Source organism: Pelodiscus sinensis, chromosome 9 (genome assembly GCF_052426305.1).
Source record: "Pelodiscus sinensis isolate ZL-2025 chromosome 9, ASM5242630v1, whole genome shotgun sequence".
In the NCBI taxonomy this organism is placed as follows: domain Eukaryota; kingdom Metazoa; phylum Chordata; order Testudines; family Trionychidae; genus Pelodiscus; species Pelodiscus sinensis.
Genome location: NC_143060.1, coordinates 36,115,987 through 36,229,338, shown reverse-complemented (window position 1 = coordinate 36,229,338; position 113,352 = coordinate 36,115,987). Strand labels below are relative to the sequence as shown.

Sequence of the window (113,352 nt, the reverse complement as noted above, 5' to 3'; positions counted from 1 at the left end):
CACTTGTCCATAAGCAATACTAAGTAGTTGGTGGAAAGTTTATTTTTAATCACAGTTTCCATCAATTGTATATATTCAGGATTATAAGGATTAGCTATATTTTGGAAAGTGTCAGAAAGTTTGATTTCACCACATATATATATGGTCACAAAAATTTCCATTAATAATAGAAACTTACAGTTAGGCAAATAAAAATGCTGCTTGATAGCCTGTTAGATTCAAGATCAATACTCAAAAGTCTGAATCAGGCTTGTAACAAATGTACTAGTGGGTGAACAGTAAAAACATATAATTTGTGGATTTAAGGATATTTATTTTGCATATATTGTCATGCGATTTTTACAATTTTTATTTTAATAATTTATAAAGTTTTAACTTTTTGAACCTCAGTGTTTATGGTCATTAAGTAATTTACTGAACCTGTGAAATTTTAAATTTCTAGACCAATTTAAAAATGTTCAAACCCCATAACCTTACACACAAGTGCAAACTTAATTCAAATTAATCTTAAAATAAATATCAATCTCTCTCAAAAATATTTTTAAAAAATCAAAATTCTTTCAAGTCTATATCTACAGTAGATTCCAAGAGAACCCCAGGGTCCACAAGATCAGATAAGATATGAAGGCACTCATGCCAGATTTATGGTCAATGAAGTACATCCCTAGTGTCCTGGCTCAATGGTTATAGGTACACTAACAAAGGAAGGCTTTTTACAATGGACTCAGCTCAGTTGATGGTGAGATTTTCCACTGCCCCCTCGGCTGGACAAAGGTATAGTCAAGGTATCCCAACATTTATAGACTTAGACAATCTGTGATACACCTTAGGTATCATCTTGCACATTTCATGACATGTTTACCTCCCCTTGTACTTTTCTCCTAGGCTGTGTCTAGACTGGCAAGTTTTTCCACAAAAGCAGCTGCTTTTGCGGAAAAACTTGCCAGCTGTCTACACTGGCCGCTTGAATTTCCACAAGAACACTGACTTCCTACTGTCTGAAATCAGTGCTTCTTGCGGAAATGCTATGCTATAAAATGAGAGTGAAGGTAGAAGGTCTTCACTTTGAAAAGAAGGTCTTCAAGAAAGAGCTGTATATGGAGGTAACTTCCTTCTCCCTTGTAATGCTGGACATCCCAATTTCAAATGTCATCTTTTCCTTTGCTAGCAACCTACAGCCTGTTGTTCTCTCTAACCTCCCCATAGCTTGTGAAATCCATCTTCAAACAGCTGCTCTCTTCTGGGTTGTCAGTTATTGAGTCTTTCTTCTCCACTATGCATAGGGACCTGGCACTATTTCCTGGAGGGAAGAATAACTGCCAAATGAGAGGATGAATGAATGGCTTTATTTGCAAAAAATCTCAACAGTGCTAGCATGAGGGAGGCTGCACAATCAAAATGGACACATCACTTTTCAAAACTGGTATTCAGCTGCAGTAACAAATATCTTTGTACAGAGTCAGTTAGAGGGCACAATTTCAATTACATTTTATTAGATAGGAGTGGATTTCATATATAAATCATGAATATATAGCTCTTCATTTTCTATTCTTCTTGTCCAGACATGTTACGTATGGACAGATCCCTATTTTTCAATTATTTTTTTTCAGTTTCAATTAAGAAGAAAATATACCACATAGGACATCTGTAATTTCACAGTACAAGGTATGTGTGATCACTTGAAGACTACAGATATGCCCAGAAATGTCTTTTCTTTATACGGATAAAATGTAAACAATAAAATGCTTGGTAATTTTTTTAATGGTGCAATACATCAAAAAATTGGCTGAATGAAAATTGATAGTCCAACTGATACCTGGCTTCCTTTTCATCTGCAACCCGCCAGTGTTTAATTATAAATTTGTGAAAGGCACCATATATTACAGTTGTAAAGCAAGTGAGAAACCAGAACCAAGTAATGTTCCATGATTTCCTTACTGTACAAACACATACATTTTAAGGCAGGCGTTTTTATGTGCAAAATACAAGAATACATGTAAAACCAATGTTAACATTTCTCACTATCTTCTTCATTTAGTAATAACATCAGTGTCAATACGTACAGTACATTGAAAACACTTCTAACAGAACCCAAATTAGAAGATTGGCTGGAAATATGGTCCTGCTAATAATTAGTTTTTAAAATATAAGCGCTTTTATGTAGATCTTTAAAACAACATGTAGGAAAAGTCACTCTCTTTTTTTTATTGTCTCTTCCTTTAGAAAGGTCCATATCAACTTATTCACTATGTCAGGTTGATCCTGCTGGAGCCAGTGACTGGCTTCAGACAAAATAGTTAATCTGAAGTGATTTTTAACATAAATCCGAGTAATTTCTGCCATCTCAACTTCCATAAATGCATCTCTTTCTCCCCATAACAACAAGGTAGGCATGGTGACCTCATGGTGCTGCAGAGGAAGGCAACTTAAAAAATAAAATACATGTTTAATTATTTTTAAAGGTCATCATGTCAGATATCAGTACATTTAACTTTCCAATTCAAAATACATTATGGATTAGTTGCATGATTTCTATGATCCAACCTATTCACTATATTACCAAGAAATTACTAATTATCACTGAAGCCTTCTCATTTATCTCATATCAGCAATGTCCTCTGAAAGTATCTTTATGCTAACATGGAATTTACTATAGTTCAAATCCTGCAGTTGCTTTTTCAGACAAAACTCATTGAAACAATACTGCAGGCCTGCACATTTGGGCCTCATTTGTTATTAAAAAAAAAAGAAGGTAACATTGTCAGTTTTTCAACATTGATATCTGAGTTTGTTCATATTTACATAATAGATTATGGACTCTGCAGGAGGTATTTGCAGATAATTTCTAAATGGCTTTTGTTTTATGTGAACATATTTGTTTTATATGAACTATCACTATCTAGGGTTGCCAGATGGTTTCAACAAAAACACTGGACACACTTGACATTACATCACAATCTACATTACATCTCATTTATATTTTCTCATTTATAGTTTCTCAATATGTTTCCCGGACAGAAAGCTCAAATATTGGACTGTCCGGTTCAAAACTGGACACCTGGCAACTCTAATTATATCCCTATTGTAAAAATGTGTTTGAGCACATAAGAAATTAGCAGAAGGAAGTAACATGAGGCCGAGTCAGATTCTAAATCCCATTAAGTTATCTTTGCAGTAGTTCTCTGGTGAAAAACAGATTTACAGGAGGCACAGAGATGGAAAATGTCTTTCCTGGAACCCAGCATGGGAGTGCGCTCAGAAAAAAAGAAGTGGGACTGATAGGCTTGTGCACTCCAGCAATCCATGGATGTTTGAACTGGTGCATGGGACTGCTGAGAATGTGGCTCTACAGCTGTGTGTCTGAATGTTTTGTGTTACATTGCTCTGTTTTAATGTACAGCTGTACCAGTGATTCTGGAAAAAGTTGAAAAGGATATTTTCCTTCTTGCATTTAAATAGTGTTTCCCCTTGATCTACTCGTAGGAGTTCAGTTACAACAATAAAAAAAGAATCTGAACCTTACAGGCTGATGTATTTTCCTGTATTGATGAATGCCGTCTCAAGTTTCTGTCTGTGACTTTAATTGTAACTACGCTAAATTGAAATATGGTACTTTATACCATGATTAAAATTATATTTTCCAAGTATCTAAACATTTGGTTGGCCAAACTGCATTTTAAAATGATGCCAATAGATTACAATTTATTTCCTTTTGTTTTTTCATAAACACTGTGTAAGATGAGCAGCAACAGACTTACTGAAAAACGAATGTACATAACAGCTATAAGTAAAATATGTAGAAAGGCTTTCAATTGAATATTGATCTCTGTAATGCCGAATCTAATCAGTTACATTCAAAGAGATCTGCAGAATGCAGAAAAACATTAAAAAACAGCAGAATTCACAGTACAAAGGGGTACAGTTACTTGTATAAGTACTAGGAGCTACATACATATATCTCTATGCACTGAGAGATGAATATTACCCCAAATTTGCATAGCACTGGGTAAAAATTGCTTAAATCCTCAACATCAGAACTCAGGGCTTTGGAAAAATTTCCAAGAGATTTAAAAGAGGGAAAATATTTTCAAACACTTTGTTAGCACATTGAAAAAGACACTCGAAAAAGTAAAATGGTTAAAAGTTTCATAACATTTAAATGACCCACTTAAATTTGCATAACCTTATACATAAAATATTTCTTTATACAACTGATTTTATATTAAATATTTCTGAATATTGAAATGATTTTTATTGATATTAATAGAACTGTAAGTTACAAAAGTAAGCCATGACAGATGGTAGACAGATGTGAGAAAATTGTTTGAATGTATGCATTATTAACCCATCAGAATTTTTTTCAAATCATCCTTTTTCAAATAGATGCTGACCAGCTCATCCATGCTTATGTTTAAGTTTAAACTGTTGCATATAGCACTACAAATTAACTCCAGTTGCTCAAAAACAGCCACCAAGGTACACTGACATTTAATCAGTTAACAATAATGTAATATGATTCTTTAAAACCAATAGAATATTTGTAATAGTTTTATTTAGACAAGCTTTTATGAGCAAACAGCATGGGATGGAACCTTAGGAGTTGCTTTGAGGACTCCCACATCCTAGACCAGTGAAGACAAGGAAGATTGTGGTGCTGACAAGTTTTGTTTGAGAGGGAGAGATGGGGAATTTGAGAGTGTTACCTCCAGTTATAAGTAGCCCTATCAAAGTCTTAACAAAAAAGCAATTATAAACCCATATAGATTTTGATGGTTTGTACGTAGAGTGGCTAGAAAAATGGCTGCCTTTTATTGTGTATTTTTACTGCAGTTTTAAATTTCTTAGCACTCTGGGCATACAGTTTTCAGCAACCATTTTGTTGTTCTCGGGACTCTGCTAACAGAGGAAGCCCATACTTTGCACTCTCAGGTTATGTCTACACTACATACAGGATAAGGTCAAATTAAGATACGCAGTTTCAGCTCCATTAATTGTGTGTAGCTGAAGTTGAAGTACCTTAAATAGACTTTTGGCATTGTCCACACTGCAGGAAGTTGAAGGGAGAACACTCTCGCTTCAACCTCTTTGACTTCCCTTACTTCTTGTGGAAGCAGAACTACCAGCATCAACCGGAGTGCCCTCTCAATTCGAATAAGTGTGTCTTCACTAGAAACATTAATTTGAAGTCTGAAAGATTGACAGTGGCAGCTTTGATCTTCTGTATCGTGAAGACATATCCTCAGGGAGAGTTTCTCTCTGTCCTTTCTTGGTTTTATTGTTCACTGAAGGTATGTCTACACTGCACGCTTATTTAGAAATAAACTATTCCAGAATAGTTATTACAAAATAGCACATCTACACTGCAAGGAAGCCTCAAAATTAGTCTGAGGCAGGCTTCACTAATGTTGATTTAAAGCCCCAGGAGGCACTGGGGAGGAATAACTTAGAATGGCCCTGGTGAGGAGTACCTTATTTTGAAATAGCTATTTAAGAATAGGCATTATTCCTCATAGAATGAAGTTTATAAATTTCAGAATAAGCCATCCATTATTTCAAAATTATTTCAAAATAACAGAATGGCTGCGTAGACACTTGCATTGTTATTTCAAAATAACGCTAGTTATCTCAAAATAAGGGTGCAGTGTAGATGCACCCTGAGTGATAAAATAAAGGTTAATTTGAGTGAAATTATTACACGACAAAATACAGAAGAATATTGCACGGGGAAGTGGGAATAGCTTCCTATCTAGCATAGGCTTTTCCAAATGTTACTGCAGGATGGACTACATCTTATAAATCTCCCTTTCCTACTCACCATTACAAAGTCCATTTCTCTCCAATCAGTAATTTCATATCTCTGTGGCAGCTACAACAATTGCTTACATGGAAAAGTACACTTCTTAGGCATTTAAGTTGCCTTTAATATATTTTGCTTTTTTGACATACATTAAACTCTTCACTTCTGCTCTTCATTTTGTTTTCCCTCTCTCCAGATATTTATAAATCAGAATAAAATCTGTTATGTCTCTCTCTTTCTTATCCTGGGCATATTTCTCCACCTCTTGTTGGGAGTGAAGAAATATTTAGGCCTGAAAGAAAGACGCCTGGTGTAGATTTTACAAGTTTGTTCTGATAATGTTTAGCAGCATAAAAATAAGCAGAATAGTGTCTGTATAAGGAATTGCAGAGTAATCATGTGTGTGAGAAAAAGAAAAGATAAAGTTAACTGTAAAGCTAGAAAAGACCAGGCTTAAATAATACTAATCCTCTACTGGCACAGGACGACAGTTAACAAGGAAATAAGAGACTAATACATACCTATATAAAAGATAAAAAAAGTGATAAATATGTGTAACAAAGGCAGGTAGAAGCTATATTGCCTGGAGGTGTGGTGGTGACTGTGATGAGATTGTCTTGATGAGTTTCCTATTTGTATATAATTGAGCACTACTTCCTGAGTGTTTTGACTTAATAAAGATTTGCTAGTCATCAGCTGAGTAAGTGAATTTCAATACAACATCTCTTGACTGCTTACTCCCTTGGACAGGCCCTTCAGGACCTTCAGTCCCTTCTTCCCTGGACTTCCTGTTTGGATAGTGATTCCAACCCCTGACACCATCTATTCTTTCCCTTTCTCCTCCTATTATTATTATTTATTATTTGCATTGTATTAGCATCTGGGAATCCTAATCATGGACCAGGATTCCTCAGGCTCTGTACAAATGCAGAATAAAAAGATGGTTCCTGTCCCAAAGAGCATACACAGTAATGACAACTAGGCGATATCCTGCCCTTTGTTTCCAGCTTCACTTCTAGGACTTCAACATCCCTCCTGCAATGAAGAGCCTGAACACCTGGAGAAGCAGCTAAATTAAGGAGTGTAAGCTAGCCCACATCATGTGACCAGTGATGTCTTTGTGGACTGCCAGTGATGTATGGGCAAACCTGGAATCAATACTTTAGAATACTTCTTTAGATGAAATCTTAAAAGTAGAGGGTCTGTCGCATCACAATGGACATTAACGATTCCATAGTGGGTTTTTTGTAAGAGCAGGCCTGCAGCTTGTGAAGTGTTTTGAGGTCCATCAGGTTTTGGTTCTCATGCTGATGATTTCATAGCTGTCATAGAACCCCACTGTAGTATCTGGCCTCTTTGAGGGAAGGAAGAGTTCCAAAAAGTGGTGTTTCTTTTTGCATCTCTGTGGTGTGATTTTATACATTTCCTTATTATAATTTTATATGCTGCTTTTCAAAACTGTACCATAGAGGTAATAAAATAACATTTACTTTTAATGCTGACCTCTTAGGGTATATCTACACTGCACCATAATTTGAAATAACATGTGCAATTCGAGCTACGCAAATTGCATATCTTATTTCAATGCTATTTTGAGATTGGTTATTTCATCATTTGATGCTGTCTATACTGCGCCAAATTTTGAAATAACTTGCTATTCCAAAATTCCCCTTTTGAATGAGGGTTACCGGGATGCCGGAATAAACTACCCATTATTTCGAAATATATTTTGAAATAATGGGATGCGTCAATAGATGCAGAATACTATACTACTTCCGGTATCCCGAAATAATTCCAGTGTAGACATATCCATATAGGCCTATACTGCATATTGCTGCATCAGAACACAGGAGTTGCAAGCCATGAATGGATCTTGATGGGGGAAAAAATGTGTGTTTTCAATGGCTGTATTTGTAACAGACATGGCAATATCCTGCAGTATTCTTGAAGAGAGCTTATTGAATTAAGTTTACAAATCTTTGGGGTTAATGGTATTAAATTAACTATTTATGCATTTTTGAGAACTGGATTGCATGTAATGGGAAATATGATGGATATGAGACCCAGGGGTTCAAAGGACTATACTGAACAACATGCCAGACAGGAATGGACTCTTGGAACATGCTATGAAGTTATGCAATGGCGCTATGAAGTTTTCTAATACTTATTAATTCCACAACACTTTTTGACTCTCCATACCATGTTTGTTTTGTGAAAGGAAAACTGTTTAATTTTAATTATGTTACTGATGCTTTTTTGGTTGGCAGACTTTCCTGAGATTGAACTGGTTTTTAAGATGAATTCTTAATATTTGGTATTTCTAGCGGTGTAGAAGCAAAGATGATGATATACTCCGCTACTTCCAATTCAAGTGATGAACTAGAAAAATCTAGAGTGTAATTTATGGCACTGGTTTTAGATCCACTTTCTCTTTACACACTTACGTTCACTGACAGACCTTCAATGAACTAAAGGTTATTTATAGTATTATTTCAGTATTGGTAATCTGATGAGGATTCAATTCATTCAGTGCGACACTTTGCTAGCTTGCATGATCTCTTCATAATCTATAAACTATGCTTTTTCACTAATGCAAATTTTTCTTATTTTACTTTTAAACATTTGTAGCCTTGATTATGAAAATTCTTTGGGATTTCTTACTCGTTTATGCATATGCATAATTTAATCATCATCATAATTGAAAACTGAGTTTCTTTACTTATTTCACTGTCTTTAATCAATATATTACTCTCAAGCCCAGTTAGATAATGGTTATTTTGGAGATTTGATTAGTCAGAAACATTTTTGACCTTTAGAAACTAGAATATATTCTGCATGAGAAACATTGTATGTATCATTGTGCTTCAAGGTTCCAAATAGAAAATAATTTTTTTAACAAAGATTAGCATGCAGATTTGCAATCTAGAAAAGGAAGTTCACGGTGTGAAGTCAATACTTTTTGAAAAGGAGATCCAATATCATCCACAGCAATTTTGCTCGCATACAAAATGCTGAAACATTTTCCAGCCAATATAAGAGGGAAAAAACCTCATGTTTTGAAAGAAGATACAACAGGCTTGTACACAAAGTACAATGTGCCACAAACTCAAATTCAAAAGTTCACTTTGACAGCCTGTCAGTATATCACTCCTAAGCAGTATATACTAGAAGTCAAGTAACTACCAAGCTAAAATATATTTCAAAAAAAGATTGTGTTTAAGTGCAGTTTATGGAATTATTGCTTTTTTCTCCTTATAAAGATTTGTTGCCTTGTCTACACTGAGAAATAAGGTCAAATTTATTAAGCTGACTTTTCAGCACCCAATTTTGTTAAGCTGAAAGTGCATAAGAATTTGACATAGTGCACCCCAGTTACTGCTTTAAGAGAGATGCACTGTGGGTAGCTAAGGCTATGTCTAGACTGCTGAGAAGTCAGAAAAAGATTTGCAAATTGCAAACTGTAATTTACATATCTTTTTCTTATTTCTTTTTCCTAAAAGAGCTTTTTCTGAAATTTGGCCCATCTACACGGGGCCAAATTTCAGAAAAAAAGTCCTCTTTCAGAACATCTCTTATTCCTCGCCGAGAGGAATACAGAGATGCTGAAAGAATATGTCCACTTTTTCAGAAACTATTCCAAAAAAGTGGATGTGTTCCTTGGACATGGCAGAGCTTTTCCGGGATACCTCTGGTATCCCAGAAAAGCTCTGCAGTCTAGACATAGCCTATCCCACAGTTCCTGCATCCCTTTGCATTCTCGGTTATGCTACCCAAAACTAAAACGGGGCAGCAGGTGCTTCTGGGTACATGTCATCAGCATCCCATAAAGCATTCATCTCCTCCCTCTTCCTCTGTTTGAAAGCAATGGCAAACAGTCTTTTTGCACCCTTTTTTCCCTTGGTCCTCCACGTACACACCATAGCAGGGTACGCATAAAACCCTGGAAGCCATTCAGCATAAAAATATTATGGCAATCATATTAACCATGGTGTGCCTTATGCTGGAGTATATCCAGAATGTATCCCAGAGTCTGCTGGAATGAGGAAGAATATTGGGAAGCCATGAACATAGTCTTCTGTGCAGCACTTGAGTTGAGCAACTGGCAAATGCTGCCAGCATTTGACCCTTTGGACACAGCAGAACACTGGTTCTCACAGGACCACATAGTAAAGTTGCTATGAGATAATCAGCAGTGTCTGGAAAACTTTTGCATGTGTAAGCTACTTTCATGGAAGTTTGCAAATTGTTGTCCCTTGCCTTGAAGTGCAAGAATACCAGAATGAGATCCGTTCTGATGGCAGAGAAGTAAATGGCAATTGCCCTGTGGAAGATGGCAATGCCAGACATCTACCAGTCAGTTGGGAATCAGCTTGGAGTGGTGAAATGTACAGTGGCAGCTGATGCAAATAACCAAGGCAATCAATACCCTTCTGCTCTGAAGGATAGTGAATCCAGGAAACATTGAAGTCATAGTGAAGGTCTTTGCTATGATAGGGTTCCCTAACTGATGGGGAAACTCAGCTGCTGGCTAAGGGTCAGGAATCCACATTTTCTCATGAGTAAATGGGAGTCTGATAAACCAAAAAACAAATGCTGGTATTGCAGAAAATGATTATTTAAAAAAAAAAAACTTTAGAAGCTGAGTCAGTGAGGCTTTAGTCACATTTTAATAGTCTTGCTAGTGCTGCCACCTGCAATTTCCTCAGTTTTTATTGCCTGGAAATAGTTTTTCTCTGGGGAAAAAACTGTTTTCTCTCTTCGGGGCTTCTCATGTATAGGAAGTAAGGGAAAACAGGGTTCAAGAAATCCAAAAAGCAAGTCACTTCCTTGTCTTTGACATGCATTTTACATTTATTTTAATTATCCCAACATCTGCATTTTGTATATTTGAAGAGCTCATTATATTGACATTATAATTCAAGATTTCACCATCTTTATTCCTCTGATAAAGTCCACATGACTATCCCAGCCCTGTCAACCCAGGATCTGCAAAGCTGTCACTCATTTATGCATGCATTCATACTACTGTTTCATTTCTTTCCCTGGCTGGATGCTGCTGACATGAGGACCATCCTGTGCTGTCATTAATGTTTTTTGACAAGAAAGCACTGTCCATACTTTTGTGTGTGTGTGGTGTGTGTGTGTGTGTGTGTGTGTGTGTGTGTGTGTGTATATATATATATATATACATACAGGAGCAATGTAAAATAAAACATGACCGCTTAAAATCAATTACTATAATTATGCAAATATGCAAATAAATTAATTACCATATTCAGTATGCAAATCCTTCAGTGCTGGTCCACCAAAAGTTTTTGAATGAGTTTGCTGGTCCGTGCTATAAAAATGGTTGGGAACCACTGGGCTAGATAATACTTAGTCCTGCCTCAGTGCAGGGGACTAAACTAGTTAAGTGTTTCTCAATCTTTTTTTTTTTTATAAAGTACCCCCTTTTTTTTTTTAAAAAGTAAGTACCCCCAGTACCTACAGTTTTCATGCACACACCCTTTTTTTCTACTGTTTGTTTAAACAACTTAATCATAGCTGGGTGGGCAATGAAGTTTTTGGGTATAAAAAGTACAAAAATAATAAAGTGCTGTAAAACTTAAAACAAAAAACTTAAAACAAAAATTCCGTTTTCTCCAAATTTCAGTTGTGTTGATGTACCCCCCAGACTTCTCTCGAGTACCCCTGAGGGTATTCATACCACTGGTTGAGAAACACTGAACTAGATGACCTATCAAAATCCCTTCTAGTACTATATTTGTATGATACTATGCTTTTATGATATCATTAATATTCCATAGAAAGGCTAAATCTTTGGTTTGCCATGCCTATCATTATTGGGAGAAAAATTTTATCAGCTTTAGACATAAAGATTTTCCTCCATAATAAGTTCGCTGTTTGATTCCATTGTATGACCATGCTATGTGATTTATATTACATCACACTGACGCTGAATCAGTGGTATTGCCTGCTAAAGGAGCTTGGTTTGAGAACAGATTTACCTGTTCTTCTGCCGTGGGAGCAATAATATAATAAGATAAAATAATATAGTTGGATTCCAAAGATTTGTCTGAGATGTTTTACTTGGTTTATGAACATTATACTGACCTGAAAATATTTCTGTAGTGGTTAATGGGTCCAGTGAGTGCCCCAGGTTGAGAAAAGATGTAAAGGTAAGCTTCAATGTCCTCTGCTGTTAACCGACAGCCTTTCCTTCCGATTCCAGTAGTCCGACTAGTAAATAAGTTTTTCAGAATCTACCAAAAAAAAAGAGAGAAAGTATCTACAATATCTAGATGTTCTGGATAGCAAAATAGTAGGCTACATAGACACTACAAGGTTTTTGTGCAAAAACCCATGGCGCGCCCACATCTCAAATGCGCTTTTGTGCAAGTAAATCAACAGTTAAACAGCAGAAGAGAGGGCTTTTTCTGCCGTTAAGTAAACCGTCCTTTTACGTGGCATAACTGCTTTTAGCGCTACAGCTATTGCACAAGAAGGCAGGTGTGGATGCTCCAGAGGGGTTTCATGCACCAGAAACCCCTACAGGAAAAAGCACAGGTGCTCTGATGGCCATTCACAGAATGGCCATCAGAGTTTTCTTGTGCAAGAGCATCCATGCAGTGTGGATGCTCTCTTGTGCAAAAGCACATCACTTTTGCGATGTGCTTTGAAGTGTGGATATGCTCTTGCACAAGAAGTTTTTGTGCAAAAATTTGCACAAAAGGCCTCTTGCGCAAGAAACATGTAGTGTTGACGTAGCCTCAGTGATAATGCTATTTTGCCCTTTGAAGTGTGATAAATGGTTAAGCCATTATTTATAGGCAACTATAAATAATGAAATATAGAACATTCTTATTTCTGGTGAGATCTCATTTCAGAGTATTAAAATATATGTAAATAAGGCAAGATTCCTTCAAAGTGGGCCTTTATACTGTCATAAGCAAACACAAACTCCAGATGCAGATTTCTACTGCCATAGAGGGAAAACATTTTTAAATGCAATAAATTGATTCAAAGACAGTATTACGTTTCCTTTAAAAGCTTCAGAGGGGTAGCTGAGTTAGTTTGAAGAAGTGTCATCTGAAGAAGTAGGTTGTGCCCTCGAAAGCTCATGATACCATCTACATGTTTTGTTAGTCTTTAAGGTGCTGATAGACTATTCACTGTTTTTTTAAGTTTACTTTAAACTAATTGACATTTATTTTGTTTTTGTTTTTTAGGTCTGACTTTATAGGTTATTTAGGAAGCACACATCTACAGGAAAACATTCCATATTCCAGGCTATCAGAAGTTCTTGCTTTCAAATGATCACACTTCTTTAGAGGCTACTGTTCTGTAATTGAAAGAAGTTAAACTATCAATATTTTGTCTTTGGATCATAGGGGAGAAAAGGCTAACATTTCTGAGGATGTTCCATTTGGGGTTGCCAGATGGTTTAACCAAAAATACCGACACCCCCCCCCCCCCCAAAAAAAAAACCACCGGGAAAAAATTCTGTTGAGGGGAAAAAACAGGAGAGGGGGGGGGGGACCAAAGCTGTTGAGAGAGAGAGAGAGAGAGAGAAAGACCGCAACAGCAATTATTAAGCAAAAAAACTGTAAAAAATTAAAAATCAGCATGGCCCCTTTAAGAAGCAGCTTTTTTGCAGGCAGCCATTTTGTTTTTATTTCCAGCCACAAGACAAGCCCCTGCGGAACCAGGTAAGTGGGGTGGGGGGGGCGGGGTTTGGGCCTGGTTGCTGACTGTGTCGTAGGGTTGCCAGGTGTCCAGTATTTTTGCCTCTTGGCAGGGAAAAAAAATCAGAAAATACTAGACATTTTAGGTGTCCAGTATTTTCTGAATTTTTTTTTTACCAGACAGGAGGCAAAAATACTGGACTGTCCAGGTCACTACTGAACACCTGGCAACCCTAGTTCCATTGACTTCCATGGACATTTATGTGTGCAGTGGGTGTTCTGGGTGCAAAGAATCTGGCTATTGGCCCAGGGTGGGTTTGTGCAATTAGGGTGTGTGCCTGCAGTACATATAAACATACCCAAGCTGTATTCACCTAGCTAGCTTCGGTATGTCTACATGAGTTGCAGTCACACTTTTATGTATACTATGGCACTGGAAGTAACCAGTGTCAAGAGATATTGAAGTGCCTACCTGAAAGCCAAGAGCAAGGCTGAAACTTATGTAAATAATTTTGTGTACACACCCCCAACTCTCTCTGTTGCCAAATGTCACATTTTTTTCACCAGTTTCATTATTTTGGCCAGACAATGTGATTTTAGTGGTGGCCAAAATCACCTTTGGCAACATTGTCACAAAAACACTGAGGATAGGCAGTGGGAGTTCAAAAAAACATTAGAAGATAGACCAAGAACCCATAATATAGTCTTCTGTTTTTAAAATGTTTTTTCAGTCTGACTCATGATGTTTGTTTGACCTCTAGTCTATTAAATACTAGCCCTAAAATAAAGCAACATAAAAGCCAGAATTATAGGCAAATTATTCTTAATGTTTCCATAACCATAATACTGTCAGAATGGATCAACACAGGTGGCAGTTTTTCCATCATTAGCACATTAAACATAAATAAGAGTATTCATTTTGCTTACCTTGAAATCATTTACTGTAAATATGAATTCAGGAAACCAGGGCATTTGGAAAAAGAAGTAGTTTCCAGATTTAATCAATTGTGAAGGATGTCGCAGAATGTATTCTGAAACAAAAATGCCCATGAATTAAAAATGAAAGCTGATAAAATTACTGTCATCAATATTTTTAAAAATTTAAGGAATGTTTTAAAAGTATTAATTTAGAGAGTGTTATGTGACAAGGAATGAATACAGTTTAAAAGTAAGTATTTGAGCATATGTACTGGACATTAAAATGTGATTATTGTAATTTCTTCTTACGTATATCTTAAGTAGGCAACAAAAATAAGACCTAATAAAAAGCTAAGAAAAGGGGATTTAAAAAAAAATCGAGGATTTCAGTATTTGGATCATTTTAATTAAAATGAGTTTTGACTAATAAAAACAGATCTTTTAATTTTAAAAAAACAATTTTAAAAGAACATTTCTCCTCTTAAAATATTTCTCCTCTTACAAATGTGCTGTATACAAATACTGTAGACAAAAATTTAATTATGTTTTTAAATATAGCATCAATTCTATTAATGAAAGGATTAAACTGTTGAATAGTTGTTTTTCTTAGCTGTTACAAAAATTGTAACAAAAATAGTGCATAGTCTCTTCCGTAGCACATTGGAAATACACACAGCAAAGAAAACAATATAACTGACTTAATATTATGGATCTTAAGCAAGACTCCATTTTTTGCAGGTGCAACTCTATGTCTGTAATGAGTTGCAAGTACAAATTATCCCTTATCACTGCCCAGAGTGCACTGCCTGGGGCTCTAGCAGTGATTTAAAGGGTCTAGAAAGGCTGAGCTCCTGGGTCCTATAGAATCACTGAGCCCCACAGCAGTTGCTCCCTTTGCCTCACCCACACCCACCAGTCAGCAGGCCTGGGTAAAAATCTAAAGGTTATCAATTGTAGATGTAACATTACATACACAATTATTTAGAGATGCAAAACTGTATCTAAAAAATTGGAGCTCATCTATGAATATCAGTCACTATAAATGAATAGGGATTGCTCTTAAAACAAGACTAATTGTATTTAATGGCTAAAGTCCCAAATAATCTTTTCAGACATTCTTATTTTGTAAATTCTAAAATTCTATCACCTCTTATGTTTTTGTTTGACAAGTCACCTGACCTTTCAGCCATATAAATCAACGGTAAGCTAACATTTTCAGTATTGACTGATCGCTAAAGTTTAAATTTAAATATTATAATTTTACAAGGAGGACTTTAGAGATCTGATCAATATTGGAAAAAAAGTTAACATTTTATAATAGGCAGACTTCAGCACTAATCATTAGTAGTACTTTTAGTCCTCTGATGTTGGGACATGTGAATGCTATGGGAAGTCAAACTTTGGGGAACTGCCAAATATCTCTTATTGCTATTACTTAACAATAAATGGTATGCAGTACGTGATGAAGTTATTATAGCAAGTCCAGATTATATAGCACAAGCCTGAAAGTTCCTTAGAAATGCATGGTTCAGAGTATCTTACTGGTATCTAATACAATTTATGAATAAAAATGTGAGGAAGATGTCAGACTTTTCACGTACTGGGCATTACAACGATGCTTATGGCTAACAGAACGCTTGATTTATAATTTGAACATTTTTATTCAGTGCACAGACGAACTTAATTAATTCGTGCTATTGACTGGGGCAAGGCCACTGAAAATTACAGAGTGGATTGTGTGAACTACTAAGCAAGCAGACAAATACACATATCAAAAAATCTATGGCATCACAAAGTGTATTTTATTACAGAGGCTGTCTCCTGCTCCAAAGGGAATTACTGATGAAGCTTGAATTGGCTCCAATGGTACAAGATAAGCCCTTATTTTTGTAAGTGTGGTTTATAATTCATTAAAATAACCTTTAGTAGTATAGAAATACTACTTGAGTATATACTTTGTAAGAATAATTATGTTTTAGGGCTTGGATCTGATTTCATTTATGCTGGTTTTACACCAGTGTTACTTTACTGACTTAAACTTGTTCACAGCAATTGGGATAAAAATCAAGCCTTTATTAAGTACTCTTCCGTTAAATATTTCTAAAGGAGTATGTTGAGACCATAAGATTCTGAATGGAAAACAAAAACAGATCTGCAATTAAAGAAATGTAATAGGACGCTAATGGGCATTTAAAAATTGTATGTGCATTTAACGAACAGGAGAGTATAACGCAAGAAGCACTGGTTAGAGCCAAGTATATAGCAGATATTTCTTGTGCATGCCTCACCACACAATTCTACAAATCCACCGATATCCTTACCTTCAACTCTATGCTATTACAGTCACGGGCCTCTATTAAGCAGTTTTATTACAATGTGGCCTACTGTATATAATATCATAAAACTCAATTTCACTTGTTGCCTAAATGAGGATTAGTTTGTAGGTGCTTGATTTTCATTTACATACAGGCTGCTTTGCACAATGTTAGTTTATGCCTAAGGGCCCAGGACAAATGGCTGCGCCTGTGCCCATACCTGCTCTTCCCACTTGGCACTCCTGCCAGGGAGTCTGGTTGGGTTGCAGGAGCTTGCCCTGATCTACCTGCCCAGTGTTCCTGTCAGGAAGCAAGTTTGGGGCAGAGTGTCTTGCTCTGCTATGCCTGCCTGAGTCACAGTGCTGTGGCTTTCCACATTCCATAGCAGGAGCACTGGGAGGCACGTGGGGAAAGCTTGCCCCACCCACAAAGGGCTTTAATGGCTCCCACTTCTCCACATCAACACGCCCCAATTCCACAAAGAAGCTGCAGGTCACCAATAAGTCTTGCCATTCCACAGAGGTCTGAAGAGCCACAGGCATCTCTGAATTAGTGTGGCCCTGTTCCTCAGCGGTTGGCAGAGTCCAGGCATTTCCAGGCCCCTCCGAGCTGATGTGAGTGGATCATGGTCATATCTGGGACCCTGATTACAGACATGACTACTCCCTTTGTGGTGCTGGCAGGGCTTTCATTGTCCTAGAGCACTATGGGAACAATAGCAGGTGCCCAATATGTCAGAAGGGCATTACCATGGCAACTCCAAAGCTCAACAACCATGAAGGTGGGCTGGGACCAACAGTATGTGTCTTAGGAGAACTGGAGAAAACTGAGCCACACACCTGTCCTTGGCCAACAAAGGGTCACTGAGAGCTATGGTCTCCATCCTCAGTGCAGGTTGTTTATGGGAGGCCACGCCCTGTATCCTCAGAGAGCAGAGACTGAAACAGGGATAAATGTCCTTAGTCAGGGGAGAACAGAGAGGCTCAGCCAATGCGCAATGACTAGAGAAGGGAAAGGAAAAAGCAATATATCAAGGGGTATAGTGCTGGGTAAAGGGACCTTGTTTGGACTGGGCAAGGTTGGGGTGTGGAGATTTGCCCCCCTTCGCCCATCTGGCACTGGGGGAAATCCCTGCACCCCACTCCCCAGGAGGAGTGCTGGGCAGGTGGAGTTGTGCAAACCCCTGCACCCGGCAAGGAAATCTAGCGGGTAGAAGGGGGTACCTCAGGCAGAAGGGTGGGGAGCAGTCCCTACTTTCTCAGGCCCAGGGTCCTAAAAAATCATAATCCACCTCTTGTTTTACACAACTATGGCAGTGTTAATAGGTCATTTACCTCCACCTTAAGTCACCTTTGAACTGCCAGAGTCATGTAAAGCAGCCTGAGTGTAAATGAAAATCAGGCCAATATATCTGCAGGCTAGAATCCTCATGAATATTGCAAAATTATATTTTAATGAAAAATATGACAGCTTTGGCTTTCATTTAAATATGGGACAAATTCCAAGAAGTGCTTGTAATTTTCTCATGGCACCCCTTATGTATCTAGGTGTGTAGTGCCTCCCCAGATGTACCCTTAAATAAGCACCAAATCTGCCTACTTAATGAAAATGTGAATATTTGGGGTTAATATAAAAATATCATAAAACTCACCTGTAAATACAGAGGGATGAGGGAAATTAATCACAATAAGCTTGGTCACCATTTCCGGGTAACAAATAGCAACTAACCAAGCAATCATTCCACCCCAGTCATGGCCAATCAGCATACACTTATTGTACCCTGCCACATAAAAACAGATTTTTACATTTGCCTACTGACAGGTATATGAAAATGAATTATCACATAAAGTAACGACAGTTAAACAAAAATAAATGTCCCAACGTATTTGTTAATAGTACTCCAGCTTCTTCACTTTTTCTTAGTGAATTTTTTACATTGCCATAATAAAATGTAAATAAAATGGAGGATAGGGTCATAATTCAAAATGATCTGGACAAATTGGAGAAACGGTCTGAGGTAAACAGGATGAAGTTTAATAAAGACAAATGTAAAGTGCTCCACTTAGGAAGGAACAATCAGTTTCACACATACAGAATGGGAAGCGACTGTCTAGGAAGGAATATGAGTCAGCAGTGTGATGCTGTTGCAAAAAAAGCAAACATGATTCTGGGATGCATTAACAGGTGTTGTGAGCAAGACACGGGAAGTCATCTTCCGCTCTACTCTTTGCTAGTTAGGCCTCAGTTGGAGTATGTGTCAAGTTCTGGGCACCGCATTTCAAAAAAGATGTGGAGAAATTGGAGAAGGTCCAGAGAAGAGCAACAAGAACGATTAAAGGTCTAGAGAACATGACCTATGAAGCAAGGCTGAAAGAATTGGGTATGTTTAGTTTAGAAAAGAGAAGATTGAGTGGGGACATGATAGCAGTTTTCAGGTATCTAAAAGGGTGTCATAAGGAGGAGGGAGAAAACTTGTTCATCTTGGCCTCTGAGGATAGAACAAGAAGCAATGGGCTTAAACTGCAGCAAGGCAGGTTTAGGTTGGACATTAGGAAAAAGTTCCTAACTGTCAGAGTAGTGAAACACTGGAATAAATTGCCCAGGGAGGTTGTGGAATTCCCATCTCTGGAGATATTTAAGAGTTGGTTAGATAAATGTCTATCAGGGATGGTAGAAGACAGTATTTGGTCCTGCCATGGGGACAGGGGACTGGACTCGATGACCTCTTGAGGTCCCTTCCAGTCCTAGTATTCTATGAAAAACGTGGTAACACTTCCTTCATTAAACACTAAAAGGAGATCAGTGAGTGTTATGCTTGAAATTTTAACAGTTAATTACAAGTAATGGTTTCCCTGCCCCTCGCCCCCGCATATGTGACATACGTCATGGTACTGTATGAGATCATTTATGTCTTCTAATACCTATGTACAATGTGGCTAAGTTGGCCACATTGTGTTCAAAATTGTAATACTACATCATTATAAAGGTGGAATTATATACTCAGATAGCTAAACTTACTGTATATTTAAAACAGATAGGGATGATGGTGTACTGCACAGGCTCAGAACACTTCTGATTCATATTCTCCTTAGGTGGGAATTTCAAAAGTGCTAAGCATTGGCCCAACTCCGCTTCCACTGATATCAGTAGGAATTTGACCACTGATTCACAGAAGACCTAGTCCAAGACTGTACTTTTGGAAATTTCACCTTTTATTCCGTAATCTAGGCAGTCCTACATTGGAAAATCCCTGCTTATTTACAAAGCACTCTACATACATGCCAAGTCAGATGTGTAAGATTCAAATTAATTTGGATTCTTTGACAGAAAGCAAGAGAGAAATGTTGAAGACTGACAAACACCTTTTATCTACTGGCCAATTTTGATTTAGCCGACTTGCCAAAATAATTCATCTCTTGAGTAAGAACAAGCAGATGAAATTTGAGCCGAGGAAGTAATTTTTTCTAGAAACTTTTAAGTCCCTTTGGCTGTGTCTAGATTGCAGGGTTTTTTAAAAAAATATATAGCCTTTTTTCGAAAAAACTTCACCTGCGTCTAGACTACAGCTGCGTTCTTTCGAAATTAAATCAAAGAATGCAGCTTTTCTTTCGACGGCGGTACTCCTCATTTCACGAGGAATAACGCCTTTTTTCAAAAGTGCTCTTTCGAAAAAAGGCGCTATGTAATGCAAACTGTGCTTTTTCGAAAGAGAGCATCCAGTCTTCCTGGGTGCTCTTTCGAAAAAGCAGCTTGCTTTTCCAAAAGTATTGATTGTAGTCTTGATGATCTTTTCCGAAAGAAGCTTTTTCGAAAGTATCTTTCGAAAAAGCCTCTTTCGAAAGAGGCTTGCAGTCTAGACGTAGCCATTTGTGAAGCAGGACTTATAATAGAGCGTGCAGACCTTCACAGAGCACAACTATGGCATTGTCAGGGAGTTTAATAACGAAGTTTGTGATACCATGCCCTGTCTTTTGATGGGATTCAGAATTTTCAGACCAGCTCTAAATTAAAACTATAGGGCTAGATTATCGTTTTACAATTTGCCCAGTGTTTCCTGCATTGCTCTGACTGCAGTTTGGGAGGGATAATGACGCTAGATGGATGTAAATTAGACATAACCACATTGCAAATGAAGCGGGGATTTAAATCTCTCGTGCGTCATTTGGATAAAAATGGCTACTGCATTTTGCCAAGTCAGCAGTTTGTCGGCAAAAAGCGGCTGTCAAGATGGGGATCAGGCGACAAAGAAAGCCTTTGTCGGCTGATCCCTTATGCCTTGTAAAATGAGGTTTACAGGATCAGGCGAAAAATTCATAAAATAAGCAAAATGTATTTGAATCAAAATTACTTAGACAGTATCCACAGCTATCTACTTATAATAAAAGAAAACCAATCATCTCAGATTGTTTTTAATCTAAGGATAGCTCGTCATAATTCTGCGACAAATGGAAAAAAATTAACAACTTTGGCAATTTAGCTTCTGCTAACACACCTAGAGATTCCAAAATATCCTTTATATCTGTAATTAGGCAATCTAACTTGTAGTTCTCCTGTTGAGGAGGAGCATCTGTTTCTCCATAACCTCTCAAATCCAGTGCCACAACTCGATATTCACTTTTAAATTCACGCAATTGATGGCGCCAAGAATACCTAATAAAGGAGAAAAAAGTTTTAATTAAAGGTTACATTGAAGAATGTTAGAATTCAATGAGTAGTACTGTCTCTATGATGAGGTGATGTTAAATTCTGTTGGCTTGATATTCTGTTATGGTTGGCCCCTTTTTGCCATAGCATGGTGATTCTGTCTGGCTAGGAATTCCCACTAGAAAGGGAATCTGAAGTGGGGAAATGAGCTCACATGAGTGATTCTACACAGCCATATTCTCGAAACCCCTAAGATAGGGAGCATAGCCACGGGAATGTAGGTTTAACCAGACTGTCTCTATGATCTTGTTATTCATGATTTATGGAATGACTCTTTGGTACCATAAATAGCTGTCAAAAATGAGAACATCTCTCAGATTGTCGAAATTCTGAAGGCACAACTGATCTCAGAATGTATGTTTCGTCACCGTTTTCCTACACCAGGTAGGGCTGGAATGGAGCAGCAAGTTATGCTTCAAATGACAAGATGAACAGCTTTAGGTTTCTTGGGGAGGGGAGGAAGAATGATAACTCATTCACTATGTAAAGCAAAGGATTAATAAAATATGTTACAAGTTAATTTGATCAACTGATGTTCTATGTCTTATTCCTCTGTGCTATATTTATCAATGTGTCCTTATTCAGTCACTCTAAACTTTGCAGAACAATGAAGATTAACAGCTGTCAGTGCATCAGTACTGTACATGGTATTTCACTGCTTGCGTTTCTATGGAGAATAAAGATAGAAATTACTTACTTTAAAAGGAAATCTAGAGTGAGGAAGAGTTTAATAAGCATTAAGAGACAGATTTGGGTTATTCTTGGGTTTAGAAATAATAGATTATAACTGGATAAAAATGATATAAAGTGAATAAAGACTGCGGACATTATTCTGAAAGGTGCTACCTACCCCTCCACTCATCAAAATCAATTTACATTGAGGGTATTCAACACCTTCTAGGGGGTGCTTAGGTTCTATCTTCTTCTTAAACTCTTGTACACCAAGTGGAGCATAGGTCATCTACAAGTCTCCTCCACTTCACTCTGTCTTGAGACAAAACTTCTAGCTGACTCTAGGAGTACCCCAGTTGTTGTCTTTCAGTCTCAGTAGATCTTCTCCACATTGTCCAAGGTCTTCCTCTCTTGCGTTTTCCTTGCGAATTCCATGTGAGAGCTTGACAGAATATGCTAGATGATGGTTTTCTGAGAATGGGGCCTAGCCACTTTCTTCTCTTGATTTGAACGTCAAGTGGTTCTTGTCCCGCTCTGTTCCAAAGCTCATTATTTTTGACAAAGTCTTGCCATTTGATGTGAAAAATGTACCTCAGGCATCTGTTTATGAATGTCTGTAGCTTGTGATTTGAAGACTTTTTAGGATGCCAGGTCTCTCATCCATACAAGAGCACACTCTTCACATTTGTGTTGAAGATTCACAGTTTCGTCTTCGCAGATATTATTTGTGAACTCCATAATGGCACGAAGAGTCTTGAATACAGCTGTTGCTTTCCCTATCCTAGCATTGATATCCTTGTCTGTTCCTCCGTCTCTGCCCATAATACTACTCAAGTAGATGAACTGCTCCACATCTTCCAGGTCATCCCCTCCCAGTGTGATGGTGTTGTTGTTGGACTGGTTGATATTCATTGTCTTGGTCTTTCCCTTGTTAATGCTCAGCCCAATCATTGGGGAAGTTTTTTCTAGTGTTGCAACCTTTTCTTCCATGCTTTCATGGTACACCATGGCATTACCATGGCATCCCATCCAAAATTATTAACCTGATCCATTCAATTTATGAACCTTTGACATGCCAAGTTGTTCACAATGGTGTCTTGACAGAATCCTTCAGCATACTCTCAGGAGTACGACAAGGGTGCCTATTGTCCCTTTCCTGTTCTTGATCACAATGGACTGGATTATAAGCAGGACAACAGATAGTCATCATTGGGGCATTCAGTGGACACTTTTCAAACAGCTAGAGGACATTGATTTTGCTGACGATGTCGCTCTCCTTTCACACCAACATGAAAGCATGGAAGAAAAGGTCGCAACACTAGAAAAAACTGCCTCAGTGATTGGACTGAGCATTAACAAGGGAAGAGCTTAGTTCCTATATTCTAATATAATTTCCTTTAAGGTAAGTAAGGAAATATGAACAATGTTATGATCCTTTTAACCACATATAATATAAAACGGACTCCTGCTTGCTAACATTTACTAGTAGCCCTATTGCAAAGTTCTTAAATAAACAACATAAATGAAGCATTTGGGAGTCAAATATCGTAACACCCATCACACTTCCACCTGGGTGCCCTACATTAATGCAAATAAATACAAGATTTAATAAATACAGGCCTCTATAAATGACTTATTTTTTAAAATTTTCAACTACACAACCCAGTAAGTCAGGTTTACCATGGTAACTATTATGGGCTATCACAAATACCTCATTGAAGTGAAACAGCATGACACAGTAAATATTTTGTTTTTGAATGACACAGCACTTTTCTATTCTCTTTCCCTGCTGTCATGGTGGTCCATCTATCAGTTAAAGGCTTGATGAAAGATAGGTCTTGCACAGCACCCTGATGCTTGCCGAACTGTAGCCTCAGAAGACCACCAAAAGAAGCAGATCTCAGAGGCATGGACCATCCAATAAAAATATCCTGTCACCAACTTCTGTAAGTTCAATATGTATTGCTGGTCTTTGCATACAATACCTTTTATTATGTCTAAAGTATTTATCTAGTCACAAGATTCTAATGAGACATCTGCTTTGTGGGAAGCATTTTGCAATATTAGTAAACACCTTTGTTTTCTCAAGGCTGAATAACTGGAGCTAGTCTGGGTTTTTCTGATTATATTATTTCTGTTTATACAGAAAGGCAGTTTATACAAAAATCAGCAGCTCACACATATCAGCTATCTGAACACCTTAGTCCAATTTTTAATATTTTTTGCATACAAGAAACTTAATGTCAGTGGTGCATTATATATATCTTGATTGACCGTTTGTCAATATACACCCTCAGTTACTCACTAAGGTCAGCACTGACTGGTTATTTCACGTGTCCTAGTTATAACCATGAGATATTGGAAGCTAGTGGATTTTGCAACTAAGCTTTGTAATAGAATAGTGGAGGTTACTTCCATTCCTATTACTGTCTTAAAAGTACAGGTGTGCTGCTGCTTTAAACTACTCTTAAAATTGTTATTATTTTATCTCCCACTTTGAAAAGAAAATCTCAGCTCATTCATAAAATTTTGAATAGATTTAGAACAAGCCAACTATTATATTTGTTGTGTACATATTTTATTCTCAAGCATTTCTTTACTGTTGTCTGCTTTTAAAATCAGCAGGTATAAGCTTATTATTATTGGTGTTAACAATGACCTATCTAGCAGGTTTTGTTTTGGTTTTTTTTACAATATTCCATTCCATTTGAATAGTCAGAAAATACACAGAAAGTTGCTAACAAATGTTGCATGATCTACAAAGATTTTAGTAACTGCAGAAAGGCTTGTCAATTTTGATTTAATAAAACTCTAGAGGCTTTAAATAGAAGATGCCCACAATTTTCTAATTAATATTAAAATTATAAACTTTGCAAATTATTCCTACTTTATCAATTGTCACTAATCTGTAACTCTAAAAAAAAAAAAAAAAAACACTCACACTAATAGGCGGTTAGTTGGGAAGGTTTCCACAGTCTCAAATATCTAACTAGAGTAGAATATGCACAAATTAAAGATGTATATTTTATCCAATCAGCTGATTTTGTTCTTTGTTTATATTTCTTTATCCAATTAAATTAGCAAGTGATTACTAAAATAATATTCAATTTTCTTGACTATTCATCTACTATATATTTGAGAGAGTTACTGCATTGCCAAGAGCACAACGTCTGTTGTGAATTACCTAGTTGTTCTTTGGATGCATATTCTCTCAATACTGTGTGTGGGATCACCCCTCATTAGCTTAAATCTGGCAATCATAGCCTAAATGATATGGCCAAAATGTTAGAAACTTGGTCCTTCCATCATTTTTAAATAAACATATTAAGGTTTGTTTTCTTTTGATCCACAAGACTTCTTCGTGTGCCTGCAGATGTTGTCATGTATCTCCTGGTAAACTAGGGTGATCAGACATCCCATTTTTAAAGGGATAGTCCTATATTTAAACCCTCCTGCAGGAGTTCCAACTTTTTCTTTAAAAAGGGCAAACTGTCCCATATTTTCGGTCTCTCCCCCCCACCCCCCATCAGTATTGGCAGGTCCAACGGCTGGCTGGATCCCTGCTCACCAGTCATCCTTTTGTACTGGTGAACAGTGAGGGGTATCCAGTGGTGAGCAGGAGGGTGGGCTCTAGTGGTCAACAATGGAAGTGGATGTGCAAGATTGGTGACAGGGTGAAGTTGCAGCAAAGGGGCTCAACCGCTTCCCTTGCTGGTCCATTGGTGCTGACACCCCTGCAGCCCTCCCTGCAGCCAGGTTCCCTGGGCCCTGGTACACAATGGTTCCTTGGGCTTAACCCCCTTCCTGCGAGCACGGTAGCCAGGGGGACAGGAGGTGGCTGTGTTATGTTGGCAGACAACAGCAGCCTGGAGGTATATCAGGGCTGTTCCCCACTCTGGCACACCGAGTACAGAAGGTGAGGGCCTGCAAGAGTGCTTAAAAAACTTGTCTCTACAGGCACTGGTTACAAAAACCTTCCCCCAGAATCACAATACATGGATTTGGGGGGATTGCTGTCACTGTCAAGTGATTTTTATCCCTAAAAAAACAGGGGTGAATACTCAAACCCATCTCCAGGGTACCCCAAGCTCTTTTGCCCTAAAAGAGCTTGAAAAAGGGAAAACAAGCTGCAGTCTCTAGTAGCTGACCTCCCAATTAGAGGCATGCAGATACACACTTAGGGTATGTCTACACTACAAAGTTAATTCGAACTAACGGATGTTAGTTCGAATTAACTTTCATAGGCGCTACACTAGTGCTCCGCTAATTCGAACTTAATTCGAACTAGCGGAGCGCTTAGTTCGAACTAGGAAAACCTCATTTTACGAGGATTAAGCCTAGTTCGAACTAGTGGGAGGCTAGCCCTCCCCAGCTTGCCCTGGTGGCCACTCTGGCCAACACCAGGGAAACTCGTCTGCCCCCCTCCCGGCCCTGGACCCCTTAAAGGGGCACGGGCTGGCTACGGTGCCCGTGCCAGGTGCAAGCCTGCCAGCACCCAGCCAGCAGACCCAGCACCTGGCACGGATCGAGCCACCCACCCGATGCCCCCCAGCCCTCCCCCTCTTCCCGGGACCAGGCTGGCGGCTCCCAGGAGCTTGCCCGGGACCGCAAGAGGTGGGCATCCTCCTGGGCAAGTGTAGACATCGTGGCCCTTGTCCACGATCTCCGCACTAGGCACAGGAAAGTGGCCGGCTAGGGCAGGAGAGCTGCCAGCCTGGCCACCCAGGAGCAGGTGTGCAAGAGAATCAAGGGGGTCCACTGAGACCCCCAAACCTGAGCCCTGAGCTTACAATGGCTGTCCTGGGTCAGACCAAAGGTCCATCTAGCCCAGTAGCCTGTCTGCCGACAGTGGCCAACCCTAGGGACCCTGGAGGGGATGGACCGAAGACAGTGACCAAGCCATTTGTCTCATGCCATCCCTCTCCAGCCTTCCACAAACCTTGGCCAAGGACACCACTCCTACCCCCTGGCTAATAGCACTCCATGGACCCAACCTCCATCACTTTATCTCACTTCCCTTTAAACTCTGTTCTAGTTCTAGCCTTCACAGCCTCCTGCAGCAAGGAGTTCCACAGGTTGACTCTTTGCTTTGTGAAGAACAACTTTCTGTTACTAGTTTGAAGCCCACTACCCATTCCTTTCCTTTGGTGTCCTCTAGTCCTTCTTTATGGGAACTAATGGAGAACTTTTCTTTATGCACCCTCTCCACCCAACTCCTGCTTTTAGAGACCTCTATCCTGTCCCCCCTCCGTCTCCTCTTTTCTAAGCTGAAAAGTCCCAGTCTCTTTAGCCTCTCTTGATATGGGACCTGTTCCCAACCCCTGATCATTTTAGTTGCCCTCCCCTCTCCCAGCCTCTCTCTTCTTCTCTCCCACCTCCTTTTCCCAGTCTCCCCCAGTTTTGTTCAATAAAGACAGATTCCATTTTGGAAGAAACGTTATCTTTATTTTGTTAATCAAGAAGAGGGGCTAGGGAAGGGTAAGTGGAAGGAGGTGAGGGAGGAATGGGGTACGAGCCCCCGATGGGGAGGACTGGGCTGGCTCTGCGGGCTTCTGGGGGTGGAAGTTCTCCTGCAGCCCCCCAATTGCCCCCTCTCCCCAGATGGCAGCCTGCGGCAAGTGCAGCCGGTCTGATGGCCGAGTGCAGTGATGTGCCCAGTGTGGGCACTCAGGGCACTCCAAGCCAGGACTTCTTTGTAAGCGGGGCACCCCTGAGAACTGTCTGTCCGGGGTGGGGGTCGGGACCCTTTAAGCACAGCCCTCGGCTAACCTGAGACAGCATCTCCACGCTCTAAGTCATCCTCTGATGCCCTGCCGGCACTGCTTCCGGCCATCCTTAAGCCTGGTTCAGGGTCCACTTAATGTGGACATGCTAGTTCGAATTAGCAAAACGCTAATTCGAACTAGTTTTTTAGTCTGAATCCGTTAGTTCGAATTAGCTTAGTTCGAATTAACTAATTCGAACTAAGTTAGTTCAAATTAACGTTGTAGTGTAGACATACCCTAACAGACAGACCTTCTAGGACACAAGAATGAAATCATCACCTTTAAAAAATGATTTTTATTACAAATCAAAAGATAAACTTTATAAAGCATACTTAGTTGCTAGATGTTACAAAGCAGCTAAGGAGAACAAATTAAAACACAGAGAAAAGTCTCTGGGCACAACACTAGATGGTAAATGGGGAAGGGAGGCATAGATTCACACACAGCAGTTCAAACCACACTACAAAATAAAGAAAAAATATCCTGCACGTGACTAGATTCACTTTTCCCCCCTTTACATACTTTCCAATCTTTTCTTGGTTCCATCCACTTCCACGCCCTGAATTTCCAGGAGGCATGATAGTACTGCTTGTGCTTAAATCATTCTGTGTCTCTCAACTCCTAGTTTTACTCTCCCACACAAAGAAAGCAGGAAAGGAATCTATATCCAATTCAAATTTCAACACTATCTCAATTGGTTCTCCCGGCCAACCTTTGCTAGCTAGTTGAGTTTAAGGGGGGACATGATAGCGGTTTTCAAATATCTAAAAGGGTGTCACAAGGAGGAAGGCGAAAATTTGTTCCTCTTGGTTTCTGAGGACAGGACAAGGAGTAATGGGCTTAAAGTGCAGCAGGGGAGGTTTAGATTGGACATTAGGAAAAAATTTCTGTCAGGGTGGTAAAATATTGGAATAAATTGCCAAGGGAGGTGGTGGAATCTCTCTCTGGAGATATTTAAGAACAGGTTAGATAGACGGAGCTTGATCCTGCCTTGAGGGCGGGGGGCTGGACTCGATGACCTCTCGAGGTCCCTTCCAGTCCTATTATTCTATGATTCTATGATTCTATAACCCTTAGTCGCCAGGTGCTGGTCAGCACTCCTCCTGTCCATTACAAGATATTACCTGCCTTTCAACACTGTGTCAGCAGGAAGGGACAACCTGCTTCCAGTCCCGAAGGGATGGGGTAGATGAGGTGGAAGAAGAAATGAACTCTGAAAAGACATGGGTAAGGTCATCCCTCCCTTCCTTCCCTGTGGCTGGAAGTAACTCTGGCAGAAATTGAGGGGGAGGAATGTGACCTTGCATCCCCTCATGTGTTGCCTTGGGAAAAGGCGGTGCCAAGTACTACGAGGCGCAGGTCCCTGCCAGGCATGCAGGGTGGAGAGTGCTGAGCAGGGAGGATCAGCCTGTGTGAGAGAGGTATATGGGGGAGTGTGTGTGTGTGTGTGTCATCCCTTCCTTTGTGAACCCTAAAGCCTTGAAGATAAGCAGTAAATAAAAAAACTCCAGCTATGCAGTATTTCTTTTTAATGGGAGCACACTCAATTGGATATTAATTTGAACATTTGTGTGACGGGATTTACGGGTGCGAGCACCTCGCGCCCCCTCCCCTCCGCCGATCCCGGTCCCAGTCCGGAGGGGGGGGCGGGACCCAGCGAACCCACCGTCTGGATTGAGCTCTTCGGCCGCCCCACCCGGGGTCTTAGTAGTAGTGTCTGGTTGCGGGGGCGATCACCCCTCAGCCCCCCCCAAAGCACTGAGGGGGCTCGGCGGCCCCTTCGTCCGCCTTCCCTTCTCCTCGATTTGGCAGGGTAGAAGAGGGTTGCGGTGGGGGAAAGGGAGGGGAGTGGGGGGACCCGGGCCCTCCCTCACCTCCGGGTCTCAGCCCGAGGCCCTAAGCGGAGGTCGGCAACCTGTAGTCGCCCTCCACGGCGGACGGGGCTGTGGCCCTCAACTCGTCCGCCCACGGGCGCCAAAAGGGTCCCGCCTCGGGCTCCTTCCACTCCCCCCTGCCTTGCTCCTCTGGCGGAACAAGGTTGGGGTCACTCACCCCGCCGAAGTCGTCGAGCGCGTCCCAGGGCAAGCTGCCAGCTGCCGAGCCCGTCTCGCCGGGTTGCCCCAAGGGCTGGGGTTTTGGTGCTCCTGGACGCCAGGGCGCCTGCCGCTGCACTCTTCCCCCTCTTGCCGGGACGCTCCCGGCCTTTATGGTCCCCGAGGGATGACGTCGGGGCGGTAAGCTCCGCCCCCCCCGCGCCTCTCCCTTCGCAGCTGTCCCGGCGTACTCCCGGGCCCTCCACTGGAGCATCAGCCGGGGCGGCAGGGGCGGCCGCTTCCTAGCCGCTCGTGTTCTGCCCCACCTCCCGCTCTCGGCTCCAGTTTCCCCCGCAGGTTCAAGTGCAGACCCCGCCGGGTCCGTCACAATTTGTACTGAACAGTACATAGCTGCCATTGAATTTGCTTTAATTTGAATAATTTTACCTAGTGTCTTGTATTCAGCATAGGGAAATATGGTGACCATAGGTGAACTAATAATAGAGCCTTTTTCCCCTAGTGAAGGGGTAGGGAACATTTTTTTGGTCAGAGGCCACTGGCCCACAGAAAAATTAGTTGGGGGCCACACAGGAGCGGCCTGAGGCCGGCTGTAGTAGTTGGCGCCCCAGGCAGAAGGCGCGATTGGCGCCCCCGCCTGCACAGCCGTCAATGGCCATGACATAATCACGGGGTGCTCGGGTCAGCGGCACTCTAGCGACCGCCTAGTCTGCCTAGGCTCACGGGCCACCCCTGGGGCCACAAACAAGTGAGAAGCAAAAATAAAAAAAACCTCATCCCGCAAACAAACAAAACCTCACTCAACCTTGCTCCCAGTAACCTCAGGACTTGCCCCTGAAGTGGGATGAGTTGGAATTCACACTCCAGCCCCAAGGGAGATTGCCAAGGCTCAGAGACTTGCCACAGGGCTGGAGCATAAGCACTAGTTTGCCCCACTGCAAAGGAAAGCCTGAAGTCTCACCGCAGGCCAGATCCAAGTAAGCCAGGGTGCTGGATCTGACCAATAGGTGCCCAATCCCTGCTGTAGTGATTCTTGATAGTAGTTAAGCTACTCAATAGACTCTAAGCCTTTAAAAATGAATATTTCCCTCCTTGTATTTCTTAAAATATATAGTATGCTATGCTATTATTTATTAATAAGTATATGATACATTTTGCACTTAAAAATCTGCCTAGGTTCTTGTAGATGCCCCGTACCATACCATCTGAACTCATTCTAAATGTTTATTCTTTGACAACCCTGAAATGACACTACTGATAGTTAGCTGAAAAAATTTATACACAGGAAGAACTAGAATGAAAGGGGAGGTATTTGGGGTTAGATGAACATTTAGAGATTATTTTCTGGATGGTACAATTGGAAAAAAATAAATGCATGCTCAATTGCAGCGGTTTGTTCAGTCCTGAAACCTACCCTTTCTGGGCTATATGAACATACTTATGGAGGATAGCAGAATATATTTAAATAATATATAAACTATGTAATGAAATAAGAACAAGTGGAGAGTATTACCAGAATTCTGGAAAGCCATGAAGCAGCAACATGAGTGGTTTACCCCGTTCTCCAGCAGCTACATAATGAAATCTTAACCCTGAATCCTGGAAGGGAAAGAAAAATACAAGTATTGTGACCTGATTGCTGCCCAGTACTGCTGCAATGAGAATCTGAATATTAATATGATTTTCAAAGGTATTCTAAGAGATTATATAAGTGGCAGAGGTAGCGTACAAACTTCAATTACCCCAGTGTGCCACAACTGTATTCTGGAAGGGCCTCCAAACAGGTGATAAGGTAGTTCAATTTCTGTGCCTGTGTAGTCATGTGATTCTGCTGAGATTTCCAACAAGACCACTAACTGGCTGATGCCCAGGTAATATGAATTCGACTAGGCCTAAGGACTAGCACCTACTCAGTTCACATAGAGCACCAAACAACCACCAGATAAAAAGTATCACGACAAGAGTAATTTATATCCATTGTACATCTTGTGAGTCAGATGATGCTATTCTCAGTTATTTAAAAGTATATCACATTGAAAACAGGTATAGAGCTGGCAGACCTTATTTTAAAAATGAAAATTCATCACAATTAATCAAGGTTGTAAAAAATATATTTTTGTCCTTTATGCATGCCACAAGGTTTAAAACATTTTTATTTCTCAGAGAGATTGGAAACGAAGTCTGTTAATGTGTCTGTTGTCTCCTACCCATCTTTATTTACTGTAACTGGCTCAGTCATGAGCCCCTTCAGAATTATCATCATCATGAAAATTACCAGGTTTTTATTGTCAGTAGGCCAGAAGCTGAGTCAGTGTAAATTGACATAGCTCTATTTAAATTAACAGAGCTATGCTGAGATACACCAACTGAAGGTTAGATTGATTAGAATTTAAATGGGCTGACATGATAGCCAAATAGATTCGATGGGTTCCAGCCTCCCTAATGTGGAAAATTAATGCTCAGCCATGGACTTGAGAGTGATCCAAAAGGTTACAGGTAAAGAGCTAACTAATATACTTTGATATTGCCTATGAGATTGTACAATGTCTTCACATAGAAAGCAGTTGTATGGTAGATCTGAGGAGATACAGCTGGGGAAGATCTTTCTGAGACAAGGGGATATGGGACTTTGAAAAGAGTTGGCTTGAAGAATTAGTCTGTTGGTTGGGTGTCAGATGAGGAAAGAGTGTATTTCTTTTTAGATTAAACAGAGCCATAACTGCCTTCTCTTTACAGCCTGACCAATTAATGCTTTTGCTTTTGGTTCAAGGGCTGATGCGCTCCATGATGGTGAAAATATAGTAGCTAGATCTTCCCGGCTGTTTCTGCTTGAACTTCCTTGAGCTGAAAAGGCATCAACTGCTTTATTAGCACCAAGACTCTAGAAGATAAATATTTTTCTTTTTCATACTCATTATGGATTTTATGAAGAATTTAGGCCTGATTTCCCCCTCCTATTACACTACTTTTATCCACTATCACTCCAGAGAGGACAGAAAATGAATTCAAGAAAGTTTAGAAGCATGAAGTTCAGGGAGTAGTATTCAGAAATTATTTGTGACATTATCTAAAGTCTCTAATGGCCTCTTCCTAGTCAGAGCTCAGGGCATTTCTTCCAACCTCACCATCCTTGATATCATCTTGGCCTAGGGTTGCCAGGTGTCCGGTGTTGACCTGGACAGTCTGGTATTTTCGCCTCCTGTCCAGTAAAAAAAATTCAGAAAATACTGGACACCTAAAATGTCTGGTATTTTCTGTGTTTTTTCCTATGCCACGAAGTGAAAATACTGGACACATGGCAACCCTATGACACACACAACAACTGAGGCCCAGCCCCCGGACTCCTCTGGACCTTTCGGACCCCCCTGCCAGCCCTCCCCGTTACCTGGTTCCACAGGGGCTTGTCTTGTGGCTGGAACATAAAAACAAAATGGCTGCCAGCAAAAAAGTCTCTTCTTAAAGGGGCCATGCTGATTTTTAAGTTTGGGGTGTTTGTTTGTTTTTTGTCATGCTTTATAACTGCTGTCAGGGTCCTTTTTTTTTTTTTTTTTGGTCAGCAACTTTGGTCTCCCCGTTTTTTTCCCCCTCAACAGAAATTTTCCTGGTGGTTTTTTTTTTTTTTTGAGCGGGGGTGGTGGTTGGTATTTTTGGCTAAACCATCTGGCAACCCTATCTTGGCCACCATTGTCTCTTATGCTAGTGTTTCTGAAAGTGGGCTGCTGGTCCGCTTTGGAAAAATCGCTAACGGGACATGTCACTATGTTTATCTAAAGCCTCCATAGCCACAGAGCCTCGTGACTCCCTTCAGCTGGAAATGGCAAACTGGAACCAATGGGAGCTGTGAGATAAACAAGGCAGAGCAACCCGCTAGAGGCTTTCCAAAAGCAGGCCCATGGTGCACTTTGAGCATTGCTGTCTTATACCCATTTATATGTCTCAAAAATCACACCCTCTTTTTATTTTTGACTCCTTTCCCTCCTTGCTCTCTTCAATGTCTTGTTTAGCGAGTCCTCCTCCTTTCCTCTCTTTCAATGGATGACTCATAGGGTTTTGTCTTCAAATTCTTCATCTGTCTCTCCCTCTCTCTCTCATACAATATTCCAGTCACACACCTTCAATCTTCATCTGTATGCGGATGACTCTTATATTTACCTCTCTTTTCCTGACCTCTCTTCCTTCATCCAAAACTGTCCTGTCTCCCTGAAATGATCTAAGTGATGTTCATGCGGCTGTTTAAACTTAATATGCCCCCAACTAAGCATCTCATCTACCTTCTTGAGCCCTCTCTTCTCCCCTCTTTTTCGGTGTCTGTTGACATCATCTGCACAGTCCTCCAAACTGTAATTGGGGCCTCAGCAAGTTGCACATCCAGGCTGTGTTGAAATGTTGCCCCTTTTATCACAATATTTCAAGATCCAGATTTTCATCTTTGCCATTTTACTTGGTACTGGTAAGCAATACTCTAATACTGATCACAACAATAATACATTTATATAGCCTTCTGTTATTGACTGAAAAGGTGTTCCAATTTCTTGAGAGAAATGGACATTCAAGATATAGTCAATTATTTCATTTGTCCCACAATATATTTACTGCAATGATTACCTCCTCTCCAGCATGGCCAGTTCAAATACGGTATTGATATAATGGGGGAAAATGTTATATCTATATATTTTAGAAATCTGCATCTGTCTATCTGTCCGTCTGGGAGTCCATTTGTTCAGGAACTGCTCCTAAACTATAAGAGCTAGTAGCACTAAATTTGGTATGCAGCTTCCTCTTCTCCTGACTTAAAGCAAGATCAGGATTTAGATGAGTGAGAAAAAAGGGAAGTGCTGGGAATGGGACTATTTTCCATAACATGGAAAGGGAGGGGGCAAAAAGAGGAGGGATGTGATACTCAAAAGTCACCCCTGGGGGCAGTGAGATAAGATCAATACTGCAGAGTGACTGCAAGCACCCATCCCACCAACAGAATGGCCAGCAGGGTTGGGGCTTCCCATCTTGCCTGCCACCAGACCTGGTAAGTGGGGCCCACATGCCTCGGAGACATACCTCGCTGGCCCCCATGCCCTAAAGGGGGGAGGAGGATAGCCCGTGCTGGTTCCCTCCCACATTGGAAGGAGCTAGAGAGGGAGGCCCCTCCCGCCCCAGGAAGGGAAAGCGGGGGAAGGGTGAAAGATCCTACTAGCCACCCAAACCTTGGGAGGAGGTGCAGGGGACGGTGAAAGATCCCACCAGTCCTCCCTGTTAGCCCCCTGCCCTGAAGGACCCACTCAACACCAGGTAAGTCTTCTAGTATGGGTATAAAGAATTCACATGTTTCATGACCTAGATGAAGTAAGTAAAACAACTCAGATAAAAGAAACTGGAATCCTTAAAAATCTGCATCGGTATTGATTAGAACACAAATTTCTGTATTTTTCACAGAAATGTTTCCATTTATTATTAGTTGTCAACCATGTATTTTATTTTAAAGTGGCATGGAAGCTTTTAGATCAGAATGACAGACTGTCTCTTGAGAAAGAAGATAAAATATTTGTAAATAACCTAGAAAAACATGTTACAAATTGTAACTCCCTTAATATTAACTAGTACAAGAAAGTAACCTTTATATTTGAAGAGTCAAACCAACTCTTTTACACTGTAACTGAATTTAAAAGTTTCTCCACATATACATTTTCTCCTTAATGATAAATTAAATATAAATATTTTACTTTCATTGGAGTTGTCAAAGGCTTTCAGATATTTAATTCACCAGCTGAATACATGATTTAAAGGAATATATTAACTGAGATTTATACTGGTCATATACTCTTTGTATTGTTGATTGATTATCTCTTTTGTAGAAATGTATTTTCAAATTCTAACTAAAAAGAAGTGATAAAGTGTATTTGCCAGTATTAGTCTCTGTTGATATTATGTGGTTTATTACTTGTGATTCTGTTATTCTCTATACTAGTGGTTCTCAACCTATTCACCATGGTGGGGCATATATGCAGCTCTCTGTGTACGATGTGGACGATCTCTCCCCACCAAGGAATACACATACTCACACTCTCACTCATTCTATGCCCCTGAAGAGGTTAAGTGGGCTTCAGCATTGTGCTGATTAGGCTGCAAACAGCCCACGAGTTCAGAACCGCTGCTCTAGATGCTTAACAGTTTCTTCTCAGTATTTTTTCCATTATTTTACAAGAGTCTGAGATTACACTTAGTGAATATTGCCCGTTTTCAAAATACTACCTACAAATAGCAAAATAAGTCAACTAAGTCTAATGCTTTATTAAATATGAAACTCATCATACATCTTCTATGCACTTACTGTACACTGAACCATTTCTATATTATTTCATTTGCTTATTTATTAGACAAATGCACCACAGAAGGACAGTCACCAGAGGTAAGAGAGATTTTAAAAAAAATGACTTAGATTGTAAGCTTTTTTGGGTGCAGGGACTGTTTTGTTGTTGTTTTGTTTTATGTTTGTGAGGCACTTAAGAAAATAGGGTCCTGATCTGTGACTGGAGCTCCTAGGCATTCCTACTCAAACAGTAATAACAATAACAGAGGAAAAAATGGGAAGGAGAGCTGGAGAAAGATGAGGCATGTTGCACAAAGTAGGATAAAGTAAGAAGAAAAAAAGATGGCAGAGAAGAATAAAAACTATTACCACCATATTGGAGACCTGGAGAGCCCAGCAACCCAATGACTACTGAACAGGAGATTCTACCTTTAACTCAGATGAGGTTTCCAGGAGATAGGACTATACAATCACATCTCAGACCTATCCAGAATTTGATTCATGTGTCTTCAGGAGACACCATTTAGCCCACCAACCTACTGGCAGACAGCAAGAACAATGCTGTCTCTCAGAGTTGAACAAGATGGTTCTTTTTACTGTGAATATCTCCAACCTTCAGAAAGCAGTGGAAGGAATTCCATCAGCCTCAGATCCCATCGCTCATGTGGGCAAATTAGGCTAATGATAAAGGACAATGATAGCCCAGCTGCTGAACAAGTCTTGCCATCCTGGTGGGGCACAATCAGCCAATTTATCTCAGTTCTGTTCTCACCTGGCAACAGTTAGCTTCAGATCCTGGTAAAGTGGAGAGTTAACAACAGTCTGCCGATGAAGTTGTCTCTGGTATCCTCAACAGTGCACAACTATACAATAGGTATGATAGAGATAGAGACAATGAATTTCAGGAAGGCAGATTTTGGTGAGAGCTGGTAGGTAAGCTCCCACGGGAACCAAGACTAAGGGGGAAAACAAATGAAGAGAGTTGGCAGTTTTTCAAAGGGGCATTATTAAGGGCACAAAAGAAAGCTATTCCACTGCATGGAAAAGATAGAAAGTATGACAAAAGACCACATTGCCTTAACCAGGCGATCTTGCATGATATAAAAATAAAAAAGGAGTCATATAAATTATTGCAGGGGCAAGATTAGAAAGGCAAAGGCACAAAATGAGCTCAAACTAGCTACAGATATAAAAGGTAACAAGACTTTCTATAAATATATTAGAAGCAAAAGGAATACCAAGGACAGGGTAGGCCCATTGCTCAATGAGGAGGGATAAACAGTAACCGGAAATTTGGAAATGGCAGAGGTGCTTAATGATTTCTTTGTTTCAGTCTTCACCAAGAAGTCTGATGATAAAGGAATGCCTAATATAGAGAATACTACTGGGAATGGGGTAAGTTTACAAGACAAAATAAAAGAAGTAGTTAAAAATCACTTAGAAAAGTTAGATGTCTGGAAGTCATCAGGGCCTGATGAAATGCATCCTAGAATTCTCAAGGAGCTGATAGAGGAGGTATCTGAGCCTTTAGTGATCATCTCTGAAAAATCATGAAAGATGAGAGAGATTCCAGAAAACTTGAAAGGGGAAAATATAGTGCCCATCTATAAAAAGGGAAATAAGAACTTACCAGGAAACTACAGACCAGGCAGTTTAACTTGTGCCAGGAAAGATAATGGAGCAAGTAACTAAGGAATTCATCTGCAAACACCTGGAAAGTAATAAGATGATAGGTAACAGCTAGCATAGATTTGTAAAGAACAAATCATGCCAAACCAATCTGATAGCTTTCTTTGATAGGATAACAAATCTTCTGGATAATAGAGAAGTGGTAGATGTGATATACCTAGACTTTAGTAAGGCATTTGATACAGTCCCACATGATATTTTATCAATAAACTAGGCAAATATAACCTAGATGGGGTTACTATAAGGCAGGTGCACAACTGACAGGATAACCATTCTCAGAGAGTAGTTATTAATGGTTCACAATCCTGCTAGAAGGGCAGAACAAGTGGGGTTGCCCAGGGTTCTGTTCTGTTCAATATCTTCATCAACGATTTAGATACTGGCATAGAGGGTACGCTTATTAAGTTTGCAGAGGATACGAAGCTGGGAAGATTGCATCTACTTTGGAGGATAGGGGCATAATTCAAAATGATCTATTCAAATTGGAGAAATGGTCTGAGGTAAATAGGATGAATTTTAATAAGGACAAATGCAAAATGCTACACTTAGGAAGGAACAATCAGTTACACACATACAGAATGGGAAGAGACTATCTAGGAAGGAGTACTGCCGAAACGGATCTACGGGTCATAGTGGACCACAAAGTAAATATGAACCAACATAGTGACGTTGTTGCAAAAAAAGCAAATATGATTCTGGGATGCATTAACAGGTGTGTTGTGAGCAAGACACGAGAAGTCATTCTTCCTTTCTACCCTGCGCTAATTAGGCCTCAGTTGGAGTACTGTGTCCAGTTCTGGGCACCGCATTTCAAAAAAAGATGTGGAGAAGTTGGAAAGAGTCCAGAGAAGAGCAACAAGAATGATTAAAGGTCTAGAGAACATGACCTATGAAGGAAGACTGAAAGAATTGGTCTTGTTTAGTTTGGAAAGGAGAAGACTGAGAGGGGGCATGATAGCAGTTTTCAAGTATCTAAAAGCGCATCACATGGAGTAGGGAGAAAAATTGTTCTTCTTGGCCTCTGAGGATAGGACAGGAAGCAATGGGCTTAAACTGCCCCACAGGAGATTTAGATTGGACATTAGGAAAAACTTCCTAACTGTCAGGGTGGTTAATCACTGGAGTAAATTGCCTAGGGAGGCTGTGGAATCTCCATCTCTGGAGATAGTTGAGAGCAGATTAGATAGACATCTATCAGGGATGGTCTAGACAGTACTGGATCCTGCCATGAGGGCAGGGCACTGGACCCGATGACCTTTCAAGGTCCCTTCCAGTTCTAGTGTTCTATGATTGATCACACCAGTTAGCTTTGGGCATGCCGGTGAAATGTATGAAGGAGCAGTTGAAAAAGAACAGGGATTAGTGCTACCTTCAATTTCTCATGGTTTTCCACTTCCTTCTAGTGTTCCATGACTTTCTGAAAGTAATGGCTAATGGTGGCGTAAGTTTAATTCCCTCAACACTCTGACACACATCACCTGGCTCATCATACACAATGGTTATTTGCATAAAATTTCCGAATCCCCTCCCCACTAGCTACAGCTTTGGCTGTAGAGGTTAGACCGTTCACTGTATTGAACAGAAGTGATTTACGCAGGGCGAGCGGATCACCCTAAGAAAGAAGGTGACCTGCAAGGATTCTGTGTGGTTTGCACAGAAAAATCCATGAAGCAACAAATAAATAGGAGCAAAGAGAAACAAAAGACCCGACATGCACACAACGTGACTGTTCAAAATGGATTACCGTTTGCACACCCCATCTTTGTGCTGCACGCAGAACGGGTTCGAAATGTGACTACCCAGGGCCCATTGAAACCAAGAGAGAGCCAGGTCCATCCCTCTTCGTGTGAATGAAACAACTACACTCAGCTGCTTTCCCTTCAGCACCAACCCAGGCACAAAACAGCTCTAGCGCAGCTCTTCCGAGAGCAGAGAAAAGACGAGCGGAGGAGACCAGCCAGTCCCCACCCCACTCCCTCGGGTCTGACAGGCACAGAGACCGAGTCGCTGCATTGTTATTTACGTTTAGTGGCAGCCAGGTTCCCCCCTCCCGCCCCGCACAGACGCCCACAGCCGGTACCTTAATTCGCACGTAGCAGTGGGTGCCCAAGGAGGGATCGCTGAGGCAGGCTGGGGGGTTCTCCCGGATGACCCGCTGGAAGGTCTTGCCCGGACTCCTTCCTATGCTCCACAAAAGTTTGAGCAGCTCTATGCAGGCGCAGAGCGCGCAGTAGCCGTACACCAGCGCCCAGAAGAGCAGAGCCCTGACCCTCACCATGAACCTGCCCGGGAGCCACGGTAAACAATCAGCGGGGCTCGCCATTAGGCGGCGGCTGCTCCTCGCAATCCGCCCTCCCCGTCAGCGTCAGGGGATGGGCTCCGCGGCAGGAGGAGCAGCGCGGCACCCGGCAGGAGCCCGGAGCGCCGGGAGCCCAGCCCGGGCGAAGAGAGGCCGGCGCGTCTGCCTCACGCCGGCGCAGGGAGCCGGGACCGGCCAGAGCCGCCGGCGTGACCCAGAGCAACCAGGCAGGGCAGCCCCCTGCTCCCAGCACTACGCGCCGGAGGGGGGAGGGAGATGGCGGGGGGAGGTGGCCCGGCTCCCCCCCTGCGCCCCTGGGGTGGGCAGCCCGGGAGCGGGGAGCCTCGGCCCTTACAGTGGGAATGGCGCAGAGGCCTCCCTGCAGCCCCCGGCCCGACACAACCCAGCCCGCCCGGGCCCAGCCGCTGCGCAGCTACCTGGCCAGAGGCAGCCCGACCCCACCTCCTGCCCCCCAGCCCCTGTCTGCCGAGCGGGCAGCGCTCAAGCCCAGGCGGGTAAGTGCAGGGTTTTATACACCCAGCGCCAGAGGACAGCTCCGCCCCGAGCCCCCAGGCTGGACTAGGGGGCTCATCTAGGCTAGGGCAGCTGCAAAGAACTACCTCAGTCGAGTCACCCCTCCCCCCTAGGCTGAGCATCCCACCTGCACCCCCCTGCTGAGGCAGGGTAAGTATTATCTTCGAGCCTCAGCGGCGGAGCTGCGGCATTAAGTGACCTTAGCTAGGTCACGCAGACACTCAGTGGCAGAGATGGAAATTGACTTCACTCTCCCACTCCTGGATGTGCTTTAGCCACCCCCAAGCCCGCAGCACCTTTGCGTTACAGCTCCGTGCAGCAAGCAAGCATGGCTCGGATTAGAACACAGAAGCAGCAGTTACTGCATCAGCGTGCAGAGGATTGTAAATGGTTATAGGTCTGCTAATTTAATTTCATTAAGATATTAAAATGCCCAACCTAGCTGTAATGAATATATGGTCCATAAAGTACTGGGAGAACAGAACTCTTATTTAATTGCAGCCTCAAGTAAGGGAGCTGCTCTGCATTCATCTGAATGTGATATTAAACCTGAAATCTGAAACAATAACTACTGGTAAATAGGAGCAATGAGACAGTGGGTCCATAATGACAGAATAGGTATCAGCTCCCTACCTGAGTGTGTGGTTTGCTAGAGCAGACGCAGGTAGAGGCTGGTGAAAGATACTACCTTCTAAATTCTAATAGCAACTTCGTAAACAGTTGATCATGGGTTTCCAAACTGGGGAGCATGAAGAAATTCGAGGGGGAATGAGGTGACTAAAGTTCCCTCCCCCGGCTCAATTTTTGCTGCTATTTTTGTTTTTTGGTCAGTTCCTTTTCTCTCTTTTGCTCAACAAGTTTTATTGCTATTGGGGGAGGAGGGGGGTAGGCTCTCAAAAATCAAAAAGGGGTCAAAAAGTTTGGGAACTACTGATTTAGATTGTACAAATGAAGGTGCATGGGGGGGGAGGAGGAGGGGAAATGACTTAAAATAATACCATCATACTCTGATCCTGAGTAGGGCACACTTAAATGAACCAGAATATTTTAAAGGTTATGATAGAGTAGATTGCTGGGTAGCATTTAAAATTGGTATTCTACCAAAGGCAAGTGTTTTAGTTCTAAATAATTTCACATACAACATATGAATAATAAAGAAAACACCCGTTTACTTACTCTTTCAAGCAATCTGTACCATCAACATATATGAAGAAAAAATTACCCTGCCTCTACTTGGTTAAACATTTTAAGTGGAGAGAATTTGGCAAATGAAAGTATAGGTCAAGTACAGAAAATGAAAGAAGTTCCAAATGTGATTACCCCTGGAAATTAATTTGTATTTAGATAGTATATATCGTCACTATTACAAGGTGTTTGCACAGTCAAGTTTTATTAAATACCACATGTGTTAATTTAAAAAGTGATATCTTCACTAATCAAAATAAAACACTTTTCAAAAAAGACTTTCAAAAGGTTATTATTGTTTGGATAATTTCTCCAAAGTATTAGTTAAACACCATGTAAATGCAGTGTTTAACCAGAAACAGCAAGTGAAAACAAGAAATCTTAGACCAGTATATTTTAGATAAAGGTTCTAGAATGGTTCTGAAAGATAATTGCTTTTTAAAAGTTCTAAATTAATACACAGCTATTCCAAGAACTACAGTGTATTTTAAGAAGTCATATGTATATGCAAACATGACTTTGCTTATGACTAGCTAACAAGTAGATTTGACATTATGAATGCAAGTAACAAAAATACCATTATCTTATGTGTCAATGCATAATTTTAATATTTAACAATGCTATGCAAATTAAACAGTTTACAGGCTCTTCAAAGTGGTCTAAACAATACACTGCTGATACATGAGTAGCACATATGTATTTAGCACTTGTGTCCAGTTTACTGTACATTGCATTTAATACAATGTCACTCAAGGACTATTATGAGATTGTAACTTTTTCCAGTGTCCAAAATTTCACAAAAGGTTTTCCTCAAAAGTTGCCATTATATCACTCTGCAGGTTCATGTCAATGGTATGGATCATCTATAGGGAAATGATTTAACAGGTTTTGTAATTGAGTATCACAGACAAAAGGAATATCATAATGAAAAGTCACCTTTTCTAAATTAAAGAAACAGCACACCTATTGCTTATAAATAGTGGCATCCACATTGGTAGCAATAGGCACTATCCAGATTGCATTAAAAGGGATTTTAAGTAACTTGTCCACTTCCTTTTCTCATCGTTGCAGGTCAACTTTAAAAAGTCAGCCTAAATCCCATAGTTTGACAATCACTTCATGAGATTGCATTATTTTTAAAGAATCTGATAGTTTGACATAAGTTGAAAAAGGCAAGCACTTACAAATTAGAAAGACATGTATAACCAGTGGTGATGGGAGAAAAAGACAAGATGGTTATTTACTTACTTTAATATAAGATTTGAGGGAATCTCTCTTTTTTAAAAAGCAGACTATGTTTGGTATTACAGATCAAAACATACATATTAAGGTAGCATAAAGCGACAACTTACAAGAATTCTAATCTTTAAATATCTGAGCAGAAGTCCTGTAACCTTAATTCTGCTGCCTCAATAGTCTGGTCTGATGGGCACTGTATGGTATATGTACACACATCTTCAGCTATGGGGAAAGTTATCTCCCCTCCCCCAGTCATTGATGTCATTGTCTGCTTTGTGCATGTAGGTTCATGTGATCTCCTTTAAGAGTCTGATGACTGTCAACATTTGTAAATTTCAGATTATATTCACACCCTATTCCAGAGTAGTTTTCCCTGTGGACACACTAATTTTCTTTGGATTAACCTAAATTAGAGAAGGACACACTTATTCCAGAATTAGAGCATTTACCCTGGGAACTAGTCTGGAATAGGTACAACTACTAATCTGGAAACCCTTGAATTTTGACAGATACCAAGGGACTGATCCAAAGACCATTGTAGTCAATAGGAGTCATCTTTCCATCAACTTCAGTTGTCTTTGGAAAAGGCTCTCAAAACGAGACTAATGACATTTGCCTTTAAGAAAAAGATTAAGTGACATCACCTTATCCAAAACTTCATTGAAATATTGACGCAATGCCAAATTTAGAGAAAAGCATTTCGCAGATAGGAATGTCAGCTGTGGTATAACCAAGCTACATTTTTTCTAAACGGATTTTTTTTTTTTAAATCACAGAGTTAGTGACTGAAAAGTAATATATCCTGACAGAACTTCTATCATGTAACGAAGATCTAGGCTCCAATTTTGAAAAACTTTGCAAATAGGTTACTTAAATTGTAAATTAATGTAGTGCTAACTCAAGCGTGCCAGATAGAGTGTTTCTATTTTTAGAGCTGATAAGTGTTTATGAAGCACATTCTTTGGAACAGGAACTTTGCATGGGCAGCAGCTGCATAAGCTTTTATGGCTTCCTGGGTGACTCAATGTATTCTGAGTGACCATCTCAAGAGGTAAGAGGAAAAACTTCTAAAAAACAATGAATAGTTTTGTTAGTCTTTAAGGTGGTGCTAGACATGTAGATGGTATCATGATACTCACAGCACGTGCCAAGGGTTGCAACTTAAGTGCGGTTTCATATACATGCAACTATATATACAAATAGCTTCTTTCACACTGAGGGGCATGAATACAAAGACTAAGCTTTAAGCTGCAGTGCCAGATGCAAATATGACCAGTGTAAGCCAGTCAGCATCTCTCAGGCTCTACCCACAAGGCTAAGCAGCCATCACTTCCCACAATGCCCCAGCGCGCCTGTCACCTACTCCCTGGGGGCTAGAAACACCAACACCCTGTACCTGTCTGTTCCAGCCAGCCTGTCTGCTTGTGTCTTTCAGTGCTCACCCTGCCTGGGAGATGCCTCACTGTTGTGGAGCATGTTCACACTGCAGGCCATGTTCAATGGATCCCACTGCAGGCCACATGTTGAGCCCCATGTAAACACAAACTGCACTGCTGGCCATGTGTTGAGAAGCCCTGATCTATATGTTGTGTTAGTCTTTAAGGTGCTGCTAGACTATTCATTGTTTTGTAAGTTTTTCCACTTACAGACTAACTCAGCTTCCCCTCTGAAGCATTTCAAGAAGTAATAGTCAGCAGAGGCCAAGTTATGAATGAGATTAACAGCACTGACAAATATCCTAAATCAATCACGTTTATTGTTCCATGATAAGTGAAAGCTAAGAATAAATTAAGTGTACCCTAGAGGTAAAAGCAATTTCAGTTCTTGGATCAACTATAGTCAGTTTACTTTAGGATGCAAAAGAACAGTAAGTAGAAAATTCACCCACTTGCTGTGAGCCCTGTATGATACCATAAAAGCACCATAACCAGCTAGGGGAGGGATAGGCATAATCCTGGGGATAGGCAGGAAAGCTGGAGTGGGAGGAAGAGAATCCCCATGGCACAAAATACTATGGGTATTTCTTGCTGCTGTGGGCAACAGAGTAACCTATAGGCAGCCCCCGTGTTTACCACGAGTCTCTGGACAAATCCAAAATTGGAAAGCAACTAAAGTACCATAAGCCACCTTTGATCCTCTGACCTCTTTCCCCATTAACTTTTCCTGTGTCATACCCTCCCTGAGATGTAGCCCAGAATCTTAAATCCCAGATTTTATTTACTGAACCAGATCCTCAACTATTTTAAGTCAGTGTAACCCCACTGTCTTCAAATTAATCCATACTGATTTTTGCCATTTGAGGATCTAGTCAATTTCATAGAATCATAGAACACTAGAACTGAAAGGGACCTCAAGAGGTCATCGAGTTCAGTCCCCTGCCCTCATGGCAGGACCCAGTACTCTCTGGACCATCCTAAATAGATGTCTATCTAACCTGATCTTAAATATCTCCAGAGATGGAGATTCCACAACCTCCCTGAGCAACTTATACCAGTGTTTAACCACCCTTATAGTTAGGGAGTTTTTCCTAATGTCCAACCTAAACCTTCCTTGCTGCAGTTTAAGCCCATTGCTTCTTGTCCTATCAGAGGCCAAGGAGAAAAATTTGTCTTCCTCTTCCTTGTGACACCCTTTTAGATATCTGAAAACCGCTATGTTCCCTCTGTCTTCTCCTTCTTATGTGTTATGATCCTGCAGCAAATTTGTGCCAACTGAAAGTAAAGCAAAGTTAATAGTTGAAAAAGGTTCCACAACTTACAGCTTCTTTCCTCCTGCGCTCTTGCTCCATTTTTCTAGCTAGGTTACGGTCTTTGACAAGACCTTCCTGCGTATTTTGTTGAACTTCTGGTGGTTGTTGCTGTTCATTAGTTGGCCTTTCTTTTTGTGGCTCTTCATGGATTTCCATCCCAGTAGATTGCGGTTCTACTCCTTCATAGGTCCTTAAAATTAAAATTAAATGTCTGATTCTTTTCTTCAGCATTATCCCTGTAGCTTTTACACATATCAACTGGACAAAAGCACACACAAAATACGTATTATACACCTACAGTCAATTATACTGGGGGAAGCTTTATATAAGCATTTTTTGGCCTTTTTTTTTCTTAAATGGGTAGCAGCAGGATAAGCCTTTAACATTCCCCACCAGAATCCTATACAAGTGACTTTATATTTCTTCTAAAAAGTTAAGTTTAGTAAACCAAGGATATAAAATAGCTTACCTGTAAGTAAGGTAAAGGAGATGATATAAGCCAGTCTAGGAGACACGGCTTCTGCACTTTTCCTCTGACTTGCTCATCCGATAGAAAAAACTATCAAATGATTCTCTGCCACCTAAAATAGGGCACGCCAACAACTTATCCCACTAATTCCTCTCTTCTACTACTGGAAGGGAGTGATATGGCAAGGGGTAGACAGTCTTATCCAGTCAGTGGCTTGTTATTTGAGGATTTGCAGAACTGGAGAGAGGCATTTTGAGGGGCAGATAGGGGAGAGAAGTTGTCGGCCCATAAATTAGGGAGGATTGCCAACAGTGCTGTCAGCTGTCTAGAGTTGACAACGCACTGATTGCATGTTAAGAGGGATGCAAAGCACTGGCACAGATTCAATGGAGATGCAGAACTTACTCCTAGACATTTTGGGAGCAAGTTACATTGACTGTGTTGCCTCTACAAAAAAATCAACTGCAACAATCATGTGGAGGCAAGTTTTCTACTATATATTTGAGAGTTTGTGTTCAAGAACGCCTCCTAAATAGTAAGAGCTAGGACCCCCAAATTTGGTATATAGCTTCCTCTTATAAGATAAAGCACTGCTAAGGGTTGGTTGTGCCAGGAAAACAGGATATGCCCAGAATGAGAATTTTCTGTATGATTTTATGAGAAGCAGAGTCAGACTCACTAGGCAGGTGGAAGAGGCTGGCTGGGGCATACCCCCATTTCATCCAGTTCTGCCCTAGCCCTGAACCTTCCTTCCCCTCCCAGGCACTTTTAGGAAAGGTGGGAGGTTGAATCTTCCCCACCCCAGTTTGTACGGGGACACTGCAACCGGTTTCCCTTTATTCCCTGACAAAGATGAAGTACATACTTTGCTGCATTCCTCACTGACTAGGGAATGTGGGGGGGCTGGGGGGAAGAGGGACAAACCTGGCAGCGATGGAGACTGCTTTGAATGTTGCATTCTACTTTAACAGGTTAAATAATTATCCCACAAATACCATCCCCTTTCCAATAAATTTAAAATGCTACAAGCAGAAAGAAAAAGACATTATTCAGAGGACTTCACCACTAGCTCAGAAGAAAATCAAAGCAGTAACACTTCTTAAAAAAAATGAAATCAGACACTAGAAGTTTTTAAAAGAGAAAGTTTTCTGGAAAGCCAAACAGGCAAAGTAAGAATAGTAGTATTGATTTTTCACTTGATTGTTGGATTATTTATTTAATGACAGCCTCACAAGTAGATAGTTGCATTGCATTAGCACAAGGCTACTCAACATGTGGCCTGTGGTACAGTTTGGGTTTACGTGGGAATCAACATGTGGGTGGGAGAAAAAAAAAAGTCAATATAATGGTCTTCTGTTGATATGCGTTTTAGTAATTAAATTCCTGGACTGTCATTGCTCATTAAAAGTGCTGTCTTATGGGTGGAAATCAGGTAAATATTGCATTTTATTAATATCAGCAGAACTGACTTAAATGGGGCCTGTGTGTTGTGTAGTCTTGCCTTAATCTTTCTAGTCATGCCCACCAGTGTGAAAGAAGCTATTTGCATATATATGCAACCACATTTAAGTTAGGGCCCTCAACCACATTTAAGTTAGGGCCCTCAACCACATTTAAGTTAGGGCCCTCAACATGTGCCGTGAGTATCATGGTGGCCCCCAGGGCTTCCAAAGTTGAGTAGCTTTGCATTAGCACATATTTAATACAGTTTCATGCTGTGAGGTGCTTGTAGTTGCCATTGAGGGGAAAGGGCTAATTCAAAAACAATTAGGCTATGTCTACACTTGCAGCTTCTTGTGCAAGTACAGTCGTTCTTGCGCAAGAATCTGCAGAGCGTCCACACTGCCCGCCCGCTCTTGCGCAAGTAAATTTACAGTACAGCGTGGTAAGAGAAGGCTCCTTGCGCAAGAGCTGTCAAAAAAGAGCGTGGTATAAGCCCTCTTGCACAAGAGGGTAGTGTGGATGATCAGCAGGGATTTCTTGCACAAGAAAGCGTCCACACTGCCATGGGCACTCTTGCGCAAAAGAACATCGCGCACATGGCAGTGTGGATGTTTTCTTGCACAAGAGTTCTTGCACAAGATGTTCTTGTGCAAGAAGCCGTGAGTGTAGACAGAGCCTTACAGTTCTCATTAAAGCCAATGGGCATGCCAAACACTTTTAGGATTGAGGAAGAAAAAAAGTGAAACCCCTTTATTTAGTAACAACAGTTGCAGTCAATGGGGATACTGTGCAAGGGAGTAGACTATACAGACTGAAGTTTTCCTGCTAACAGATGCAGGAGGTTCGGCTATTGGCAATAGGCTGTGATCACAAAAGGGAGCAAGGCAGCAGAAGATAGTGTGAGTGTGAAGCTGAGAGGAAGTAATGAGAGAACTTGGGCACAGGGCAAGCATGAAGAGGTATGCTTATTTCTACCATATACATTTTGGTGGATAAACAAGATTATACAAAAATACACATAGATCATTTCACCATTTTCTGATTTTTTTTTTTTAATAATCAATCCTGCTCTGAATTTTGGCTAGCTGCTTAAGCCAAAGGGGCAACAATAAGAATGTGTCTTTTAAAAATGAAGGCGACATATGTGCATGAACTGCTTCCTGAATACCAAATTCAAACACTGGCTTATTCCTCTGGCCATTTGAGACATTGATAGACTGCAAACCAAGTCCCATTCTGTATTCTACAGATAGAGTTCTCATTGCAATGTAGAGTGTTTTGTTTGCACTGCAGTCCTGCAGTAGTACGTTTAAAATAACAACAAATGTTGAGGGAATGAGACACAGACAGAGAGATGCGTGTGTGGGTTTCTCACTTCTGTTCAGGATTTTACAAAAAGGCAATCAAAAATTTGTATTTAACCTTTATAAAATTATAATGTAATAGAAATTCGTTACAGCTCTGCCTACAGGTTGTTTTCTGTTACAGCAGTGTAAGTACAAAAATACAGTTGTCCCAGATTTAAAGCAGATTAGCTATTCTTGATTAACCCCATGCATGGATGCTCTTATTCCAAAATAAAATACATCCACTATTCCATATAGGTCCCGCAATATAGACAAGTACTAAATTGTTTTAACTGATTCTCTTATGCATTTGCTCATTGCATATACTTAAATAACTGTTTCATCTTCTTATCTAATGACTTTGGTGCCTCACACTTTCATGGTGCCTCACACTTTCATGGACAAGCCAACATTGCATATTTCAAAGCAGTCATGTGATGTTTTAATCAATAAACTGATTCCTTACTGGTTTAAGTATTTTTTAAAATAGAAATTAACTTAATTCTACACAAACATCCAAAAAGACAAAGACAACACTTGATATAAATAAAGTGGACATACAAAACTACTTCATTTCTCCCTCTCAATTAAAAGGAATATCAAACCTTTCTTTTTCTTGACAGGGATTTTTCCCCTTCTTCTGTGCTTGTTCCAGTTGTCGCCTTAATTCTTGTGCTCGCTCATTTTTTTCCTTTTCTAGTGCTGCTTTCCTGAACTGTTGGAAGTTCTCCAGAGATGCCTTTATGGGAACTGGAACTGCCATCTTTTTACACAAAGTTATCCAGGAGTCTGCATTCTTGACTTGGCGATCCTGAAATTTAAGAAATGATCGTAATTCAAAAAATAATTTGTGGTATTAAATTGCATTTTTTGTAAATAAGTCACTTAGTCCTTATACTCAGAAAACACTTTGTTTTCGTGGGACATACTTTCACTCAGCTACAAGCCCATAATTTTTTCAGTGTGGTTTTCCCAATAGGAATATTTTAATGATAACCCTTCAAAATTGTTGCAGATATTCTAAGTGTTCCTTTATCAAGTAATACCACATTATAAAAAAAAATGGATCACCAATATATCTGTTAAATATCGGACCTAGATCCTCAATTTTAGGATGTATGCATCAGATTTTCTAGACACAGAAAGATGCATTCAAACCCCCCCCCCCCAGCATATTGGCAATTTTTTCCTCCTTTATATCTCCAATCAGCCCTGCAATTTTCTAAAAATAGTAAAAAGGAGAAGTGGGTAGGTGCTTGTGGATGTGAGAGATATCCTTGTTCTCTCAGAGGGAATTTAGTCAATGCACTTTAAAAGATTAACAAATTTATTAGTACATAAGTTTTTCTGAGCTACCACTCACCACCTCAGGTGCTGAAGAGGAAAAAAGAAAAATAATAATAATAAAAGACAGAAGTGGATATTTGACATAAATGCTAATTGAATCAGAATGGATCCATTTGTTACTATTTTCTGCTGTCTCCCCTCATCCCCCGAATTTGTCCACATCTTTCCTGGAGTGTGGTACCCAAAATAGGCTGGAATATTCCAGCTGAAGCCTAACCAGTGCTAGAGGGAATGTAGCAATTACCTCCTTATCAGAGTCTTTTAAAATATCCCCTAAAATTACATTTGCTTTTTTGCAATAGCATTACATTGACGACTTGCAATCTGTGCGTGATCCACTATAACCAATACTGCTGCCTAGCCACTTATTCCCCATTATATAGTTGGGCATCTGTACTATTCTTTGCTGAATATAATACTATCGATTTTAGACTAGTTATTGGTCAAAGTTATTTAGAATTCTAATCCTCTCCACAAAAGTCCTTGCAACATGCCCAGCTTAATGGACAAGGGGGATCCAGTAGGTGTAGTGCTTTTAGATGTTTTCTGAATGCTTTTGATAAGGTCCCTCACCAGAGGCTCTTAAACATAGTAACTCTTGTGGTATTGGTAACAGGTTAAAAGTTAAGAAACAAATGGTAGGAATAATGGTCAGTTCGGGTTGGAGAGAGGTAAATAATGGTGTTCCTCAGGGGTCTGTACTGGGACCAGTCCTATTCAACACATTCATAAATTGGATAAACTGAGATGGCAAATTTTGCAGATACAGAACTACTCAATAGTTAAGTCTCAAGCAGATTGCAAAGAGCAATATACGGATCTCACACAATGGAGTGATGGGGCACCAAAATGGCAAATAAAATTCAGGTTGATAAATGCACAATAAAGCACATTAGAAAACAATCATACTATACATATCAACTAATGGGGTTGAAATGAGATGTTATCTTTCAATAAATATCCAGGAATGTGTGTGACTAGTTATCTATAAACTTAAACAAAAACTGGTCTGGTAGCACTTTATAGACTAACAAAACATGTGATCATGAGCTTTCGTGGGCACAGTCCACTTCTTCAGTTGACTGGAGTTTTGAGTTTATTTTGGGTCTGTACAACCTAACTAGGGGAGAAGCGGGAGGGAAATGAGGAGCAGAGGTTATGTTCCCTTTGATTTTTTCATAACCTCTGCTCCTTGTTTCCCCACACCCCCTTCCTTTCCCCCCCCCCACCCTCTTCTCCCCTATTTATTTTGGGTCTGCACAACCTCAACTCAAAACTCTAGTCATCTGAAGAAGTGGGCTGTGCCCACAAAAGCTCGTGATAGCATCTAGATGTTTTGTTAATCTATAAAGCGCTACCAGACCAGGTTTTGTTGTTTTAAGTTTATCCTGTACAGACTAACTCAGCTACCCCCGAAGCTTCTAGTTATCTATAAGCATCCACTCAACGTGCAGGGCAGTAAAGAAAAAAAAGCAAATATTGTTGGAAATTAAGAAAGGGATAGAACACAAAACATCAGTATGATTTGGTTAGGGTTGATCCTTCAAGCAGGAGACTGCTCTAAATGACCTCCTGAGATTTCTTCCAATCCAATCTTCTATGATTCTACATTGCCTCTGTATAAATCCAGAGCACATCCACATCTTGAATACTGTGTGAAGATCTATAGAACTGGAAAAGCTTCATAAGAGCAACAAAAAGGGTTTGGGGTATGGAACAGCTGCCATATGAGGAGAGTAATAAAACAAACTTTTCAGCTTGGAAAAGAGGCAGCTACTGGGGTATATGATAGAGGTGTATAAAATCATAACTGGTGTGGGGAAAGTAGAAAAGCAAGATAAGTAATGTCTTATAAAACAAGAGCTAAGGGTCACTAAATGAAATTAATAGACAGCAGGTTAGACCAAAAAGGAAGTACAGTAAAACTCCAGTGGTCCAGCATCCAATGATCTGGCACTCCTGATGATCTGGCACCATCTGGAACCCGGAAGTGCTCTGGGCAGCCGGACAATTGGAGCTGCTCTGCCCCCGGCTTCCCAGATTCAGCCACTGCTGAAACTGACCAGCAGCTGACTTGGGGACGCCTGGGGCACAGCAGCTGGGGTGCTGCCAGGTTGGTCCCGGAACGCCAAGGGACGCATCCCCCCACTCCACCCCAGACCCCTCATAGCCCCCCCTTCCGATAGTCTGGCATATTTGATAATCTGGTACACCCTGGGTCCTAAAGGTGCCAGATTATAGGAAGTTTACTGTATTTTTCCCCCCCACATAATACAGTAATTGTTGAGACTGCTGCAAGGTGTTAATGCCAAGACTTAAGTTCTTTTTTGAACACTGTTAAATTCATGGAGGATAGGTCCATCAATGACTATTAGCCAGGATGAGCAGGGATGCGGTCCCTAGTCCCTGTTTGTCAGAAGCTGGGAATGGATCACTTGATTGCTTAGTCTGTTCATTCTCTCTACTGCGCCTGGCATTGGCCAGAGTCAGAAGACAGGATATTGGGCTAGAGGGATCTTTGGTCAGATCCAGTATGGACATTGTAACATTCTTATCTGACTCTGGACAGACCACTTCTTGTACATATACCAATTTTGACAATTACTCTCAATTTAGCCATGAACCTGCTTTAAAGAAATATAGTTAAATGGCATTACTATATATTACTTATGAGACTATCACGTGGGATTGTGTCAACAGCTTTACTAGAGTCCAGATGCATATCAGCTGCTGCTTCCCCTTTAAGCCACTAGGGCAGTTACACTGTCAAAGCAAGGAATTAGATGGGGTTGACATGATTTGTTCTTGACAAATCTCTAGCAGTTATTCATCACTCAGTTACACTCTAGGTTTGAATAAGTAATTTAAGCAATGTTGCAGTATCTTTCTGGATATGGCAATTAGGATGACTTGTCTAATTGCCCAGGGCCTCCTTTTCTACATTTTTGTTGAAGTGAGATGTTTGTCCTTCTCCAGTTCTCTGGGGCCTCTTCTGTCCTTCATGAGCTCTCCAAGATAAGGAAATACTCTGGGGTGAATTTCATGAGGCCCTGCTTACTTGAATAGATCTATCTTACCTTAGTATGTCCTTTCCCTATCCCAGCTTGAGATCTTTCCACTTTGTTGTGAACATTAATAGTATTAAGCATCTGGTCACAGTACAAGAGGACATAGAACAGCACAAACCAACAGAAAAGAAGTCACAGGACTCTGAATAGAAAAACATATGCATGAATCTTTAGGAGATGGATTTCAATAGCTCCCAAGGTCTGAGACACAATGAATGCATAAGCAAGAGAAGTTCCTGAGATCAGGTGTTCCTGCTTTATAATGAGCTGTAAATATCTTCAAATAAGATATGCAAAATTATTTTCTGAAGTGTTAAGAGGAACACCCAGAAAGACAGAATTCCTACCTTTTCAGGAAGAATTTGAAGTTTAAGATCTAGTGTGTTTTTACCATCGGTGCTGTCAGAATAACCTGTTGGAGTAGAATGAACTTTATGAGTAAAGTGTTGACCATCTGAAAGAAGCTTCAATTTCTCAAATGCAAACCCACTGAAAAAAATCCTTTACAAGCTGATCTCTGCTTTTATCATTGTGGCAGAGGAGCTCCTGAATTCAGCAGTCCCCACTAAGAAAAATACACCTAAAATGCTCTCACTTCCGAGTTAAATAGTTTGAATAAGGTTTGTAGGTTTTGTTCCACCATTCTTTATTTTGTGAAGGCTCTCTAGAGCCCCTACTTTCCCTGTAGAAAGTTAATGTAGGCAAGACAAGAAAACCTCTTAGAAAGCCCTGCAGTACTTTCTATTTCTAGTTACTGGCATGGAAAAACCCACCCCTGCATTACTCATCTCCTTTCCCCTCCCCCTCTTAAAGAAGATTGACTGAGCCACATCCCTCCTGTGCTGTTCTCAGCCTCCTCTAGAGAGAGGGAGGAGTCAGTTACTTAGTAACCTCACATACTGCATAAGTGCATTTCTCCTGCCAGTTTCCACCTTTTTAAACAAGTAGGTCAGTCAGTAAGGTCTTCTGGCCGCATAAACCCATTGCCACTTCCAGTAGCTCCAGGGTACAGAATATTTAAGAAATAATATATGTGATCATCTTATTTGTAACACTGATGATAAAATTCATCTGAAAGGCAAACTAGAAATTCCATTTCAATAGCATTCATTTCAACATTTTATATAGTTAAGAGGAATGAATATTTTATGTATGTACACCCACACACACTGCAAGAGAAAAAAAAAACCACAAAAAACCACAACCTCAATTTCATCTATGTTTCTGCCAAAAACTTTAATTGTGCACTTAGAGTAGGAGTGGGCAAATTCCAGCCCATGGGCCAGCTCCGGTCAACAGGATTAGTCCCTAGTAGGCCCCCCACTTCAGCATTTGCCTGTGCCTCTGCAGGTACCAAATTATTACAATTCTCATTAGCCATGAATCGCCATTCGTGGCCAACCAGAGCTGCGATTCTCTGATACCTGCAAAGGTGCAGGTAAATGTAGCAGCAGCAGGCTGTCAGGGATAACCCTGCAAGCTGCAGTGTTTTTATTGCCCATCCCTGACTTAGAGTAATAGAAATCTTTACAAGTATCTGGCATTGCAAATAACTATAAGTCTTCCATTATTTCAGGCAAAACATACTGAAACAATAGGCAGAATTACCACATAGTAACAAAAGCATTATGTAGTGTTATGCTGCTTTTATCCCAGATATCACTGCCTTTTAGTGCTCAGAAAATATTTGTATATCTAGATTGTAGAGTGCTTTGGGGATGGAAGCTAAAGCTTTCTCCTCCTCCCCCCAAAATACTGCTTTAGACTTTGATCTAGCACGGGACAGGTATAGTACTCTTGTACCTTTGTGACAAAACTTCACCATCATCTACTCCGGGTTACTAAACTAGGGTTCAACATTATTTTTCTCAATGGTTAACAGATTTGATAGCTACAGAATAAAATATTATGCAAGCAGTTACATAAGTATCCCCAGCTCACAAACATAGAGAACACATTAAGACACTGAAGCGCCTCTGAAATGTTAAACTAATCTGCAGGTGAGATTTTCCAAAAGCAACTTATAGGAGGCAGGCATCACAAGTAATCTTTACAAACAGATCACAAAAAGGAGCATGTAATTGTTTAAAGTGAGCAAGAGTTTTGACTAGTCACATAAAATAGTATAACAAGTAAAGGCAGCCACATGATTAGGGGTCTGAGCCCTGGTATGTCTCACTGATGACCCTTGTAAATTTTTGTACCCATTTCAACTCAGACTTGTTTGGACAGCTTCTAAGTGACCTTTTTCTACTTCTCAACCTCCACGCTTCTGCTGCATGGAGATTTATTTGGCATTTAGGTGTTCCTACAGTTCCTCTCAATCCCACTGTGTCCCTCACCCTGTTCTTCACCTTGCCCCCACACCAGGGGTCAGTACCATTGCATAATGGATACTTCACAAGCTGACCATATATAGTGATGGATATTAAGGGGGAGGAGAGGGAGTTAGGTCATTCAGTTGTGAGACAAAATTACTATGGACCTCAATTTTTTTTTATAACCACAGGCATGAGAGTCCATGGTTGGACATGTTGCTGACTCCTGTCCCATAAAAGTGGCTAAAATGGTCAAGGGGATAGGATGCCTGAAGCCTAAAGCAGCATGCCATGCACAAGAGTGTTTACTTTTAGGCATTTGTCTTGGCACAAAGTAATTGACAATCCTGAAAGCTTTGGCAAGACTTATGATGGGCAGTGAGGATTTTCACAAAGCAGACAGGAGGGGTTTGTGGCAGTGACTAGGCACCAAGAAGCCATCTTCTGTTCCACTTTCAGAGCACGAACGTATGATGGTGAAACTCAGGCTTTGTAACAAAGCAAACTGCTTGCTGTCAGGGACTACAGATTGAGCTGCTGGCTCCCACTTGGCATTTCCTGCCATGGTCAGGAGAGCAGAGGGGCTGAATCTCATTACCAACAAGTCTCATGAGTCCCAGGCCACAAGTGCATTCAGGAGCCCAGTACTTTGTACTCAGTAGTGTGGAGTGCTCATGTACATTATGAGGCAGTTCCACTAGGCCTATAGAATAGCCAACAAGGCAGCAACCAGCGCGGTGTGAGTACAATCTTGGAGCACAGGAAAGTGGTTAAGTATTTCTAAGAAATCATTGACCATACAAGAATTCCTAATTCAATTTGCTTTTCTGCAAGATCTTGATGAGTGGTTTAGTCAAGAATGCAATTTTTTAAAGCAAGTTTTAGGTCTAAGGAGCTCAGTAAAGAAGCCCATAGTAGTTCTTAGAACTTATATAGCCTCTTTCATCTGAGGATTAAGTCACACACAAAAGCTTGTCTAAGTTCCTTCTGTTATTCAAGAAAAACCATTTTCCCCCCAAGTTTTAGTAATAAAAAAAAATGAAGTTTCATCGTCTTAGTAAGCAGGTGACTGGGAAAACAGCTCCCATGCCAGTCACTCCTGCAAGCAACTTTTTTTTTTTTTAAATAAACACAAACCTGAAGAGACATAAGCAGAGTGCAAACTAATGCATGCACCATGGCCCAGAGGCCAAGTAACTCATAATACGCCCTAGAGCAAAAACCTTCTCTTACCTTTAGTCTTAAGATTCTTCCTGCAGCAACCATGTTATGTACAAGAATTCCAGCTTTATTGCTCCCTTGTTAGGGCCAGGCATGGAGCATCCCAACTCTGGTGATATCAACACTAGAGATGAGAGGAACCATCCCACCACCCCCTCCCATTTACCAAGTGAAGGATTGAAGAGGACAGAACTAAGGAGAAGAGAGAAAAAGTAGGGAGATAGGCAGGAAAAAGGAAGAACAAACCATTCAGACAAAGAAAAGATGGGAACAGGAATGGAAGGAAAGAAAGACCAACCAATGTTTTCCCAATAATATTTAGAGATTGCTATAGGTGTACCTGTCACTTTGAAATGCATTTAAAGCAAGGTGCTTACCTTGAAGTTTACAGGCAAAACAGTATGCAATAATTAAAGAACAAGAAGTCAAGATTGTTCCGAATTGTAATTCATATCAAACAGATACCAGGTGTTGCAAATGCTTTATGTACACTAGAAAGAACCTACTATGTTACTGGTACTAAATAAATGTTGCAGTACTGAAGGGTTGAGTTAAGACTTCTGGTTGAAAGAATCGTTTTGCTAAGTTTAATAGTTAACCCTAAATTTCCAACACTGAACAATTAACAGTGAAGGTTGTTAATGAAAAGAGTTTGGAAGTAAGTATGCTTTTCAGTTTCCATGCCGTTTTGAGATTTGTTTTATCTGTGTTCAAACCAATGTAAGCCAGACAAAATAGGAAGAGAAGATCCTGAGAGAGTGTCATCACTGCATTGTTAGCATGGGGTTTCAACTCAAGGGTTACCCCAGCTCAACTCTTGTTCCCACACAAACAGGTCTAGGTCAAGGCTTTGATCTTGAAGTAGTTAGCTGCAAGGGAGGTGGATTGGTGCTCTAGGGAGGGTGAAGCAGGGACTGTAGTGGGGACTCAGTTCAAGAGTTGTTAAACCACATGCTGCAGAGAGAACGGATACCTAGCTTAACTATTGGAAAGCCTGAAATGTAATTATGTTCTAGTGACAGGTTATTTCCAGACCTCTTTAGCAGGACCCTCCATTAATTCTACCATACTAATTGTTCAGTGGTCTATGTATTGGGGCCAACAGCCACCACCAGCCCCTGGTGAGATGGGTGTGGGGCACCTCTGTGCCCCTCTAAAGGGGCTGGGCCTCAGGTGGAAGGAACAGGGCCTATGGCAGTCAGCCCTTACCTCTGCCCAGACCACAGTGTACCTTCCCCCAGCCCTCAGAGACACTCCCGTGGCACTTCAGAGGGGCCCCGGGCTCCAGGCTACCACTGTGGCAGCAGCTAAGAGTTCCAACCCCCTCAAATCTCCAGGTTCTGGGTCAATTGCCCCTTTACTCCTCCTATCAGCAGGCCTGGGTGTATGCGTTACTTTTAATATATTGCTCAAGGAAATTGGCAGCCTTCAGATCACCCTTTATAGCCGAATCCCTTACTCATGGCTGCATTGCAGAATTTTAGAAAGGAATAAATAAATGTACCACTGCATCCTGTAGTCCCTGCTATTGCAATAGTTATGCAAGATTGAAGCAGTATTTTCTCAAATTTGTTTTTACAGTAGGGAATTTTTTTGGCATCTGTTTTGACAAATCTGTTATCTGGCTTAAGGGGAGGGGAAGTAAAGAAGCAGCCACCTGGAGACATTCCAGGGAACATCAGTACAGAATCCTTTTAAAGTGCAGCCAAGTTTTGCTATTATGTAATATGGCATTAATGCCGTCTAACTATTCTATCCCACAAGTAAAATGCAGGGAAAGTTAAGCCTTTTCAAATTTGAAGTCATTGGCTTTGTGCAGTCTTGGTATCAGATACAACTAGAAGAGGACATCCATTTTACTTAGCTGAATGCAAATAGAAAAGTGAAGCAAAGAACAACAACAAAAAAAAAAGAGTAAAGGAAAAATAGTTACACTAATACTATTTAGATATTCACTTGTAAACAAATATTACATTTAGTAACACTTTATTTTGACCAGTATAATCTGAAAGTTTTCACATACATTTATTCCAAGTGCATGCCCCTGATCTCAGTTACATTTCTAATAAGACTATACATACTTTGTTCTTGATTTATGGATTTTGAGTCAGCAACTCCCCCAACGACATTGTTCTGAAGAATATTTAATTTTTCAGGTTCTTTGCCATCACTCATTGACATATTCAGGGAAGATAAATTGGATGCCTAGGAGAGAATTAAGATATTAACTGATGAGTACATTTTGAAGACTATGTGCAGTGTGCTATAATATTTATGTAACAGAAAAAGAGGAATTGCAGCAACAGATTCTTTCCATACTGTGGGCATCTAAAGTAAATTCTACATCAGGCTACTCAACATGTGGACCTTTTCTTTGCGGCCAGGGGGTGAGAGCCCAAACAAAAAAGTAGTCAATATAATATTGATATGTATTTTAGTAGTTAAATTCCTGGATTTTCATTGCTCATTAAAAATGCTGTCATATGGGTGGAAATTGGGTAAATATTACAATTTATTAATATTAGTAGAACGGACTTAAATGGGGCCTGTGTGTTGTGTAGTCTTGCCTTAATCTTTCTATTCATTCCTGTCAATGTGATAAGCTATTTGCATATATATTTGCATGTATATGCAACTATACTTTAAGTTGCAGCCCTCCGCATGTGCTGTGGGTATAATTGTGTCCCCAAGGGCTTCCAAAGCTGAGTGGCCCTGTTCTACATAAACAGGTACTGGGACTGCGCCAAGTACAGCTGAAAGAAATCAAGTGAGTGGCTGTGTGACTCTGGCTCAGAGTCCCTCTTCCTGTTTCAGAAATTTGCTCCACCCGAGTGACACTAAGTGGTAGAATCAAGCCCTAACTGGCCACCAGAAAACTCACCCAGCACAGGAAGCTCAGCTGGCCTTGTATAAAGTGTTTCACTGGCTCCTAAGAGACTAACCCACCCCAGAGTAAGAGGCAGGATGGAGCATATCTGCACTACCTTCATTCACAGCTATGTTTCTGTAGAGGTCAAACTGGCAGAAGATAAAGCAGCCCCCTACACTGTGCCAGGGTTTTCACAAATGCACTGAATAAGAGAAGGTATTACTGACCATGCACCAGACTCAGTGCAGGAGAGAAAGGGAACGTATGTCCAAGGAGAGAAAGGGAACGTATGTCCAAGAACAAAAAGCCAGCTCAGAAGAGGGACAATGTAATTAACTGTGATGTTGGGAGTTCCTTTCCCAAACCTGAAGAAAGAGTTCTAAGTGGCTTGCAAGCTTTTCTCACACAGGTCCAATAAAAGCTATTACCTCACCCACCTTTTCTCTCTAATATGCAGGGACCAACATGGCTATTTCCAGGGGAAGAAGCAAAATAAGAACTAGATGAAGATGATATTATGATTATATCAAAGTGCTTCTTTGCCTTCTGTAAGTGAAAGTGATTCTGACAGTTTTATACTTTAATATGTACACTCTAACAGTCACTGAGAGACAGTTATTCTAGAGACCCCCTACAGTTGCAAATCTTTTCATTATGGCATAAAAAGCACAATTCAACTGCCATTAAAGGAAATTAAGTCACTATTTGATTAGTGGGGATCAGATTAATACAGAACTTCTGAAGTGCTAATCATGCTCAAATACCATTTTCAGGAACACAGACTATATTGCTCCAGTATTGTAATGAATAGAAGCCTAATTTGTTATGATACTAAAGCTACTTATTCTAAGGGACAAAAGGTTAATTAGATGAAGATACTTGAGAAATCTATTTGTAGATAAATTAGAATAAGGACTATTTACCTCTGTGGCAACACAAGTAGGCTGGCTGCCAGAAGGCTGGCATGTCTTTGGAATATTTTGTGGTCTTTGCTGTAATGGTGTGGAATGCAGTGGAGAGATGACTGTAATTACACCTGAGCGAAGAAAAAAAAAAGAGTAAATTAAAATGTGTAACTCCTAATACAGTTAGCAAACATGTATGCTTTTCTCAAATTTAGCTCAACAATATTTTAAGACTGAGAATAGCCAAGTGTACATTACAACTAGTTTTGGGGACAGTTATCTTTTTAGTTAGCTTCCCATCTGGATAATCAGTGGCAGCTCATTCAATTTTACACCACAGCTGAGAAGGATGATGAACTTTTAGACTGTGTTAGGAATATGATTAAATATTTGCAATATAGCTTTAAGGTGAGAGACTCAATCTTCCTTCCTTTAAATTTAGTTTTACCAATGCAGCATTACACCCTTGTGTTTCAATCTTGAGTCTCTTGTTATAGTCAAATGATTCTTATGTTTTGCTGCTTGTGAATAGTAAAACGACACTTATTAAAAACTGCAGTGTCTGCTGGAATGCAGTCCGCCAACACTTCAACCAGCATTCTGCTGTCTCTCGACTGCCATGATGACCCAGAAGAAAGGGTGCACAACAACACTACACAGGGAAGCTAGTGCAGGCTTTTAACTTAAACATTTCTCCCATCCCCTCTTCCAGCAAACTCCAAAAACCAAACCAGGAATTTTCTAAGAAATAATTTTCTTCCTATGGTACGATAGCCTCATATCAAGAGCAGCTATTTCATTTTCTGGTGTAAAGATTTTACCTGAAGGTAACAGCATACTTTGGTCTGGTAGATTAAGTGGACTATCTTGCAAAAGCTGAGGCCATTGTAGCACTTTATGAGAAGGCTGGATTTCTGATGATCTTTGATTGTGTAAGCTACTAGTAAAAGAAAAGGAGGTCTGCACTTCAGGAACAGCATTGCACGATGGCTTTTGTGAAGACAGAGGTATTTGCTGCTGGAAGATTTAAAATGTCATTTTTTTTAAAGTATTTCCCTTACTTTATAAAGTAACCTCCTTATACCTGTACAAGTCCTCTCCTTTCTACCTAGGCATTTGGAAGTGGATTTACTCTACTTCAAAATGCAGTACAAAGAATATCCATTGTTGCTAGTGCCTATAGTAGGGTTTTTTTGTGGTTTTTTTTTTTAGTTCTCTAACAGAAAATTGTACTTGTTAAATTCACAGTGACTCACAATTTAAACTTAAGTGGCATTAACTCCTGCTGTCTGGTACATACTTTGGTAAATACACTATATTCTGACTAAGCTAACAAGTGTATTATAGGAAAATTGTAGAGACATCAAGCCAGATTTAAAGTTAAGACCCAACCTGGTGCAAGGCATATTCCAAATAAGAGGTCTTGCATAATCCCTCTACAATGGTGGGCAAACAAACAGCAGTTGAATCAAGATGGACAGTTAACCGTGCCACCTGATTTTTCTATCCGGCTAAGCTTTCTGCTCTGAAAGGAGGAGCAGTATATTTGAAGCACAGGAGCACTACTCAAACTCTTCCAGGAAAGTTTTTTTTTTTGGGGGGGGGGGGGGGAGGCGGGCGAAGGGGAGGTGAGGAAGAGAAACAGCTTCCAATGCCCACAATGAACTCTTTCTTGATTACATACTTTGAAATACTAGCGGCCACCTCTCCTCACCTCCCATCTGGGATCTTTCAGAGTACATATTGCAGAATGGGCAACCAGTTGCACAGGTATATACAGTAAAATGGGTATTCACAGTAAAATGGGTATTCACAGAAGTGGAGTAAATGCTTTATTTATCGGAAAAGAGCAAAAAAGAGCCTAATATGAAATTAAATATATAGAACTATTTCCTCTTAAAATTTTGCTCCTTTTTCATAGTGTGTGTAACTTTTTACATACTTCCCACATCTGTCACTATATTTGACTGAATATTTTAAGATGTGTGCAGACATACAAGTCGCTTACAGCAAAGTTGAAATCTTAACGTGCTTAGTAGCATGGTTGATTAGGTTGATTCACTTTAGTGTGTAAAGAAGGGGTGGGCAATAATTTTTGAAGGGGGAAGGGGGCCACTTCATGAATTTCAGAAATGGTCATGGGCCACCCCAGAAGGGGTAGACTTTGTGTGTTCCCCTGCCCACTGACCCTGATTGGTCTGGGGGCAGGGGAGCATGTGAAGTCTTTGGCCCCCACCCCTGCCCTGCCAGGGGTGCACAATGCTTAGAGAGAACCAACAGCTGTTTTGAACAGCTGGCGGTTCCCTCCAGTGCCATGCCCCCATGGCAGTGGGGAAAAGACCTTGCACACTCCCCCATTCCCAGGTCTCCATTGGCCTGGGAGCGGGGGAGCAGCAGAGTGGCAGCGGATTGGATCAGAGTAAGGATGTTAAGGACTAGTCGATTAGTCACTTCCCCCACCTCCTTTCTACCTCTATCAGATAGCCGCAGCAAAGGGGGCAGAGAGGAAAGGGTTTTTTTCCCCCAAAATGGCAGCACCGGGTACAGGCTCCGTGCAGTGCTGCTGCTTTGAAATGCAGCTGTGGCATTTCAAAGGGGCAGCTCTGTGTGGAGCCCGGGGTCAGCTGACCCTGAGTTCTATGGAAATGCCGCACAGAGCCCAGGATCAGTTGGGGAATCTCTCACTGACCCCAGACTCCATGCAGGCACTTCCGCTTTGACGTGCACAAGAGCCCCTGCCAGGGACTCTTGTACGTTTCAAAGCCGGTATACCACGTTCAGCCTGGGGCCAGCGGGAAGTCCCACTGACTCTGGGCTGTACGTGGAGTTCCAACTTTGAAATGAGGAAATGCCTATCCACTAGTTGATGGAATTTCCATCAAGTAATTGACTAGTAAATTCATCAGTATTTAACATTCTTAAGTTAGAGGGTGGGCGGGCTGGATCCGGCCAACAAAGTCTGTCTTGCTCACCCCTGGAGTACAGTGTCTGGGAGGGGTTGTAACCTGGGGAAGGATGGGGTGCATCGTCTGAGAGGAGGTTGTAACCTCAGGTAAGAGGCTTCACTGAGTGCAAAGCAGAGGCAGGGCATGCAGAGAGGTGGATCTGGGGGGCTTAGCTCTCAGTGTAAAGGGTATGAATGCGGATATTGAGCTAAAATACCTTAAAAATAAAGTAATGGTTAACAAGGTTAAGTGTTGTGTCCATATTTCTCCTAAGCCCCCGATATTCCCCTCCGCCATCTGCAGTGAACTAAGAGGATTCCCAAATGCTGTTCCCACCCCAGTAGCTGGGATAGATTTCAGCAATATCTTAACTTTGAATTTCCGCAGCAAACAAACTTTGTTCCTCCCTAGGGGCGAGGTCAACCAAATTAGAATCAAATTGAAATGTTCAAGATTTTTTTGTTTGCTAGCTGGAGAATAAAGTTATGTAAGTGATTTCAGCAAAAGTCAACGGCATGTCTTTTAAATGTTAGAATACATATAACTTTACAGCTTCAAGAGAAATAGGAATTTACCTCCATTTGTTCTTTGGAAGTCAGGCTGTTCTGTCTGGTTCCATTTGGTTTTGAGCTTATTTCTATAAATCATAAATAAAGTGAAATGAAAAGTCAGGTATTCACATCTTTTGTACGATTCACATTAGGATTTTTTTTTTTAAATTGGTGTTGCAGTAGCAGGCTTGCCAACAGCAATTCTGGGCCCAAAGGCAGAACAGTAAATGGGCCCCCCATCCCTCCCAGGCACTCACAAGTTGTGCCCACATGGACACAGTCTGCTGATATTTGGGTGGTGCTGCGCCTGTGCTGGCTAGTACCCAACAAGATGCCAGCTGCACGACTAGGCGCTGTTAACCAGCACAGCCAGATCTTCCACATGGCCACCTGGCAGGGTTGCCGACTGTAATCATGCAAACCCAGGGCCGGATTAAGACCTTTAGAGGCCCTAAGCACTGAAAAGATTATGGTGGCGTCCCCCCCCCCCCGATATGCAATTCAAAATAAAAATACTATACTGTAAAAATCTCCTTTTTTTTGGTGCCCCAAGCACATGCTTAGTCTGCCTATTGGGTAATCCAGCCCTGTGCAAACCCAAAGACCCTGGCCCTACCTCTGGCGCGACACCTTCCCTGAGGCCATGTCCCTTCTCCAAGGCCCCACACCTAGTCACTATAACTCCTCCCTCTAACGCTTGTTCCCTCCAAGTCTCACCATTGGGGCACTGGAGAGGGCACAGGCTCTGGGCTGAGTGTTGAAGTACAAGGCGTGTGTGCGTGTGTATATCAGTGCTTACCTAGGGAAGCTCCCAAAAAGTGACTGACATCTGTTTGGCAGCAGTTCCTAGGTGGAGCCAGGGGGGTCTCTGCACACTACTGCATGCAGGCACCTCCTTCACACTTCCCATTGGCTGTAGTTCCCAGCCAATAGGAAGCTTTAGAGTCTGCACTTGAGGAAGGGGTAGCACATGGAGACCCTGGGGTGGGGAAGGTCTTGAGGACCACAGCGACCTACCAGCCACTTCCAGGAGTGACAGGCAAGAAGCCTGTCTAGCCTTACTGTACTGAGGTCTACAGCAGCCCCCCCACACACTGTTTTAATCACCCTGAGCCCTTTGCTGGATCTGGGCAGTAGCACCTTTTATTATATGCACTGAACAGACAGACCTCCCTGTCCCAGAGATTTTACTCCTGTTCACAAAGTTAAAGATAAGTTATGGTATCCTGACATGCTCCTGTGTCTGGAACAGCCCCTAATATGAACTTAAATCAGTCCTATACAGCTAGCTGTCTCAGTACACACCAATACAAGACCATAGGTACATATTCAGGAGAGGTAGCCTCTCCTGCTACTATAGGTATGTTCTGTTTTTAGTGCACTAGCTCAGAGTTAGCACAGGAATGTTTCCTTGAGCTAGATCATCTCCAGCTCAAAGTATAGATATGCCCTTAGTTTTCATTAACTACATTCATATTTTTATTTAATCTGAAATGGTAGGTGAACATATACTAAACATTACAAAAGCAGATAAATATTTAATATGCTGCCAATGATTTAAAACACCTATACTAAATCAAGTTAAAATTAATGTATGAAACTAAGTGAAAAGCAGCTGTATTTCTAACAGAAAAACTTGTTGTACCAGTAAGCCTCATGTCAGTTTTCAAACACCATGATTCCAAGTTCAGAATACATTCTGTATGATTTTAGAATACTTCTATTTTTACTTAAAGATGGTAATTCAGTATATATGAAATTAGACATTTAAATTAATGACAGATACCTAACTCCTACATTTAATTTTAGCTGTAAGATGAAATACTGTAGCTAGTTGGTCTGGGAATAATTATTAGTTAGTTCTACAAATCAGTGTGCTGAGAAAGCGTAAGGCAAGGGGGAAGAATGAGCTATGGTAACTCCTACCATAAGGATAACCCTCCCTTCTATGTAAGATGCTAAAACATGCATCATTGGAGAAAAGATTACAAGTGTTATTTTTCCCTAATGTAAACAGGCCCTAAATATTGAGCTATGCTTTTGCTAGAGTTTGACAATCCCATCATATACATTTATACTAAAGAGTTTTTAACAACTTGAAGTAGGAGCATTAGAAATTCTATGGGTAAGAGTTTTAGATTCTACATTTGACCTTATCCCGCCATATCAATTTATTTTTCTATTTCTTAAAAAGAATTTTGCTGCTGTGTGGTAGGCCTACACACAAATAAAATATTTCTATAGCGCTGATGATAATAATCATCATGCTGTTACCAACACTTAGGCAAGGCTGTTTTTAGACCGATATGAATGAGATGATAGTAGGCTTTTAAAAGTACTTCAAGGTATTAAATAACCTAGTGTATAGTTTATGACAAGCTCCAATGCAGACAACTTCTAGTAGCAAAATGTTTCATTCCTAATTTCAATTATTTTTATAAATGTATTTTACAGCTAAAACTTCTTTAGAAAAAGTGTTTCAGGTATTTCTACTTCATAGCATTCAATCAGACGATGGCATCCTGGAACATGTAATAAGTCAGCAGGGCAAGAAATATGAAAACTGAAACGTCTTTGTAACAGCTGAAGAATGAGGTCCTGTATCTGAAGAGACAGATGCTATACAGTGAGGTTATCTGACCTGATTCCGAGTCACTGGTATCTGAGGAGCTAGAATCACTGCTACTGCTACTGCCAGAGTCTGAAGAGGAGCTACTGGGGCTACTCTCACTCAATCGGCTTGGTCTGCCAATCATCTTTGGTACAGCGTTATCTTCAGCTACAAGATGAGAAAAGGAAGTTAAAAATACATAGAGCCCTGAAAGTCTTATGAATATAAATGTTAAGATTAAGATTGCTACATTCAGGTCTTTGCTCCAGCTGAGTGACTGTCAGGAAGGACAACCTTTGCTAAATCTATTCACTCTTCAAGGAGAATAATCTGTGTCTGACATTGCTTTGGGAACTCTGGCCCCTTGGGCTGCATTTAGACTGGAATGATTTTGCGTAAAATCTTGCTGCCTGTCTACACTGGCCATGAGTATTTGTGCAAGAACACTGACTTTGTAATATACAAAAATCAGTGGTTCTTGCGCAAATACTCTAACAGTCCCGCTCAGGGATAAGCCCTCTTGCGCAAGTATTCTTGCCAATGTAGACAGCAACGCTAATTTCTTGTGTAAGAGAGCATGAAATGGCCATCGGAACTTTCTTGCACAAAAGAGCGTCTACACAGACGCTTTTGCGCAAAAGCAAATCTTTTGTGCAACGGCACATGCCAGTATAGACGCTCTCTTGCGCAAATACTTAATGGAAAAACTTTTCTGTTAAAAGTATTCACACAAAATCATGCCAGTCTAGAGACAGCCTACTCTCTCCTTAGGGTAGTAGAAATATCTTTTTGGTATTAAAAAGGATGGGAAGAACAACTTAGCTCAGTTGATAAAGACTTGGAGAGAGTTTGACAACAGTCCTTGTTTTAGCAGGCTGAAACTCCTGAATAACTATTTTAAGGAGAAAGCTGCAATTACCGGCTAGATATGGCACCATCAGCAATAGATTTTGGGGAAAAATGTGTGTCTGCATACCATACATATTCTCACAGAATAAGATACACAAGCAAAAGCATGAAATAGCCCCCAAGGTAGATGTGAGATACACATTTCTATTACAGAAATTATTACACCTCGGTCACATTTGGTACTGAAGCCAGTCAAACAGGATCCTAGATTAGACCGACCACCAGTCCGGTACGGCAATTTAGATTTCCCTAAGTTTGTAAGAGTGTTCCTGGACAGAAGACACATCAAGGTAAAGAACAAAAATAGCCAGCCACACAACAGAATTCCAGTTCAGGTATTGGTTTTCTTCCACTAGACTATGCAGAGTGACACAACCCTTTTTAATAATAAATAATAAAATCTAACCATATTTAATGTTTTCTTCCACTCTTAAAATAAGGAAGAAAATCATATTGCACTTTCCGAAGTGAATGCAAATAGGCTTGTCTCCCTCTTCCAGGAACCAGTAAAGGGCCATTGAAGTAAATTGATCAGAGATTTCATGGTTCTTTTTCTTCTCCAGAGTTCATTACCCTTTTTCCAAAATACAAGATTCAGAGTGTGCACTGATTTTGTACTATGCAGTCTTTCCCTACAGAATCAAGGAGGGGGGGAGGGGGGGGGGGGGGGGGGGGGGAAAATCAAGATTTAGAGTGAACTTGAAAACCAAGTTTAAAAAAAGCATATGTTCTTATTCTATCATGCTTTTTAATTGCTGCCATGCTCAAGAAATCGGTCTCATGGTTGTCTCGCTGTTGGACGCTAAACTGGAAAGTCTCCTCATCTCCCATGCAGTAAGCTATAGAGAGTTTCATTTGTGGTGTTTGTACTATGGGACTTATAGTCTGCAATGCAAGCAGCACACAGAAGACATGTTAAATGGGAAGACGGTACATTCCACATTATCTAAAATGAGGGTTTGGGGAAGAAGAAGCAGGACTGTGTATACTGATTTTTTTTTGCTTCTAATGTAGCTGAATTTCCATAAGAGAGTTGTATAGCAAGACCTGAGTCACTATAAGCAACCACCGGGGTATACATTACTTACCCTGGCCATTTCTGGTGCAGGAGTGTTCCTATACTTTTCCCCAATTGGCTATACAGTCATGGTTTACCTAGTCTTAAAAAGGGATTTGCCTCAAAGCGAGCCATGATAGACTAGGCATAATCTCTGGCTCTTCTGGAAAAAAGAAGGTGCTGAAGACTAAGATATAGGCTTGGTGTCATTCCACACAGTGTAGAAGTTCTGTATTAATTATGCTAGGATAATGCCTCAAAACCAGAGACAGAACCAGCAGTGCTATGTTCATCACAGTACTGTAAAAAACTGAGTGAAAGTTGATTGGCACCTCTGGATAACCCCTCCCCCCTTTTAGCTCTTCCTTGCTCAGGACTGCTAAGCAAGAGTTTCTTTACTCATGCCCTGAAGTGTATTTTACTGAGGGTTTAGAGGTCTCATCTTAGATGCAGAATTTCAATAGAGTTTACCTCACCTCAAAGTAGCAAGTGCCTCAGAGCATCTGGTCACATCCTACATAACTGACATAGCTTAGTGCTTTGCAGGGATCAACACATAACTCCAACCAAATCCAGCACTGTGTGCTAGAGAGCCTGGCATTGATGCAGATTGGTCTATACTACTAATTTATGCCAGAATGGTTACATTTCTCAGGGAGATGGAAACCCCACACCTCTGGGCAACGCAATTATAATGACCTAACTCCCGGCTTAGACTGGCTTCTCCATGGACATACTCCACCTCCCCAAGAGGTGGACAACTGGAAAAGCACTTGTCAGCCTAGTTATAGTCTTCATAGAGTACTGTAGCAGTGCCCTGCAGGGCTATAAGCTTAGATGTACCCTTGCCCAAGCCATGGCCTCTGATCAATGCATTCCAGAAGCATTAGACCCTCTGTGCCGATTTTACTGGTCTACAATTTTTTAGAAGTCGTCTGCTTCAGAGATAAAATGTGTTATTTATTATGGATTTTGATGTACTGAATTAAAATATGACAATTAAAACAACTGATTGGCTGTTTCCAAGATATTTAAGTTTTTACATCTATGTATATTGTGTAGATAGTTTTAATCATAAATTGTAAACCTAGGTCTTATCATGTAAAGCAACCATTAACACATGAAAATATTTCACCTGTCCTGTTCATGTAACACTTTAAAAAAAATCAGCAAAAGGGTTATATAAATAATAATGAAATAAGGCAAAAAACTATTATGTACATAGTTTAGTCCTATTCAGTGTCTACTTGGCGCTTCTTGGCTTGTCTCTTGTATTTATTAAATGGAGCATCTCTTGTCACTGTCCAGCAATAGTCTGCAAGCATCGATGGGCTCCATTTGCCCGGATAGCATTTCTCCATTGTTGCAATGTCCTGGTGAAATCACTCGCCGTGCTCGCTCACTGCTCCGCAGTTTGGTGGAGGAAAAAAAAAAAATCTAGATGAGAGTGCAAAAAAAATGTATCTTTAGTGACATGTTGCAACCAAGGCTTTTGTAGGCCTTGAGGAGGTTTTCCCACCAACAACCTGTAGTTGTCTGCCTTGTTGTTTCTGAGAAAATTTATTGCCACTAACTGGAAGGCTTTCCATGCTGTTTTTTCCTTGCCACACAGTGCACGGTCAAATGCATCATCTCGAAGAAGTTCACAAATCTGAGGACCAACAAAGACACCTTCATCTTAGCTTCACTTAACTTTGGAAATTTTCCATGGAGGTACTTGAAAACTGCTTGTGTTTTGTCCATGGCCATGACAAAGTTCTTCATCAGACCCAGCTTGATGTGTAAGGGGGGTAACAATATCTTCCTTGATTCAACAAGTGGTGGACGCTGAACACTTTTCCTCCCAGGCTCCAATGACTGTTGGAGTGGCCAATCTGTCTTGATGTAGTGGGAATCTCTTGCACTACTGTAGCCAGACCTGAACCCCCATTTTAACATCCATTTTTGTCTGCCTGAAAGCATGCAGGGCACACAAAGCAGAAAAACAGCATGATCTTTGAAAACCTTGGAGCAGGAGGTTCAGATATGCTGGCTCAGTGACCATGGACAACTGTAAGCAGAGATAAGAGGGTGGTCAAACTAAGAGGCTGCACAAAAGTGCCCTTGACTTAATCCATATTGATACGAACACACAGCAGTTCGCAGGGGGAGGAATCTCCCACCCAACAAGAATATCCGGCACTCCTAATTTAGCTATCTTCCTCTCTTACAAGTGTAAATTAACTTGAAATTTGTTTTTAAGAACTGGTGCCACAAAACGGACCAGTACAATTTGGCCTCTTAAGATAAGAAAGAGAATACGGGCCCCCAGGGGTATAAAGATGAGTCCAGCAGCACACCTACTCTGTGTGTCAATCTACCACCTATCTGCTGGTCGGGTTTGGTGTTTGACCTCCCGAGGTTCCAGAGGGGACGCCCACCTCGTATTCGTCTTTCCGAGGAATTGAGGGACCGACCCTGGCCTGACACGCTGGAGTCGAGAGGCACAGAAGGGGGTAAAAATTTTACCTGGATGTGGTCCTTTAAGTATACATATACATATACATATACACACAGCCCTGACCATCGGCTGACAACGACTATCCCATTCGCAGAGAAAACAGCGGTTCTTTGTGTATCCAGTCTGCAGACCAAGCAAGAGAGCAACAACCCTCAAATCACCACAAAGCTGCCACTGATGTTGGTCATAGTTTATGAACCTCAAAAGTTGTTTCATGTTGTCATAGGTTTCCTTCATATGGATTGCGTGACCAACTGGAATTGATGGCAAAACATTGCCATTATGCAGCAAAACAGCTTTAAGACTCGTCTTCGATGAATCAATGAACAGTCTCCACTCATCTGGATTGTGAACGATGTTGAGGGCTGCCATCACACCATCAATGTTGTTGCAGGCTACAAGATCACCTTCCATGAAGAAGAATGGGACAAGATCCTTTTGACGGTCACGGAACATGGAAACCCTAACATCACCTGCCAGGAGATTCCACTGCTGTAGTCTGGAGCCCAACAGCTCTGCCTTACTCTGAGTAGTTCCAAATCCCTGACAAGGTCATTCAGTTCACCTTGTGTTAGGAGGTGTGGTTCAGAGGAGGAGGATGGGAGAAAATGTGGGTCCTGTGACATTGATGGTTCAGGACCAGAAGTTTCATCTCTTCCTCGTCTGACTCAAGTGAGAATGATTCTGGTGCAGCAGGAACCAGCAGTCCTTCTCTGTAGGATACTGGGTGTATAGCTGATGGAATGTTTGGATAATGCACAGTCCACTTTTTCTTCGACACACCTTTCACAACTGGAGGCACCATGCAGAAGTAGCAATTGCTGGTATGATCTGTTGGATCTCTCCAAATCATTGGCACTGCAAAAGGCATAGATTTCCTTTTCCTGGTAAAGCACTGGCGAAGATTTTTTCCACAAGTGTTGCAGCATATGTGTGGGGCCCACCTCTTGTCCTGATCTCCAATTTCGCAGCCAAAATAAAGGTGATGGGATTTCTTAACCATAGTGGTTATACTGCACTTTTGTGGTGCAAAAGTCACTTCACCACAAACATAGCAGAAGTTATCTGCACTGTTCACACAAGTACAAGGCATCTCTGCTCACTTTGGCTAAACAGAAATGTGTCCCTTTGCAAAATTAAATATTGACAAATAAGAGAGCACGACACTGTATGATTTCTAGAGCGGATATAGGGCAATTTGTTCAGCAGAGTGATGTAAGCTTCATTATGATTGCATCATCCATGACTTCTAGGAATAACATGATGAAATTCATATCATGTATGACGCAATACCAGCTTCAGATTGCATCCTTCATTGTTTTGCCTAAAAAGCAAGTACTGTCCAAACCCAGTCATAGATTTATTCATAGATCCAGTCAAAGATGTATTTTAGTCATTTCTGGTTTAAATTGAGATCCCTTACCTTTATAACTCACTTATCCTCCGCCATTCGCAAGTCAAGGGTTGTATATACTGACCCAATAGCATATCTTGAAAACTAGAGCCAATCAACAATTTTATGCATCATTTTAGTTCTCAGTGACCCAGAATTAGTAAAGTTTGGCTACATTTATTTCTGAAGCATTTTGGCTGTAGAGCAGCGTTTCCTATTGAATTTAATCCATTGACACTGGTGTTCAAGAGAGCCTCATGCCCTCTCCATGGACCCCAATGCTGTGAGACTGCTGGGTACAGATAATGATCAAGATATTTCTTAGAGGCCTTTAACTGCACACTTTTTGCAGGTACTTGCCTGTGTCTTTACCATAGTGAAAGAAGAGATGAAGATGGAAAAGAAATTCAATATGCACACCACCAAAACAGAATAGGATTTAAAAAAAAACACATGGTTATGTGAAATTTTTTCTGAAGCATTTGTGTAGGGTAAACTGAGGCAGTCCATGGTATCTTGCTGAGAACTGACAACTCAAATCCGAAATTATTAGGGTAGGCCTGGGAAGCACACAGACAGTTACCATGACTCTGGTTCCCCTGGCAACTACATTCCAAAAGGGCCTCACTCTGATAAGGCCTGGCTGGTACCAGCCAGGCTGTGAGATTTTCTCACTGTTTCCTTTAATTTCAGATTAATCAGCTTGGATCCCAAGGACTGTGCAAACACAAGGAAGGAGTCATCTCACAGTAGACATCACAATTTCAGCAACATAAATGATCAATTAGCCATTTTGGGGCTTCCATCCTGTTTATGTTGGCACATTTAGCTCATTAGGAATAACTACCTGTATTAGAAACAAAAAACAGGACTATGTAGCACTACATATGTAGCACTGCATACTACTATGTTTCAGCTACACCAGACTAACATGGCTACATTTCTATCACTATTCTACCTATATTAGTGATAACATGTTTAATTGGCAATGGGTGGAGATACTGTATAACTCTTGTAGTTCATTGCCTTATGTGCATCTCTTACTTCCACTGCTAGACCTATCAAATCACTTCTCCTCCGTCCATCTGCTACCTATATAATCTAGTGTAAGTTAATGCTCACCAGGCTAACCACCTGATGGGTACTCCACCAGCTGTGTGAACCAATAAATCCTCTGCTTGTTTTCACCTGCACCCAGTGTGTCCGGTATTATTCCCTACAGTTTGCTATTAGCCATTATCAGATGTAGGATGCCACACAACAAAGAGGTTGAATCTAGTGCAACTGACAATTACTGTGGTCTGGCTAACACCCTATATTGCCTGAGAGAGATGCTAACCCCCCAAAGCACAAACATTTCTAAAAATATTAACAAAAGCTACAGAAAAGGTTATGTAACAGATATAGTCTTGACAGAAGAAAGAGATAGTTGGTTTCAACTAGGGATATAAGTGACTAGTCAACTACCTGATAAGCATAGGCTTACGGGGTAGTCAAGTTAACTAGTCACTCCCCTGATACAGAGGCAGCAAGGGAAAGGAGCAGGAGCTGGGGGGGGAGCCAGCTTAAGAGCAGGTTCCCCCCAGCACGGTCTCTGCAGGGGACAGGGTGTATGGTAGGGGAAGCAAAGGCGGAGTGGGAAACTGTGCAAGTGGGTTCCCTGATGTGCCTCTGCCTTTGAAATGTAGCAAGAGCCACAGGCAGCTCTTGTTACTACATTTCAAAGGCACAGGCGCAGCCAAGGTAACAAGAGCTGCCCATGGCTCTTGCTACATTTCAAAGGCAGAGCCACAGCCGGGATAGCAAGTGATTAATCAAAGCAATTAGCTGATCAATCAAAATTTAACATCCCTAGTTTCAACTACACCAAAACTCATGGTTTGCCAATACTGACGAGAGAGTCCCTATTCTCACAGGTAAGAATGCTAATGGCTGGAAACTTCTAGTCTCTCTAACAGTTTAAGAGAGAAATCCCAGCAGTCACATCAGAGTGCAGATGTCAGGAGGAAATCTCACTATAGAGAACAGAGCAGTGCAACTAATGGTCACTTTACATTTAGCGTTTTGCTTTTTAGGATTTAACTGCCCATTGACATCCAGCAGCCTCTTTTCCAAAGCTTGTTTTTTCTGAAAATTAAGTTCTTCTTTTGACTTCTCTGGTTTCTTCGCTGTATAGAAAAAAAAAAAAGACAAAGTTACCCCCAAATCCAAAATAGATCTGGCTAAACATATTGTGTAGAGTTTATACACACCATGTTTTCTTCGTCTTTTCCTTAAACAAGCCATCACGTATTTCTCTAATTCTCTAAGCGTCGATGCTTTTAAAGTTTCAAAGTCTATTTCTATCTCATCAGGATTAGAGTTTCTCAGGGAAGGCTCTCTTGACTGTATTATATATACTACTTTTCCAAGCTTATCTCCAGGAAGTTTGTTTATGTCCAAACTCAACTGCCTTTTTTCATCATAATTCATAGGCTTGGCACTATCCTCATCTTCTGACTTATGTGTCAGTGACACTTGCTGCTTAGTTTTCTTTGACTGGCTACAAAAGAGAGAGTTTACTTCATTGAGAGCAATGTAAAATAGTTTGTCACCCACATAACTCTCACTTACGTGTTTAAAGACCATTTTTTCTTTGACTTTTTTTGTTTTAGCTTTTTCTTCTTTTGATTCACACATTTGTGTTTGGATTTTTCTCTGCCTCTTTCCTCCTTTTTAGACTTTCCTTTTTTCTTCCTCAGCTTGGGCAAGGTAGTTTTGGCCAAAGCCCTCAACTGTTGGTGAACAGCTTTAAGCTATGAAAGAAGAGAAGACACTAAGAATCTTGATAGTCATTACAGGAGAAAATATTAGGTAGGGAGAAACTGGTCCTGAAGGCTATGGGAGAGTTTTGGCAGGGATGGACAGAGTACTCAGTGGTATAACAAGAAAGTAGGACAGGATGAGAGGAGGTTTGGAAAATGGGAGCTTGCATTTAGGGAGTGGGGACATTTGTAACACATGCACAGAGAGAGAACTGCATTTTTTTCCTCCAAGTCTGGGAGGAGGATGGCAGGTCTTCCTTCCTGCAGGAGGATCCCAAAGCTCTTCTTTAGCATGAGGAACTTGGGGCTCAAGTGTCCCAGTGCACCACTTGCCCACCTCCAATGAGAAGGTTCTGTGCAAGGCAGTCTAGAGAGAATGGAGACAGAATCTTCTAAAATAGTTGGAACTTGTGTTAAGTCTTGGAATCTGGCTAGACCATTATCTTGAAACAAAGACAAAAAAGTGCTGACTTCATTATGATCATCTGAACTATAGAACACCTGCAGAGACACTCGTGTTTTGTCCAACAAAAAAGGGACCAGTTCACATTAGGGAGATTAAGAAAGGAAAGGATGGTTAAGCTGCCTACATTGAGACGTGTACAGTGACCATATTTTTTAAACTAAAAATAGGGACACCTTAACCAGGCCCCTTAACACTGCTAGCTATGCCCCCTGGCCCGGTAGGCCCCACTCACCTGCCAGAGGAAGTCCCTCCCCTGGGAGTAGTACTTCTGGGGTCAAGACGTACATGTGACTGGAAATAAAGGGTGTCATGTGACTCCTCTGAACTCCTCCCACTGTCCTCTACCAATAGGGATGGGTTTGGGAACTATAGAAGCCCCCCATGCAACTATACTGCAATTACCTTAATCCTGATCCCAGACCTAGGGTCTCAGGACACTGCAGCACTAGGGGTCCAACCTTAATTCAAGATGAGATCAAGGATCTAAGGCCTATTATTTTTCAGTGTAGATGCAGCCTGGAAGTCATACAGAACTATCCCACAATTTTATGGACATCTTCCTTAGTCCTCTTAAAAGATTAAGCTTACCAATTCCAATTAACAGGTAATCAGAGGGGGCTGCAGATCTTGTGGTTTAGCCAAGGCAGTCTTTTGCCATATTTTCTATCTTTCCGACACAGCGGAATAGCTTGCTTTTGGGCCCTTAATGTCCCTTTTAAAACCTGCCAACTCTCCTCAGTTGTTTTCCCCCTCAGTCTTGATTCCCCTGGGACCTTACCTATCAGCTCTCTGAGCTTACCAAAATCCACCTTCCTGAAATCCATTGTCTCTATTTTGCTGTTCTCCCTTCTGCCCTTCCTTAGAATTGTGAACTCTATGATTTCCATGATCACTTTCACCCAAGCTGCCTTCCACTTCCAAATTCTCAACCAGTTCCTCCCTATTCGTTAGGATCAAATCTAAAACAGCTTCCCCTCCCAGTAGCTTTTTCAAAAAAGTTGTCTCCAATGCAGTCCAAGAACTTATTGGCTAGTCTGTGCCCAGCTGTGTTATTTTCCCAACATATATCTGAATAGTTATATTATATAAATAAAGGGTAGACTTATAATAGGAATGAAAGCATGAAGGAGTTTCAGTATAATGTTAAAGCAAAATGCAGGACATGTGATTTGTCCTTTTCATATTTGTTCATTTTTTTAATTGTATCCTTTGGTATATATGGTTGTGACTACTTTCTTCCACTATTTGATCTGAGGAAGTGGGTCTGGCCCACGAAAGCTCATCAGCTAATAAACCATCTTGTTAGTCTTTAAAGTGCTACATTGTCCTGCATTTTGCTTCAACTACCCCAGACTAACACGGCTACATTTCTATCAGTATTATGTTAGGCATTTAAGAGTCCAAGTCAGTACTCTCAGAAAGTAGTTAACATAGGAGAGTGATAATTTGTGAAGTGAAGGATCTTTGAGAGAATCTAAAAAAGGCACATAAAAGCAGCAAGGGTATCCATGAAGAAAGAGTCCTGGGAAGGACACAGTTAAAAAAGGAAGGTGTAATTGAGTAGCCAGAGACAGAACCACAGCCCCATAAGGGTAGGAGAGCGAACAAAAGAAATTAAGTGACTGGTCTTAAATGTTAAGTGGCTACCTTTTCAGCTACTTAAGAGGTGCAAAGCACCCAATGGGATTAGTGCTTCAGAACAAGGCTATACCAACTGCATTTAGGCACTGGTGGAAGTTTTAGCCAATGCATTTAAAAACAGGTAGCAGATGCTATACAACATCTGCCTACTCAAGGCTCTGAAGCCACTGCCAGTATGTAGAAAGTGAAGCCTGCTGTTAGAGAATTTGTCATTTCCCACAGTGTAACCACAGCTCAGTAGGCTACCACTCAGGAAAAGAATTCTGAATGCACACTTTTGTATACACATTTAAAACATTTACAGACAGCTCCTGGTTCTAGAATGGAAGAGATGTGTGAATGAGCCATCTAAAGCTGTAATAGTCATGTACTTTGCAGAGCACTGCTGCTTACCTGCTCCTGAAGCTTTGCAAGGCGCCTTGCTCTTTCCTCTTCTGAATCTTCAGATCTTTCTTCAGAGGAGTCATCACTGCTGCTTTCACTAGAAAGAGTGCTTGCTATTTCTGTTCTGGGCTGTGACTTGGGTTCATCTGGAATTTTGGCAAATTGCATCTCAAAGATATCCTAAAAAAATAAAAAGTTATGAAAGAGGTTGCAAAGGAGAGTAAAAGAATTTCACAACCTATAATACCCTTTTTATTGATCTAGATGTCATAGGAGTGATTACAGATCACCTAGCATCCAATGATTGCTCCTCTCTTACAAGGTAATTCTCCAAGAGCTTACCAGAACCGCTGCACAGTGGGAACCTTAGGTAATTCAGTTTCATTTTTTAAGTGGTAACTCACCTGCAGTTTTCTTGCCATAGCAACCACTTCATGGTCAGGAGAGTTGTACTTGTAGCAATTTATAAACATCAATCTAATGTCTGCAGCAAACTCTTGTATATCTTTATATTCATAATTATCCATTTTCTTCTATGGATAACAGAAAAATGAAGATGATTTTAGATTGTGTAAGTTTTAAGCTACAGAGTATTTATGTAGAACTTCTGCCAAAAATACAGAAGTTGAGGAAGGGAAACTCCCAGCATCAGAATAAATATGGGACAGTAAGGTTACCCTATTGCAGAAGCTCCAAAACCATTATTTAAAACACAGACGCAACGGAGGAGACTCTAGTATGTATGTTCTAAGTATCTACTGTCAGCAATATAACTTTATTGAAATAAAGCTATGGATAATAACAGGTTTGAATAACTAAACTGTCTGCTATACAGCTAAAAACCTTTACTAATGTTTAGTTACAGATTACAAGGAATCTGCATTTATTCTACATGAGTCTCTTCTTTAATTTAATTTGTACTGTAACTCAAATAGAGGACTGAAATACTCTAAGTCAATACAGGACAAAGATTTTGAAAGTTAAAGGATAAATATGAGCACTTAAAGTTGAGTTTCCAGATCCTAATTTAGCTATCTAAATAAATGGCCTAATTTGCAAAAGAACTGACAGCTTCACTGAAGTCAATTGGAGACATTAGGTGCTCAGTTTTTCTAAAGCCACTTCTTTAGGTACCTTAATTAGATCTGGGAACCCAGCATTAGGAATCAACATTTTACAAAGTTAAGTATCCATTTTGTCAGTCATTGGCTACACTATCTTAAGGACTTATTTCTTATAATGGAGACAAAAGATGAATTATGGCCCTATCACTGAAGGCAGGGAAACAGTTAAGTTTATGCCAAGGTAGGGCGCTCACACGGTTGAGACATTTTGGTTTGAGGTTTCAGATGGCATCATGAGACTGAGCCTTGAATGACTATAGTGATGCTTAAGTACTGGGAAAGTGTTAGAGACCATCACTTGTTTATATACTAAACTGTCAGCATATATAAAAAGCAACCCAAAATGTACTTTGACATGTGCTCAAATGGGTTTATAACAGAAACAGACTAGAAACTTAAAAAGGTTGTTCCACAACTACAAGCTTGCTTGAGTTAAAGTCTTAAGCCCACTACTAATTTGAGATTGCTTGCTGTAGGTGCAGTGCAATAAACTCATTACTTTACCATTTAATCGATAACTGGAAATTTAAAAAAACCCATAGGATACTATATACAGCAAGATATGAAGTCTTTATGCTGATTTTCTTTAAACAGAGTCTTCATGATCTTTTCAGGTTCCATTTAAAAAGGTATTTAATTTAGGACTTAAATTCCCTAAATATGAGAATAAATCATTTGTGAATCTAGCTAAGACTCCTTACCTTAATAGTTATCAGGTCTATAGGGCATTTCATAGCATCGGGGTGGTCATTGAGCCCCGAAGCGCTAATGTCTACAGATTTGTAGAAAGGCCAAGCATATGATGCATGTTTCTTTGCAAACATTTCTTTAAGGATATCACTGCAATGCTTTAGTTGTTCTGATAATTCAACATTTTTGGCAGCTTCAGGTGGCTGTTGAGAATCTGGTAAATCTTTTTTTGGATGACTTTCTGGTAGACTACGTTTACTTTCTTCTCTACATAATATTTTAGCAACTTTGGGATCATTAAGTGCTGGAGAGGACTCAGAGCTTCCTGTGAATATTGTAGTAGTATCAGCCTTCCTTTTCACACCATTTTTAACCTAGAAAAAAAATTACAGAGAATATTTCAACTGACTAGAATGGCACAATTCCAGTATAAAACAGCAACAGAGAAATGTGTAGTTTTTGAAAGAAAAGCTTCTGCATTTTTTCCTTCAGAAGTGAAGGACTCATTAATATAAAACTGCAAATTATTACAATCTAGCATCCAGTTTAAGGTTGTCTCCTTTAGAGCTGGAAGGAAAGCGTACTACAGTTTAATCTGTTACTTATCTATGGTAAAATTTCGAAAAAATCATCAAGTTCACATAAAAGTCACAAGTGAATAGGTAGATTGCTTCACTCTAATATTGAGTCTTAATTTGAGGCCATTCTTGGCAAGTGTGGAGAGAAGGGGAGTGGGCAAGTTCACCTGTTACTGGGAGCCCAGACACCGAAGCCTCTAGAAGCAGCCTCCCTTTATCTCTTCCCTCCTTTCTGTTTTCCTGAGCCACTTCCTGTTGTAGCCCCTAACACCGTCCCTGCCCTTGCCTCTGGACACTTGTCCACCAGTTCCCTAACTGCCCACCACGGCTGCCTCTACTGGCATCTAGTTCCATTTCCCTGGGCTCTGAGTTCCCCACAACCTGCTGCTTCTTTTATACAGAGCTTGCTTGGCTCCGATTGGCTGTTCCTCAGGTCTGACCCCTATTGGCTTCCTGCAGTACAGCCTCCCTAGAGCTGCGATTAACCCTTGAAGGGCCAGTGCAGGGCAGATGCCCCATTACAGATCCTCCCTATACATGGAAAAAAAAAAAACTTAAATAATGAATAGTCTTGCAGCACCTTAGAGATATTAAAAAAAAAAATCAACCTACTTTCATCTAGAAGCCATTATTTAAGAGGTAACTTACTTTTGTTACAGGTAGCGTGGCTGCCATTAAGGTAGTTGACTGAGCCATTGACTGAGGGGCTAGCACAGCCTGCTGTGGTAGTGGAGTCATTGCATGAGGCTGCTTAGCAATGCTTTCAAGTTGCTTCTGCAGTTGATTTTGCTTAGTGGTACAAACACCTATGTCAGGCTGCTGAGCTCCTATTAAAAAAAAAAAAAAAAAAAATCAACCCACTTTACATGGAGATGTATATTTTGGTGCCCCAACAATTCCAGTTTTATGTTCTTACAGAAGAGATCTCCAACGTCATCTAGTCCTGTCTCCTGTTAATGCAGGCATCCCACCCATAATCTCATAGGATTAATGTATCAAACGGTCTTCACATTACTGCCATAACACTTCCTTTCACAAAGCTCCTATTCAGAGCCCCAAAGGGTACATTGTCTAATTTTCAGTTGGCCAGACACTTACTTGCAATTGGCGTTTTCTGAAGCCATGAATAAGTGCAACAATTACCATTCTTGCATCCATGCCTCTAATGGAAGCCCTGGTGGGGATTTGCTTAGTTCAGATCTGAAGGCTAGTTCATCAGCAGACCCATAGTGCCCTCAAGAGTCCTCAGCCAAATTAATGCCTTGGCAAAAAATCTGAACAAGTTATCTTTGAAAGCAATAGTTAGAGGTATATTATCTTTTCAGGTCCCTATTCTCAGAAAGGGAATTTCTCCATTTTGAGCTAAAAAATGGAAATAGAAGTAGTACCGAACATAGAAAGAATGACAATACACATCCTCTCTATTAATATTAAGTTCTATTAAGAGCTCCATATTCTAAAGACTAGTTTACCAATTTGGAGAAGAGCTTAGTCACTCAACTTGGAAAAATGGTTCCGCAAGTTAATAATTAACTTGAGCCAAGCAGTGATTTATAATTATGTACCTAGAACTGTGGAAGGAAACACACCTTTAATGTGACCCTTCTTAAAAAAAAAAAACCCACACACCAAAGGCCTGCCAGAGATGTGACAATAAAATATTCACTCGGACAAACATTAAGGTATGGTTTTCAGACATATTCTGTAGTAATTGGCAAGAAAGGTCAAGTAGCTTATCACATGACAGTTATTTCACATGAAATCCTTAATTTTAAACAAACTGTAGAAGAGAACCTCCATGGGATGGGGATACAGGTGTACGAATAATATTGAAATTGTAGCTTGACACCACCGCTCTGAAAGTAGTAAGATGTATTTATAATATCACTCCATTGATGAAGAATTTAATATAAGATGGAATCATTTATGTACACAAAATAGTGCAGGAATATGAGTCAATCTTCTCCAATAGGATGGAAACAAAAGCTGGAATTATCCCTAGAAGCCAACTTTCTTCCTAGCCACCACTAGTATAGACTGCCAAGATAGCGAGACTACTGCCAACAATGGTGATTTTTCACTGCTACCCTAGTCCTATCTAAGCATTTCAAGATGCCCTACTCATAGGCCTGTTGACAGGAGGGGAGAGGGAGTCATGAAAGACAGTTGCTCTGCTCGAGTCCAGAGATTCAAAAGCATCCAGGGTTCCTGACTGCTGCAGTGGCCAGAGCCTTTAAATAGTCAGAGTGCTGTGTGGTATGCTCCAGGTGGCCAAGGTGAGCACCATATGCACTGAGTGGCGCTGAGGGCTAGCTGCCCCAGCTCTGCCCGAGGCCCCACCTTTTCCAGGAGCATAGAAGTGCCACCGCTCCCCCCCCCCCCCACCCCACTTTGCCTAAGGGCCCAGCAAGTCTGTTGGCCTCCCTGGCTATTCAGTACCAAAAATCAGAATAAGCTATTCTTAAAGAGAAACTAACCTTTTTCTTAGGGAAGTTCACAGAGGAACAAGAATCACTGGTTATCTTTCTATCCAGCTAAGATGAAAACAAGAATAAAAAATAATAATCCTGCATGGCATCCCTACCTGATGCCCCCTTTTTGTAAGGCAGGGGCAGATCAATGCTGATGCTATCATGCTTGCTTGGGCAGCATTAACTCCATTTGTAGCAAGTTCATCAGTGTCCTCAGCACAAGTGGGAGAGAAATGTACCATAAAGTTTACATATCTAAGTGTTCCAAGGACACTTAGTATCTAGGTTAGGTGATAGCCAAGCGTGGTGGCACATACATTTGGGGAAGCGGAGAAGTGTGGCATCCATGTAGATACTCAATGTAGTGAAGCAAAACAATGGATCTTTACATGAGGCTTTAAAGACACCACAGGGGTGCTTAGAGTCAATTCTTGGAATGGGCATATAGGGCAGTCACCTTGGACATGCCAAAATGCAGTGCTACTTGTGGGGTTTTTTTTTTTTTTGGCTGTGCTCCCAATTAGCTTGACCTTTTCATTTTTGGCTCAGCTGCTCAAGGGGTAGGTTGCAACAGGGCCAGGCATTAGAACAGCTAGGTCCTCTCTTTGGAATATTTCTCAGAAATACCTGAGAAAAAAGGAAAAACTGGGAAAAACTCAAGTCTTACTCCTTTGAAAAGGAAAGCAAAGTGTTTGACAGAAGACTAGTTTTCGACCATGGAGCCATGAGGCCTACCCGATAAGTACAGCAGGAATGGAATATTTTTAAAAAAAAAGAAGTCAGCCAAGACAGTGGACCCCAATGACAAATATACACAAGTTATGGTAGAAAGCCATCAAGCAAACAGGGTGATACTGTAGGAGCAACTGACACCTGTGCCCCTTTACAGTCTGAAGCAAAAAGATCATTGGAGGCAACTGGGTATAGGGTACTGCTGCTCCTATAAAGGGAGCACACAGCATTCTTTGTCAGAGGTAACAGCTCAAGACTACTGGTCTGCTGCCAAGTGCACAGACTTAAGCATTGTCACCTGTCTCATCATGTGTTTAACTTGTAGCTTCAATGCAAATTCAACATAATTTACTTGTGAGTAAATATTCTTGCTGATCTTTCCTGATAAATGTACATCTCTGGCTATGTACAGCCATTTGAAAACAGGCAAGCAAACGCCTTAAACAGCGATAAACATTATGTACAACATTTTAAAAAGGTCTCTCTCAAGCTCAAGGTAAGTACATGGGGGGGGGGGGGACTTATTTGATTAGCATGATGCTATTTTGAGACAATCAGGTCTCCAAAAGGATATCCAGTTCATGACTAAAATTTATATCTTTGTGCAAGGGAATGAGGGACAGGTTATTGTGTATTTATGTAAGCAAATAAGCTACTCTATCTTCCTTTACTCATGTTTAAGATTGGGCTAGTGCCTACCTCCCTAAGATATTAGAATGTTTAACATTTATGAAAAATTTAGTCAACAGATGACACTTCTGTGAAGTGCTCAGAAGCATCTTATTTGATAGAGAAGCTGAAGTACAAGAATACTAAACAATTTTATTAATGATGAGCACCAATTTAGTGACAGGAATAGAAAAACGTATAGCTCCTGATCTGCACACCTTTGCTGAAACACAGACTTGCATTTCCCATTCAACTACTTAATATTTTACTTGTAACTTACTAATTTAAAAGTATACTAGTTAGTTTAGTTTCGGTGTTTAAAAAAAATGGGAATACATTGTACTTCTGCTCCTTTTCGGTAGCAGCTTACATCAGATGGATAAATGATTTTACCTATAGCTGATAACTGTTAATGCAGAGAATGAGCTAAACCTAACAGTCATGTCAAAAGTGGACTAAAAATGGTAAATCAGCTAGAACTTGAGAGGTAATATTGGCACACTGAAACTGCTTAAGCCTCAAAGCAAGGATTTTTTGCCTGTCTGCAGAAGCCCAGGAAAATCAAGAGGCAGTTGTCATGTTGTAAAACCAAGAACCCTGACGCCAACTTCTTCACAGCACTATTTAGTACAGAGGTGGGAAATAATTTTCACAACCATTTAAATAGGATCCTGCTGCCTGAGCCACCACCACTTGGAAATTCAGCGGCACGGGAAGCAGGATATAAATAGAAAGTAGCGAGATGTAGTCCTTAGGCTGGATTCAAGTGTTAGGCAGGTTGCATCTGACCTCCAGGCCATATCTTGCCAAGCCCTGATTTAGTAGCATTAGGTTTTAGTCTAAGTAGTAAATTGCTTCCAATGATCATAAAATGTTACCATTCTACAGGCTTATCAAGAATACATCTTTCCCACAATCTGATGTTTACAAAAATCTTGTAATTAGAATTTGAATGGTTAACAAGTTAATATATTAACATGGAATATAGTCTAATATTTACCTTCTTGTTTCTTTCCTTTTCTTTTCCCTTTATTAACGATCACGATTTTCTCTTCTGGAGGCATTTGTGCCACTTTCTGCATAAATACTTTTTCTAATTCTTCTGCCATAAAAACAATGTCATCACCTGGCTACACGATATAATAATTTTTGTAAGCCACAAAATATAGGCAATATAGATCAGTAATTTAAGAATATTAAGTTCATGTAGCATTATGCCACAGAACGTGGGTGTGTTATCAGGCATTACAAGCCTACTACCAATCTGATGTCAGACCAGAGTTTCTAAACAATCTTATTACAGTTCAACCTTAAAAAGGGTTACATAACCCACCCCACCTGTTCCACAACAAGGTTAAATGTCCCATTCTCTTTATTTCTTCTTTCCACAAACATCCCACCCGTACACGGAGACAAATTTTAAGCCATTCACTCTAGCAACCTTCAACTCCAGAGGGAACGACATTCAAGAATTAGAACAAAACCCACTTGAGTCTGCCACATAAAAGAAACATTTTAAAAGTTGCTTCTTCCCTTCATCTGTCACACATTTTGTCCGTCATTATACATTGCAAAGCTCATCTATTCATCCATTTTCCTGGAGGAGTGGAGTGTAGGATTCAGGATAATCAGGAGTAGGGGGTGTGTGTCTTAGGCTGTGTAGACACAGCCGGGCTTACCTCGAAATAAGCTATGCAAATTGAGCTACATCAATTGCGTAACTTTTTTTAAAATAGCTTATTTTGAAATTGGGAGCAGCTACACAGCACTTATTTCAAAATGGAGCTCTCTTCATCAACTTCCCCTTACTCATCGTACAATGAGAGTTACTCCAGTTTAACAATATTTTGATGCAGACTAAATTTTGAAATAACTAGTGATTTTGAAATAGTGTTGCTATGTAGATGCCCACTTACTTACAATTTTTATTTTTACCTTTTAATTGTTATATGAGTGTGCTGTATCACTACAGAGGCTCTTTTGTAGTGTTTTAATGACTTTGTTGTTAGAATCCTTGTGTGGGGACATTTACTCTTTCAATGAATTGTACAGATGGCTAGAGGTTGGCTAGATGATTTTTTGTAAATTTGAGCAAATATTAGTAGCCTATTTAATTGCATGTTTTCAACTAATATTCAGACACACTTTCGGTTACTTGTTTTCTGTTGATGCATTTTGTTGCTTGTAACAGGTACTTTCAGAATTGGGTATATGGCCTACTGAACAGATACATCCTCTCTTTTAGATTGCAATACTCTCTTTTTAGATTCTACATACCTTGTTATATACATAGCAGTTTGTGAACATAGTTTTGAAGTCTTCAATGCAGTCTGTAGCTTTTGTGTAATAATTATGTTCCAAACGCTTTTTAATCGTGCTCAAGTCCATGGGTTTCTTAATGATACTATAATAATCCTGCAATTTTGAAAAGAGATGGTTAAAAGCCATATAATTTGTTAATTTAATGAAAGATAAATAAGTGTTACTAGCACCTGAGTACTCTTGTACATTTGAGAACAACTTGTTAAATTTTACAGGAGAATAGAATTACTGTGTTGCTGAATTTGGAATAGGAATATTCCATGAAAAGAAAGCTTACCTTCAGGTTTAAAGTTACCAGTAAAAGCATCTTAAGTGCAACATCAGAGGTATTATGGAAGTTACTTTCTTTGTATTCCTCCCCTTGCATGAACAGATTTTTTTTTTTTAAGATATTCATTTCAGTAGTATTAGTACCATGTGGCTAAGTGGCACTTGTACTAGGAATAATAGTTCTCTTGTATAGCAGTTTTCATCTGTTAATCTTAAAGCAATTTACAAGTGAAAATAAGCATTCCCATTTCCCAGATGGAGAAATGGAAGCAGAGAGACTCATAAAATTGCAGGCAGAGCTGGGAAGAGAGTCTAGTCCTCTTGATATCTGTCCAGGACACTATTCATTAGATCATATATTAGAGAGGGAGCTGTGTTAATCTGTATCCACAAAAACAAATAAGGAGTCCTGTGGCATCTTAAAGGCTAAAATTAGCCTTTTAGGTGAAACAGGACTCCTTGTTTTTTCCATTAGGCCAAGGTGCTCCCCTAAAGACTAGCTAATTGACCAATTAAAAGAATCCTAGTAGAATTGCTTACTTCCACCTCTAGGGATTAGCAGACAATCTCTAGGTTAGAAGAAATCAGAAGCATTCGGTAGTTTTTACACCCCAATAACTAGGTTACATATCTGAAGAATATGTAAGGGCACATCTACAGAGCAGGGCTTAACTAAAAAAACTATGCAAATTGAGCTACATCAATTGCGTAGCTTATTTCAAAATTCAGAGTGTCTACACAGCACTTATTTCCAAAAAGAGCACTTTTCCTCTGACTCCAGGAGCCCTCATTGGGTGAGGAGTAACAAGTCCTCCAGCTTGTCAGTATTTCAACATTATTTTGAAATAACTGCCTGCTATGTAGACACAGACTAAGTTATTTTGAAAGAACACTAATTATTCCAAAATAATGTTGCTGTGTAGACATACCCTAAATTAGTAATGACTACCTCTGAAGCGCCCCTAATTAGAGCAACTTATCCACTTTAGTTAGAACAGAAAGCTACAACACAACAATGTTTTTAAGTGTCTGTTCAACAGTATGACTAGAAGAACATTTGAACTGCATAGCTAAAAATAAAAGCTAGTGTCAAAATACTGATCTCTTCCGCCACCTCCTGTCCCCTTTCGGTGTCAGAAGAGGGAAGTTAGATACTCACTGTCCTTGTAATGAAGACAGACAGAATTTGCCGTTGATTATGCAAAGGTTGAAGCTGCACTATTTGAGAGTATGTGTTAAATTCTAAGTGGCTGCCTTAGAAATATGAAGAGGCAGAACTGTCCTAAGGCTAACTACAATTGTTGTCACAACTCTGAATGAACAACCTACAATATTAACCTTAAGTGACAGTTTCTCCAAAGAACAAAAACAAAACACAGACGACAGTCACTTTGACAGTGCTTTTGGATATGCTGACCAAATGAGTTTGTCAAGAGAAACAGATATGGATAAAGGGTTTTGTCTGCTGCTCCAAATAAAACCAATTGTCTGGAGGGACTGATTTATGAGAAAAATGTTAGAAGAGCCAAGCATTTATAACAGAGGTTGGTTAAGTAACAGAGAGGAAACAATTTCTAAATTGAGGACTAATGAATGGCAAGTTTAAGAGTAATCCAATCATATGACCAGGAGAAACTTGACAGAATTAAGACATTATAAACTTGAGAGCAACATCTTTCAGCATACTGAAAGTCTTAAGGCAGTTGTGGTGGAAGCCCCGTTCCTTGAGAAGACTAGATTAATACATACTCCACTCCTCTCACCCCCTTAAAGAGATACAGCAGCATTCATACAGACCCTACTGCAGTGGTCTCCAACCTTTTTAAGCATGAGATAACTTTTTGAATTTAAGTAAGATCCAGGATCTACCTCAAACCCAAACACACTTGCCCCACCTCCTTCCTGCCCCTTTTTGGGGGCCACTTCAGTGCATAAGCCAAAACCTATTTAGAGTTAGGAGAAAGCTTTCTTTGGGGACAATGATCCCATAATCACGTCAGGGTTTGTTACACCTATATGATTCTATGCATGTCACACTGGTAATGTTAAATAGATTCTTAGAGTCCTTGCTGGAAGAGGCCTCAGGAGGTCATCAAGTTCAGCTCCCTGCCCCAAAGCAGGACCAATCCCAACTAAATCAGCTCAGCCAGGGCTTTGTCAAGCAGAGACTTAAAACCTCTAGGGATGGAGATTCCACCACCTCCCTAGGTAACCCATCCAAGCGCTTCACCACCCTCCTAATGAAATAGTTTTTCCTAATATCCAACCTAGACCTTCCCCACTGTAACTTGAGGCCGTTGCTCCTTGTTCTGCCATCCATCACTACTGAGAACTGCCTCTCTCCATCCTCTTTGGAACCTCCCTTCAGGAAGTTGAAGGCTTCTATCAAATCCCCCCCTCACTCTTCTCTTCTGCAGACTAAACAAACCCAAATCCCTCAGCCTCTCCTCACAGGACATGTGCTCCAGCCCCCTAATCATTTTGGGGGTCCTCTGCTGGACCCTCTCCAATGCATCCACATCCTTTCTATAATGGGGTCCCCAGAACTGGACACAATACTCCATTTGTGGCCTCAGAGCCACAGTGAGGCTAAGGCAGGGGGCTATGTTTCTGAATCTTCTTTGGCAAGATATTAGAAAGGGGTTAGGCCTAGTTAGTTTCCAATTTAATTTTTTTTTCCTGCAAGTATTCAGTTGGTCTAGAGAGAGATTGACACTATAACCCAGCATTTAGGGCACTTTCCTGAGACACTTGGTTCAAATCCCTGCTGCAAATCAAGTAGAGTGGGCATTCAAATCTAGGTCTCCCACATTCCAACTGAGCAACCTTAGCCCTGGGCTACTGGGTATTCTGTGACTGGACATGAATGTACTCGAGATGGAGTTTATAATATAAGCATGAACCACATCTTTAGAAATAACCCTTCATATCTCCAGGACTTCCAGGCTGAGAATTGTGGTTAGCCTTCTTTTATGGAGAATGCATATGTTTATACGTGGTCTCCAGCAGACCAGGGAGAGGAAGCAAAGCGGCGGAACACGTGGGCAGCGGACAGGGCTGTCCGCTGCCCACGCGCTCCGAGGCTTGGCTCTGCTTTGTCCCCCCCCCTCCCCCCCGTCCCCCTGGTCTGCAGACCGGGGGGGGGGGGGGAAGCAGAGCAGAGCCAAGCCGTGGAGCACGCGATCAGCTGACAGCCCAGACGCGTCTGGGCTGTCAGCTGGCCGGGCGCTCCGCGGCTTGGCTCTGCTTTGCCCCCCCCCCTCCTGCTCCTCCGCGGCTTGGCTCTGCTTTGCCGCCCCCCCCCCCCCATCCCCCTGGTCTGCAGACCAGGGGGACGGGGGGGCAAAGCAGAGCAAAGCCGCGGAGCATGCGGGCAGCCGACAGCCCAGATGCGTCTGGGCTGTCCGCGTGTTCCACCGCTTTGCTCCCCGTCCCCCTGGTCTGCAGACCAGGGGGACGGGGAGCAAAGCAGAGCAAAGCCACGGAGCCAGAGGGCAGCAGGACAGCCACGGCGCGTCTGGGCTGTCCCGCTGCCCCTGTGCTCCATGGCTTTGCTCCGGACACCTGTGGTACAGCAGCTGGGGCGCTGCCAGTTGGTCCCGTAGCGCCGCTCTGGACGCTACTGGACCAACCGGGCAGCACCCCAGCTGTTCTGCCCCAGGCGTCCTGATTCAGCCACTGCTGGTCAGATTCAGCAGCGGCTGAATCAGGACGCCTGGGGCAGAGCAGCTTGGGTGCTGCTGGGTTGGTCCAGTAGCGCCGAGGAGCGGCGGCGCTACTGGACCAACCCAGCAGCACCCCAGCTGCTCTGCCCCAGGCGTCCCCAAGTCAGCCGCTGCTGAAACTGACCAGTGGCTGACTACAGGAAGCCCCTGCCCTGGGCTTCCTGGAATCAGCCGCTGATGAGTTTCAGCAGCAGCTGAATCTGGACGCCAGTTCCAACTTACATACAGATTCAACTTAAGAACAAACCTACAGTCCCTATCTTGTACGTAACCCGGGGACTGCCTGTATTGCCTTTTTAAGTTTCTTAAAGATTATTTAAAGGGGCCTGCTATTAAATTGTAGCACTTTATAGGAAAAAAAGACAATATTAAGAGTTCAGTCACTTAAAAATCAAGACAATTTTAGAATTATTATAATGAGTTATTCTGGTCAACTAATAATGTTTAGTGTTTGAACAGGAGTTTTTCCCATGGGACAGATAGGCAGAAACCAAACTATACTATCCTAGTGTGGACTATGGTATGTCTACAAAAGGAAATTATTTCAACCTAAGTTTTTTTGAAATAACTCCCAAAATAAACTTTTTCCCCAAGGAAAGCAGGAGTTTTCAGAATAAACAGTTCCTTATTTTGAAATAATGGGCTTGGTTGTTCTGCTTGTTATTTTGAATTAAGGGGAGTTATTTTCAAATAATTACCTTGTATATGCCAGAGCTTAGTGAGAAAGTGACCACACATTCTTTATTCTTTCTCCACTTGTTAACAATTGTCAGCTTACTCCTACATCAGAAGAGTGAGGGACAGTCCTACAGGAGGCATCTGGTGTTGAGGAAGTCTCATGAGGTTTTTTTTTTTTTTTATAAACCAAACCTTAGTATTTGTATTCATCTTCTCTGCAGTGTAGGAAAAAAAATTGGTGTCTTCAGTGTAGCGGATTGTGGATCACTTCAGTTATTAGAGAAAGAAGTTTATGATTAGTTGGTTTACTCCCCCCCCCCCCACACTAATCACCACATCTCTCACACAGGAAGGTGATGAAACTATTTAGTGATATAAAGGGTTAATTGCTTTGATATTTCACAAACAAGAGCAATTGTCAAAAAGTAGTCTCTGAAATATATCTTCAATAAAGTCTACATTTTCTAAATCTCAATGCCTGCATTCCATGCAGGAAAAATCAACATAGCAGATTTAAATTAGAGATACGAGCTGAATGTTCCAAAAGGCGGACTTTCAGATTATGAAGCATCAACTTCTAGGGGGTGCATTAGTTGTGTTGACACTATTCTTTGAAGCATGAACTAAAGTTTGAATGGCCACATAATGCTCTATAAACAGTTTGAGAGGGGTCAGGAAACTACTATTTTAAGAGCAGATGTCTTTAGAAGGGTACCCTACTTGCATGCCCCAAAAGAAAGCTTATTCTAATGGGAAATCTGTGGGTTCCCCCCCCCCCCAACATTCCTCTTGGGCACATCAGGTCACTGAAGCATTCCCACAAGAAACTCAAACAAGTCCTTACATATCAAGATACCATCCTGATTTAATGTTAAACTGCATCGGATTTCAAGTGGTAGAAACTATTTTCTCTACTCTGGAGAAAGTAACTGCAAGATCTCAGACCTGATAATTACTTATTGGGAACAATAATATTTACAACCAGTGCTTTTTTTGTGATCATAGAATCATAGAATAATAGGACTGGAAGGGACCTCAAGAGGTCATCGAGTCCAGCCCCCCGCCCTCAAGGCAGGACCAAGCTCCGTCTACACCATCCCTGACAGATGTCTATCTAACCTGTTCTTAAATATCTCCAGAGAGGGAGATTCCACCACCTCCCTTGGCAATTTATTCCAATATTTGACCACCCTGACAGTTAGGAATTTTTTCCTAATGTCCAATCTAAACCTCCCCTGCTGCACTTTAAGCCCATTACTCCTTGTCCTGTCCTCAGAAACCAAGAGGAACAAATTTTCTCCTTCCTCCTTGTGACACCCTTTTAGATATTTGAAAACCGCTATCATGTCCCCCCTTAATCTTCTTTTTTCCAAACTAAACAAGCCCAGTTCATGAAGCCTGGCTTCATAGGTCATGTTCTCTAAACCTTTAATCATTCTTGTAGCTCTTCTCTGTACCCTTTCCAATTTCTCCACATCTTTCTTGAAATGTGGCGCCCAGAACTGGACACAGTACTCCAGCTGAGGCCTAACGAGTGCAGAGTAGAGCGGCAGAATGACTTCACGAGTTTTGCTTACAACACACCTGTTGATACAACCTAGAATCATATTTGCTTTTTTTGCAACAGCATCACACTGTTGACTTATATTCAACTTGTGGTCCACTATGACCCCTAGATTCCTTTCCGCCATGCTCCTTCCTAGACAGTCGCTTCCCATCTTGTATGTATGGAACTGATTGTTCCTTCCTAAGTGGAGCACTTTGCATTTCTCTTTATTAAACCTCATCCTGTTTACCTCTGACCATTTCTCTAACTTGCTAAGGTCATTTTGAATTATGTCCCTATCCTCCAAAGAAGTTGCAACCCCACCCAGTTTGGTATCATCTGCAAACTTAATAAGCGTACTCTCTATCCCAATATCTACATCATTGATGAAGATATTGAACAGTACGGGTCCCAAAACAGACCCTTGAGGAACTCCACTTGTTATCCCTTTCCAGCAGGATTTAGAACCGTTAACAACAACTCTCTGACTACGGTTATCCAGCCAATTATGCACCCACCTTATCGTGGCCCTATCTAAGTTATATTTGCCTAGTTTATCAATAAGAATATCATGTGAGACCGTATCAAATGCCTTACTAAAGTCTAGGTATATGACATCCACCGCTTCTCCCTTATCCACAAGGCTCGTTATCTTATCAAAGAAAGCTATCAGATTAGTTTGGCATGACTTGGTGATGGTACTGCCCGGTACACAGTACCGGCACCTCCAGATGCAGTACCAGCACCTCCAGTCAGAGCTCAACAACTTTTTCCCCCCGGAGTACTAGCACTTTTTTTTTTTTTAAAAAAAAAAAAAAAAAAGCACATTTACAAACATTTCCTGACAAATCGTATCATACTACAGTGTTGAAGGAGTAAAGGCTTGGGCTATGACTCTTTGCTACCCCTCTAAAAATTCAGTCCAAAACTTGTAGCTCATGGGTAGATGAAGGGATTTAAGACCCCTTTAAACTCTCCCACTCCTGAGCTGCTTTGGGGGCGGAGATATTTCTGGCATAACTTAGACAGTGCTGGAGGCCTAAAGTGCAGTACTGCCCATAACCGCTGCAGATTAAGTTTTTTAAAACCAGAATTTCAGTTCACCTTTAAGATCTCACTTGCTTCTTCAACATATTATAAGGTTTTCATACAATACCCAATTGGAGTCTTACAGGAAGGTTTAGTGCTGCAGCATCTACAGGCTGGTGAAATGGCCAGGAAAAGTTGTGCCTCCACATAGCTTTCATGACCACCCTCAGTAAATATTGAAGCTGATTTGTTAAACAGCCAGTTTTTTTAAGATTGATATATTCTGGTGGAGGAGGATTAACAATAGTTTGACGCTGTTTGTTTGGAAGAGACATCTTCAGTAAGTTTCTATAGCTACATGTTCCAACGTCTGTTCTAGCATCAACCTGTGAAGAAAAAAAATATAAACAAATTTTAATATATATTATATTGTAAATATTGTGGGACAAACCAGGTCAGGAAAAGTATAAGCTTTCAATATAGAAGATGAAAGACTGCTACATGAAATACTAAACACATTGGCTGCGTCTAGACTGGCATGATTTTGCCGAAATCCTATTAATGGAAAAGTTTTTCCTGTTAAAAGTATTTCTGCAAAAGAGCGTCTATATTGGCAAGTGCCTTTGTGCAAAAGATTTGCTTTTGCGCAAAAGCATCTGTGCCCAGTATAGACACGGTTTTGCGCAAGAAAGCTCCAGTGGCCATTTTCGCCATCAGAGCTTTCTTACACCAAAAATTCCTGTCCATGTCTACACTGGCCCTCTTGCGCAAGAACACTTGTGCAAGAGGGCTTTTCCCCCCCCGAGCTGGAGCATCAGAGTTCTTGCGCAAGAACACTGACAATCTTACATTAGATAGTCAGTGTTCCTTGCGCAAATTCTCGTGGCCAGTTTAGACAGCTCGCAAGATTTTGCGCAAAAGTAGCCACTTGCCAGTCTAGACGCACCCATTGGGTTTTAGCGCCTTTAATGAATCAGTTCACTGGTTGCATTTCTAATGGGGATATAAGGCATACTTGAGATCAGAGAAGTGACATTTTATAACATTAATGTCTCAGGCAAAAAGCCATTAAAAGTCACTGGCATTTTTCTTTAGTCTACAAGTGCTGTTATGCATGAAGGCTACGTCTACACTGCAGGCTACTTGCACAAGAACCATTTTGCACAAGAGTTCTTGTGCAAAAGGTCTTCCACAAGAGTGCGTCCACGCTGCCATGTGCTTTTGTGGAAGAGATGTAATTTTGTGCCATGGACGATCTTGCACAAAATTACATCTCTTCCACAAAAGCACATGGCAGCGTGGACGCACTCTTGTGCGAGAAAGCATTGATGGCCATTTTAGCCATAGGGCTTTCTTGCACAAGAAACCCCTGTTGCCTGTCTACACTGCCTTCTTGTGGAAGAGCTTTTGTGCAAGAGGGCTTATTCCTCCTGTTTTTCAATGCTTTACTGTAAATCTACTTGCGCAAGAACACACGTGCAGTGTAGACACTCTGCAACTTTTGCGCAAGAACAGCTGTTCTTGCACAAAAGAGTATTTACAAAGCCATGGACAGACAGAATACTGGAAAAACCTTCAGTTAATGGTCTGGATAACTCAGACATCTAGTTTTCTACTCATTCATTGGCCCAATTTCTATTGGTGCAAAAGACAAGCTTTCACACTTACACAGAGCTTTTCTCCAGGTCTGTATAACCTCAACAGCTTGTGTCTCAAAAACAGAATTTGGGCCAATAAGATAGATATTACCTCACATACCTTGTCTCTAATATCATGGGACCAACATGGCTACAGCACTGCATACCTCCATTCAAAGGGAGTTGGAGATGTTCTCCTAGATTGGAAGCTCAGGTTAGAAATCTCAGCTGATATGCAACACAGGCAGTCCCCGGGTTACGTACAAGATAGGGACTGTAGGTTTGTACTTAAGTCGAATTTGTATTTAAGTTGGAACTGGCATCCAGATTCAGCCGCTGCTGAAACTGACCAGCGGCTGACTACAGGAAGCCTGAGGCAGAGTTTCTCTGCCCCGGGCTTCCTGAAATCAGCTGCTGATCAGTTTCAACAGCAGCTGAATCTGGACGCCTGGGACAGAGCAGCTGGGGCACTGCTGGGTTGGTTCAGTAGCACCGAGGAGCAGCACTGCGGGGACCAACCCGGCAGCACCCCAGGTGCTCTACCCCAGGTGTCCCCAAGTCAGCTGCTGCTGAAACTGATCAGCAGCGGCTGAATCAGGACTCCTGGGGCAGAGCAGCTGAGGTGCTGCCGGGTTGGTTCAGTAGCGCCGAGGAGCAGCACTGCGGGACCAACTGGCAGCACCCCAGCTGCTCTGCCCCAGGAGTCCCAAGAAAAGCCTGGTCTGCTGGGGGATGTGGGGGTGCACTAGCTGCAGTCCCCCGCCCCCAACAGACCACAGAGACGCGGGCAGCGGGACCGAGACACGCTGCGGTCCCGCCGCCTGGGTCCTCCGCGACTTTTCTCCGCGTCTCCCTGGTCTGCTAGGGCCTCCCCTCCCCCCAGCAGACCAAGGAGATGCAGAGCAGCTTTTCTCGCCCCAGAGGACGAGGGCGGCGGGACCTCGGCGCGTCTGGGTGGTCCCGCCGCCTGCATCCTCCGGGGCGAGAAAAGCCCAGTTCGTAAGTGCGGATCCGGCATAAGTCGGATCCGTGTAACTTGGGGACTGCCTGTACAGATTTTTAGTGTAGCCAGATCAAGATTTTCAGGACACTAGTTGGACATTTCTATAGGACAGTAAGGTGCAGCTTCATAGATGTGTTGGTCTGACCCAGAATATAAGAATAGGCCTAATAACTGAAGTGGTTTGGCACAGAAGTGACAAGGATTGACACTGAAAACCATATCAAGTTGCATATTAAAATAAAACCTGAATTTGGATTACCTGTTTTTCAAACTTGGCCATATGCACAAGATAATTATTTGTATCTTTATATTATCTTTCTACATACAAACAAGGATGCAACAGATTTGTGGAATGCTACCTTGACATCATTTTAAGACATATGAAATCAATTAAGGATATTACTAGAAGTTGCTTGTCACCATTTGACTTCTTCCAGTAGACAGTGCTGTTGTGATAAAGTTGATCAGTCTTAGGCATATTAGAAGGCAAATATGAATTCTCTTAAGAGTAGGACTAAAAGGTTCTTTTAAAAGTGTTGTGTAGTATAAGTTACCGGAAGTTTAGAGCTGAGAATATACTTGAAACAGGAGTTCAATCTTTTCTTTTTTTACTTAAGGTGCTTATTTCTTAATATTGCCAGATAATTGTTAGAAAATGAAATTAGACCATAAACGTTATAAATGGCTTTACCCAAGAAGAAGCTAGATTTTAAGTTACAACACGAGTAATATTAGGAACTATAGCCTGGCATTTTCTGCTAACCTTGCTAAAGTAAATGTTTGGTTTAAAATAATCCTACCCAATTTATTTGTAAACCAAGAGAAACAAAAAACCCTATACTTTTGATCACACTGTGCACAGTGAAATTTTAAAGAAATAAAATGCACAATTTTTAACTTCAAATTAATTAAAATAAGTCTAACATCTTAAACTCTTATAATTAGCACAGCATCTTGTCAGACATGAAATATTACATCTTACATTTTGATCTGTTATTTTAATTTTCCATTTAAGAAGAAACGTCCTCTATAGCTATGCTTGTAGATACAAGACGGTTCTGATTTCTCTCCCATCTATTTACATATCAGATAATTTTGTAATGGATATTATTGGCATTAACCTAAAACAGTTTCTTCAGCTGATTTCTTACAACTAAGGAGTTAGCCTAGCCATGTTCACATCAGCCAATTGTACCCAGTCAGAAATTGCGTAAATACACAAAACTTGCAAGCTTGTTCATTCAAGAGCTAGAATGTCAAAATATACTCTATTTCAATTTACTTTTTAGTCAAGCATTTTAATAGACAAGCTGATAATCTTTGTCAGGCTAAACAATGATCTATAGATTTTACAAACAGATCCAATAATGATAATTGAAAAAAAAAAATACCTGTAAAATGTTTGTATTTATTTTTCTGAGCAATGCTGTACAAATTTACTGTACAAATTTAAAAGGGAAAATTTATATTTTATGCCTAGGTATAAGAATCCTTTAGATGTGATTATGCAGCTATTGAAGTACCTACATAATTCCCTTTAAAATGTGGAATAACGTGATTAGTTTCTCTAGAAAACCTGTATTCCATAGTGTCTATCTCGGCTTATTGTAAAGCAACTACTGAAAGCCAGTGGGAAGCTGGGCATCTAGTTTTCTTAAACATTCCATCTTTAAATTGAACTGATTGAGGCTTGCTGCAGACAGCCTGAGGGTACGTCTACACAGCAAGGCAAAAGTCAATTAAGCTATGCAACTTCAGCTACGTCAATTGCATAGCTTAATTCGCTTCTGGTGCTGTCTACACAGCAGGAAGAACACTCTTCCTTCGACTTCCCTTACTCTGACTACTGTAACCCACATTTCATGTCAAGTAAGAAGTCCTCCAGCTCACCATTATTTTGAAATAATGCCTTGCTGTGTAGATATGCACTGTTATTTCAAAATAACATCAGTTATTTTGGTATAATTCTGCTGTGTAGACATATCATGAGCAAGTATCTCTAAGAAAGATGTGAACCGCCGCATTTATCTCAACCCCATGTAAACTCTGAAGATTGACAGATGTGTTGACCATAATCACAGCTGACCAACTTAGCAGAAGTTTATTCAGAGCTTTTGGCAATATTTGTTAGCATGGAGCTGAATACTCAATTGCTGTCAAGCGTTGAATGGTGGAGGTAGCAAAAGCATTCAGATTGTAAAGCCATACTACTCCATGGAAAAGTTTGGGAGGCCATGAAAATTAATCCTCATCTTCTATATATCCCCCCAAAAAATGAAAGGCACCATAAGCCTCTTTCCTGTGTGTTAAATCCCCAGTTGCGTCCCATACAGTCAACACTTCAAGCTTTGCCCTGCCCTCAAAACACCTTGGTGTTTGGCACTAAAGGAACATCTACACAGCAGCATTATTTCAGAATAATTTCTAACATACTCCTTGTCTACACAGCAAGCCATTATCTTGACTTACTGTCAAAATAATGTCGGGCTGGAAGACTTGTTACTCCAACTCCTGAAAGCCTCTTTTTAATGAAGAGTTGTGATGGGGCGGCGTCCGGCGCAGCCGCGCCCCGCACTCTGACCGACCCCGGAGATGCGGACGGGCGGGAGCAACGCTGGCACAGGCGGGGAAGAATGGGGAGAACAAACCCCGGCGCCGGCTGATGACGTCACTGATGTCTCCGTGCCGGAGGCAGGGCCACTGGATGCCGAGGACGCTGTGCGGGGGGCGGAGCCAGAGGCAGACAGCGGGTAATTTAAAAGAGGGCTGGGGAGGCACTCAGGAGAAGGCACGGAGGGAGACGGAGGTGGCCAACGGAGGCCGAGCCGGGTAAGGGACTCCAACGGGCAGGGACCAGGAGGCTAGAGTCTCTGCCCACAGGAGGGGAAGAAGTGGCCCAGGGCGGGGCCACAAAACCTGTGAATGGAGGATTTGGGGTTAGATACCCCCTCCATTGTGTGAGGACACTGACCTCACCTTAGGGCCCTGGGTCGGGGTCCGGAGCGAGGGTGGGCCCGGACCCCCTTCCCCTCTCTCCTGCCGCAAGTGGAGGAGGAATAAAAGGATCACTCACAGCAGGCGGCCCAGTCTGGGTCAGACTAACCAGGGGCCGTGTAAAGACACTCAAAATCCCGGTTCAGTCGGGGTGCCCGACCCCACAATGGGTGGGGGAACTCATGACAAGAGTAAAGTGAAGTTAGAAGAAAAGTGCTCCATCAGACTTCCTGCAGTATAGACAGCACCAAAAGCCGAAGTAAGCCATTTTGACTCGAGCTACATCAATTGTGTAACTTAAGTTGCATAGCTTTTCAACTTTAGCCCTACTGTGTAGACGTGACCTAAGGTTGCATTATGTACACTGAAAGAATAGGAAAGCATAAAATAAATTGGGTTTAATATTTTTGCCCGAACCAAGAATGGTTGATATCTGGACTTTGCAACAGGTCATTCTTTTATTGGAGAGGAATTAATATCAGAAGTCATGCCAGGTGTAATTTATTGGGTTTTGATTTTTACTCCATGTATATGAAAAGTCATCTGTAAACACTTGGAAGGTAGCAAGGTGATAGGGAACAGCCAGTATGGATTTGTAAAGAACAAATCATGTCAAACCAATCTGATAGCTTTCTTTGATAGGATAACGAGTCTTGTGGATAAGGGAGAAGCTGTGGATGTGGTATACCTAGACTTTAGTAAGCCATTTGATACCGTCTTGCATGATATTATCAATAAACTAGGCAAATACAACTTAGATGGATGCATAACTGGCTGGATAACCATACTCAGAGTAGTTATTAATGGTTCACAATCCTGCTGGACATGTATAACAAATGGGGTTCCACAGAGGTCAGTTTTGGGACCGGCTCTCTGCAATATCTTTATCAACGGTTTAGATATTGGCATAGAAAGTACGCTTATTAAGTTTGCCGATGATACCAAGCTGGGAGGAGTTGCGACTAATCTGGAGGATAGGGTCATAATTCAAAATGATCTGGACAAATTGGAGAAGTGGTCTGAGGTAAACAGGATGAAGTTTAATAAAGACAAATGCAAAGTGCTCCACTTCGGAAGGAAAAATCAGTTTCACACATACAGAATGGGAAGTGACTGTCTAGGAAAGAGTACGGCAGAAAAGGATCTAGGGGTTATAGTGGACCACAAGCTGAATAGGAGTCAGTGTGATGCTGTTGAAAAGAAAAAAAAAACAATTCTGGGGTGCATTAACAGGTGTGCTGGGAGCAAGACACAAGAAGTCATTCTTCCGCTCTACTCTGCGCTAGTTAGGCCTCAGTTGGAGTATTGTGTCCAGTTCTGGGCACCGCATTTCAAGAAAGATGGAGACATTGGAGAGGGTCCAGAAAAGAACAAGAATGATTAAAGGTCTCGAGAAAATGACCTATGAAAGAAGAGACTGAAAGAATTGGGTCTGTTTAGTTTAGAAAAGAGAAGACTGAGGGGGGACATAACAGTTCTCAGGTATCTAAAAGGGTGTCATAAGGAGGAGGGAGAAAACTTGTTCAGCTTGGCCTCTGAGAATACAGCAAGAAGCAAAAGGGCTTAAACTACAGCAAGGGAGGTTTAGGTGGGACATTAGGAAAAAGTTCCTAACTGTCAGGGTAGTCAAACACGGGAATAAATTGCCCAGGGAGGTGGTGGAATCCCCATCTCTGGAGCTATTTAAGACTAGGTTAGATAAATGTCTATCAGGGATGGTTTAGACAGTATTCAGTCCTGCCATGAGGGCAGGGGACTGGACTCAACCTCTCAAGATCCCTTCCAGTCCTAGTATTCTATGAGTCTCACTGCTCTATCCTTGCATTCTGACTTTAGTCAGGAGCCAAAAGAGTAGCAGTAGCTTGAACTCTTAGCCTTTAACTGCTCTATTCTTGGGTCAAATCATTGACTTCATTAAGGATTAATTATTATTGATTTATTAGAAGCTTCAAATTAGTTTACCTGAACTTGCTGCAGACCTTCTGTACCTCAGCTTTTTTGCAACTTTAACTTCTAAGGTCCAGTTCCTTGAAGGGTACATGGGAATTTACTCTGCACTCCACACAAGAGGAAAAGATGGCAGCTGAGTGCAATGTGCACAGCATAGAAGGATCAGACATCTTAGTACATAAGAAGCAGTGGACAGGAAGGACAGAGCACGTTTTAGGAGTCTCGGTTGCTTGCTACATAAACAATGTAGAACGGAGGGCATGCTGCTTTGAGTATCAAGTTTCTAGCACTGAATGCTAGTATAGCCCAGTACCACCAATCATAATTTATAGATAAAGACAGAATTATTACCCATTGCATAATTTAAATTGAACTTCAGACTAGTATTTACAAGAAGTGTTCATTAGGATAGTTCCATTAATAATACATAACTGCTATAGCATTAGAAGAGCTCAAAATGAGTAAACAGATAAAGGCATTTAGCCAAGGTCAACTAGGAAGCACGTGACAGAGCTGAGGATAAAATAAAAAAGAAAGCTTTTCAGTCCTAGCCTAACAGGCTTCAGCCAAATGCCATTTCTTAGCAATCTTTCTGCTGTGAGGCAATGTTAAGCAGAGTATTGTTTTTCAGCCACTGGTATAAAAGCCATTTTTTAGAAGTGGTGTAATTCCTTTCCCTTTAATTTTTAAAATTAATTGGAGTATGAACCATTTAAAATTGGTAGGTAGGTTTTGGATTAGGCATGGAAACCAGAGAATATAGGTTAAAAAAATAAGAGGAAAACTTGTAGATGGTAAGAATTACAAGATTGTGTAGGAAACTTGATAAAATTTAATTTGAAGTATTTGACGGTTAAGGTTATAAAATGCAGAAAAAATTAAGTAGCAGTACCAGAGTAAGCAATTCATCAGGACAGCTTTACAATTGTTTATATGGCACTTGAGACCTAGAATGTTTTAATTAAAGGAATGGTAGCTAATACTCATCATTTGGGAGAATACTGTGGGATCCCCAACTTCCACATCTGCACAGCTAGTAGAAACAGAAGACAGTTTAACCATTCACTTGAAAGACAAAAGTTTTTAAAAACAGCCCTTTCCCTATTTTAAACTAAGTTCCTGTCTATGTACACAAAACCAAAGAGTTTAGCAATTTCTATCCAAGCAAGTTATTTGAAATTTAATTCTTGTCCGCCCCCAAGCAATCAAAAGTTCAGGAGGCAAACCCTCAAAAGTCATGAGATTTTAGAAAATAGTAAGGTTTTGTTCAAGTGAAGACTGAGCTTCTCACATAATCACATCACTCCATGAGCTGGTGCTTTAAGAAAGATATAGCAAGAGTCAGAATAAAGTCATAAGATTGAAACAGTCACATGAGATGTTAACTTATAGGTTATTTCACAGGTAACAGTTATCTGCTAGAAGGAGTATGGGAAAGATAGAAGGGTCCCTTTATAAAATGAATAGGAATGTTAGGACATACGGGCTTCTGTACCCTGTAGCATGCTGCTACTCAAGAATGTGAACACAGATAGGCTGCCAAGATTTGTGTTCAGAAGCAGCATTAGTCCCTCCAACCAACAAGGAGGTATTATGTTCTTGATGCTCATTGTTAAAAATGTTTACCCAAGTACTTAAAAACACACATCTAAAGTAGGACTCAAAGCCTCCCCAATCTCCATCAGTAGATTAGACTCCTTTCTCAAAAGGCTTGTTATATTATCATCAAAACCATTAGCTCACTAAACATCAGCCAGCAAAGCTAACCATAGACATGTTAGCTCTGAAATGGCACCAACATACATCTACTCTCAGAGATAAGCCAGACCCAAAACCATCCCCACTTGCCAACTTAAAGCCTGAGTGCAACCTCTCTTAAACTAGACATCCATTTACCTTGGCCCCAGGGAAGTAGCCTCAATTCAGCACCTCCCTGCTTACAGAGGAAGACCAGAACCTCAGAGCAGGGAGGGGGAGGCTATTTAATTCTTCCCACAGCTGCTTTATTTCTGTGATATAATCACTCATATAAAGTAAAGGGATCGGTTCCCCAGCCTAACCCAGAATAGAGCATTCATCTCTATTCCAACAGCATTCCTAATGAGGCATTTATCATTATAAAATGGAAGCAGCTGGAAGGAGGCAATGGTCACCACCTGTTTGTTTATACTCAGGCCCATCCAGTCATTAGCTGGCCACAAACTAACTGGAAAAAGTAAAATCTGGAGTCAGACAATTTTTATATCCTACCTCTCCAAACTAATGCCTGAGAAAACTTGCTCCTTTTCCCATCAATTAAACCTGAATCATGATGCATCCTGGTAGAACAGAGCAGAAAAAACCTAGATCCAGCATCTGGACCCTGCTGTATCTAGCCAGTTTTTGCCCCCAATCCTTCAAAATCTATAGCCTGAATAAAGAACAAGTTTAGCTGTCTTCTTAAAAATGTAGATCCTAAAACAACAATGCTATCAGATCTAGTATCTGGATCCTTCCAAAATTTGGCTAAAGAGCCAGCAATTGTAAATGAAACTAAAGAACAACTACTGCTTCTAATGCTGCACCTAAAAATATCTGGCCCCAACACACTATGGTTTTAGAAAGTTGCAAAAATTAAAATGTGTCTTCTGTATCTATTTGCATTTGACTGTTTTGGGGTTTGGGGTAAAAAAGTCCCTAGATCCAGAAAAAACTAAGTACTGGGTCTGTGTTCTTGCTACTCTGCTGCACAGGAGTGTGTCAGTGTCTGAGTTACTGAGTTACTTAGGCTGTAAGGGAAGTTGAACTTTTTCTCCATTTTGACATTACAACTATGCAGATTGAACTTAAAAAGCTACAGGATCCAGCAATATCCTGGCTTTTACTCTGATCACAATCAGTGTGATCTTTTCAAAGCAGGCAGGTAGATAGGTAAGGTGAAATGGCTGAGAGTTGCTGCCCCTGCAAAGATCTTACTGGAATGGGGCTGAAGAAATAAGGGAGAATCTTTTAGAGGCAGCAGGAGGGCATGGTCCAAGGAGAGTCCCTCTTTAGGGTGTCAGAGATTTCCACTTCTGAAAAAGAGGGGAAAGGAAGAAGTCTGCCTCAATGAGAAGGGTGGCAATCCTCCCAGTGTTTAGAGCACCAGCCGAGATTCAGTCTTCTGCTCTGCCACATACTTCCTGCATGGCCTTAGGCAAGTCACTTAGCTTCTGTGCCTCAGCTCTCCTGCATCTGTAAAAATAGAAATAATCACACTTACCTCACAATACCCTGTAACATAGGGAATTCCCTTACATATTTTGAAGTCCTTAGAAATCTACTGGTGAGAAGTGCTATATAAAAAAGATAAGCACTATTATAAAACTTTATAAGTGGCAAGGTGCAGTGGAACTGTGGGTCTGAGGGATTTTTATAATTGGAGTAAGATAGAAACTCTCCCTGGTAGTGGAGAGCAAGGCTCCCTCATTGGCAGAGACTTAGAAATTAATCTCTTGTCATTGAGGTAAGAAGGAGAAACTTTCTCAATGGTTACACCAGAGACAAGTTGCCCTCAAAGGAAGGGACCTTTTCGAGTTTCTCACTAAGCTTTTGCCCTCAAGTTTTCCATTTTGTAATTGCTTGTGTTTGTCTTTAGTCAGCTTAGTTTGCCAGGCCATTCTGTGACTATGGAAACACTGTACTTGAAAATCATACTGGTTTATTTACAGTCACTGGGAAAACTGTATTTTGAAATTATAATGGCTTTGATGTACTGTTGATGTTAAAAGAGGGTTAACTAGGACAATATTGCAATAATACTTGTTTTCAGTTAAACATATTGAGAACAGGGCTTAAAATGTTTTTTGTATTTCTCATATGCTGGGCTGGCAGAATGCTGCTGCTACTTGGTTTACAGCAACAAAACACCTTTTGGTTATATCTTTATTCATTGTGCTGGATTTGTATTTTACTTAATATTCATCCCTTCCTCCTCCCCCCTACACAGTACCAAATTTGAAAATAAACCTCTATTCCAAAATGTCCCTTAATCCTTATTCAATGAGGTTTACAGGGATGTTGGAATAGCACGCTCATTATTCCAAAAGCTATTTTGAAATAACAGGCATTGTCAAGATGTGGAAAACGGTATTTTGTGATACCCAAAGTACCCAGAAATAGCGCCGCTGTCTAGATGCACCCTAACTATGTGGAGATGGCACATTATCAGCCTATTCACAGGTGGGAGAATGCCTAGTATAGATGGAATCTGTGGAGAAGTTAGCTAGCAAACTTGAAAACCTGTGGATGTGTGAACTAAGATTGTTAAAGGCCAAATTTAGGGGGTTTTTTTCATGGGGATTGGAAATTACACATCCTTTAAGTTCCACAAAGTCATTTTGTGGTAACACTGGTGTAACTGAGGGCAGAATGAGCCACCTAAAACCTTTCATCTTAAAATGTATGCTATCCTTTCAAAAGCATCGAACAAAGATAAATGCTTTGTGACACTGAGTTACACCAGGGCTGAAATTTTCTGTTTCTTTCATAGACTTTGTCCTAAAAAATGTTGACTTTCACGTACGCCAATGTAAATAACGCCTATGACTTCAGCATTTGTTGCTTTGAATTTACATGAGCATTGAATGAAAGAAAGTATTAAAACATATTCCAGCTATTTGTAAAAATATATTTTATTTATGTAGATTTTAATCTAACCAAGATTCCACACCAGAGTGCAAATAAAACTCCAAGGCTATGTCTACACTCACGGCTTCTTGCGCAAGAAATATGCAAATGAGGCAAAATGTGGAATATCGCTGAACCTCATTTACATACCTAATGAGCCACCGTTTTTGCAAAAGAGGCTCTTGCACAAGAAGGAGCTGTCTACACTGCCCCTACTTGTGCAAGAAATTCCTAAAAATAATCGGTGGCGGCATTGCGCAAAAGGGTTTTTCTTGAGCAAGAAGGGGTAGTGTAGACAGCTCCTTCTGGCGCAAGAGCCTTTTCTGCAAAAATGGCGGCTCATTAGGTATGCAAATGAGGCTCAGTGATATTCCACGCTTAGCCTCATTTGCATATTTCTCACGCAAGAAGACACAAGTGTAGAAATAGCCCCAGTGGTTTAAAAACACCACCAAGTGGGTGTGAAAAAAATATGAAATCTTACAAAGAAGCAGGATGACTTCTTACCACACACCAGTAAATCACCAGTCATGTGACAAATGTAAGTCAACCACTTTCCACTATATTCTCTCACCCTGTTTCCTGAGCCCTTCATCAATGCCTGCTTAAACAACTCTTCCAAAGTTATCTGCTGGCTTGGTGTGTACCAAGTTTTGAGTGCCCACAAGTGACAGCTGAGGGCCATTGTTAGTGGGAGTGGTGGGAGTGGCAAGTAGATAGCTTGCTTTCTGAAAACATACTTCTAAAATCAGCTTTGCCACATTCACAATAATTTCTGACAATCAACCAACTAAACAAATTGTCCCTTCCTCAATAGCTCAGCGTCCACACACCAGTTTGTTATTATCTGGAAACTGAGCAGGTAGCATCCCTTCCAATGCCTCCTTTACTTCACACTTGAAATAAAGCCTGTTTCCTGAGCTCTTCATCAATGCCTACTTAAGCAACTCTTTCAAAGTTGTCCACTTGCCTAGTGTGTACCAAATTTTGAGTGCCCACCAGTGATAGCTTAGGGCCATTTTTAGTAGTAGTGGCAAGTAGATAGGTCCAGCTCCTAGCTAACTCTCCCCACTGCCAGGCTACATGCTCCCCCGTTCTATCTTTAGCCCTATCAAACTCCTCCTTTTGCCCTCTGCACCATATTACACATCTTCTGCCTTCTCAAAATCCGTCTGGCTCCTCACTCTCTCTGATTCCTGCTTGAGCACTTCATGCTGCTCCGGGAGTACTGCTAGATCTCTACATTGACATTAAACCTGTGCTCAGATTCCAGGGGAGTTCTGTGCCCTAAAGAGGACTGAAAAGATAGCCTGTTTTTCTTAATTTCCTCTTAAGTATCTGGCACTGGCTACTACCGGAAGAGAGGATACTGGGCTAGATGGACCATTGACCTCACCCAATATGGATGCTCTTTTTCCTCAATTATTTAAACTAAACCAAAATAAAAGATAGCCTGGCTAATATGGAAAGAAAAGCATCCACAAATAGCCTTTTGCACCAGTTTAACTACATTGATTCAAAAATCACATGTGGACAAGGCCAAAGATTTTGTTTGTTTAAATGAGTAAAGGAAAGAACATTTAATTGTTGAAGATTAGACCTGTTAGTTACTTCATTTCAGATACCACTACGCCTACCTAATAATAAAACCTGATTTTCATGGGTGTTCAGCATCCTTGCAAATTATGTTTTAGGTGTCTCAAGTTAGACTTCAGGCATCAAAACTAATGACTCCTTTGAAAAATTTAGGCCTTGCTTTCTTTGACATTTGGGTTGTTCCATGTGCATCTAATTCAGTTAACCAGATTTCACTCAGAGAAGCTCAGTAAAATAGATTGACCATAAACTTACAATGTTCTACCAGTAGATGTCAGCTCATAACTGTTCTAACTCCTTTTCGCTCATTTGGAAAGTAATTAAAATAAATCAATCAGGATTCACTTTGTATCTTTTTGATCCAAGTATCAGTGAACATGGTATTGGTATTAGAAACATAACATTATAATTAGTTTTACAGTTTCTTCCAAAAAGAGGGGTACTTCAAATTGAACTGAGGTTTGATAGAAAAACAAACTACGTTCATCAGGTAGTACTACTTCTTATATAAGTGTAACCTTAAGAGCACTTTTGAAAAATTGGATGCTAGGCCCAGTCCTGCATACTCAGATGCCAGGGCTTGCTGCCTAGATTAGCGTTTCAAGGCAATGGAATTTTTCAAGACAGTATGCACTCTGCCCAGAGTGAGGTACTAACTTAAGGTAGCCTCCCTATAGCCACATGCATGTTGCTGTAGCGCCGAGTACTATAGCTTCTCCTCTTCCTATCCACAATACTCCTGGACTTCTGTATTAAAGACTGTGATGGGGCAATGTAGTGCCTATTGGCATATATTGGCTGTATGCAATTCCTGCACTGGAACAATTCTTCCGTTGGGGTTACTAGCCCCTTTGCAGATTCCGTTTACTGCCAGAGCACCATGCAGGTGCTTTTAGGGCTTATTTCTCTACTAGGGATGATGTGGAGCTGTTGTGCGAAGCTGCATACTCTCATGTGCACCAGTTTTTTTGTGTTGGTCCCTGTGACGGGGCGGGCCGCCTCCACCCCGCGGACGTGGACTCACCCCGCACTGAACCCGCGGTCGCCCTAACGCTCCTCGGGACGGCCCGAGGAGTAAGGGCAACGTGCGGCGCATGCTCAGCCATGGCCGCCCAACTGCGGAGCGGCGCGATAGGACCGCTGCTGACAAGGAGCTGGGGGAAGAGGCGGAGCTAACCTGCGCGGCGGCCGACGTCATCACGTCGGAACGCCGGCGCGGACATTTAAAACCTAGCGGGGCTAGGAGTAGGGAGAGGGAGTACGGAAGATGAGAGAGTGGAGGCGGTAGCAGGAACAGGCGAGGGAGGAGAGCGGACGGACCCACGTGTCTGGGACCGGGACAGGAGTCACGGGGGAACCGGAGATGGAGGGTCGGCGCGGAGAGAGGGGAATAGGAAGCAGCCCAGGGCAGGCCAAGGATGCCTGTGTGCTGGTGAGTTTCGGGCCAGCGCCCCACTGGCAGGACAGGATCCGGTGATCCTGTCCTTAGGGCCCTGGGCTGGGGTCCGGGAGAGAGGGTGGGCCCGGACCCCCCTGTTCCCCATTCGCGAGGAAACCGAGATTGACACAGCGAACTAAAGGGAAGCGGTGGAGAAACTGAAGAAAACTGAAAGAAACGGGGAGGCGAGCTAGCCACATCTGTTACACGTGGTGGAGAACATGGGCAGCGTTTTGAACCCCAGTTACCTGCGCGCGCACACACACACACACACACACACACACACACAAAAACTGGAAAAGGTGAAAAGGAAGAGGCGGGCGGAGAGCGGGTCAGAACGAGCTGACCCGCTGAGTGGACAGAAGGTGCAGACCCCCGGAACGATGGATGCGGCTGACGTATTCAAATGGTTGTCGGACAATCAGCACCAGCAGCAACAACAATAGACGGCCCTTATCCAACAACTGGCCGCCCAACAACGAGACCAGCAGGCCCAACTTCTGCGAGATGTGACAGAGCAATTCCAAGCACAACAGGACCGCTGGGTGAGACAATGGGGGAGCATGGGGAGAGGCCTGGCCCTGGCACCCGGGGGGGAAGGGGCGGAAGGCGGGGCCCTGGCCCAACTCCCCATGAGACTGACCAAAATGGGCCCCACAGATGACCCGGAGGCATTTTTGGTCACTTTTGAAAGGGTGGCCACTGCCGCCCGGTGGCCAGAGCAACATTGGGCCACGCTGCTAGCTCCGTACCTCACGGGCCCAGCTCAGCTGGCTTACCGGAGTCTAGACCCATGAGACGCCCTATGTTATTTTAAAGTAAAAGAGGCTATCCTAGACCAGTTAGGGGTCACGCCGGAGATGTATCACCAGCGGTTCCAGCAGGAAAAGTACCTCCCCGGGGCTCGGCCTCGGGCGGTGGCCCAGTGGCTGAGAGAGGCCGGCTGGCATTGGCTGGAGCCAGACCAGCAAACAGGGCCCCAAGTGGCGGAGAAGGTGGTGCTAGAGCAATGTATTCACATCCTTCCAGGGGAAGGGCAGCGGTGGGTACGGCGGCACCGCCCCACATCGCTAGGTGAGGCAGTAACTCTAATGGAAGATTATTTGACAGCCGAAGGGGGCAGGGAAGTGAGCGGGTCCCGAAAGGAACACCCCGTGGGGGTAGAGAGGGGAGCCCAACCCCTCCCGTGACAAGGGGAACCCTGGACCCTGGCTGCCCCTCCCAGCCCAGGGAAAGGCGGGATGAGGCGCTTAGCCCCTGTATGGAGTAGGCCCGCGAGGGAAGACCTCACGCCACGACCAGTGATCCGGGAGGAACGGAAGGATAGCCCACTCCCGTCGCGGACCCCCAGCGGAGCGTGTTACCAATGCGGCCAGGAGGGGCACTTCAAACGCGACTGTCCGTATATGGACTGCTCCTATAGCCAGGGAATGGTGGGACAAAGCGAGGCCGGGTCATCGGCAGCCGGGAGGATACTGAGGGAGGTAGAAGTAGAAGGCCGGGTAGTCACTGCCCTAGTGGATTCAGGGTGCGGCCAGACCTTGGTGCAGGCGGACCTAGTGACAGCAGGGGAACCTCGGGGACCACCCGTACTCGTTCAATGCGTTCATGGGCGGGTAGAACCGTACCCCACAGCGTGGGTACATCTTAGGGACGGAGACTCGGAGGGGTAGGCCTACGTATCTCTTGTCCCGGGGCTAGTATACCCCGTTCTCCTCGGCCGAGACTGGCAAGGGTTTGAACAAGCCCTCCGTGACTGGCAAGGGCGGAAGGCAGTCTTGGCCACTGACCCCGTGGGGACTACTCCGGGGGAAGCAAGGGGGACACGAGGAGAAGACCAGGTCTGGGAGGAGGAGGAATGGCCCCCTGACTTTGTGCGCGAACAAAGGGAGGATCCCCGCCTGCAACAGGCCTGGGAAAATGCGGGCGGGGAGGCAGACGTAGAGGGAGCCGCTAGGAGGGGCGCGCCCTACCTGCACTTTGAGATTCAAGACGACTGCCTCTATAGAATCAACGAGGGGCGGGAAGATGGTGAGGTGGTTACCCAGCTGGTAGTGCCGGGTAAATACCACCGGCGGTTGATGGAGTTGGCTCACAGTAACCCCTGGGCAGGGCACCTGGGGTACGAAAAAACCGTGCGCCGCTTATTACAAAGATTCTATTGGCCTGGTATTTATCATGCGGTAAAGATTTTCTGTGACTCCTGTCCCAAGTGTCAGAGGATGGGGCCAGGGCGGGTACCCAAAGCACCGCTAATCCCGATGCCAGTAGTGGACGTCCCGTTCCAAAGGACAGCAATGGACTTAGTCGGCCTGCTAGAATGGACAAAGAACCAATACCAGTATATCCTCATAGTAGTCGACTACGCGACCCGCTATCCGGAGGCCATACTGCTCCGGAATACCACCGCCCCCACCCTGGCGGAAGAATTGATTAAGATTTTTTCGCGAGTAGGCTTACCCAAAGAAATCCTCATGGACCAAGGAACAAACTTCACCTCAACATTCATGAAGGAACCATGCCGCCTACCGCAGGTAAGGACCCTGCGGACATCGGTCTATCATCCCCAAACCGATGGCCTCGTTGAAAGATTTAACTGGACGCTCAAAGGGATGCTCAAGAAGTTCGTGGAAGAGGAACCCAAAGAATGGGACCGAGCCCTGCCAGCGCTAATGTTCGCAGTAAGGGAAGTACCCCAAGCCTGTACGGGGTTCTCGCCATTTGAGCTCCTGTACGGTAGGCAACCCCGGGGGATTTTGGATGTAGTGAGGGAGGCCTGGGAGGAACAGGAGACCCGGGTACAGGGGACAGTACGATATATCCTTAAGCAAAGGGAAAGGTTACGGCAAGTGGGGGAATTCACCAAATGAAATTTACAAGAAGCACAGGAGCGACAAACCCGGCATTACAACCAGAATACCCAATTGCACATTTTTCAGCCAGGGGATAGGGTCCTCCTGTTGTTACCCGAACAGTCGTCCAAATTATTAGCCCAGTGGCAAGGTCCTTTCGAGGTGACTCAGAGGGTAGGGGAGGTAAATTACGAGATTAGGATGCCCGGTAAAAGGAAAGCCACCAACATTTACCATGTTAACCTACTTAAGGCCTGGCGGGCATGGGAGGCTCTGGTGGGGTGGACCGGAGAACCTAGGGATGGAGGGGTGACCACCGGACCCCATCTGGGCCCAAGCCTTACGGTAGAACAGGGTAAGGAACTCCAGGGTATCCTGGACAGTTTCCCTCAGGTCCTAACAGAAACACCAGGGCAGACTAGCGTAGTCAGCCACCCCATTGTGACCGAACCTGGCCGCCAGGTAAGGGACCAGGTCAGGCCGCTTCCCCAGAAGTTATGGGGGACGGTGCGTGAAGAGTTGGGCAAAATGCTGTGCTGGGGAGTGATAGAAGAATCTCACAGCGCATGGCGGAGTCCCATCGTGCTGGTCCCCAACAGTGATGGCACCATCCGGTTCTGTATCGACTTCCGGAAAGTCAACGCCATATCCGTGTTCGACGCCTACCCGTTGCCCCGAATAGATGAACTGTTGGAAAGACTGGGAGCGGCCCGATACTTATCTACGATTGATTTATCAAAAGGATACTGGCAGATCCCACTGATGGAAGATGCCTGCGAGAAGACAGCATTCTCCACACCCTTTGGCTTGTACCAGTTTAAACGGATGTCCTTCGGACTCCATGGGGCCGCTGCGATGTTCCAGAGGCTGATGGACCGAGTACTTCGGCCCCTCGAATCATATGCGGCGGCCTATATAGATGACATAATCATATTTAGTCCAACGTGGTCCGAGCATCTGCAGCGAATAGAGGCAGTATTATCCTCATTGCGGGACACCGGGCTGACCGCCAACCCGGCAAAATGTCACTTCGGCCAATGAGAAGTCTCGTACCTAGGATATACGGTAGGAGGGGGCCGAATACAACCACGGATAGGAAAAATCGAGGCCTTACGAGATTACCCAGCCCCGACTACAAAACGTCAGGTCTGGCAATTTTTAGGACTCGCCAGCTACTACCGGCGATTCGTGCCGGACTTCGCAAACCTGGCGGCCCCACTAACGGACCTAACCCGGAATGCAGCCCCA

At 41.7% G+C, this 113,352-nt stretch overlaps 2 protein-coding genes across 5 annotated transcripts; both read right to left on the bottom strand.

Annotated features, from left to right (window-relative positions):
- Positions 1–1,327: 1,327 nt before the first annotated feature.
- Positions 1,328–40,838, bottom strand: EPHX4 (epoxide hydrolase 4). Of its 2 annotated transcripts, XM_075936525.2 has the most exons (8): positions 40,637–40,837; positions 39,981–40,182; positions 31,421–31,506; positions 21,208–21,365; positions 18,367–18,495; positions 14,410–14,513; positions 11,912–12,060; positions 1,328–2,425 (listed from the first exon to the last, which is right to left on the bottom strand). In XM_075936525.2, the coding sequence occupies exons 2-8, from the start codon at positions 40,176–40,178 to the stop codon at positions 2,191–2,193; spliced, it is 1,059 nt and encodes a 352-aa protein (XP_075792640.1). In that variant the 5' UTR covers positions 40,179–40,182; positions 40,637–40,837; the 3' UTR covers positions 1,328–2,190. The 2 variants fall into 2 exon arrangements, with proteins under 2 accessions (XP_075792640.1, XP_006137385.2); XM_006137323.5 differs by having other exon boundaries at positions 39,981–40,838.
- A 1,044-nt stretch (positions 40,839–41,882) lies between these two features.
- On the bottom strand, positions 41,883–105,536 carry BRDT (bromodomain testis associated). 3 transcript variants are annotated; one of them, XM_075936524.2, is made up of 20 exons: positions 103,468–105,536; positions 94,131–94,373; positions 86,695–86,832; positions 85,418–85,547; positions 81,194–81,372; positions 79,979–80,341; positions 78,558–78,686; positions 78,163–78,333; positions 75,472–75,653; positions 75,111–75,400; positions 74,913–75,026; positions 67,030–67,167; positions 64,413–64,474; positions 61,714–61,906; positions 60,911–61,023; positions 59,200–59,323; positions 53,927–53,991; positions 49,770–49,975; positions 45,916–46,096; positions 41,883–42,781 (listed from the first exon to the last, which is right to left on the bottom strand). In XM_075936524.2, the coding sequence occupies exons 2-20, from the start codon at positions 94,320–94,322 to the stop codon at positions 42,713–42,715; spliced, it is 3,039 nt and encodes a 1,012-aa protein (XP_075792639.2). In that variant the 5' UTR covers positions 94,323–94,373; positions 103,468–105,536; the 3' UTR covers positions 41,883–42,712. The 3 variants fall into 3 exon arrangements, with proteins under 3 accessions (XP_075792639.2, XP_089636658.1, XP_089636659.1); XM_089780532.1 differs by having other exon boundaries at positions 61,714–61,909; positions 103,468–105,535; XM_089780533.1 differs by lacking the exon at positions 41,883–42,781 and having other exon boundaries at positions 46,042–46,164; positions 61,714–61,909.
- Positions 105,537–113,352: the final 7,816 nt, after the last annotated feature.

What these genes read in the sequence shown, in the direction of transcription:
- EPHX4 (XM_006137323.5), bottom strand. Translation starts at nt 40,223, where the DNA reads ATGGCGAGCCCCGCTGATTGTTTACCGTGGCTCCCGGGCAGGTTCATG. An exon ending in ACTGCTACGTGCGAATTAAG is followed by an intron (nt 31,507 to 39,980) that starts GTACCGGCTGTG and finishes TTTCCCTTCCAG; the next exon opens with GATTCAGGGTTAAGATTTCA. An exon ending in CATGGCTTTCCAGAATTCTG is followed by an intron (nt 21,366 to 31,420) that starts GTAATACTCTCC and finishes CTCCTTTATTAG; the next exon opens with GTATTCTTGGCGCCATCAAT.
- BRDT (XM_089780532.1), bottom strand. Translation starts at nt 94,322, where the DNA reads ATGTCTCTTCCAAACAAACAGCGTCAAACTATTGTTAATCCTCCTCCA. An exon ending in CTGCAGCACTAAACCTTCCT is followed by an intron (nt 86,833 to 94,130) that starts GTAAGACTCCAA and finishes TCAAAATTGCAG; the next exon opens with GATTATTATAGTATCATTAA. An exon ending in CTATGGCAAGAAAACTGCAG is followed by an intron (nt 78,334 to 78,557) that starts GTGAGTTACCAC and finishes TTATTTTTTTAG; the next exon opens with GATATCTTTGAGATGCAATT.